At 41.9% G+C, this 131,649-nt stretch overlaps 2 protein-coding genes and 2 long non-coding RNA genes across 9 annotated transcripts; 2 read left to right on the top strand and 2 right to left on the bottom strand.

Annotated features, from left to right (window-relative positions):
- Positions 1 to 49,195: 49,195 nt before the first annotated feature.
- On the bottom strand, positions 49,196 to 56,307 carry ING2 (inhibitor of growth family member 2). The gene is made up of 2 exons (XM_057537396.1): positions 55,546 to 56,307; positions 49,196 to 51,231 (listed from the first exon to the last, which is right to left on the bottom strand). Exons 1-2 carry the CDS (start codon positions 55,715 to 55,717, stop codon positions 50,561 to 50,563), a joined length of 843 nt encoding a protein of 280 aa, XP_057393379.1. The 5' UTR covers positions 55,718 to 56,307; the 3' UTR covers positions 49,196 to 50,560.
- Positions 56,308 to 56,418: 111 nt separating this feature from the next.
- On the top strand, positions 56,419 to 83,573 carry LOC103017438 (uncharacterized). Of its 3 annotated transcripts, none has more exons than XR_450599.2 (6): positions 56,419 to 56,754; positions 62,677 to 62,898; positions 64,235 to 64,344; positions 77,360 to 77,476; positions 80,667 to 80,994; positions 82,900 to 83,573. It is a non-coding gene; the product is annotated as an uncharacterized LOC103017438 (long non-coding RNA). The 3 variants fall into 3 exon arrangements; XR_009006549.1 differs by lacking the exon at positions 82,900 to 83,573 and adding an exon at positions 81,263 to 81,503; XR_450600.2 differs by lacking the exon at positions 56,419 to 56,754 and adding an exon at positions 56,777 to 57,360.
- A 5,139-nt stretch (positions 83,574 to 88,712) lies between these two features.
- CDKN2AIP (CDKN2A interacting protein) lies at positions 88,713 to 92,527 on the bottom strand. 2 transcript variants are annotated; one of them, XM_057537461.1, is made up of 3 exons: positions 92,015 to 92,482; positions 91,451 to 91,581; positions 88,713 to 90,849 (listed from the first exon to the last, which is right to left on the bottom strand). In XM_057537461.1, the coding sequence occupies exons 1-3, from the start codon at positions 92,284 to 92,286 to the stop codon at positions 89,504 to 89,506; spliced, it is 1,749 nt and encodes a 582-aa protein (XP_057393444.1). In that variant the 5' UTR covers positions 92,287 to 92,482; the 3' UTR covers positions 88,713 to 89,503. The 2 variants fall into 2 exon arrangements, with proteins under 2 accessions (XP_057393444.1, XP_007177913.1); XM_007177851.3 differs by having other exon boundaries at positions 90,711 to 90,849; positions 91,482 to 91,581; positions 92,015 to 92,527.
- Positions 92,528 to 92,690: 163 nt separating this feature from the next.
- LOC103017085 (uncharacterized) lies at positions 92,691 to 116,663 on the top strand. Of its 3 annotated transcripts, XR_003622898.2 has the most exons (4): positions 92,691 to 93,013; positions 94,788 to 94,938; positions 95,726 to 95,857; positions 116,545 to 116,663. It is a non-coding gene; the product is annotated as an uncharacterized LOC103017085 (long non-coding RNA). The 3 variants fall into 3 exon arrangements; XR_450596.2 differs by lacking the exon at positions 116,545 to 116,663 and having other exon boundaries at positions 95,726 to 96,685; XR_450597.2 differs by lacking the exon at positions 116,545 to 116,663 and having other exon boundaries at positions 92,691 to 92,907; positions 95,726 to 96,685.
- Positions 116,664 to 131,649: the final 14,986 nt, after the last annotated feature.

Here is a 131,649-nt window from a genome sequence, read left to right on the forward strand (position 1 = left end):
TCCATTGTCCCATAGGACTTCCTCGCAACACACAAGTTCAAAGATGCAATTATCAAAAATTTCAAGGTGGCAACAGCAGAGCGTAAACCCCACACCTTAAGTGAAAGACCACATATCATATGAAACCAAGTCACGAAGTCAGGAAGGCAGCAGTGGCTTTTGCTTGCCCATTTCCCAATGTGGTGCCACCTCCCATCAATAGCACCGGAGGGCCATGGGGTTGGCGGCAGGCATCCTTTACCCTGTGTAAACTTCTGCTGTCACCCAGGGCAGTCACCTGTCTCCTCCATAGGCTCCACGTGTCAGGCAGTCCTCCAGTCAATTGGTCTTGTGCCCAATCTTCTCCACGGGCTTTCAAGACTACGACTCCATGATGCCAAAGGGCCCCTCCAGCACAACGACCCTTCCGATCAATGTCCTCTCGTGCCTGCAATCCACGCCCTGCCGGTTTTGCCAGATAAAGGACTGACATTCCCGGCGCGAACTGGTCCTCTCTTCTCTTCCTGCCCATGGCCCCTCCCTGCTGGTGGCAGTGTCTGGAAGGTAGGGGTGCAGACGACATTCAAAGAGATCACGTTCTAGCAATGCAAGGATTACAGTGTAAGGAGTGCAAGAGGAGACCTGTTCGGATCATGAGTTGCTCCATGTTTAAGCTGTAACTTTCCAAATAGAAAAGCCGACCTGGCCAGAGAACACACCACTGTTCACATTTTCCTGCAAATTCCGGATCAGACTTGCCTTTGTGGTCGTCATCAATGGAGCGCAGTGACAACCTTTAAGGTTGTCATTGGAAGCCCAGTGGATCATGCAGCCTCATGAGTAAGGACGTAACGAGCGTTCACTGTGGGGAAGGGTAGGGACTCAAGATCTATGCTGTTTCAGTACATTCGAGTTCTGAAGAGCCATGCATGGTGAATGTGAACAGTGTTGCTACCTTATTCTCACGATGAGAGACGTGAACGTAGTCAGGAAGGGGGCATCTGACGATGAAGAACACAAAAGATGGTTCCTGGACATGAACAGAAAGAGATGGTGCTTGGACACTAAGAAGAATTTTTATGTGCTCTGACTGGACATTAAGCAAATCCTTTAATATCTCTCCTCCAACTATTATTCTAAATCTTCATTAATAAATCACTGTATAGTGGCAAGACGGAAATAAAGACACAGACCTACTAGAGAATGGACTTGAGGATATGGGGAGGGGGAGGGGTAAGATGTGACAGAGAGAGTGGCATGGACATATATACACCACCAAATGTAAAATAGATAGCTAGTGGGAAGCAGCCGCATAGCACAGGGAGATCAGCTCGGTGCTTTGTGACCACCTAGAGGGGTGGGATGGGGAGGGTGGGAGGGAGGGAGATGCAAGAGGGAAGACATATAGGAACATATGTATATGTATAACTGATTCACTTTGTTATAAAGCAGAAACTAACACACCATTGTAAAGCAATTATACCCCAATAAAGATGTTAAAAAAAAAGATAGTACACTAAATAAAAAATAAATAAATAAATAAATAAATAAATCACTGTAGCTCATATGGGTCCATAAATTTTCTAATACATTTTTAAAATCAAATTGTTTATATAGACAAGGAGCTTGGAAAAAATGTATTTGCCCAGAATGTGCACACAGTAGGAATAACCTTGACTTGCTATGAGACTATAAGCTTCTTGAGAATAGGAGTTTTGTCTGCTTTGTTTACTATGTATCCTTGGTTCCATACTGGATTGAACTGAATGTTCTATACTAATCAACCTCTAGTGAAATTCATGGGTGTCCCTAAATGATGTGATGTGTTGTGTAGAAACTGTTTTGCTGGAAACTGTTGCAATATTCAGGACTTAGAAATTATTTTGTAAAACAGAGATTGCTATATTGGTCTTTGCATAAGCCAAATTGGAATCAGATAACTCTTCTCCGATTCACTTAATGGGTTATAGAACGCGTGCCAGATTTCAGGCACTTTTATGTATATAATTTCAGTTCACCGTTCTGACAATCAGTACACCATCCGAGTGTACAGTGGAGTAAACAGACATGACAGCTTGGTGTCACCATGTCATTAACAGAACAAGCATGAAAGCATAGCACTCGAGTGTCTAGGGCATTCATTGCCTGAGAGGTGCTGGGCAGCCCCCTGTGCTTGCCTCTATAGCCTAGGCTACAATATTTTATTCATAAGTCTTTCAAATTAATCCAAGCAGCCTCTAACTGCTTTGAGGGTGTCGTTTCGTTCATACAGCAGGTGATGCCATTCACTTGGGGATTGTAATGATGGCTATTCATCTGCTCCTGTTGTCGCTACAGCCAGTGCCATAAGTACTAATCTTCAGGCAATGAAGTAGCATCATTTGTGAAAATGATTATTGGCAGGTAGGCTACACCTCTCTGCAAAAATTGTTTGAGGTTATGTTTGCAAATGAGCCCCAAAGTGCCCTTTATAGACAGTGAGTCATCACTTCTGGAAGGGCCCCATTCAGACCCTGCATCTCTCTGCAGCCTAAGATTCCACGCAAATCTTCCCTCACCAGAGTCAGAGCAGGGCAGCCATTTGAAAGGCTTGAATCTAGAGAATGGGTTTAGTTTTGGAGAGTCTGGAAGTTCCTGGCTACTTAGAACATCCTTGATGAAGCATCACCAGGTAAAAATTGCATGGACTTAGCTGAAGCATTACTGACAGGCTTGTCAAACCCACGTCAGTACTCTTTAGAACACGATCACCCCGTTTTGTAAACTAGAACCAGAGATTGTTGAAAGTGAGGTGTGCAAATGTCAGAGGAAGGACTCTACTAATTCAGAAATGCCTGAATAAAACGCCACACATTCTACAACTCATTGTCTGTATCCTAATTCATAACCAGCCTTCCAGGTAAGTTACACTTCAACTAGGATTTAGAAATTCTTGCAGAACATGTGCAACAGACAACCAAGATAAATTTCATGATTACCTATGCGCCACTATTTTTCTTATATGATTTTTTAAATTGACTGTCCACTAGCTGATGAATGTAGAAATAAAATGTGTGTACCCACAAAACAGAATGTTATTATTTTGGCAATAAAAATAAATGAAATGCTGACACAGGCTACAACATGGATGAACCTTGAAAACGTTATGCTCAGGGAAAGAAGCCAGTCACAAAAGACCACATATTGTATGCTCCCATTTCTGTGAAATGTCCAGAACAGGCAAATCTGTACAGACAGAAAGTAGATTCATGGTTGCCTGGGGCTTGAGTATGGGGGCGGCGGATGGGGGAGTGGAGAGAGTGGAGAATGACGTCTAATCGGTACAAGATTCCTTTTAGAAGGGGCGAAGATATTCGAAAATCTGACTGTGGTGATGGTTGCCCAATCTGGTGAAGGTACAAAAAAAACATTGCATTGTAGACTTTAAATGGATGGATTGTATGATATGTGAATCATATCGCAATAAAGCTATACAACTTTTTGTATTTGGGTTTTAAAGTGTTAATGGTTTATTACAAATTACAGGCAGACCTCATTTGATTGCACTCTGGAGATATTGCATTTTTTACAAATTGAAGTTTCATGGCAACCCTCTGTTAAGCAAGCCTATGGGCGCCATTCTTCCAAAAGCATTTGCTCACTTTGTGTCTCTGTCTCACATTTTGGTAATTCTCCCAATATTTCAAACTTTTTCATAATTGTTATAGGTGTGATGGTGATCTGTGATCGGTCCTCTGATGGTACAATATAATTGTTTTGGGGTCCCATGAACCGAACCCATATAAGACAGCAAACTTAATTGATAAATATTGTGTGTGTTCTGACTGCTCCACTAACTGGCCGTTCCCCCATTTTTCTCCCTCTCTTTGGGCCTCCCTATTCCCTGAGACACAACCCTATTGAAATTAGGCCAATTAATAACCCTACTATGGCCTCTAAGTGTTCAAGTGAAAGGAAGAGTCAATCAATGGGACAAACTTCATTGTTGTCTTATTTTAAGAAATTGTCACAGTTACCCCAGCTTTCAGCAACCACCACCCTGACCAGCCAGCAGCCATCAACATCAAGGCAAGACCCTCCACCAGCAAAAAATTACAACTCGCTGAAGGCTCAGATGATGGTGAGCGTTTATAAGCAATAAAGTATTTTTAAATTAAAGTATGCACATTTGTAAAAAATTAATTTATTTATTTTGGCTGTGCTGGGTCTTAGTTGTGGCATGCATGTAGGATCTAGTTCCCCCACCAGGGATAGAACCCGGGCCCCCTGCACTGGGAGCTTGGAGCCTTAACCACTGGACCACCAGGGAAGTCCCCTGTACATTGTTTTTTTAGACATAATGCTATTGCACACCTGATAGACTACAGTATAGTGTCAACATAACTTTTATATGCACTGGAAAGCCAAAAAATTTGTGGGCCTCACTTTATTGCCATATTGGCTTTATTGCGATGGTCTGGAACTAAACCTGCCGTATCTCCAAGGTCTGCTTGTATAACTCTAAATATTAGAAGACTCTCACTTCAGAACTGGGTTATTTAGATCAATAACTTAGGTTAAGGCCATGTTCATAGTACAGAACATGACAAATAAAAAGGGCAAAGTTATAAATAGGCTGGTTCTCAGGCTCCTCCCTCTCTGGAACTTTACTACTGTTCTTCCCTGACATCTTGTCAAATTCTGACCTGAGGATCTCATGAAAGCTGTTGGGACACTGGGGAAGGGGGACTGGTGTAGTGTGGCGTGTGCCTGGCAACTGAAGCTTATAAATCAAGCTGAAAGCTGGTGAATCCACAAGATTTATAGCTCATGTGAAAATATGCTAACTCAACTGCAAATTGATACCGCACCAAACTGGGCTCCATCTTCTTACATAACACCGCTTAAACTGTCAGGCGGTTTTTGGGAGAATTTATTGCAGCATGTTCAATGGAAATGGAGTCTCTGGCGACTTGACTAAGCCTTTCAGACACAGCTCAAAATGATCTCCAACCAGCTTGCAGAAGAGATGGACAGAGCCTCCAACACATGCCTTCAGCCAAAACAGCAGAAGAGATTTGAAAAAATTAATTCATGGAGTCCATAAAAAAGCGATGGGAATTTTTGGCCTTAAATTTAACTTCATTTAACCCTTTAGGACAAGTATAAAGGCCCCCTATGCCTTTACTTATGAAAGCACAACTTGGCTTTAAAATCTTTTGAACACGATGCGAAAGGATCACAAATTAGGACGGTTGAACAAATTAGGAATCATGAATGTCTTTCTCTATCACTCTTTTTTTCCCCTTCTGTTTCTCTAATGGAAATCACAGCGTTTGAAATTGCTTCTTGAATAGCTGGAGTTCCAACCATCTTTCAGGAATCCCCATTTTCTGAGCAAATTTTGTCTCCCAATCCTAGGTCAAGAGGGCATGAACTCTCTCTGTGATGAGCCATTCAAAACTGGCTAAGAGCCCACATCCTCTGGTCTTTGTTTGTTTCTGGCTCACTTTTGGGGGGACTTCTGTCAATAGAGTGCCTTTGTGTCTCTTGGTGACGCCCGGCCTCCCCTCATGATAGTCAAGAGTCATATGAGCAGCAGCTCCGCTTAAATCAAAAAGAGCCTCCATGGAACCTTCTACCTTCTGCCTCTGAATCTTCTGGTATTTTGAATAATGACCTCAGATCTATTTTTGTCCATGCAGTCCTTCTGCATCCTGAATTCATGACACAGGTCTTAGGATTTGATATCCTGCATTTCAAATTCTCACTTTCTGTAGTTTAAACTAGTTTATGGTCTTATGCTATCAATCACTAGGTTGAGTTATTTAGTAGTAGGACAGTCTGCTTTCTTTATATACTACCTCTGACAAGAAATTTGACAGCTATTTTTCACAGATTCATGTTCCTTCCGCCCTGACTTGATTGTATTTTAAGGGGTGTTTTCAGGTCTGATGAACACTGGGATTCCAAGATTCCGACAACCCTCCTCTCCCCTCTGTCTCCCTGTCTCCTGTGTGTACAGCTCTCACTCTCTTCCTCTGCCTCTTTTTTTAAGTATTTTTTTTAAATTAATTTATTTATTTTTATTTATTTATTTATTTATTTTTGGCTGTGCTGGGTCTTCGGTTCGTGCGAGGGCTTTCCCTAGCTGCGGCAAGTGGGGGCCACTCTTCATCGCGGTGCGCGGGCCTTTCACTATCGCGGCCCCTCCCGCTGCGGGGCACAGGCTCCAGACGCGCAGGCTCAGCAGCTGTGGCTCACGGGCCCAGCCGCTCCGCGGCATGTGGGATCTTCCCAGACCAGGGCTCGAACCCGTGTCCCCTGCATTAGCAGGCAGATTCTCAACCACTGCGCCACCAGGGAAGCCCTGCCTCTTTTTTTAAAACTGGTCATAAAATTTAAAATATAGCTCACTATTTTATATATGCCCTAGGAGATTTTGTGTTCCCTATTCTTAATTCAGGAAATGGGTTGATTAAACACCTTTTACTCCAAACCTTTATTTATTAAACAAACTTCTAATCTAATTTGATCTTCTGAGTGGGTTTATTCACACCATCACATTAGACTTATCTTTCACTGTTAGTTAATACATGGGGAGTCTTGTTAATTTAATCAAACTTTAGAAAGTGGAGAAAGAAGATGTGAAGGACAATAAAGAGATAAAAAGACCAGCTGACTAAAAAATCCAGTCTAACCTTGAAATTCTCTTATCCCTAAGATTCTGTAGAGTGGACGAGTGGAATGTTTCTTGTCTTTAAAGCAATGCTTATTCAAAAGGCTGGTTGTTATTTGTTTTTTACAATAGCGTTATCAAGATGTATTTCACATACCACATAATTCACCCACTTAAAGTGTATAATGTAGTGGTTTTTAATATATGCACAGAGTTGTACAACCATCACTAAATACGTTAAGAACTTTTCCTCACCGCAAAAGAATCCCCATGTATATTAGCAGTCAGTTCCCATCTCCTGGCCTCGTCTCCCAGAACTGTCCCACTGGCCCCCCGCCCAGCTCTAGACAACTACCAACTTACTTTGTACCGCTATGGATTTGCCTATTCTGGGCATTTCATATAAATGAAGCCATACTATATGTGATCCTTTGTGACTGGCTTCTTTCACTGAGCATAATGTTTTTAAGGTTTATCCATGTTGTAGCATGTGTCAGTACTTCATTACTTTTTACTATTGAATAATATTCCATTGTATGGCTATATCTCATCTTATTAATTCATTCATCAGTTGATGGACACTGGGCTGTAAAATCTTTTGCGCTATTATTATAATGCTGCTGTGAACATTTGTGTACAAGTTTTTGTGTTCACATATGTTTTCAGTTTTCTTAGGTATATACTTAGGAATGGAATACTGGGTGATATGGCAACTCTATGTTTATAACCTTTAAGGAACTGCAAGACTATTTTCCAAAGTCTGTACCATTTTACATTCCTACCACCAGTGGTTGAGTGTTCCCATTTCTCCACATCATTGCCACCACTTGTTATTATTTCTTTTTCATTGCACCCATCCTAGTGGGTGCAACATTGTGACTATTTTTAATGGGTTGTTAAAAATAAGCAGACCAAAGCAAGTAAAAAGAAAAGAGACTTTGCCGATTATGATCACCTTTGTCATCTGGTAGAGTTTATGTTCTCTGTTCTGATTCCATCGTCTTTTAGACTAGCGTTTCTCAATCTTTTTTTTTTTTTCCTAACCCATGGCCCCCTTGGAAAAATATAAAAGCTCATGACACCCCAAGGTTCTCATATACCTCCTAGGTTGAGGATCATCTTAATCTGATATCTGAGACTTTCTGATTTCAAAGATCCGGAAAACAAATTTGCAACTTCGTATTTGGCCAATTAGCAAATACAGTAAACATAATTTCATCAAGTAAAGGACAATTTAACCCTCAAAACAGTAGAAGAAATATTTCAGGCTAAAAGATAGTCTTTCCAATTTTACCTGCACACACACACACACACACACACCACCCTACTGTCCTTAATTTCCAGCACTAAAATCCTAGTTTCCCATATGGATTCCTACGAAACCCCTGGTGAGGATTTACGTTAGAATAATGCTGTTGCTTCTCTAACAGGCAGGTGCCTTTTTTGACAAGTATACCCATCCGGAGGCAGGCAAAAGGGTGAGGGAACAGAGAGGCCGTGGAGAAAGAGATTTTTCCTACACCCAAGCAAAGAATATTCCTACAGCCATCTCTACACTACCTGACACAGCTCTGTGCTGAAAACACTGGCCCTGCTTATCCTTGTAATCTGAGTACAAAATGGTCCTTTGTTGACAGAGGCCAAAACCATTAGATGAAATGTTGGTGGGAAACTTCATAATGGAGGGATCAGTCTGACAATCTGGCCCATAATGATCAGTCTTGGCCTTTCTAAAAGTGGAACAATAAGCCATTATGTACCACATAATGTGATGCCAAAAGAAGTACACAGCACCTTGAATAAAGGATTCTTGACCGTAAAATTGAACCTAAGTTCATGTACAGGAAATACACGAGTTTGCAGAACAAATCAAATGACTCCATGAGGAAACAGTCAGCCAGTACAGATTGTAGGAGAGTCTATAGTCAAATGACTCATTGTCTTTTACATACCATACATAGCATGTAGAAAAGAGTCGGCTATAGAATAAAAGAAAGACAGCAACCAAATGTAATGTGTGATACTCGTTTGGATCCTGATTCAAAAAATAACCTGTAAAAAAGACATTTTTAAGATAAAGTGGGGCATTTCCAGTATGCTCTGAATTTAGATTATCTTAAGGAATGGTTATTTTTTTAAAATTGAGGTATAGTTGCCATACATCATTATATTAGTTTCAGGTATACAAGATAGTGGTTTGACATTTGCATATATTGTGAAATGGTCACCACAATAAACCTAGTTAACATCTGTCACCATACATAATTACAGGATTTTTTTCCTAAGGAATGGTTATTAATAAATGTGGTAAATGTCGAGTGGTTATGTTTTTTTTTAAGTCCTTTTAAATTATCTCTTAGACATGCACATTGAAGTATTTATAAAAGGACACATTGTTTGAGATTTGTTTCAAAATGCTCAAGAAAAAAGAAAAAGAAATATGTGGGGATATAGATGATGTAAGATTGGGAATGTCGTGACAATATTTGGAACTGCATCATAGATATATGGGGACTCATTATACTATTCTCTTTTCTGTTTTGTATGTTTGAAAGATTTCATAATAAAAAGTTAAATAATAAAATAAAATAAGCTTTCCTCCTAGGAAATAGATGTAGATTCAAATTTTAAAGTACATGGTTTATTAGGGAAACAAGTGAACAGGGGGTGGGGAATAAACATAAATTTCTCTATGCATTATTCTTTTGCATTGTTTCGGGGAGATAATTTGGTGTTAACTCACTGATTTAAATATTATAAGAACTCATGACTCTACAAGTCACTGCAAGATTAAGGTAAAACAAAATTCCCTCTGACTAAATAGAAGGCAAAGTATAGAAAAACTCCCAATGATCAAGCTGTGAAAAAGAGGTGTCGTGACTGAAAGCCCAAGAAATCCAACTGTGTAGCCTAACGGAGACAGGGGAAATAGAATTTTAACCCTGGAATTATAAAATTAAAAGGTTTTTAGTTGATTTTTTTCACACTGATCCCCTAATCCTGTTACTTCTGACAATGACGCTTTCTGCTCTAGGTTAGAGTTATACTTTCAGGTGAGTAGAATGAATGCCTTGGACTCCAGCATGCACAAGCCCTGGAATTTAATTTTGTTCCCCTGGTAGTTGCATAACTTACAGCATGTCCAGTAACCTCTTATGCAACTGGCATCTCATGCCAGGTAGGCTGGAACGAGAAGCTAGTCATGGGCTCTAATCTCTACTAACACCCAGTTGCTTGCTTGGACAATGTTTGACAGAGGTGATTAAGCCACATGAAAGAACTCACACCAGTGTGGACGAGATCAAGTGTTCTGACTGAGGTAACTGGGCAAGGAATTGATGCCAAGAGACCCAAAGCCAGCTTCTAGATCAGTGTTGTCTACTAGAAATATGGGAGCCACAAAAGTAATTCTAAATTTTCTAGTAGGCATACTTGAAAAAGTAAAAAGGAATAGGTAAGATTAATTATAATAATATATTTTATTTAATCCAATATATCCAAGATGTTACCTCTTGTACAAGTAATCAATATAAAAACTATTATGAGATATTTTACATTCTTTTTTTATACTAAGTCTTCACAATCTGGTGTGTACTTTATGCTTTAAGCACATCTCAGTTTGGACCAGCTGCATGACACGTGCTCAATGGCCACATGAGGATATTGGCTACCATATTGGACACCTTTTTAAAATGATTGATGGTGGAATTGTATAGATAAAACCCAGAAAACTTTCAGCAATCCATCAGTACAAATTAAATATTTTTATTAGCAAGGAAAAACATTCAATATTAAATACACGTTCACTTCTGTCTTGTGGACGGTGAGATGAGGAGGGAAACTCTAGTCAGTATTAGACACGAGCTAAGCCTTCTCCTCTTAGGTCAGAAGACTGTGCGTTGGATATAAATAACCTCAGGAATGGCAAAACTTGTTCATACAGGCTTATAAACGTGGGTCTTGCTGAATATATAATTTGTGGGTCCTGCTGAATATATAATTTGTAAGTCCTAGGAGGAAAAAGAATTGGTAATAGCTAGGGAATTACTAAGAGAGAATCAGACAAAAACTCTTCCCACGCTTTATGGTTTAATAACATTTACAGAGCCCGACCTCTGGCTGAGAGTTCCAAGTTCTACCTGGAAAGTTACAACACCCAGATATACTCTCACAAGGGTCAGCTCATCCTCATTCTTTTAGTTTTATTAAATTCATAACCGTGCCCTCCTCCCACTGGCCCACTGAGCACATCTGCGACACTGTGTGTACACCACTAGTTTCTAACGAAGTGTGTTTTACAAGCTGTACTCTTGTGCCTGGAATTCTATCTATTGAGATTCAGGAAAGGACATCTACCTCTCCTGCAGGAGTCGTGGGGTACCATGTCAGCCCATTGCCGGACAGTCTGAAAAGACCAGGCAGTTCCAAGTTGCGGTCAAGAAAGTATCTGCACCAATTAAATTAAACCTAATCAAGTTGCCAACAGTGTCCCTCTGAGGGCCACAGCCTACCAAGCTATGAAAACTCTCTAAGTAATGACACTTTTTTTTTTTGGCTGAAGAAAATTAGCATGTATCAGAATACAATGCTTAGGTAAAATTCATGAGGACTGGACGTGTCATCTTTGGACTCAATGAACTATGGCAAATTGGGAGCTAATTTAGTTTGAAAACCATTTTTATCAAGATCCAACAGAACTAGAACAATCTTACCCAGTGTTATGTTAAAATTTAATACAAACATCTGCTTTACATTTGTGAATAGTGGCTTGCTGGGCGCTATTGTCATGAGTGGATCGAGTGTCATTATTTTACTAGTCCTATGATGTTGCTGAGACAAAAAGACACAAGCCCCCTTCTTTCATTTTCTCGTGGGAAATGCCAAGTACAAGTACTGGCCATATCTTAAGGGAATTGCGCCCAACTAGTCCCATTGCATGGGAAATAGTGAAGGTAGTATATGCCCAGGGAACCCACGGAAAAGCCCTTTTAGGGGCTCCTAAGCCATTTGCCGTCTGTGACTCTCTCCTTCATCAGGGCAAACCTTGGCTTGATAAAGTGTTGCTAAAGTTCCGAGAACATGATGTTGCCAGGCCTGGGCTGTACCAACTCCCCAAAGATGATTGACAGAATTTTTAACAAAGGAAGGCGTACAAAGTATTCGAGGTTCTGCAAAACTTTTTTTTTAATTCTAAAGAACTTAGATTTATTTTTTGAAGTATAGTTGATTTACAATGTTGTGGTAATTTCTGCTGTACAGCAAAGTGATTCAGTTATTTATATATATGTATATATATACATACACACATTCATTTTTTATGTATATATTCTTTTCCATTATGGTTTATCTCTGCAAAACTTTTTCACCTAGTCATGCCCAAGTACTACTTTGTAAGCGCAAGGAAGCATGTCTTACTTACTACCTCTATTAGAAAGTAGAGTGGGCCCTCCTCCCAGTGCTCCAAGCGAGAGGAAGAGTTCTAAGTGGATGCCATCACTGTCATTAACCCCAGCTATTTATTTTTAAGGGTCAGGGACTCACCAGAAAGGCAGGGACCAGTTCATAGCCTCTAAGCTTGACCATGGATGACTTCTTTTTGCTGGTTCTACTCCTGAGACAGAAGGAGCCTGCAGCATTTAGACTTTTAAGACAGAAAGAACCTAGCAGAGGGCTGAGAAATTGGTGCGTGTGGCAGAATATTGCATAGAAAATGAAAGGGATCTATGAAGAAAAATGAAATTGGGTTCTAACCTTAGACCATATACTAAGGTAGACTCCATATGGAAAGAAGTCCTAGGTGTAAATGATAAAAGCTATACAGTTAACAGAAAACAATATAGGGGAATATCTCTGTGACTTTGAGATGAGAAAGAATTTCTTAAACAAATCTCCAAGAGCTTAAGCCATAAGGCAAAAAATTGATGGAATTGGGGACATCAAAATTAAAGGTTTCGGTTCAACAAAGAACACCAAGAATAAAACTCACAGACAGATCACGAATTAGAAGAAAATGTTTGCAATATTAATATTAATATCTTAACTATTTTAGAAAGTCCTGCAAATCAACAAGGAGGCTGGGGACCTCTTTCACACCATCCCTCGCTGGTGTGAAGCACCATCTCAAACCAGGAGAATTTTCACCTTTCTGATCTTGCTAAACACAAGCCTTTTACATAAAAACCCATCCCAACCTTCAGCAAGCTCACTGGTGAGTTCATAACTGCAACGGGCTCGGAGGGACGTCACATAAAGAGTAAACCCTGCTGTGTTGAGGAAACACAGGCTGTTTCCACGTTCTGATGAGGTGGGAGGTGGAGGAGGAGATCCTGGGGAGTCTCCTGGGAATGGCAGTCATTGGGGAAGGCTGTGTGGGGAGAAAGGACTCCAGTCGAGAGGGGCAAGTCTGTGCAGTGTCCTGGAAGGGAGAAAATGTAGGACGTGGAGAGAAGGCAAGGGATGGGATTCTAAATTATGAGAGGGTAAAGATCAGAGCCAGACTGGCTTTCAAACCCGTGTCAAGGAATTTGGACTTTATCCTGAGAGCGCTGTGGTGCCGCTGAAGGATTTTAAGCAGGGAGAGATTTATTTGTATTTCAGAATGTTGACTCTGGCGAACGTGAACTGCAATGATCTTTAAAGAACAGCAGAAGCAGCCTATGAGGGGTGCCAAACAGTCTGCTGAAGAGTGGGAAGAAAATATGAGATCTCCTTTTTCTAAAAAAGGAAACTGTTAAGCTTCCCTAAAGTTTAATACATACAGGTTTCAGCATATAATTGTATGCATAATTTAGAAATAAATACAGTTAATTCTTGAACAACTCAGGGTTAGAAGTGCCCACCCTCTGCTCAGTCAGAAATCTCTGGATAACTTCACAGTCGCTGTTCTGCTTCCAGGGGTTCCACCATAGATCAGGTAGTACGTATTTGTTGAAAAGATTCTGCATCTAAGTGGACCCTTACAGTTCAAACCTATTTGTTCAAGGGTCAACTGTGTACATTGGGGGTACATGCTCCAAACATTTTCACTGATAGGGATGTACCATCAGATACATTTAGAGACCACAGATACAGAAGATGACCTGGAAGGATCCACAGGATGTTGTTCCTTTCCCTTTCCTATTAGACTTGATCCTACCTTTGGGAAGAAGGGCTGTAACCAGGGCCTTGTTCACAGCTGAGGCCCGCACCAGGAACCACCAGGCCCCAGGATGGAGGGACGAAGTGAAAGGGTTTCACGGCCACCATCCCAACTGTGGCCCAAACAGAGAACTTTCCAGGGCATGGAGGAACCCCGCTGATCCAAGATAGAAAGGACAGACACAGGCAGTCCTCGTGGGACCCGTGGAAGGAAGCTAGCAGGGCCATTTGGCTGACACCCCCAAGGTTGAGGGAGCCTCGAATTTTGGCTGCTGTTCAATGACAACTTTGTGAGAGGAACAGGATAAGGCTTCTTCACAAACGTAGAGTTTGACCTTGAACTGTATTTTTTTCTAAGAGGCACACTGCTAACCTTTACAGAGGCTGTTGTCATGGTTACTCATGGCTGGCCATTCAGTGCAATAGTGAAGAGCTTTGGGTCGCCAGGCTGTACTGCAGGGAGAGAGAGGGTTTTTTCATGTTAAAAATACTCCCTCACATTTGATAGCCTATCTCCAAGAGAGCACTTTGAGATATGAAAAGACTGATTTACTTGTCTGTGCTACTGTAGATTGTGATAGCATTGCTTGATGAGGCCCCTTTGAAACCACATATTTTTCTCATTTGAGCCTGCTTTGTATTAGGTTTTCACTTACTATTTACTTTTCTCTTAGCTTTAAATTGAGGATTTGGAAAATAGGATATTGCACTCAAGTTCTGTTTATTGGTGGCTTCCCTTTTAAAAAAATCTGCTCTGTGTACGATTTTCAGCCTATTTAAGCTTTATAATCCTTATCATTTGCCACTTAATAATTAATTGTCAATCACACACTAGTTTTTTCAAATGTCAGCTTTATTCAGAATATAATTTAAGTAGAATGTAACCAATGAATAATGCAAGGATTTAGTTATTGCAGGTTTATAATTTTTCAGTTTGTTCATAATATAAAGTCATTATGCAATGATTTTATTGTTATCCCAGGGTTCATTATTAGATCCTATGGAAACCCATGACCATTAGTACTAGCTAAATGTGAGGGTAGAAGGATAGTTTTGAGAGAGGGGGACCTCAAAAAAACCTGTATGTTACCTGGTTTCACTGAAGTTCCTTAGAAGTTGTTTAGACTAGCATGTGACAGTCATGCTAGAGGAAAAACAGAGGAAAAATCCACTATTTAGGAGTTTAAATCAGCAGAATTCTGTTGTATTACATTTGGAAGATAAGGATAAGTGACAGGTTGGGCATGACACCTAGGTTCTTGCTTGTATACCTGCCTGGTGGTTCCAGTCACAAAGCTAAGAAACTATGCAAAAGAACCAGCTTTGAGCAGGAAGATAACAAACTCGGTCTTGAACATGTTGAACTTGAGAAACTTTTGAGATATTCAAGTGGAGAAGTAAAGTAGGCAAGATCTAGAGTTGAGAAGAGAAGCTTGAAGATGTCAATTTGGGAGTCATTAGCATAGATAGTGATTGAAGATATTGGCAGAGCTGAGATTTACCCAGAAGAGTAGAGAAGGAGAACAGCGCTTAGGACAAAGCCTTAGGGAGTCCTGATATTTAATGACCAAAAGAGGAAACTGTTAAAGAAATAGCTATTGTTTTAAATGCTGTTCAAAATGAGGTAAAATGAGCATGGAATGATATCAAGGGCACTGCAGACCCTGACGTAAGCTACATGGATGTGATGGCAGCGGGTCTATACACATCTGTCTAGAAATCTAGCTATAAAGGCAAGAAGAGAAACGTGGTGGTTGTTGGAAAGGGTGCAAATCAATTGGAAAGAGAGCAAATCAAAGCAGAGATTTTTGGTTTGGTTTTGCTTTGTTTTAAGATGGCAGAACATGTCATGGAAAGACTCCAGTTGAAAGCGAGAGGCTGAACCAACAGAAGAGCAAAGGGATCCTTGCAAAAGTGATAGGGATGGAGGTCTCCAGGTCAGGAAGAAAGAACACCTCCTAACAGAGAGCAGGAGAGGCTAGATATGGGGACAGGTAATTAATTCACAGCATGTCAAGGGAGTTCTTGGCTGATGACTTCAGTTGACTCTAAGAAGCTGAAGAAGGAAAGTGAAAAGATTAGAGGCTGGAGGAAAGTGGGAAAGTTTCAGAACAGTCACTGAATAGACAGGGAAGATGAGTAAAGCAGAGAAACGTATTAGGACGTCCAGACAGCACTGAGAGTCCATTTGAATTCAGTGATGATTAATTTATAAACGCCCCTTTTCACAGCCCTTGTGAAAAGACTGCCAGAAACTCATTAAATAAGTTAATATCAGGAATTCCCTGGCAGTCCAGTGGTTAGGACTCCACGCTTCCATTGCAAGGGGCACGGGTTCAATCCCTGGTCGGGGAACTAAGTTCCCGCACGCCACTTGGTATGGCCAAAAAACAAAAAAGAAGTTAGTATCTTTCTTGATGATTACTCTTAATAAGGGCACCATACTGTTTTGTTCCACACATATTCTATTGTCTATATTTGTCTTTTGTCATTCTTGAACATCAAATTCAGATCCATGAGAAAGAGTTAAGGTACCTGAATCTCATTCTTTTTTTCTTTCCAATTAAAAAAAAAAAAAACATACCAGAGTGGCTGAAAAGCTAATCCTTGAAACGTCCAAAAATACTAATCTCAGAATTCGTTTTTAGAAGGTGGATGAGGCTTCACAGATAAAACCATAGCAGAAAAACAGCAAGATGGGCTGCGAGAGGGATTAGCTAAAAGTGTGCAGAATTCAATAATTCACGAGGAATAACAAAAGTCATTAAGATGCAATTAAGGATATAGTATGCAAAACCAAACCCAGAAAATTAAATAAACCTAAGAATTTGAGTGTTTGAAAGCAAAGAAGCTATGTGGCCTTGAAAAGGACCTTATGAGACATACAGTAAGGGGCGGCATGAGAGCGACCGAAGGCTGATAGGGTGAGAAAGGCAATGAAATCCACAAGGAGGGGAGATGGTGAACAATGAAGGCAAACATTCTGGGAGGGGTATGAATACAAAAAGAAACAAAGGCAGGAAGTACAGAGAATATTTTAAATGTACCAACATGTATTGTATCGCTTGGTCTCTCACTATTATGAAGTTCCTGGAGTCCTGGGCAGAGAAGCAGTGAGGGATCTTTTACCCAGGGTTTCCATTCTAACCTTCACTGTTGAAGTCTAGGCAACATCCAACATAAGCTGGCCATTTTCATGTTGAGCTCTGCTCCCTCCTCTGTGTCCTCTGCTGGGAGATGACCCTTCCCTTCACATGTGCACATCTTCCTCCTTTTGGGTATGTTCAAGAAAAGTCTGAATAAGAGATCAGCATCTAGGTCAGGGGGTTCCCTGGCCACCCACTCGGTTGCCCCTGACAGCAGCCTGCTGTTCTCAACTCTACTATCTCCCCACCACCTGCCCAGATTTCATCCATCTACAGGCCCTCTCTCATCTCAGCCACAAGTTCTACCTCTGAAATGTCTTTCCAATCCCTACGGCTCTCTCTCAATCCCACTGTTTCTACCTTGGACCACCATCGCTTCTCACACAAATTGCAACCATTGCCTCCAGATTGGCTTCCCTGTCCAGGTTTTGTCCATTTTCACCCTCACTCTTTTCTAGTTCGGTTTCTTCGTGGCCAGAGAATTTCCCAAAATGCAAATCCAATCATGCTAGTTTACTGCTAAGTCATGCAGTGTCTCCCTATTGCCCGAAAGATAAAGCCCCACATCCCAAAGCCTTGATGACTCGGCCCTCTGCAAGCATCTGTTGAGCCTCCTGCAAGCATCTAAAATTCCAGCCTAGGTAAGTTCATTTGAATCATATTTTAGATTCCACATATAACTGCTATCATATGGTATTTGTTTTTCTCTTTCCGACTTACTTCGCTTACTATGATGATCTCTAGGTCCATTCATGGAGCTGCAAATGGCATTATTTCACTCACTTTGCTGTGCACCAGAAATTAACACATTTTAAATCAACTATACTTCAATAAAAAAAATTAAAATAAAAAATTTAAAAATTTAAAAAATCAAAATAATAAAAGGCCAGCCTAACTGGACTTCTCTCTGTTGACTTCATCCTGCTTCTCCTTCCCCTGATTTCCTCTGCTGTCTTCTCCCTCTTCCTGCCCCAGTCTCTATTTAGGTACTGTTTACTCCAGAAAGACTTCCTGAACCTAATCTTCTAGACTCAAAATTTTTCTTTTTTTAAAACATTGATGCCAAGAAACCCTTGTCATATGTGATTATAACTATTGTCTTGAAAGCTCTCTGTCAGGATCACATCTATTTTGCTCAATGCTATATTCCTAAGCAAAGTAGTTGGGCTTTAAGACGCTTCCAAAATATTCAACTGAATGAAGAAATGATCAAATGAATTTCCCAAGGCAGTCCACAACTTTTTGGAACTTAGAAACTAGATTGAGTCAATGTTCCAGGTTTGATCAGATTTGGGGAAAAGCCTGACAAGTCATTGAATGAGATTAATCAAAATTCCAATGTATTCATTTCAATAAGAAATATTACTGACAAGTAGGCCCAGAGTTCATGTAGTTCTTATTTTCTCTGTGGATTTGAGAAACCAAATCACAGAATGGTTTTTGATTAACATAGATTCAGAGAAAGGGAAATTATGATTCAAATGTTTATAACATAAGGCTGTAATTGCCTGAGTCCCTCACTTTTATAACTGAAGGGTACACCTGCCAGGTAAAGACTCTGTATCATTTTTTGTTTTGAATTTTATTTTATTTATTTTTTATACAGCAGGTTCTTATTAGTTATCTATTTTATACATATTAGTGTATACATGTCAATCCCAATCTCCCAATTCATCCCACCACCACCATCCCCACACTTTCCCCCCCTTGGTGTCCATATGTTTGTTCTCTACATCTGTGTCTCTATTTCCGCCCTGCAAACCAGTTCATTTGTACAATTTTTCTAGGTTCCACATACATGTGTTAATATACGATATTTGTTTTTCTCTTTCTGACTTACTTCACTCTGTATGACAGTCTCTAGATCCATCCACGTCTCTACAGATGATCCAATTTCATTCCTTTTTATGGCTAAGTAATATTCCATTGTATATATGTACCACTTCTTCTTTATCCATTCGTCTGTCGATGGGCATTTAGGTTGCTTCCATGACCTGGCTATTGTAAATAGTGCTGCAATGAACATTGCGGTGCATGTGTCTTTTTGAATTATGGTTTTCTCTGGGTATATGCCCAGTAGTGGGATTGCTGGGTCATATGGTAATTCTATTTTTAGTTTTTTTAAGGAACCTCCATACTGTTCTCCATAGTGGCTGTATCAATTTACATTCCCACCAACAGTGCAAGAGGGTTCCCTTTTCTCCACACCCTCTCCAGCATTTGTTGTTTACAGATTTTCTGATGATGCCCATTCTAACTGGTGTGAGGTGATACCTCATTGTAGTTTTGATTTGCATTTCTCTAATAATTAGTGATGTTGAGCACTTTTTCATGTGCTTCTTGGTCATCTGTATGTCTTCTTTGGAGAAATGTCTATTTAGGTCTTCTGCCCATTTTTGGACTGGGTTGTTTGTTTCTTTAATATTGAGCTGCATGAGCTGTTTATATATTTTGGAGATTAATCCTTTGTCCGTTGATTCATTTGAAAATATTTTCTCCCATTCTGAGGGTTGTCTTTTCGTCTTGTTTGTAGTTTCCTTTGCTTTGCAAAAGCTTTTAAGTTTCATTAGGCCCCATTTGTTTATTTTTGTTTTTATTTCCATTACTCTAGGAGGTGGATCAAAAAAGATCTTTCTGTGATTTATGGCAAAGAGTGTTCTTCCTATGTTTTCCTCTAAGAGTTTTATAGCATCCACTCTTACATTTAGGTCTCTAATCCATTTTGGGTTTATTTTTGTGTATGGTGTTAGGGAGTGTTCTAATTTCATTCTCTTACATGTAGCTGTCCAGTTTTCCCAGCACCACTTATTGAAGAGACTGTCTTTTCTCCATTGTATATCCTTGCCTCCTTTGTCATAGATTAGTTCACCATAGGTGCGTGGATTTACCTCTGGGCTTTCTATCCTGTTCCATTGATCTGTATTTCTGCTTTTGTGCCAGTACGATATTGTCTTGATGACTGTAGGTTTGTAATATAGTCTGAAGTCAGGGAGTCTGATTCCTCCAATTCTGTTTTTTTCCCTCAAGACTTCTTTGGCTATTCGGGGTCTTTTGTGTCTCCATACAAATTTTAAGATATTTTGTTCTAGTTCTGTAAAAAATGCCACTGGTAATTTGATAGGGATTGCATTGAATCTGCAGATTGCTTTGGGTAGTATAGTCATTTTCAATATTGATTCTTCCAATCCAAGAACATGGTATATCTCTCCATCTGTTGGTGTCATCTTTGATTTCTTTCATCAGTGTCTTATAGTTTTCTGCATAAAGGTCTTTTACCTCCTTAGGTAGGTTTATTCCTAGGTATTTTATTCTTTTGGTTGCAATGGTGAATGGGATTGTTTCCTTAATTTTTCTTTCTGATCTTTCGTTGTTAGTGTATAGGAATGCAAGAGATTTCTGTGCATTAATTTTGTATCCTGAAACTTTACCAAATTCATTGATTAGCTCTAGTAGTTTTCTGGTGGCATCTTTAGGATTCTCTGTGTATAGTATCATGTCATCTGCAGACAGTGACAGTTTTACATCTTCTTTTCCAATTTGTATTCCTTTTATTTCTTTTTTTCTCTGATTGCCATGGCTAGGACTTCCAAAACTATGTTGAATAAGAGTGGTGAGAGTGGACATCCTTGTCTTGTTCCTGATCTTAGAGGAAATGCTTTCAGTTTTTCACCATTGAGAATGATGTTTGCTGTGGGTTTGTTGTATATGGCCTTTTTATGTTGAGGTAGGTTCCCTCTATGCCCACTTTCTGGAGAGTTTTTATCATAAATGGGTGTTGAATTTTGTCAAAAGCTTTTTCTGCATCTATTGAGATGATCATATGGTTTTTATTCTTCAGTTTGTTAATATGGTGTATCACATTGATTGATTTGCCTATATTGAAGAATCCTTGCATCCCTGGGATAAATCCCACTTGATCATGGTGTATGATCCTTTTAATGTGTTGTTGGATTCTGTTTGCTAGTATTTTGTTGAGGATTTTTGCATCTATAGTCATCAGTGATATTGGTCTGTAATTTTCTTTTTTTGTAGTATCTTTGTCTGGTTTTGGTATCAGGGTGATGGTGGCCTCATAGAATGAGTTTGGGAGTGTTCCTTCCTCTGTAATTTTTTGGAAGAGTTTGAGAAGGATGGGTGTTAGCGCTTCTCTAAATGTTTGATAGAATTCACCTGTGAAGCCATCTGGTCCTGGACTTTTGTTTGTTGGAAGATTTTTAATCACAGTTTCAATTTCATTACTTGTGATTGGTCTGTTCATATTTTCTATTTCTTCCTGGTTCAGTCTTGGAAGGTTATACCTTTCTAAGAATTTGTCCATTTCTTCCAGGTTGTCCATTTTATTGGCATAGAGTTGCTTGTAGTAGTCTCTTAGGATGCTTTGTATTTCTGCGGTGTCCGTTGTAACTTCTCCTTTTTCATTTCTAATTTTATTGATTTGAGTCCTCTCCCTCTTTTTCTTGATGAGTCTGGCTAAAGGCTTATCAATTTTGTTTATCTTCTCAAAGAACCAGCTTTTAGTTTTATTGATCTTTGCTATTGTTTTCTTTGTTTCTATTTCATTTATTTCTGCTCTGATCTTTATGATTTCTTTCCTTCTGCTAACTTTGGGTTTCATTTGTTCTTTCTCTAGTTCCTTTAGGTGTAAGGTTAGATTATTTATTTGAGATTTTTCTTGTTTCTTGAGGTAGGATTGTATTGCTATAAACTTCCCTCTTAGAATGGCTTTTGCTGCATCTCATAGGTTTTGGATCATCGTGTTTTTGCTGTAATTTGTCTCTAGGTATTTTTCAATTTCCTCTTTGATTTCTTCAGTGATCTCTTGGTCACTTAGTAATGTATGGTTTAGCCTCCATGTGTTTGTGTTTTTTACATTTTTTCCCCTATAATTCATTTCTAATCTCATAGCATTGTGGTCAGAAAAGATGCTTGATATGATTTCAATTTTCTTAAATTTACCAAGGCTTGATTTGTGACCTAAGATGTGATGTATCCTGGAGAATGTTCCATGTGCACTTGAGAAGAAAGTGTAATCTGCTGTTTTTGGATGGAATGTCCTATAAATATCAATTAAATATATCTGGTCTATTGTGTCATTTAAAGCTTGTGTTTCCTTATTAATTTTCATTTTGGATGATCTGTCCATTGGTGTAAGTGAGGTGTTAAATTCCCCCACTATTATTGTGTTACTGTTGATTTCCTCTTTTATAGTTGTTAGCAGTTGCCTTATGTATTGAAGTGCTCCTATGTTAGGTACATATATATTTATAATCGTTATATCTTCTTGGATTGATTCCTTAATCATTATGTAGTGTCCTTCCTTGTCTCTTGTAACATTCTTTATTTTAAAGTCTATTTTATCTGATATGAGTATTGCTACTCCAGCTTTCTTTTGATTTCCATTTGCATGGAATATCCTTTTCTATCCCCTCACTTTCAGTCCGTATGTGTCCCTAGGTCTGAAGTGGGTCTCTTTTAGACAGCATATATATGGATCTTGTTTTTGTGTCCATTCAGCAAGCCTGTGTCTTTTGGTTAGAGAATTTAATCCATTCACATTTAAACCCCCATATTACAATGAAATGTTGTTCAGATAAGCAAACATCTTCTATGTATTACTAGGGTCTTTAACGAGCCTGAGAGTCATCAAAGAGATTTGCCTATCTCTCTTCGGATCCCTTGGAAATTTTGATATTTCCCTCATTTCTAAGTCCTTGGTGGTCACCTGCCCCAGGTAACATTTTCCACTTGGGTATTCTGAGCCTGTACCAGTGATCGCAGGAGCTACAGTCTGCATTAAGTAATCTACTGGGTCACTGACTTGTTTGAGGGCTTCTTGGCAATGCTATTTGAAAAGAGAAAAATGTTGAGTCTAGGAGACAAGACAAGCATTAGAATAGCTTTTGAGGGCTAAAGCAGCATGGTGGCTGAGGCTGAAGAGAAGACAGGCTGGTGGCAAAGTGCCAACACTTTGGAGCTAGAGGATGGTTATTTCAAAATAAAAAGCCTGGGGTTGGGGGGGATAAATTAGGATTTGGGGATTAACACATACACACTACTCTATATAAAACAGATAACCAACAAGGACCTACTGTATAGCACAGGGAACTTTACTCACTATTTTGTAATAATCTGTAAGGGAAAAGAATCTGAAAAAAATATATACATATATATGTATAACTGAATCACTTTGCTATATACCTGAAACTAACACAACATTGTATATGAACTATACTTCAATTAAAAAAATAATAAAATAAGATTAAGAGCCTATGCTTTGTAAAATGCATAGGTAAATACCTTGTTATTTGCATTTCCTATCATTATTTCTTCTTATTCTCCCTTAATGTATGCAAGTTCTTCTTGCCAACCCTGAGTGGTCTTTGAATGGTACTTATGACTAACAATAACTAAATTTTCTATTTAAGTGTTCACTGTATATTCTCCCACTAAAATGATAGCTCCATTAGGGAAAGAATCTAGGAGTCCGCCTTACTCATCTCTGCTGTTCAGGACCTAGAAGAGAATCCAGCACAGCAAAGATGCTGAATTAACTATGATCAAGTGAATGAATGAATGAATGAACGTTCAGGGGAGCCAGAGAAAGATCGTTTTGGTCAAGCTTGGGGTAGAGTCTGCAAGTGGAATGGCGGCACTTCCTTTTGGCCCAGATTGGGAGGTGGTGGAGGCAGCAGTGCGATTCAGAGAGTCCCCTAGGAAAGTGAAGCCCCCAGAAGGAAAGAGAGGACAGGTTACAGAAACAATTCAGCCCAGATTGAAGATCATCTCCCAGGATCCCCTGAGCTGAAGCCTGTGCTTTGTGTTAACATAGAGGGGGTTCCCTTACAAGTGCCACTGGGGCCAAATATAGTGGAGGCTGGACACCTTACCCACACCAGGCAGCAAACACCACGGGAGCATTCCGGATTTGAAAAACTTTTTACTTATTTACAGTAACAAAATGTTACATAAATAATTTACTTTTTAATCCACAAATAAACCAAAATAGAACAGAGGAATAGAAAATTGGAAAAAGTGATAAGGTAAGTAATGGCTTTGCTGACTTGACCTCTTGAAACTCAGTTTTGAATCACTTTTTCACCCTATTTTCAGCTTGAGAAAAGAAAACCAAATAACCCATGAAGTCCTCTTCATGACCTCCTCTTCATATTGCTGTATCAGAAGGTTCTATAGATTAAATCACTTGAATTCCCTGTCAAAATCATGTACAGAATTATCTTGGCACATTGTCTTGTGTCTTGACAAGAAAGGCCATATATTTTTGAAATTTCTATTGAAGACCCTGCCTTAGCTGTTCAGTGTCCCAGGACCAGCTTCTCTCACAGTTTGACAGTGGAAAGAAGTTCAGATCCAAAGAACTGGTGATTTTTTTCAAAGTCAACTAACAAAAGACACATAAATCAGCATCTTTCCCTGGCTGCCATGGAGCTCAGAGCTAAATATTGGGCTCAATTAAAGTTACCTTTAGTGTAGTCCCTGACTCAGGATTCCCTGCATTAGATGTATTCAGACCACAGGCTTGCATGCCTGTAACTTTTATACTGTAAAATCATAGAAGTGTATGAACAATGAATATTTTTTTGTCTTGCTTGCTTGCTTTTGTTCCACAGTGAGCTCCAGGAAGATTCCAGTTCACAACTATTTTGTTTTCTTTAGTCTCTTACAGATATTCATATTCTCTTATGAATATCCATACTCATCCACTTATACAAGTCAGCATTCAGAAGAGGGTATGCTATATGATACTGTGCTTTATAATTATATTAAAAATAACCTATATAGCATATTTACACTTATAATGATACATGCTTTTTTAAGATATGAGGGACAATGGTAGTGGTTACAAAAAAAAAATCTTGGTTGGACGTTATTCTCTTATCTTGTGCAAGATGTATATTCATATGGACAGTTATGTTATGTTCCGAAAGACAAAAGGTCACATATCAGGAAAGTAACCCTTCAACAGTCTGTAGACTAAGCTCTAGATATAATTATCTCCCTCCTTCACTACATGATTCTTCTTAATCTATCCACATTTTAAAAAATTTTTTATGTAGCTTTGATTGCAAACTCTCAGAATCTTCTTGAGTAGGCTGGCTTTTCAAAATGCATGAATTTTAAAACAAAATTAACCCTACATATACTATATATCAATTAAGCAAAAGTTTCTTCACAGACTTGAGTTGAAATCTTTGGGTGTTCAAGAAGTTTTTGTGGTGGAGAGTCCCATGGCTTACTGATCATTATAACAGTGATCTACTTCTGTACTTATTAAGTACCTACTGTTTCCACTAGGTCTGATTAGGCTCAGAGGTAGAGAGAAACATTAAAGTTACCGAATATAATTTCCTTTTATTTGTAGGATTATAATCTGTAGTGGTTGAGGAGATGTAACCTGGAAAAAAACAATTTTTGAAGCAAAATAAATATTAATTATATAGTTTTGAAGTTTGGTTAGTTTTGGAAGGTTCTGTGGACTTCAAATTTGACCTTAAAGCAAGTGTAGGATCTAGGTGAAGGAAGGTAAGGAAAGAATTCTTGTTCAAGCAGAAGAAATGCATAAACCAAGCTTACATAAAGGAAATCAGTAATGAGATATGGGTTTGTCCATGTCCAGAAGTGGGCAGGATGGAGAGAGGTCTCAGGTGCAGTTAGAAAGAGAAGGCAGACTCTCCTAATAAAACATTGGTTGGAGGGCTGCCTATGGGGCTGGGGAGTTGGGGGTTAATCCCTCAATCTGATATAGACTGGAGAGCCATTATAAACTCTTGATGAGAGCAGAGAGATAATGGAATGGGTGCTTCAGAAAGAATCCAGTTGTGAAGCTGAGAGGTTTCATAATTACAAGATACGAAGAGGATATAATGGCTTTCATCAGCATCGAGAGCTCTCTGAGCTACAGAAAATCTCTAGCTTCCATAGAAAATGAAGGCTTAGGTAAAACAGCAGAGAGGAGAAGAAAAAGTATTTAATGAGAATTTTGTATTCAAAAGAGCATACTTCACAAAAGACTAAAGTTTCTAGCGTAGTACTAGTGACAGAGTAGAAATTAACTATGACTGTTATTATTGTTACCATCATTGTAAGATTATTTTGCATTATGTTTTCATACAGATAGAAAGTGAGGGAATCTGACATTTGTTGGGTGCCAGCTAGATTAGAATCTGGATTAGAATCGTATTTCTTTTGATCCTCACAATAACCCTGAGATGTAGATATTAATATTCCTATTTTTTTAATAGTTGAAGATATAAGCTCAGAATGGCTAAGAACCATACAGCCAGTAAATGGTAGAGCCTAGATTAGGACCCAGGTCTGCCTGGCTCTGACAGCCATGCTTTTTCTACTCTGTCTCTGAATTGGGAATCAGAAGATCTGCCGGGAGCTAGAAGAGCAGATGTATAATTGAAAACTGATTAATACCATACACATACCCAGAGAAAAGTGTCAGTGAGAGGGAGAATGTTCGACAACGGAGCAGAGAAAGGGCGTCTGAGAGGCAGAATTGGGAGTAGATTTAGCTCTTCACAGCAGAAAGATCGATGGCCCTGACTAATACACACAGTCCAGTGGTTTCCTTTAAACACACTTGGTGCTCCACCTTTACAAGACTGGGAAGCTATTTCCCTCAGCCTTTTACATCTACCCAGTGATTTCATCATTGGTTTGCCAGATACTTTGTTAACAAGTACATGCTCTTCGTACTGTAGAAAAACTGCCCAACCTTTTCCCCAAACTTCGTTGCTACTTGTGCTACCAACATTTTCTTAAAACACCAAGCCTGCCGGTGACAGCGTTCATTAGGACAGACTAAGGATTGCTGTGTTGGGACTTCCAAAATGTGTAAGTCCTGACCTCACCATCCAGAGGCATGTGGTCTGGTGGAGGAGTAAACACCTAACATATGGAACTATTAAGAAACAATATAGAAAGATAATTAAGTGTTAATTGTTTGGGAAGGACTGCATATTTTCAGAAGGGGGATAATGAACTCAGCCACATAATTGGTGCATAATTTATAACATGCTGTGCACACCACCAGTGAATTTAGCACAGCAGGAAAACAACTTTTGATACAACAAAGAAGGCTTTGCCCCCCCTATCATGGGAGAGGGGTCAGAGCTGTGGAAAAACAGACCTGTTCATCTGCTCCTAATGTGAAAGGGGCCTCTCTCGTGATGGTACGTAAAAAGAAACAAAAAAAAATCTATAGATTGGGAGTTTGGGATTGACATATACACACTGCTATACTTAAAATAGATAACCAACAAGCACCTACTGTATAGCACAGGGAACTCTGCTCAATATTTTATAATAACCTAAATGGGAAAAGAACCTGGAAAAAGAATAGATACATGTATATGTATAACTGAGTCACTTTACTGTACACTGAAACTAACACAACATTGTTAATCAACTATACTCCAATATAAAATAAAAATTAAAAAAGAAAAAAAACAGAAATAGAAAAAATACTGCCCAAATCCAAATTTCTGGAGTCTCTTCCACAGAGCATGGAGTCCCCAGGGATGGAAAGAACTGGAATTTTATTTATTTATTCATTTATTTATTTAACTTATTTACTTATTTCTAGGAGAGAAATTTGAGAACAGTTTGGGGGGTCATCCAGGGTCCCAAGGTCCTCACTGCCTCCAAGAAGCTCTCATTGTCAAGGGCAGTAAGAAAACACCAGCCATAGTCTGAGTATTTGTGTTCTCACATAAATGTTTTTCCCTTTGAACATCCCTTTCCCAGACCCCTATTGTCTCTGCCCCCAAACCTTCATAAGCCCCAAGCCCAGTGTGAAGCTCCGATAGGAACCAGCACAGCGCTCAGACTTTCTCTCCATCCCCACCCGCCCAAGGGGTCAGCTTGGCTCTTCCTGTGGGTTGCTGGGCAGGTCAGGAGACTGGGTTCCAATTCCCGAAGTTGTCTGCAACAAGTCCAGCCTCTTGGAAATCCCGTCATTGGGTTATCCAGAGGTTTATCTTGAGGAGCCCAACCTCTACCAGAGCGAATCGTCCTTACCTTTTTCCTCTACACCACACCTTCCCCCAGGGAGTTTAACTGCCTCGGACAAACCAACCTCGTGTAGCACAGAGAACACAGGGGCCGTTGCTTAAATATGTTAACTACATTTGTGGGACTATTAGGCCTTGGGCAACAAGAAACAGAAAAATTATATGTGATTTCATAGGCATAAAGTGTCTATATTCAAATGCCTTAAAAGATCATTGGAAAGACCTTCTTTTATCAAGAACTCTCTGTCATGTCCATCCCACATTACTGTAAACAAGAGCAATTAAGAATTTATGAGAGGTGGTATCGAGTCAAAAATGTAAACACAGGGACTTCCCTGGTGGCACAGTGGTTAAGAATCCGCCTGCTAATGCAGGGGACACGGGTTCGAGCCCTGGTCCAGGAAGATCCCACATGCCATGGAGCAACTAAGCCCGTGCGCCACAACTACTGAGCCTGCGCCCTCAAGCCACAACTCGCCCACACGCCTAGAGCCCGTGCTCCGCAACAAGAGAAGCCACCGCAATGAGAAGCCCGCGCACCGCAACAAAGAGTAGCCCCCGCTTGCCGCAACTAGAGAAAGCCCGCGGCCAGCAGCGAAGACCCGATGCAACCAAAAAAAAAAAAAATGTAAACACAAAATCTCTGAGACCAGGAAGGGCTGATTCTCATGGTAATCCAGGTCCGGGTTCAACACTTGCAATTAAAGTACTGAAAGGTTCTAAAAGGTTTACAGTGAAGAGTCCAAGACTGAGTTCAGCCCAGCAGGCTCTGCAAGGAAATAATACTGGGATCCCGCTGACATCAGTGGGCTTGGATTTAAGGATCTGTTAGGACTAAAGACTTGTCGCTGCTGAAGGCAAAAATTTGACTCGATTTTTATTCTTCTCTTAAATAAACACTTTTTTCCCCATTTACTTCTGATATTATGATGACTCAATGGACATTTGCAAACAAGATTCTTTTTCTCTTGTAGCACAATAACTAGAATCTTCTCTAAAAATCTTTCTTCCAAAAAGGAAAAAAAAAACCAACTTGCATTTGAAGGAAGCATTAATATTTTCCATCCGTGTTGGCTCCTGAGGGTGGGAACTCGTATCATATTCAGATTCAACCCGTGTGAATTGACGTGTGCAGGCCTGTAAGTCCCCAGCAAGTTCCAGGTGCGGGAGTCTTTAGCTGCTCAGCAAATCCACCAAGTTCAAGGGTGTGAAGTGCTGATGAGGATTAGGGGCTTAGCTCTGAAGTCAAGCCTTCAGCCTGTCTTCAAGTTGAAATTTCACAGGTGATGCTGATTGAAACATCTCCTCCAATAGAAAGGTTGAAAGATGCTTTTTCACTTTGTGAAATGAATAGACATAAGCATTCATGGAATGTCCAAGCTGAGAGGGGTTAAGGAGATCATCCATGTTCCCACATTTGACAGAGGACAGGAGTGAAACTCACCAGAGCCCCAGGATCTGCCCAAGTCTGGGCAGAACCGAGGGCGTCCATCACCGACCTCAGTCCTAGGGCCCCCAACTCTACGTCCAGAACCACGAACACATTCAACCAACTGCAAAATATTTGCCCATTTTGAGAAAAAAATATTTAAAATTTGCATATTAAATTGCAGTAAGCATAAAGAAATAGATGTAATTTTTCTGGCCGTTTCAAGCTGTCATTTTACAAAAATTAGTTCTGTATGAGTAGACAGCACGTAAACACATACAAGATTCAAAATATTTAAACGGATGTAGAGTAAAAATACCTCTCCCTCCCACTCCTGACCTCCAGGCCTTTGGTTCTCTTCCCCAGAGGCAAGCATGAGTTTCCTGTGTATCCTTTTAGACAAAACACTAATGGCAACCTTTTAAAAGTATTTAAAATGCATTTTTCCTTGTGATCAGAAATGCCTGTATGGATACTCTGGCCAAATAATACATAGTTGTTGCCAGGTAATTTCTCATGAAGGCTAAAGAGTGACAACCTAGAGGATTTGAAAGTTAGAGGGGGAAGATTGTTGCCTAAGTGCTGCATTCTCTCCATATTTTGTCTCTAACATCTATATTTTCCTCCTAGAGTTTCTGTGTCCGTCAACAAATGAACACACAGGATGAACAGCTCACAACAAGGCTGTTCAGAGCTTGTGGCTCTCAGTGACCACCTGCCTAGATTTAGAATATTCAACAGAAAGCCAGTTCTTTATTTCTGAGCAACAAAACTTCACAACCTTGCCTTTTCAGATAATTCGTCATTATCTGTGATCTAAAATCAAGGTCCACAAAGAATTAAAGGCAGAAATCAAGGACAATCCCTATTGCATCTCCTTTTGAAATTTCTCTAATATTTGCGCACCTGAGCATGTCCTCCCCACCCCCAATCCCAGACCCACTGCTCCAGGTCAAGCCCTCTTTCTTTGCTGGGATTATTAATATAGTCTCCCTTTTGTTATCCCTGCATAATCCAGTCACTGGAGCTGAATCCTGAGAGCCAGCAGGATCGGGCTGCAAAGCAAAGTCAGAGGTTAACAGGGACCACACATCATAAAGAGTTTAGATTTCATGGTACTGACACTGATGATGAGATACAGGATTTGAAGCAGAGGATACACACACACACATATGCACATACATGTAGCATATATTTAAATCATTCAGGCTGCCATGTGAAGAATGGTTGTAGGGCAGCAAGAGGCTTTCTGGTAGTTTAGCTGGAGGGGGTCTTGGGGAAGAACAGAGGACTGGATGTTTTTGGGCGAGAGGTAGAGTTATTTTCAGAGATGTGCGCGATCATACTGGTTGTAGCCTGAGAAGAATGGTCCAGCAGAGATAAAGTGATGAGGCAGGGATGAGAGCAGCCTCCTGGAAGAAGCAAGTCATTAATAAGACAAGCAAAGGGATGGGACACGGGTGGAGAGGTTGGCTTAGGATAAGAGCAAACAGGAAGCAGGACAGAGGGTGTAGCTGAAGGCATAGGCAGTGGGGGGTTTGGGTGACGGGGCAATGAGGGCCCCATCCCTGATTACTTCCCTACAGATGTGTGTGTGTCCATCCCTCCTATTAGGTTATAAGCTGTGAAAGGCCACTTTTCTCGGTCACCCCTCTCCCTGCTCCCCCTCAGAACTAACATTATGTGAACACAGAGAAGACTCACGGGGTGAGGGGTTATTTGATTGAAGCGTGATATTTTGGCAGAAGGATTATCTTAAGTTAAAGGCATTTGAGATTTTATTTTATTTTTTTCTCTTTTGGCCGCACCCATTAGCTTGAGGGATCTTAGTTCCCCGACCAGGGATCGAACCCTCGCCCTCGGCAGTGAAAGCACCAAGTCCTAACCCCTGGACCACCTAACCATGTGCCTTAAGTTAAAGGCATATGAAAAACAGCAGATGTAAGAAGTTTGCTCCAACCTTTCTCTCCCTGAAATCAGGAGATGAAGCTCCCACATGAAAGATGACCTCCCTACCCCAGGAGGAAAAGAACATTCTAATCGCCGGAGATGGGACTCAAGGCCAAGGGGAATCTGTACAAACAAAGCTTGTTAAACTAACCCTTATCTTCCTAGTCAGTTCTCCACGATGGGCTGCCCTTGCCCAAGTCCCTTTGTCTTGTCATGTTTGCACAATTTTACTACTCTTTGTCCAACTTTTCATATAAGTATTTGGTTCTAAGTACTTCTGTGGGTCTTCATTTTCCTATGGGGGCTCCCACGCACATGTGAAAATCTGTCTGCTTCTCTCCTGTTAATGTTTTGTGTCAACTTAATTCTCAGGCCCAACTGGAGACCCTAATAGGGTAGAGGTAAAGTTTTGCCTCCTGTATATCACTTCTTCTAGCAACGTTCCACCTAGCAGCCCTATCTGGAAACAACTCCAGCTCACACACCAAAAAATCTCCTGGAAAAAAAACAGGGTGGAGGGAAAAAAACACAAACTGGCCCTACTCTAGCCTGGAGCTGCACTTAGAATGGCCAACCTTTCCCCACGTCCCCCCCACCCCCATTTTTGTTTGTTTGTTTGCTTGCTTTTTTGGTTTAGTTTTGTTTCTTTGTTTTTTGGCCACGCCTTACCCTGACCAGAGATGGAACCCGTGCCCACTGCCGTGGAAGCGTGGAGTCCTAACCACTGAACCACCAGGGAAGTCCCAGCCAAGCATTTATTAACTGGAAATAAATACAGTGAGAGACCTGAAATGTCAGCGGCAGCATGAGGGATGAGACATGATTAAACCAAGTGGTGGGTACAAAGAAATTGGGAGCACGCCTGCCCTCCCTGCTGAAGCCAAGCTGCTTGGTTGAATTCCCCCGTCTCTCTGCTCCATTATACACTATAACAATACATGCATTGTCTACATACTACATGAATTGTCTCTAAGCAGAATATGCTAGACTAATTAGCTCTGTCCCACTGCTGATAACCTGTTCTTCCCAGAGTTCTGTTCAGTCTCTAGTGGTGGCAGCCTGTTTGGAGCAGAGCCTAAGGAGGAAACACAAATCATGAGCCACCTCTGGAATTCTCCTTAACGGCCCCCTCCTCTGGGGTGGGCGCGTGACTGACACCAAAACAGAAACTCATCTGCCTACAGGGAGGACACTTCAGAGCTGTCCAGCTAGCTCCCACGAGGATTAAGACATCCGGTTTTCTCCAGCTGAGTAATTGCTAGGTTTCCTCATTAGACAGGTTCCTTTACCGCAGGGCTTTTTCAGCATGGTACCATAGCAAAGGAGTCCCGGTTTCTGGTTAGGCTTAGGGTCAGCGTCTGGGCACCTCACACAGAATCATCTGGAAGGAATTCTCCAGGACCAGCCGGTGAGAATGCCAGGTGTCCACAAGCAGATTCCTCACCCTGGATGGCAAGAGCGAGGCTCCGACCGGGCTGAAGGGGATCGTCCACTAATCTCAAGTGTCTTTCATAGGCTTTCAGAAATCGGGAGGTTTCTGAGCCAGGAAGCTGAAATAAAGTAACGCAAACAGTAGGCTGGAAAGCAGAATGGAGGTCGTTCTAGAGCAATCTCTGTAATAAAGCAAAACAACTCTCTCTTCCAAAGGTTTGAAACCTCTTGCAACATTTCCAAAAGTAACGAATTTATTAATCACATTTTTATAGAACAAAGAGCATCCTACAACTTATAACCATGTATCAGTCCTTATTATTCCTGCCTCGATTGAGAGAGGCCCTTTGCCTCCATAGAATGAATATATTTCCACAGTTAAGGGTCTTGGAATCCTATTAGTGGTGTGTGTGCAAGGCTAGGCCGTTTCTGTGGTCCAGCGTGGAGAAGATCTCATGCAAACACAGATACGCGAAGTCTGCAGCACCGCTTGACTATGCTGGGAAAGGCAATTGCTATCTTTCTGGAAAGCATCCCTGCTTTTTGGTTTTGTTTTATAAACTCTTCTCCCCCAACTTTTTATTACACACTACCGTACACATAGGAAAAATGCTAAAGAGTAGTATAATGAATACTTGCTCATTCTCTAACTGGATCTAGGAATTGCCCACAGTTATATGTATGTGTATACTATTTTTGTTGTTTTTGAACCATTTGAAAATAAGTTGTAAACATTATGAAATTTCATACCTAAGCACTTCAGCATGCATCTCCCAAGAGTAAGGACAGTCTCCCACGTAATCGTGATCACAACTAAGAAAATTAACACTAATTTTGTGATATCTAATATCCAGTTGTGGTCAAACTTCCCCAAGAATGTCTTTTGTAGCTTTTTTTTTTTCAAGCTAGGATCCAATCAAGGTTCACACATTGCATTTGTGCAGGCTCTATTACACACAATGACTCTCCACCCCTTTGTTTTCTAAAACATTAACTTTTTGAAATGTCCATGCCAGTTATCTCACATTCTGGAATTTTCTGATTGTTTTCTTATGTTGTAATTGAACTTGTTCTATCCCCTCTAGATGTTAGATGTAGATACATTTGATTTGATCTAGATTCAACATGTTGACAAAAGTCTTCATAGGTGTTGGGTATTTCAGATTACATCGTGTCACAAGGTACGTAACAGGGAATTGTCTCCCTGTTAGTCATGATGTGTTTGGTTAAAGTGCTGACAGCCAACTCTTTCCACTGACTTGGTACATTTCCTTTTTTTTTTTTGGTCCATGCCACGTGGGATGCAGGATATTAGCTCCCCGACCAGGGGTCGAACCCGTGCCCCTTGCAGTGGAAGCACGGAGTCCTGACCACTGGACCGCCAGGGAAGTCCCGGTACGTTTCCTTTTGAAGTGAGTCAATAACGTGTGGGGTTCTGCTTTGGCACCATGTAAATATCCTCTTCTTATGAGGATCCTCTTGATTGAGTGGATAAACATTCCAAACCCTTTCAACTTGACTTATTTAGTGATCCCCGAGTTGTGGGTCTCCATGTCTATATTTCAGCAAAGACCATGTGGTGACCTCAAAATTCCATCTTGAGAACTTTACATTCCTGGGGAACTGAGAATCCAAGAAGCAGAACTGTTATTATTGGATGGAGGCAGTGAGTTGATAACTCCAAATTTAGGAAGAAGACAAAGGTAGGAGGGATAAAATAAATACAGCACTGCTGTAAATTTGAGGACCAGGTTAGAATGACCATCCTCTGTCACTAGGTGCAGATCCACATCAGGTCAGTTCTTTCTATTGAGGGTCCTCAAGTGTGGGCCTGATACAGCTGACAGCATTTTTGAGATAAAGGAGTTAAAGGCATCCTTCCTATTCCTGGGTGGGCAGAAGAGATGTTAAATTAGCTGACTGTATCAATCCCTGTGCTGCTATAGGCCTCTTCTGGAAACTGCAGGCTTGTGTGGATGGGCCACTTAAGTGGATGGGCCTCTTTAAATCACTCTCTTTTATCCCCTGTATTGTTTCAGCTTTTTTGGACTCCTTGGGACAGGAAAACTGAAAAAAAAAAGGCAACTAGAAAATGAGCTGAAATAGAAAACGGAAAATGTTCAATAAGTATTGAATGAAGGCAAAATCAGACAGCTTAGAGAAATGACAACACTGTCAATCATGACAAAAGTCAAGGAGACTATGGAGTATTTTGAAAGGAAGCGGAAAAGATGCCAACTCATTTAGAATTCCTTACCACTACCACCAAGTCTTTAGAGCGCTCTTAACAAGGGCAGAATAACGACTAAGTTGCACATCCCTCTCTTTACAATCTGTTGATGATGACCCTGTGTTCGACCTGGGATCTAATCTAGAAGCATGGATCTCTGCTCCCCCAACTCGAGGTAGCCCGAAAATTTCCAAGTACTTCACTCCATACTAAGAAAGTGGCGAAAACCAGCTTTGGAACCCAGCAAACAGAAAGGTAAATTCTCTTTGTAGATCCTTTTTAACCCAGTCTGTGATGAGTTGACCACCAATAACTTGTTTTGATCTTGTGCAAAATTATCTGCATAGAATAACAATCAGAAAGCCGGACGCCTGTCTGTCAAGAATGTCTAAGTTTCCATTAGAATGGGTTTGATCTTCAGCACTACCGCTAATCAACTGATGAGGGCTCCTTCAAACTGATTGGGAAGACTTTTGGAGGTCACTGTAGCTCAGCAGTAAAGAATCCATGAAACACTTTATTCTGTCTGGCACGGGAAACTAACTGCAGCACTTTTGCCAGATATTTTGTTTCTATACCTCCCTTTCCCCGAAACATACAAGACTGGCATCAGTACCTTCCTGGAACATAGCATTTTGTACATTTCTTCTAACCTACTGTGACCTTGCACATTTGCTCTTTGATCTTCGGCTTCTTTATGTGGAGAACAATACTCTGGAAAAGAAAGCATTTGTACACTGACAGAGGCCCCCCCTGGGAAAGGGCCTCCCTGATCACAGTAATACAGTCGTGATGTCTGCATAGTAGAGGATGGTTTCCTACATTTTGACACAGGAAATCAAAAGCCCTAAGCTGACCCTTCAACTTTCCCAGCGGACAAGCAGCAAGCCTGGTGTGTGTGGCTTGATCATTACAGAATCTGACAAATTTTGCTTCTGAGGTCAGAGTAGGTTCAAGTAAAATTTCAGAGAGCCCCGCCTTCCTTTATTCAGACCAGACTTCCAGTAGGCAATTCGTATTTTGTGATACTGACTGTCCATTTAATGCCTCCATAACAGGGGTTTGTGTTATAGAAATATGCTTTATTAAAATTGATTTCTCATTTCCTCTACTCAACATAAAATTTTACTTCTTGCTTTGGAACCAAATGCATTCCTGTGTTTTTCTCCAAAACATGTTTTCTCCCCAAACTTGAACTAAATGCATCAGCCTTTAGATTTAGAGAAAGAAGGCATGAATTAAATGCTCCCATCATGCCCTGACAAACAGATTCCCCAACCAGAATCACTCAGCATTACTTAGTGATACGTACAAACACCTGGGCCACTCAGCATCTTCATCCTAAGAAAATAGGCCTACTGAGAAGGAATGATATGTTTAAAGACCAAAGACAGTGGACTAGATTAACAAAAGTTTCATGACATTCATTCAAAAAATATTTATCAACGAGTTTCGCGTGTTAGCACTGTTCTAGCACTGAAAATACAGCTGTGAGAAATCAGACATACTTCCTGCTCCCAAGGAGCTACATTCTAGCGGTAGGAGACAAACCACCAACCATATATTATGAAGAAACATTAAATGAAATGGGAGGATAACACGTCATTGGAACATTTTCTCTTTTCATTGGTGTTTTTTCCTGTTCTGAATCGTCTTTCTTTACGATCTCAAATTTCCACAAATGCAAGTTTCGCTTGGATTAATGTCACATTAGCAGAACTAACAATATAACAATAGTAAAATTCTCTGACAAGGTGAAGTTCTGATAACCATCCTTTAGTTAGAGTTTCACAGATTGTGGTCTTCCTCCTAACCTGGATGGCGTTGGGTTAAGAGTTTTGATGGGTCAGAGGAACACTGGACTTTGCAGAGTATAAAACAGGTATCTGTGGAGTAGTTGGGTGGCAGAGGGAGCCAGTGAAATGGACATCTGAGAGCGTAACCTTGAGGCAGAGGGTAGAGGATGTGCAAAGACCTGCGGCCGGAGAGCGATGGATGTGCTCAGGACACAGCAGTGGCCGACGTGGCTGTAACAGAATGAGCAGAAGAAGAATTGCCAGGAGAAGTTGGAACGCGAGCCAGATTAAGTGGGGCCTCTGAGGCTATCTTTAGGACTTGGATTTTACTGTAAGATGGGAAGCCACCGAAAGAATGACTTGCTAAATCTCTTTAGCTGCTCCGTGGAAAAGAAACATAAGGCAACAGTGGAAACAGGAAGATGGGTTAGGAGGCTGTTACAATGGTCCTGGAGGCCGTGATTGACACCGGTCTGGAGGAGGTGAGGAGCAGGCAGCAGCAAGCCGCCCACTCTATTTTGAAGGTCAAACTGAGAATTTACAGGGACTTCCTTGGTGGTCCAGTGGTTAAGACTCTGCACTTCTCAGGGGAAGTGGGTTCCAGCCCTGGTCCAGGAAGATGCCACATGCCGCGGAGCAACTAAGCCCGTGCACCACAACTACTGAACCTGAGCTCTAGAGCCCGCGAGCCACAACTACTGAGCCCACGTGCCACAGCTACTGAGCCTGCGCTCTAGAGCCCACGCTCTGCAACAAGAGAAGCCACCGCAATGAGAAGCCCGCGCACCTCAACGAAGAGTAGCCCCCGCTCGCCGCAACAAGAGAAAGCCCACGCACAGCAACGAAGACCCAGCGCAGCCAAAAATAAATAAATAAATAATTAAAAAAAAAAAAAAAGAAACTCCAGGGCAGTCTCACACACACACACACACACACACACACACACAGAAGACTCTGCACCTCCACTGCACAGGGTGAGAGTTCAATCCCTTGTTGGGGAACTAAGACCCTGCGTGTCATGTGGCCAAAAAAAAAAAAAAAAAATCCTGAGAATTTACAAATTTGTTTTGGAGTAAAAGAGAACAAAAGGAATCAACTCGGCCTCAGCAGCTAGAAGATGGAATTGCCCTTTACCGTGAGGAGGGAGACTAGGAAAGAGTAAGCTGGTGGCTGGGAGGGCGTATGAAAATCAGGAGCTAACACGTCAAGGTCTGAGATGTCCATTAGACAAACAGAGGAGAATGTTGAGAAGGCAGGCAGATGTGGAAGGCTGGATGTGAGGGTTGGGTTGCTGATTACATCTGGGAGTCATCAGAGTATACAGGGTGTTTAAAGCCACCGGACAGGACAAGATTACCTAGGGAGTGAGTGTAGATGGAAAAGACCTCTGAAGCCTTTGCCTAGGACACTCTGGCATTTGGAGGACAGGAACCGGGGGCCTATCCAGCAAAGCAGGATGAAAAGGAACAGTCTGTGAGGTTGGAGGAGATTCCAGAGCAAGTATACTTCGTACCCTGGTGGCCAAGAGGAAAAAAAAAAAAGTGTTTTAAGAAAAAGTGATCGTTTGTGTTGAATGCTGGCAGGAAACGATATGGACAGAGAACTGACTTGAATTTGGTAACGTGAAGGCAGCTTCGTTGGAACACTGGAGACAAATCCATTAGGGAAAGAATGGAAGGAAAGGGAGACAAACATAGACAACACTTTTGAGGAGTTTCTCCATAATGGTGAGCAAAGAAAATGGGACACCTAGTTGGCAGGGAATGTGGGCTGTTTATTGTCACTGTTTTTGCTGTTGTTGTTTTCAGGATTGGAAGTATAACAACATTACATGGCAATCAAAACGTCCAGCGGAAGGGGAAGCATGGGTAACTGAGACAGAAGGGACTTCCTGTGCACAAGTAGAGGGGGTGACCTAGAGAACAGACTGTCATCCATCATTGGGAGATGGAAGCAGGGAGGCCAATGGTTCCGGCAGAATTGGCAGGTGGGGATCTCTGATAAACTTGGTTGTTGTTGTTTTTAATGAAATAAGAAACGAGTTAATCACCTTGTGAGTGTGGAGGGAGGACGGGTACTGGAGGTTTGAAAAAAGGAGAAAAAGTAGAGTAGGGGTCTCAGAGAGTGAAAGAGCAAAGTGACTCAGAAAATGTAGCAGGGTTGCTTGGGCTTTGTCATGACCGGAAGGAACGAATGGTCAGCACAGTTGTGTATTAACCTAGCTTCTCTCTCGAGCCACCCAGCTGCAGAAGCCAAGTGGGCTGAGTTGGATTTAATCAGGGTTGAGGGAGGGAAAGAAGCAAAGGAGCTGAGAAGGTATGCAGGCAGGTGATGGGCACGATGGGCCATGGAATCTGAGTCAGGTAAAGCGCAAAAGGCAACCTGAGAAGCTGAAAGGGTGGGAAGATTTGGTGGGAAGATTTTGGAGGTCCTGGTGGTGCTGAAGAATCGCTCAGGTCACGGTGGAGCTGGGAGTGAGTTAGAATTATGGGAGGTGGTGGTCAGAGGGTAGGAGGCTAGAAACTGAGAATTTATTGGGGGCAGTAGGTAGATTTTGGTAGTCACAAAGTCTGAGATAACACCATGCAAGTGGGTGGGTGAGATGGGCTAGATCATTTGAGGTGAAGCGATCAAGGCTCTCATATCCCCTACATTTTTGGGAAAGACCGTGTATATTCTCACACACATGAGTTGCCCTCTAAGATGTTTCATCATAAGCTTACACGAGTGCAAAGAACATCATTTCTGGCATATTATCTATACTGGCATTTTAAAATAAAACCATTACATCACTCAAATACATTCAGTGGAATATAAACCCCACACCACACATTTAAAAAAATACCAGCGAATAGAAGTTTAATATTTTTCCCTGAAATTATATTTCCATTCCACTTCCCCCACAAGATAGTATCCTAATGATGTATTTTTATTCTTAAGAGTCGTTTGATTACCCTATTATACTTCTCTGCAATAAAAATAGATATTTCTCTCAGTTTAAAACTTTCTTCTGAACTGAGTATTGCAATCATTCATTCACAATTGATTAAAATATTATCAAGGTGATGTTATTAAAAAGAAGTTAAATTGTATTAAACATGACAAAGAGTTGGGAGTGTATTTTTTTTAAATCTTTTTTATTTATTTATTTATTATTATTATTATTTTTTTTTTTTGGCTATGTTGGGTCTTCGTTTCTGTGCGAGGGCTTTCTCCAGTTGCGGCGAGCGGGGTCCACTCTTCATCGCGGTGCGCGGGCCTCTCACTGTCGCGGCCTCTCTTGTTGCGGAGCACAGGCTCCAGACACGCAGGCTCAGTAGTTGCGGCTCACGGGCCTAGATGCTCCGCGGCATGTGGGATCTTCCCAGACCAGGGCTCGAACCCGTGTCCCCTGCATTGGCAGGCGGATTCTCAACCACTGCGCCACCAGGGAAGCCCCCAGGAAAGCCCCCAGGAGTGTATTTTATGGTGCTTTGAGAAAAGGAGGTTTCTCAGTATCAGTATTTCAAATGTTCCCTGTGGTACCCCAGAAGCTTTAAAAATTTGAGGCAACTAAATGGGTTACCCTCCAATCTCGCACGGCGCCCAAGACTATAACAAAAAGTTACAGTAACAAGTGGGTTATTTCTCATCGTTTGAGAATATACGGCACCCCGTCAGCTATAAAACTGGAGGTCACGCACCACGGGAAGATCGCGGTAGGTGGAGGATTTCGCCTTTTTTTCTGTTGTTGTAAAATGAACACGACTGTGAAAGGGGAGAAGGAAAATCTCCCTTTGCACATCATCCTCTCCTGGACTTGATACTTTATTCCCTTCAGAATAAACATTAAACTATTCTCAAACTAGCTTCATCAAACACATTTATAGGGACTAACTGGGAGCCAGTTGCCTCTCAGTATATGGACATCAGCACATCCAATATGGCTGTAACTTAAACTTCTGGTTCCAGGAATAATTTAGTTACCTTATCCTTCATGGCTATTGGTCTTCCTGAAGACCCCAGCTAATGACGAGGTGAAACAGACTAAAAGATTTCCCTCTCTCTCATTGATCTGTGCTAGATGTGGTACATTTGGAACTTTGTCAGTGACACCGTCTGGAGTTGTGGCTCTCGGGCAATCGGCGACCCCTTTCTCTAGAGGCCATGTGCCTCACGCACAATCCAGGGTGTTGTTCTATCTACGGAAGGTATTTCCCTACCCTCTCATAGACATTGTTTGACCATGACATTGGTTAAGCAATTCTGCCTTTTCAGTAAATGCGTTTTACAGAAACAAATTATATTACTTTGAGATAACAATGAAAATCTCCAAGGAAAACAGTTTAGTTGATCTTCACAGGTTCTAGAAGCACCGTGACGTTAATTCTAATAAACTTCAGAGCCCACAGGGAGCAGAGGTCAGCTCTCCCAGCTACCTGACCCATATGGTAATAATAAAGTGTGGCTTCAGTTCAGATCCTCATTCTTCCTTGCCCTTTGTAGTCCATATTTTCCCAGAAACGGGTACAAGATTATTAACAATGGTCTCTTCTAGGGTTTCTCTGATCAAAATATGAAGTTTACAGTCCCTGTGTACCATAGAAATCTAGGCCAATTCTACCAATCAAGAAACTGAACAAGTTAAATTATTTCCAAGGTTGAGCCAATAGGCTACATAACCCAGTTATATTTGACAGACAATTCGTATTTGGACAGTATTGTTATTTGTTGCATCAGATTCATTAAGGAAGGCTTAAAACACGTACACTTCCTCAACCCAATTGAGTATTACTGTCTAACAAACAGAAAGAAGGTGTAAGTCCCTATTCCTGACAGATACCTCCTAAACAATGGTACGAATGGTATCAATGCTGAGGATATAGGAAGGGGAGGAGCTGGGGTGTAACTCCCTATACAGTGCGATTACCCAGAATATTTGAATATGATCCATCTTCTCATAGTATGGTTTAGGGCAATATTCCCCCAAAATGTGAAAGGCCTCCTACTGCCTCGGGATGTGAGCGGGTATTATAGGGGAAGTAGGTATTATGAGTTTGAATAGGCATTATAGTGGCAAGATTTCTCAGAACCTCTAATATGTACCTTCTGAATCTCTAAGAGGTGGGGTATAACATGCAAAGTACCCCAGCTTTCTTGGGCAGATTAGCTCTCTGGGATCCATGGAAAACTTTGGGAAACTCTGGTTTGGAGCATAATCCCACCCCAAGATGGAAGATGTTGCCTAGTTACCATAGGAATGCTCTTCTAGTTCTATGTTCTATGTGGTATGCTTTTGCAAATTACTTTTTCAGGCTACTTAAATTATCTCTGAATTGTCTTATTAATGTCAAGAGTCAGGATGAGGTAGTTCTGAAATGGGAAAATATGTCAAGAAAATAAATGACACTCAGTTTATGCCTGGGGATTATTTACAAATGATTGTGTACAGTAATATTCTCTTTTAGTGCATAACATTTGCATCCTTGCCCCCTCAGAAGGACAGAACTCAGTGGAGCATCGCAAGTAAAACAAAGATTCAAGGATCTGGTAAAAACAAATAAACCAAAAAACCCAGCAAATCGTCTACTAACCCTACATGTAAAGTAGTAAAAAATCTACCTTTAGCTACTATTTTGCAACTCACTGGATTAATAAACGACTTGCTAAGGTACTGCAAACTCTCTCACACATAAAGTACTTCTTTACAAAAGTGCTTTCCCACAATCCTAAATGTACTCTTGTTAGCCCAAAAGGAGCAACGTCTTGTTTCAGATCTTCAAATGATGTGAAAGTGACATTTTAAAAAAAGTTTTTAAATCTCTCAGTTCCAGATCATTAAGAATTTAATCTACTACTGGAAAGAGAAATCTAATTAATTTAAGATGAATTTTAATAAAGACTTAAATAGAAAGAAAATAATTTAGATTCTTCTGTCTTTTTTCCTTCTCTTAACCAGCCACTGGAACTGTCTGTTTTTCATGGTGCAATTAGAGAAGTTCCACTAAATTACACCTTAAGTTTAGTCAGAATTATCCTGAAGCAACACTAAACTGATGTAGATGTAGAAAATATTCAGTGCAATACTTAAGCACCATAAATTCAGGGCCAAACCTACTACAAACTTTTTGTAGTCAAAACTGAGTAACTTTTCAATCACTATTTTGCTACAGTTTGTAGTCATTTAATCTGTGAGAATTTGCCTTTTTCAAATTGATAGGAAATATAAATTTATAAGAGCCAAAAGGCAAACGTGCTCTAAAGATCACAGAAGAAACTTTCTGCCATTTGGAGCATGTTATGTCTCAAGAAGGCACAAAAGTACAATAGAAGTCTGTCAAAAGGCTTGGGATTCTTATCTGCTACCATGTTACATCCTTGGTGAGTAAAACAGCAAGTTATCCTCTCGGTACCAAAACCATTACTTCCCACTGAGGCCACGATCCCACATTACTCATCCAGAACCTGAGCCCCTGGGGAGAAAACTAGCCAGTTGGCCCAACAGCATTGTTTATATGTGGGTAGTTTCTAAGATTAGTGTCCTATATAAATAAGTTAAAGGCCCTGGTCAAATAATTAGATCTTGCTGTTCAAAGCAAGTATATAGCAAAACACTGCTATCTGAAGACAGCTGAGAACAGCAAAGAAAAAAAATTCACATATTTGAAAAAAACAAATCCATACATTGATACCCAGGCACTAGATCCTCTCTTCGAATCTATTTATTTTTAAGCTAGACACAAATTTGACCAAATGCTTTTCCAACACACAATAAACTGAAAGAGGGATACAAGCTACCAGGCAGAGTCAAAGGATGAAAGCATCAAATCTTTATGTCCTACCATATGCCAGAAAGGATTGAAGGACATACTTAAGAAGGCAAGACATTTTTTTTATCCAATACAATTCACATGTGAAAGACTACTTCAGTGCTTATAGGTACACAGCTACCCAATATACCAAAATATACTGCTACACCAAACATCTCATTCCTTCCGTGTTTATGGCAGGCACGGACATAGTGGTGTTATCCAATTCATAAGGAAAATGGAATTTTTTTAAATAACGGAGACTGCTAAATCAAGAATCCACTAGCAAGTGGGTGACTGAGGAACTTATCTGGAAAATTCTAGGGATTTCTTTGGGTCTACAGGTCCAGCAGTGACTGTGGACAAGGCTGCCCAGAAATCTCTCTCAACTCCCAAAGAGCGACATTGGAGGGGCTGCAGTTTTTTATCCTGAGGTTAGAAAACAGACGAAAATAAAACTTCTGTGGAGTCAGGATCACATCAGTTACTCTTAATAATAATACAGATAAGGCTGGTCAATACCTCATGGGGTTTACAGAGACCTCTAGCAAGAGGCACGTTGCATCTGCATGTAGCTAGATAAAGGCCTTTAAATTAAGACATGTTAATATTTCTGTTTTCTACTGATAGACAAGACTGAAACTGCAGTGGTTAATCTTCGGTTGATTTAGGTGCTTCCCAGAGTAGAATGGTAAAGAAGTGCTCAAAATCCTCTTTAAATCCTTTCAATTACATCATGCAGACTCAATTTGGTGCTTATTATGTTTTTTACCCTTACCTAATATTATTTACTAATCACACCTTTTCAAAAAGAGAGGTGATTTTGGCCTCTGCTTTCACAGGCAATACTACAGAGGTGGAATTTAATAACACTGCTTTGTTTTCATTATATTTTAGTCTTTTTAAAAAAAATAAATTTATTTATTTTTGGCTGCGTTGGGTCTTTGCTGCTGCACGCGGGCTTTCTCTAGGTGTGGAGAGCGGGGGCTACTCTTCGTTGCGGTGCGCGAGCTTCTCATTGCGGTCGCTTTTCTTGCTGCGGAGCACGAGCTCTAGGCACACGGGCTCAGTAGCTGACAGCACACGGGCGTAGTTGCTCCGCGGCATGTGGGATCTTCCTGGACCAGGGCTCGAACCCTTGTCCCCTGCATTGGCAGGCGGATTCTTAACCACTGAGCCACCAGGGAAGCCCTACAGTCTTTCACTCACAGAAAGTGATACTAATTTTCCGTTTACCAAAGTGATATGCTCCCTTTTAAAAATAAATTGACATCACAAAGGGAGTCGCTTTTTAAAGAAAAGTATTGAGTAAATAAGACTTTTAAATATAAAATTAGAATGGTTTATGGAAATGGCAAAAACCCATCAGGCTCATTCTAGCGTCTGGAGTTTAGAAAATGCTGCTTAAAAGTCTAGTTACCACATACACGAATTAAAAGCTGTTATTTTAGGGACTTCCCTGGCGGTCCAGTGGTTAGGACTCTGCGCTTCCACCGCAGAGGGCATGGGTTCCATCTCTGGTCGGGGAACTAAGATTCTGCACGTGGCGCAGCCAAAAAAAAAAAAAAAGCTGTTATTTTATAAACTAGTTAGTGAACTAACCAGTTAGTGATCTTTGTGACCAGAACTGTTTCCTATGAGTAATGTTAAGGGGCATGAATAATACCCACATTTTCAGGATAACCGTATCTGAAATCACTCGTTTTACAGCTGAACAAACCACAGGCCAAGGACAGGTGACCTGACTGTGATACCGGAGGAGCCCACAGCTGCAATCCTGGTCCAGATCCCTGCCTTCACATTTAGGATGTGATAAAGGAGATTTGGTTTCTTTAATTGATATAGAGTTTAGGCAACATAGTAATTTCAAGATAACTTGTACTTTACTTAAAATAGATTTTGAATGACATCAAACCAGGACTTGATTCAAGGGCTGAAGAGCTGTCGAGCTTATTAATACCAACAGCTCCTGGAACACGGGCTCCTTTTATTTCAGGTGGGGACATGAGAACACATTCCCTGAGAGGAAGCCACCCGCTGGGTATATAAAAAGGATGGTGGGGGGGGGGGGGAAAGGATGTGGCAGCTGCCATTTTCCTGGCTTACTGTGCAGAGATTTTGAAATTTTAAGTTATTTTGTACACTTCTTTTTTCACACCTGCATCCAGGCAACAGAATGAGTCCGTTTGAAGTTACGACCAAAGAAAGACTCCAGCTGCCCCTCAGCTCTGACTGGCACTCCGGGCCCATTCACTTGCCCCATCTCCCCAGTGAGAGTTTACACACACCTCCCACCAACAGCTGCAGACTTCCAACGCGTTTTCCGTCTCAGCCCTTCACTGGCAACGCGGAAGCTTTGGAAGAGAACGATCCCGTTTTCCCGGTACAAAATCTAGCAAGCTATCTGCATTTACATCCATTCACTCCAGAACCTAAGCACCACTAAGTTACAGACTTTTGTCTTGTTCCGGTCACTGCTTTATCCTCAGTACCTAAAATAGTGCCTTGTAAATAAGAGGTACAACAGGTACGCAATAAATCCTTGAATAAATGAGCAGAAACGCCGCCCTCCCTTCTGGCACGTGAACCGGCACTATCCCTGGGCCTGAGGCTAACACAGTCCTGGCTCTCGCTCCTTCCTGCCTGCCCAGAGTCCACTGCCGCGATAATCCGCCCCTCCCCGCAGCTGTCATCTGTCCCCTTCTAATGGAATAGTCCAATCGGCACGTAATATGTGTTTCTCCTTCCAAGTTAGAATCCTCCCTGAGTTCCCCTGCCCCTCAACTGCATCTCACTTCTATTTTCCTCTACGTGAGAACCAGAGCTGCCCAGTTGCTGGCTCTGCTTCAGTCCCCTTCTGCTCGCAAGCCACCCCAGCCAAGCCTTCGTGCCCAAACCCTGCAGCCTGTTAAACTTCACAACAATCTTCCCTGCCTAACCATTAGGTCACAGCCCTCGCCTTACTCGACCAGCACGTGAGATCACTCCCTTCTTGAAGCACTTTCTCCACTTTTGTTCCCCGTGTGTCACATTTTTCCGCTTTATCTCACCGAGAGATCTGGGAGTCTCCTTCGGCCGGCCCCTTGCAAATGTTGGGGTACCACAAGGCCCACGCCTCCCTCTCCTGGAGCTATGTGGTTGCTACTCGATATGTGGTCCCTGAACCAGCAGCGCTGGCATCACTGAGGAGCTTGTTAGGAATGTAGCGTCTCGGACCCCATGCCAGACCTACTGAATCAGAATCTGCATTTTTGGAAAACTAGGTGACTCACATGCTTATTAAAATTTGAGAAGCACTGATCTAGTTACATGAGTGATTTCAGTCACATGACTTTAAACTCCCTTCACAGGCTAACTCCCAAATATTTATCTCCTGTCCCTTCCCCTAACTTCAGCCCCCCAACTCCATGCTGGAGTCCCACTAGAAATCTATCAGCCACCTCGAACCTAAGTGCAAAACACAAATCTTGATCCCTCAAGTCCAAAACCCAAGTCATCCTTGTCACCCCTTTGCTTTCCAATCTCTGGGCCAAAGTCCTGCTGATGGCTGTACCTTTAAACACAGGCAAGAGTCCTACCACCTACCACCACCTCCGCTGCTCCCACCCTAGTCTAAGCCAGCAATATTTTTGGTACAAAGGCTTCTGACAGTCTCCTATACCTCCCTAGCTTCACCAAGGCTCCCTATGATAAGTTTGCACACATTTTCCATCATGGCTTCCAAGAAGCCCCTCCCACATTACATCAAATGCTCTAGTCAAATTGACAAGACTGTTCTGTTCCTCCCTCCTCTAAATCTTTGCTTGCCTCACTTCACTATTTCTTTCTGGTCTCAGCTCAAGGATCACTTCTTTAGAGAGACCTTCCTTAACCACATTAAGTAGAAGACTCACCTCCCTTTCTACTCATTTCCCCTCTCCTTACTCCGCTATCCTTTCCTTTTGGGATTTAACACCATTACCTGGAGTTATATTTTATATATATATATATATATATATATATATATATATATATATATATATATATATATATACACACACACACACACACACACACAACTCTGCCTCTAGAATGTCTGGTCCATGAGCAGGGACTGTTTCTTCTTTTTAAACCATCGCTATTTAGAACAGTGCCTAGCACACTAGCACACAAGAAGCACTCAAGTACTGAGTCTTCAAGTATTGTTGGTGGAACTTTTGGGGACGGGGGACAAACTCTCATGTACGTATCCACACTTATATGGGCTTCAGTCACACAAACCTGGATGTAGAGAATCCACTAGTGGTTTTCAGTAAGTTCAAATTTTCATAATATGGCAGTGGTTCTGTAACTTTTCTGTACATTACAATCACCTAGGAATCTTTTAAAAATTCTAATATTAAAACTACATTCCAAATGAATTAGGTCACAACTGCTGGGTGGGACACAAGTATCAGTATTTTTTGACGCTCCTGAGGTAATTCCAATGTGAGACAAGTTTGGGAACCACTGGTATATAGTATGAGTTGGTAAGCACGGTATGAAATAGTATATGAAATCTATTATACTTAAAAAAAGAAATACCAGTCATAATGTTATGCAAACTTAAGGCTTCTATTTCCTGCGTGGTACAGAAAACTAAAATTCATAAAAATAAAACTGTTTCAAACATTAGTTCTCAAAGAGAACACATCTTCCAGGACTTTCCATGCTTGTTTTCCTGTCAAGCCTAATCCAAATTTTGGGACTTCTATTTGTAGGTTCATTTTTTCCCCATATGCTGATGCAAATTTATGTATGAAAGTGTTGACCTGTATGTGAGTCACATCTGGAAGCTTTGGGGGGCTTTGCACATACTGATATTTTTTTTTTTTTTTTTTTTTTTATTTATTTATTTTATTTATTTATTTATTTATTTTTTTTGGCTGTGTTGGGTCTTCGGTTCGTGCGAGGGCTTTCTCCAGTTGCGGCAAGCGGGGGCCACTCTTCATCGCGGTGCGGGGACCGCTCTTCATCGCGGTGCGTGCGCGGGCCCTTCTCTATCGCGGCCCCTCCCGTCGCGGGGCACAGGCTCCAGACGCGCAGGCTCAGCAATTGTGGCTCACGGGCCCAGCTGCTCCGTGGCATGTGGGATCTTCCCAGACCAGGGCTCGAACCCGTGTCCCCTGCATTAGCAGGCAGATTCTCAACCACTGCGCCACCAGGGAAGCCCCATACTGATATTTTTAATGGTGTCAGGTGAACAGCTCTATCCTGGTAACAAGGATATAATCCCTAAGACAAAATGCTATATTCTCAAGAGAGAAGAGGATTTCTTCACAACTCAGTATTTCTTGCTCAATATAATCAACTCCAGTCATCAATCAAAATATCCTTAGGACAGAAGCTAATAAAATACTGTGCATTTACCCATCTCTAAGCTCACCTTTAAACTGTCTTTATACCACAGAATGAAGGACAAAAAGAATGAAAGAGAAAAACAAGTCCTTTGATTATTAAAATCCTCACTACAGTGCAAATACTGTAGATTTCAAAAAAACCTTGGAGATATTTAAGCCAACTGCATACTACAGGTGAGTAGCCTGACACCCGGATGAGGTGAAATGATATGCCTAAAAGTCACACAGGAGAGCTAGAAGAGAAAAACACATTTTTTTTTTCTTTTTTCCAAACAAGCAAACAGGACTTTTCACATGTTAATCAAAAAGAATCAAGGTCATCAGATTAGGAAGAAATGAGGAATAAAAAGTATGTTACACATAGATTTTAAGGACTAGTCAATCCACTGCCCCCCACTCCTGAAAAACCAAAAAATTCTCCAAATATACGGACATATATCCATCAAGATGCTTACCCTTAAAATATCAGAATCTTGGAAAATTCAATTTTAGAATCTTGGAAAATTCAATTTACAAATACATTATTAATTGCATTGTTATAATGAAATTAGTTCATTGAACGTGAAGACACCAAACAGCACCAATACCAGAAAGTTAAGAAAGTAAATACACTATTACTTAAAATAATATATAATTTCTGATTGGGACAGAAATGACCTAGAGCCACTAGCAAAACTATTTAAACTACTGTCTGACATAAAGGCAATATTTGAAGACTAGTATATGCCCTTTTCCCGCTGATAGGCCTGTGGCTAGGCATCCCAGCCGTGGGTCAACATGAAATATATTATTAAATGCCTTTTTAAAATTGCTCAACCTTGAATCATGATACTGCATAACCCAAATTTTGCCAATATAAGCCAACGGCAGCATTTTTGGTATCCTAACTGTTCCTACTTGTCCCAATTAAAACAAAACAACTCCCTTATTAAGCACTAGACTGAATGCAGCTATGAAGCAGCAGCAAGGTATTTATAAATGGGCTACTGACAGTGTATCAAAATGCTACTATGGAAAATAGAGCAGCAAATACTCTAATAAGAGCACATTATTCCACATGGAATCCCAAATTATTCTTATCTCTAGTTCCTTAAATTCTTGGAAGACTAGAGATGACCAAGTGTATGTATAAATGGGGCCAGGAAGAGAGAAGCTCTGAATGGTATAGTGTTCATATTTTAAATTACCCAAGATAATCTGAATGCTTACAGAGAACTCCAACTATATCTAAATTTTTTTAAGCACATAGACTAAAATGCTAGCAAAACTTTGGTGTTTACCCCAAAATTAGCATTGCATTTTCAGTGAAAAGGAACTAGGCATGGTTTGTGAAGTTTTTATCATGTTCACACCACCCTTCCCTGCTCCCTGCTCCTTTCATCAGGTGATCTGAAGACTACCTGGTTTAAAATATTTGGTAATTCAGTGCAGAAAATTAAGGTCACAGACAAAGTACAACAACTTTTAATACACCATTAATACTAATGATTAAAAATTATTGCATAGTCTTATGCATTTACCCTAAAACATTTTCTGAAAGTAAATTCTGAAAGAATTATATAAAAGACAAATAACCCTTTAAAATGCAGATGGCCTTTACTACCTCGATCTTCTCTCCTTCTTTGTCTTTTCAGTACTTTTGTCCATCGTTTTCTCATTATCTCCCCTGCACTTTGGGCAATACCATTTCCCCTTTGGTTTATAGGTAAGTGAAACACATGAAAAGTGAAACCATTCAATTGGACACTGTTCATTGTCACATCCGATCATTTCCCCATAAGACACTTGGTTACATAAACAATATGTAGGTTCATTGGGATCTATTGCAAACTCGACAGGTGAAGCTTCCCTTTCCTGCTTGGCCTTGGAACGTTTCTTTTTCTTGGCTGACTTGGATTTCTTTTCTTTAGGTGGCTGATCATCACAGTCTTCAATCCCATTCGTCATGTGACACAGATCACGGCTTTCACTGGTTCGCTGTCGGCGGGGTCTTCTCGAAGATCGTTCTGGTTGGCTGGAATCCATCTTTGCTTTATCTGAGGCTCGCTCACTTTCAGCAGGATCTTGAAAACACTGTGAATGTAGCTCCATTTGCCTTGCCCGATTTTCCACCAATTCGAGCATCTGTGTGACAATCTGAATTTTTTCATCTCCCAATTCTTGACTATTGATTAATGCTCTCTGGAGATGCTGCTGGAGGCGTTTTTTCTGGTTTGAATCATCTTCTTTCTTATATTTTTCATAGACGTCATCAATTTCCTTTAATGTTTCTAAAAAAGGAAAAGAAAATATATGGTAGCACATATAACATTTTTCAAGTTAGTTATTTTTCAAAGAATTGGTACAGTTAGAATGAACTCAAACCATAAAACCACACTCCTCCATAGTATGAATACATGAAAAACATTTCATTTCCCTTACAAAGACCACATATTATCCAACATGAAAGTACATTTAGAGATAAACTAATAAAAAGAATGAACACAAAACTCTCTTAATACTCATTCGTCTATATTAGAAAGGATAAGAGATGTGTGGCTAATTATTAATCAAAAGTCTTTACTTGGGCAGGAACACTCTGTGCCACTCTAGAGCTCACCCAGTGCCGTATCACCTATACTTCAGGTAAACCTCAAAACTACCCTGTATATAAGAATTCCATGCTGGACTCCAGCCGTAAAACTTAAAAAGGTTCCAGGACTAGGCTAGATTACTGTCCAACTGTGTTTACAGGATTTACGGTTCAATCGATGACTTGCTACAGAACTCCAGAGAGACGCTATACCTTGACTTTCATATCATCCCCTGGACATTCTTAAGCAAAGCAGACACAAGTAACTCTTAGTTTCCCATCATATTAGCCTGAATGGCTCTTTTATTTCATCACATGGGAGAGTCTGAAAATCAAACTATTTCCGGAGCAGGTTTAGGTTCAGGTTCTGGCATCAACTGACTAAGCTACTAACAAAATTATAGTAAAGTCAGCATTGGATCACTGTGCTTTTGTAGATAACTCAGCCGTTGGTTCTCAGCTTTTTGAACTGCTGATTTAGATATTGCACAGCATGAGGACCCACTTACATCAATTAAAAATGGCCGAGTCATTAGAAGGTATACAAATATCTGAAAATATAGTTCCAGATGTCACCAAAATTTACATAGATGTCTTATTCAAATCTGTTTCTCATCCTTATGAGATACAATGCTATCTGAAAGAGTTCTGTTTTAGTAAAGGTGGAGAAGCAAAAATTAACTGGAATTTATCACACCCGATGCCATATATCACTGTTCTATCCTCTAATATCACTCTTCTAAAGACAACAGAAATGTTAGACGACCAAATACATACACTGGGAGTGTCTGTGAGTAAGGTAACATACAGCAAGTATTCAGCACAACTTGTGAATTCACGCCGCCCTGGAGAGTGTAGGTACTCACACTTGATGGACAACTATTTAACCCGGGATTCACGACAATGTGCTCCCACACATTTGAGGGTACTCATACCTGCAGAGCATATTTTTAAACAACGTTCACATCTAGCCCATTTGCCCAGCTAGGTATGTAAGTGGATTTTTTAAGAACCCAATTTTCCTCCAGGAAAAATAAGGAAATTATATATTTTCCCCTCAAACACACAAAATGTGAGGTTTAAAAAATAAAAGCAAAACTTATTCCAAACATTCTGTATCGAATAATCAGGAATTAGAGCTAAATATATTATTTCATAGCAGCACATTGATATTATACATGAAGTAAAAATTCACATCTTTAAGACACCTTAATTACCTGGTGAAATAACACTTACTGAACCTCTTCCATGTGACTTTCTCAGTAATCCCCACAGCAATCCCAGGAGGAAGCCACCACTTCTATATGCGAAGAAAATTAAGCTCAACAGGTATCAACCCCAGACTTTGAACTCTGCCATTATCTGTCAGTCTGGCTCTGCCCTTTAAGCACTTTCTACGCAGCTGCATGGAAGGCACTTAAAATTAAGTACGAAATTTTAGTTCAAAGGTTATTTACCTTTGAACTATGAACGAGAAATACTGGAACGCGAATATTGGAACAAAAATTGAGGTTCTCTAATAACCATACCCCATAATACTTCATTCAGTTGTGAAATTGTTTTCTTCATTTCTCTATGTTTTTAAGGCTACTTTTGAGGTTCTTCAGTAACTTCTGAAAGTGTCTCAAATAGGAGAGAAATTTCTTTGACTACCTATATAATATATATCATCGAATTTTGCTGTAGGTATTAAATCTAAAAACAGGAAATACTTAAGAACTAGCAAAGAAACAAAAAACATGAAAAACCAAGAACACACAAGTATATAAAGCTAATAGAAAACTGAAAGTTGAGCTTAGTAAGCATGTGCAGAGTAAAAACTAGATCACTGTTTTTGTATTACTCTTCAAAAGAACTACAATTTTAATGGGGCTAAAATTTTTTTAAATCTCTCGATCTTTCAAGGCCTAATACTGTTTCTCATATTACCAAAGCTACTTCTGTCAACTCTAGATGGTCAAGATGGCAGATTTCCCTGGAACAAATTGCCCCTCCCCAATTCAAATGAAAAAAAAATAGCTTAACTTTCGTGAAGGCAAACATGTCTTTAAAGAAACGTAAAAGCCTGCAAGCTTTACAAACTTCAGAGTTATGATTATTTGAAAAACTAAAAATGTTCAACATACAATTCTTAAGCACACATGTACAACATACAACATTTTTAGGTTACAATTCAGGTATGTGCTCCATGTCTATAGAAAATACCTTTGGAGAACTTTTATTTAAAGAAACAAAAAAACAAAAAAAAAAAAGATTTAAATAATTTAAAAACGAGCATGTGCACCTGCAGCAGCCAGGCTGTGGAGTCAAACATTCCCCACTTAATTGGACAAGTTACTTAAACTCCTTGTAAATTTTAATTTGTCTGCAAAATGAATTTTTACTGCATTGTGAAGATTAAATGAGATAATGTTCTGGACGTGGTGCAGCAACTGACACACAGTAAGTAATCGTATTAATTCGCTTCCCCCCAACAGAGATCAGTCCTGTCAGTCATATGGGTTCAAAAGGCAGAAATAAATTATAGGTGAAAAAACACAGAGACACTTCAATGTTCTATCAGGCTACAGGCCCGAAAATATCACCCCAGAAATGCGTTCCTTAGACACTAAATCATAAAACTAGCGACGTGTCGAAAAACAGAGAATGGGTCCAAGAAGTTATCTTTTTAAGTCCGTATGGCTGATTCCACATTATGTCCAAGGTCTGTTCTTTGATTCAGGGTTATTAAACCAAACGGCTCCCCATTTAAACTCCTCCCCTTGTAGTTACTGGCGAAAGGGCCACCAATGGTAAATAGTAAATAATATACTCTCTGTAAGAAAGGCTGATTCCAGGGAATCAACCCTAGCTCCTTGGGTCTGACCACAAAGGGTGGCTTTTGCCTCTGCGCTTAAACTTGGCGGAAGAGGGACCCAGGGGTTAAGAGACGCCAGGCGGTTGCCCAGTCAACTAACCCACATCCTCCAAGGGCCCGGAAGTGACGCAACGCCCGGAACCTACGCGGTGCAGGGGCCAGCGACGATCACAGTAGCTGACTGTGTCTTTGTCGTGATTGAGTGATTGGGAAAAAGTCGAAAAATCAAACAAACATGTCCCAAATCCCAACACTGACTCCGCTCAGGACGAGCTAATGTCCCGCACGGTCCCCTCCCGAACAGCCAGTGTCGCCCAAGCCTTCCTGCAACCAGCCATTTTCCAGACGGGCGGGAGTGCGCGCGTCCGCGCACCGCCCATGTCCTACGTCACGACCGCAGGCCCCGCCCCCAGCGCGGGCGGGGGGTCCACCCCGCCACACACACCCCTCTCCCTTCCCCCGCGGGGACCCCTAGCCTTTTAACCATTTGGCTGAAAAGAGCTGGGAAAGGCTGTGGCCCGGAACTTTCCCTGGGGCGGGAGAGGGAAAGCCTCCTCTATTCCCAAGCCGGGAGCCGGAGAGCTGAGGGAGGGACCTCCCCGGAGGCCGCCTTCGCAGCCCTCTCGCGCCCCCTCCCCCCTGCACGTTCCAATGCATCTGCTCTCAGGGGGTGGGGGCCCGAGGGGGGGGGTGGGGACAGCCAGGCCCCGGAGGCCAGCGGGAGTCCAGCCGCGGCCGGCCGCTCACTCCCCACAGCCCCCGCCCAGCTGCACGCTCCCCGGCCGAGGCAGGAGGGTCTGCGGCACCGGGCAGGCGAGGGCCGGAACAAATGCTTGCTGCTTAAAATGGCTGATTCGTCTCCACACCAGCTGCAGCCGCTGGGTCTGCAGCGGCGGCTGACGAGCGGCCACCACCCCCACCGTTGAGACCCCCCGAGAAGTCCTCGCCGACCGCAGCGGGGGAACGGAGGGCCGCGAACCCGGTCTCCAGTCCCGTTCCCCCGTCCCACACACCAGACCCCCTCTGTGCAGTCGGGGAGACTGTCACAGGAGAAAAGGAAAGTGGCACTTCCCCGGACAGGCTCCGAGCGACCGTGCCCGGCGGCCAGCGGACCCGAGTGGGGGAGGACCTTACCGGCAGCCCCGCGGCCCCTACCTTGATATTTGTTGTCCAGCTCTCGCAGCACGGACACGTTCCTCTGCATGTCGTGGGGCAGCGACTCCACGCACTCGAGGTAGTCCTGCACATAGCAGGTGAGGAGCCGGCTCCGCTCCCCCGTCAGGAGCGCGGCCGACGAGTAGAGTTGCTGTTGCTGCTGCCCTAACATCCTGCCGCCGCTGCTGCTCCTCGCCGCCGCCGCCGCCGCCGCCTCCGCATCCAGCAGCCACACATGCAACAGCCACGGCCGCCGCGGCTCCTCTGCTCGGCAGCCCGGCGCCGCGGGGACACCGGCAGCCGCTCGAGAGGGCACAGCCGAGTCCCCCGATCTCTACTCCCCGCAAAAGAAGCCCTCACTCCCCGCCCCCGCGGTAACAAGCCCAGGGGCGGGGCGAGATCGGGGCTCCCTCCTTTTCCCCCTCCCTCCCCAGGACTAGAGCAGCGGGGATCCCCCCAGCGGAGCTGGCGCCGGGGTCCCGGGCGTTGACACTTCCTGTCCCCCTCGGAGTCACCAGATGCTACCAATGCCGTCTCGTACCTCGGATCCCCATGGCAAGCCTCTCGCTGGCCCCTTTCCTCCCAATCACCCTCAGTGCCTGTCGGGGAGTCTCTCACTGGACCGCCCCCGCCCCTCCGGCTGCGGCCGCCTCTGCGCCTGCGCAGGACTCCCTCCTAATAAGGCCGGGGGCCCGCCCCTACCGCCCAGCCGAAGGGTTCGCATTCTCCCGCCTTCCCTCCGCCACCCGGGCGATTGGTCTGTCAACTCTTGGCCCGGGGGGAGGGTGCGGAGGGCGGCCAAAAGGTAGGCTGCGCCCCGCCCCCTCTTAAAGGGGAAGCACTGTCGGGTCCGCCTCTTTGCTCAATGTCTGAATGGGACTTGAGAGGGCAGGTGGCTGACCCCTTCCTTCCGTCCTGCCCACAGGGACGGGGAAGCTTGGCCCAGCTCCCTCGGCGCGGTGTTACCGACTTTTTCCCCATCAGATGGATGCAGCGCGGCCCCTCGCGAGCCTTAAAAGGAGCAGCAGGCGGCCGCTTTACGCAGCGACCCGGAGGGAGTCCTGAGGGGACTACGCGGCGGGCGTGAGGCGAGCGCGGCTCCGGGCATGCGCGGCGGCTACGTGCCCGTCGGGCCGGCACCGCCCTCTGGCTGTGTCTTCCTCCCGCCGCGGCCTTCGGGCTCCCGGAGCACCGGGGCTGATCGCCGAGGTAGGCGGTGCCCTCGCGGCCCCCTGCGTTTCTTTCTCCCTTAGTCCGTCCGCTTTTTGAATCTCCCTGCTGGCTTCTGCGAGCTCCCGCCCTTCCGCAGACGCGGGGGTCTCCCGGCGCACCAGGACATGCAGGTTTTGTCCACCCTAGGGCTCCTGAGGAATCGCGTTTAGTTTAGGTTCACTCTGCCCCATACCTGTTTGTCCGACAGACAACCTTTAAAAAAAAAAAAAAGTTTTCCCTCCGGGGATCAGAACGTTTAAACATTAAACGTAGGCAAGGGCTTCCTGGCAGCCTGAGGGGCACCACCACCTTAACATCTACGTAAGACTGAAAACCACTGGGGGCCGAGGTCCAGGGGTGATGGAGACGCGAGGACCGAGGATGGAGACCGAATCAGGAATCAGGCCCACGTCGTCATCTACGTGACCGGCCGACAGGGTTTAATTCCTATCTGGGGTTAAATGAAATGCCAAGCAGAGGAGTTGATTTTAATTCCAGATGGACTCAGTGTATATAACAGCGTGTATTTTTCAAAGAAATGGGTGTAAAGAGAACGAATACGCGGAGAATTTTAACGGAATGCCTATGTAAACAAGCACTATTGTGAGTAGTACATTTGAGTTAAAAAGAAAACGTGAGGGGGCGATAAATTGGGATTTCTCCTTATATCCAATTGGTTTGCAGCGGTGGGGCACCTGTATGGTGACCTATTTAGGGCACTTTTGAAACAGCTGTTAATAGTACGTTACCACTGACAGGGAAAGAGAAATCTAGACCTTGATCTAGAGGATATTTTAGATTTCAAACCGAAACAAAGCACTCTTGGAAATTTGAGTCTTGGGAACAAGATAATATGGCTCAGGACTCAGAGATTGTCTTGTATTATTATCCTGTGACACTTGGAGGTTTTGACCACTTGAATATTTAGTCAACCCAGGCAGTCCAGTGTCTTGTATTTCTGAGAACCGTCTAGGGATTTTCTTGTTGTCATTCTTTAAATCAGATTAACCAGCCAGGTCTTGTCAAAAAAGTCACTGATAAGAATTGAATTTTAATCACCTTTTACGTAAACCCTACTATTTTTGTTTACTCATAGATTTAAATCAGCTAGTTTTTATTGAAGGCCCAAAATAATGCAAGATGCCTTATTATTTACTGATTCAGATTAGACACAGAACGCACATATGGGTTTTACTGAGCCTGAGAAGTAGTCTGCAGGCAGATATAACACATGGTTTGAGACTAGAAGTGAGAAAACGCAATGATTCATAATACCTAGAGCACTCCTTCCAGGAACCATGAGCAGGATGAGGAAGGAAGGATGAGTATGGAAGTGAAGACCTTTTAGAGCATTATTTTGACCTTTCATAATTCTGTTGAACAGGCTGAAAGGAAGCAAAAAGTCTAAATAATGATTCTGCAGCTTGTGTTGATCTAAACCTATAAAGAACACTCTCATATGGTAATCTATGTGTATATGTGAATTGTCAGACATGTGCTTTTTTTGCTATAATAATTTATAAAAGTTAATCAAAGACTTAACTCCTGCCGTACTTGTGAAAGCAGATTGTGTGAGGAGAGTAAAAAAAAAAATCACTATACTCCCCAAACTCAGCCCTTTGACTTTGGTTATTTATCATGTCCTTTTCTTTTTAGTTATCACTTAACTGGAAATTTGGGGCCTTTTCAAATTCGGTTCCTGTACCCTGCTAAATGCAATATTTAAAAGTCCCCAATTCTCCACAATATAGAAGTTAATTGGTGATATTTAATTGTATGAATAAAGCAAAAAGGCATCTTATTTGCTCTTCAGTATATTTTCTGAAGTAACCTTAAAAAAGATAAGTAACTGACACCCCCAAATTAGTAGAACTATTTGAGGTTAGCTTTAATTTCTAAATCAGTTACTGTGAGACATCCCTGGTAGAAATGTTTAAGAGATCTCTGGTAGGCCCTTATTTATACTGTAAGGGGAGGGGGGACCACTTCAAACTCTGATGGAAAACAAACTAGCAAGTAGTTCTGAAGGTTTCCTAAAGATACCTCCTGAGAAGATTCAGCTACTGCTTGAGTCAGGACAATTAAATTTGAAGTCCTTTTTTTCTTTTTAATATTTTTTAAAACTTTATTATGGAAAATTTCAAGCACACACAAAAGTAGAGGTAATAGTACAATAAATCCTAATATACCATTCACCCAGCTTGAATATTTATCAATATATGGTCCTTAATATTTCACTCCCTTATCCTTGCTGGATTATTATCATTTTCTCTGTACTTTAAATATGAACGGATAAGAGAGAACTTTTTAAAAACATCCACAATACCATTATCCCATCCAAAAATTATCTTACTGTCATTTAATATCCAGACAATTGAAATTTCCCTATTGTCTCATTAATATTATTTTACACTTGGTTTGTTCAACAGGATCCAAACAAATTCCACACTGCATTTGGTTAGTGAGGTCTTTTCTAAACTAGTAAAAGGCAGTTAATTCCCTATTTAATTCAGGGAAGCAGATAGCAATGTTTTTTCTAAGGAAGATATTTGGATTGTTAAAAAGCACTGTTCAAAATGTAGGGAAATTCAAGAAAATCACTTTAAACAAAATCCTCATATTGAAAGGTCACCAATTGATAGCCCACTGTAGAAATGTAATTATACCTAATGCAAATAAATAAATCCTTTAAAAATCTAGGCATTTGCTTTAGAGTGTAATTTGTTCTAGAAGGTCCAAGTGAAGCACTTTAAATTGTACTGAAAAAACCTGAAACTTTAAATCAATTCATTAGTACAATAGGCGACAACAATAACCACAAATACTAACAGTCTACATCTCCACTGAGCTCAGTTTTAAAGCATTTTTGATTGCTTTATTGCATAAGTAGTACAACTTAATTGTAGAAAAAAAAATAAAGCAAAAAAGAAGACATATAAAATCACTAAAAATGGGAAATAAGTCTTCTTGGTATCTAAGTATACTCCCAAGATGATTCCATTTTAGTTTTTTGTTTTAAGGAAACACTTTGTCTAGGACTTAAGGACAAAGTTAAGAAAATACCAGAGTCTCGAGATGGAATATTGCTAATATGAGTACTGTTAGCCTGTACATTTAGTTTATGAGGTAGGCAGCGCAGATGGGTGTATACAATCAATCATACTATGGGTTATAGTACTGTGCAGCAATTAGAATGACCATTAACAGCAAAAGAGGATCCTAAACCTTTTAATGAAGGTACTGTGAATGACTGGGTCTATAGTCATAGAATTTTCAGTATGATAAAATGTCATTCCCATAACCAAGAAGAAGAGCAAACACGTATTATCCACTTTGGTTATCCCAGAGAGAAAAATAACACGTATGGTATACTTTGCATATTGCTGACCAGAAAAACATTCAATTTTCCCTGGATGGTTACCATAGTTACATGAGCCGTTTATAACATCAAGAGGAGGAACTAGGTCACAGTATTAAAGGAGTTTGAATTATGCAATTATGTTTCCTAAAAGCAGGGGAAAGGGTTTAAAATTTAGGGGAGAGAGATTTATACTAATGTTCAAAATTGAAATTCTAGTCTAATTTTGCTGGTGAAACAATAAACCTGTCTAAAATTAAATGGTTGATAGTGTAGGTGTAAATAGTTTAACCTGTACAAATAATGTAATAGCTTGATCCATAAGTGTGATAAAAGAGATGCCAGCACATTCTGTCCGTGTCATTACCCCTTTATCTTAGTGAGCTACCTTACCTTAAAATGTTTTTGTAGATAATCAATAAACCCAATAATAGCCTAGAATCTTGGAGTAGCCAAAACATGTAAACTGAAGCTTTGACCTCTTACCTTTGCAAGTTTGAGATTAAAGCTTGGTACAATGCCTGTCATATGCTACTCTTAATTTGTTGTAGAGATTTTCCTATTAATTTCATCAAAGGGACAGAGAAGGGTGGTAAAGAGGGAAGGTGTTGAAAGCCATGTTAGCATAGACTTCATCCTCTTTAAATTATGTGTGTGTTTCTTTTTTTTACTAAGAACCTCAAAAAAGATAATTTTATTCAAGAACTGTGTCTGTTGTATCAGAGCCCTGCACAGTGCTGAATAAATAGAGGTTGGATGAAGGAAAAGCAAAGAAGGGGCTTCCCTGATGGCGCGGTGGTTAAGAATCCGCCTGCCAAAAAAAAAGAATCTGCCTGCCAATGCAGGGGACACAGGTTCAAGCCCTGGTCCGGGAAGATCCCACATGCCGCGGAGCAACTAAGCCCGTGCGCTACAACTACTGAGCCTGCGCTCTAGAGCCTGAGAGCCACAACTACTGAGCCCACGTGCCACAGCTACTGAGCCTGCACGCCACAACTACTGAAGCCCACGCACCTAGAGCCCGTGCTCCACAACAAGAGAAGCCACCGCAATGAGAAGCCCGCGCAGCACAACGAAGAGTAGCCCCCACTCGCTGCAACTAGAGAAAGCCCGCGCGCAGCAACGAAGACCCACCACAGCCAAATAAATAAATAAATAAATTTATTTATTTAAAAAAAAAGAAAAGCAAAGAAAAAACTTCCTCTCAAGGTTGCACAATTTCAGATGGTCATTTTTAATCTTCTGATCACTATAGACTCATAGACTTTGTATAGCTAAAACTAATCTTAGTTCAGTGATTTCCCTCAAAGGAAGAGAGAGCAGGCAACAGGCAGCCTCACTGAGTAGCTGGATGAGCCACTGCTGCTGATGTTAATTCATCATAATCATCATGTCTATAGGGAAGGAAGGGGGAGAGGTTGAGAATCCCTATTATAGCTCACCTCTAGACCAATTTTTTTTTTTTACAGGTGATAATATGGGGACCCAGAGAAGTTAAGTAACTTGCCCAGGGTCACACAGCAATTCATGAAATAAGTGTACACCTAAAAATTTAAGAGTAAAACAAATATTAGTTAATCTTAGCTGATAATCATTGGAAAGGAGAAAAGTACCCATAGAAAAAACAATTAAGAACTTGAGATATTATAAAATTACTTTTTCTGAGAAGTCTTGCAGCAAATTTGACAAAATTACCTCTAAAGGAAAATTAGAATTTCCTGAACAATAATTTCCAAAATAATCATAAAATCAAAAGTACTAGAAATCATGTATCCTTTAGACATTTATTTTCAAGGGCAAATGCCTTTTGCCTTCAGCTCTAGTTAAAATAAGAATGGTTTTTTAAAAATAAAACTCATGCTACTGGTGAGGAGCTTTTTGCTGAATCTTTTGTTCCTTGTAATGATTCTAATTGATTACTTAATGAGGCTTTATTGGAGCTATTGTTACATTAATTGCTCTTGGCAAGGTTAATTTAATCCAGCACTTTGGTGAATATTGATTTAGCTTCTGAGGGTAAATTTTAAAAAAATTGTTTATCTAATTTATTTCTGTAAATTGGAGTTCTCTGGCTCTTATCTATGGAAACCAGTATATCTCGCTTTATTCAATATATCTTTCTGGAAAATTGTGTTAAAACCTTATTTTGCTACAAGTAATTTTATAAATTTATTTATTTTATTTATTTATCTTTGGCTACATTGGGTCTTCGTTGTTGCACGCGGGCTTTCTCTAGTTGCTGCGAGCAGGGGCTACTCTTTGTTGTGGTGCGCGTGTTTCTCACCGTGGTGGCTTCTCTTGTTTCAGAGCACGGGCTCTAGGCGCGTGGGCTTCAGTAGTTGTGGCTCGTGGGCTTCAGAGCGCGTGCTCCGCAGCATGTGGGATCTTCCCAGACCGGGGCTCAAACCCGTGTCCCCTGCATTGGCAGGCGGATTCTTGACCACTGTGCCACCAGGGAAGCCCCTACAAGTAATTTGAAATGTGCTGGTTCTATAAAATAAAAGACCCACATTTTAGAAATATTTAACAAATAATTTATCTTATTTTCTTTTGTTTTCTAGACTGCCCTCAATTGTTTTCTGCTTGAGAAGACATAGGTTGTGTTCTTCATTATCTATCTGCAGCCAAAGTGTGGCATCTTTTGCTTGTTCTAACTGTGGTATACATTCCAGATCCTTTAGCATAATATACTTTCGTCACAGAAATGACATCTTCAGGGAGACAACTTTGAAGAAATGCCTGAAAGTCACAGTAGAAACACTTTCTTCTGTTACCTCCTGAAAGTAAGTACTAGAATTAGAGAGATTAAAAAAGCAGAGATATAAAAGTTATGGGGAACAATTTCTATAGAAAGTATTAGAGGCTAAAAAGCTTACTGTTATGGGAAAACAGAAGAAACAGAGAAAGGAATGATTATTTCAGCCATTAACGGTGGTGGTACAACAGGAGAATTAAAGTTTAGGGACCATGATATTTAAATTATATCTACAGAAACTATTTGTTACTCCTTTATGCATAACAAAAAATACAGTTGTAATACAGGGTTGGACTAATAGCCTATCTAACGTAATCTTTGAAAAGTGGCATGATGATTCAAAAATAATTGCAAAAGAGCCTAGTGGCTTCCTTACATGATGTTAGTTTTATTTTTTTTTAATTTATTTTATTGACATATAGTTCATTTACAATGTTGTGTTGATTTCTGCTGTACAACACAGTGATTCAGTTATACATATATATATACTCTTTTTCATATTCTTTTCCATTATGGTTTATAACAGGATATTGAATATAGTTCCTTGATGTTAGCTTCAGAATATGCCTAACTTTTACTCTTCAGGTAAAATATCTCTGGAAGAATAGTCCAGTGTTATCTATGGTAGTAGTTGCCTTTGATTTAGAGCCTGGGGATCTGGAGTTGGTGGGAGACTTAGTTTTCACAAATATCATTTTGCACATTTGATTTTTTTGATACACGTATTGCTTCAACAAAATTTAAACTTTATTTTTAATATAAAAGAAGCAAAAAGCTTTCCGTACATTCTGCAATAACAAAATGCGTATGTATACTACCCACTGGGAAAGGAGCACATGAGTAAATATACTCAATATTCAGATTTAGTTCACTTTTTTGAGAATTTTTCTGCTACTACTGCTAGTAATGTCTATACTTTACATACTAGCATTCTAATTGCAAATATATTGTTACACAAAAATAAAATTAATAAATACCACATTGTTAAGCTTGAAGCTTTTGAAGACATCACACTTTAGAAACTGATCTAGGCAGTTTTGGCTCAGAAATACATTTTTTTGTGAAGTTTTTTAGCAGTTTAGGAGAAGTTATATGTAGCTTTTTTCTCATTCAGTATAGCCCTCAACTTGTTAAGAGCTTTCTAAATTTTTGTGTGATCTTACTTGAATACCTTAGGTTAAGAGGGAATACCTCTTATCATTTTTATGAGTTAAATGTTTTAAAAATTCACATTCAGGCTAATGTTCTGTGTTCATGCCATCTATAACTTGTACCTACAACCTCAGAAGGGAACTGCAAACTGTGTCTACCCCAGAAGGAGTCCTTCCCTGATGTCTCTTATTGAGCTGTGGTCTTCTCTATAGGATTGAAATTTCGCAGAAGTATCTAATGAAGAGGAATCTGAACATAGCAGTTGAGGAAGGAAAAAGATTGGGAGAAGAGCCCAGATGTCATAAAGCAAAGAGAGGATGAGGTACAGGAAGCAGCTATTATTATTTCTGTTGCGTGGCTCAAAGAACTCCAAGAAATTGATTCCATTCCACTGGGCATAGTTTTCAATTTGGGCTAGGAATTTATTTTTTAATAAAATTGATATTAGTGGAAACACACGGGAAACAGACAGGAAAACAATTGAACATAGTGACCTGAGTGGTTACAATACCTCATATAAGGCATCTTTTTCAGAAATTATTCTTCGGTGTTTGTTGGGTTGCTTTCTAGTTAAGAATGGGAGTGACAACTCTGCTGTAATGAATAAGGGCCTGGGTAGGGAGGGGGAAGGAGAAGCCAGGAAGGAGCAATTAACAGGGAAATGAGGTTATGTGGAAGGAAGGAGATAGATTCAGGAAATTTCCAGGAGGTAATATCAACTGGGTTTAGTGACTGTTTTTAGGGGACGGGGCCATAAGGAGGTGGTGGCAATGTTGTGCAGAATAGAAGATCCAGGAAGCAGAGCAGGTTTGTTGGGAAAGATACAGATTTAAATCATACAATGTTTATAACCCTGTAGTTTTTTTTTAGGCCTCCTCTTCCAAACAGCATAAACTGTTGCTTCCTAGATGTAACCTGCTTGTCTGTAAAGAACAGCCAGCCATAGAAATTGGAGGCTGGGAATGTGTTGGGAAGGGTAGAGAGACTGGAGGAAATGATTTAGATGTGCAGTGGTCTTAAAAATATTTTCCCGCAAGCCAGGACTTAGCTAGCTTTGTATCACTTCTATTAGTAAGACGGTAGTCGGTAATAGGGGATAGCAAGGATGGACAGACCCTTGGGAGGAAGAGTTAATGCAGCAGATCTGGTTGCTTATTCCTTGCATGTCTCTGAGGAAACCATGACTGACCCGGCCAACCCTGAGAATTTGGCCTGTGCAATGTTCTTTATGTTAGTGACGATTTTGTTGTGTACACCTGGAGAAATGGAACACGCCATACTGGCTTGTCAGGTTGCTTTGCACAACACGTACACCTGGTTTCATTGTTGGGGTCCTGAGTCTCAGTTGCCATAGTTGATTGTATAGCAGAATGTGTGGATGTTAATAGCTCCCCATAAAAGCCTTGGACCCTGAGACTCAAATGGGCTTCCTCAAGTAGAGCTATTCCACGCATGCCTGTAGTTTTGCTGCTAGACAGAGAGAGAGAATTCCTTGCAGCTTCAGGCCAAGAACATTGGAAGCTTGTGCTGACCTCTCTGGACTTCCCCTTGCATCTTTTTCCCGTTGCTTTTGCTCTCTCTCCTTTGCTCTAATAAGTCCTAGCCATGTTTATAACCTGCTATTGAGGCTTGTGAGTGATTCTGGGATCACCAAAGGAAACGACCATATATAAAGTTCTGAAGAAATTTAAAACCCAATTTGTCCATTCGAGTCTTGATAGGATTCACTGAAAAAAGAATAATCAACATATGCAAGTATGTGCTATGTATGGATTTAAACCGAATCAAATCTTTGGTCCATGTCCAGGAGACATTTATAGTCTCTGTAGGGATATAGAACACATATATAGAGTGTTAGGAAAATGCCTACAGGCACAAGTATAAATAAAATCAAATTAGCAATAAATGTAGAAGCAAGGCAGAAAAAGAGAGTAAAATTTGTAGGAGTCAATCATGGTTTATGGAAGATGGTGCATATTTAAGAAGAAATATGGGACCATGTTGTCAAATAATAGCTTTTGCTTTTTTCCTTCATATGTATTTTTGCAGTATGTAAAAAAAAATGAAATAAAAAACATTTTTTTCTGGATTTTATCTGATGAGTGCTGAGTCCAACAGAACTTTGACTGAATTACTTGTGTGGAATCAAAATTTGCACTAAATCAAAATGTAACTATTCTATGTAACAATAGTTTTTGAGCCATACAGTTATTAATTGCGGCTATGAGTTAATATTCTCTTATATTATCATTCCAAAGACTCCACCCAACTCCTGTTATAATCAATAAATCATATCTGGTATTTCTTCAGCTATTTAGTTAAACTGCTTACAGCCAAAGAATAAGAATGAACTTTGAGGGCTTCCCTGGTGGCGCAGTGGTTGAGAATCTGCCTGCCAATGCAGGGGACACGGGTTCGAGCCCTGGTCTGGGAAGATCCCACATGCCGCGGAGCAACTAGGCCCGTGAGCCACAATTACTGAGCCTGCGCGTCTGGAGCCTGTGCTCCGCAACGAGAGGCCGCGATAGTGAGAGGCCCGCGCACCGCGATGAAGAGTGGTCCCCACTTGCCGCAACTAGAGAAAGCCCTCGCACAGAAACGAAGACCCAACACAGCCATAAATAAATAAATAAATAAATAAAAATAAAAATAAATAAAAGACCGTGAATTTCTAAAAAAAAAAAAAAAAAGAATGAACTTTGAAATTTCTGCTTCTGGTACTAGCCAGATAGGTCCTATCAAATCACCCTCCCACAAATAACAGCTATAAATTCTGGATAAAATATTTTAAAAATACCAAAAGACACTGGAAAGCAAGCAAAAGAAGTCAATACTTGGAAGAATGAAATGGCACTTCAGGCGTTTCCTATTTTTATGTCTTTAACCTGCAGTGCCCAGTTTTGTAGGATGACTTAAACTTAGAAACTTGCAGATGTACTGGCTTGAAGAGCCAGAGGATGGAGACCAGGGCAACCACAGTGTGGTACAGGGCCTAGAATTAATATCATGTACTGCCTTGACATCTGGTAGAATCAGGAAGGTTATGAACAGCCTAACACCAAGTTCCCTTCCCCATCTGCTCCCATGGTCCTAAGATCCCCTAGACAAACAACCCTTTTTGTCTCGGGGACCAGGTACATTTCCTGCTTGTACCTGAGTGGCAGGTTTCATTTCCCTGCAAGCCTGTGGAATTATTCAAAGAAACCAATCCCATCCCCCCACAGGAACCAGGGACTACCTTGATACTACAAAATCTGCCTCCCTCAGTACCTGGTTGTTTACTGTGTTCTCTGGTGTAACCCTCATGTATCCCTGAATGGTGTCTGGTGTCCTCCCCCAGGCTGTGAGTATGGGTGACTACTAAACTGCCATCCATCTCACCTGACAAGTGCTGGGTGTCATGTATTAGGCCATTCCCATAACCCTAGGGTGGGAATCCTTGCCTCACCAAAGAGATGAAAAAGAGGCAATTAAAAGAACAAAAATGGAAAGTGGAGGAGAAATCCCAGAAAGAAGAGAGTCACAGAGAGGGAGCCTTAAAGTCTGTGTGGAAACTGCCCAAATCTCTAGCTAATTCCTAAACCATACATGTGCAAGGTGGACTCCAGGCAGCCCAGATAAGGCCAAGAGCACTGCACTGAGTTAGAGTTTGAGTTCAGCCAAGTGAACAGCGTGCCAAAACAAAAACATTGCTGCTATTTAGAGAAACAAAACAGAACTGAGCATCTAGAGATGCTCAGTACATCATTCACTATGTCCAGGATGATATCTAAAACTACTAGACATATGGAGAAGTAGGAAAATGTAACCCAAAACCAATCAATGGTGAGTAGCCCAGGATAAATCAGTTGTAATTCGAGACAAGGATTTTAACGTGGCTCTCACAACTATGCTCAAGGACTTAAAAGAAAACACCCTTGTAATGAATGAAAATATAGAATATCTCAGAAAAGTAAAGAGATTTTAAAAACTGAAAGGAACTTCTAGTACTGAAAAGTATAATGTCTGAAATAAAATTTTCACTGGATAGCCTTAAGATCAGAGTGGAAATAACAGAAGAAAGTGTCTGTGAATTTGAAGTTAGATCAATAGAAATTATTCAATCTGAAGATCAGAGAGGAACAATATTTTAAAACGAAATAATGAACAGTACCTCTGGGACCTATAAGGTAATACTGAAAGATCTAACATGTAGGGTTCTAGAAGGAAAAGAGAGAACGGGGCACAAAAAAATTTTTTGAAGGAATATGGCCAAAATGTCTGCAAATTTGGTGAAAGACATAAATAGCCAGATTCAAGAAGCTCATTGAAGCCCATGCAGGGTATAATGAAAATCACATCTAGGTACAGCAGAGTCAAACTACTGAAAAGCAAAAGCAAAGAGAAAGTTTTGAAAGTAGCCAGGGAAAATATTATTATATGAAGGGAACAAAGATTTGAAGTACTATTGACTTCTCATCAGAATCAAGTGAAATGACATCTTTAAAGTGCTAAAAGAAAAGAAAGAAAAAGTCAACCCAGAATTCTCTATCTAGAAATATCTTTCAAGATGAAATGAAATAAAAATATCCTTCAAGAATGAAGGCAAAATAAATACGTTTTCATTTAAAAGAAAACTAAGAGAGTTTATCATCAGCAGACCTGTACTACAAAAAATGTTAAACGAAGTTCTTTAGACAGAAGGGAGATAACACTACATGGAAACCTGAATGTTCAAGAAGGAATGAAGAACACCAGAAAGGTAAATATAAATGGCTTTTTCCCATATAATATCTTAAAATATATAACTTTAAAGCAAAAATTATAATATTATATAATGGGGTTTATAATACATGCAGATGAAATACATATGACAACTATAGGTTAAAGATAAGAGGGGGAGTGTAGGGTTCTTGTATTTTACGTGAAGTGCTGCAATATTAACTTTAAAAACACTGAAAAGGATGTGTATTGTAAGCCCTAGGACAACCACACACACGCACACAAAAACCCTAAAGGTTTTGGTAAAGTTAACCAGTTAGAATGGAATTCTAAAAATTGTTCAAGCAATCCCAAAGAAATCAAGAAAAGAATAATGAGGGAGCAAAAAAACAGATGGGACAGACAAAACGAATAATAAGATAGACCTAATCCATATCAATAATTACTCTAAATGTAAATGGACTAAACAATCTAATTAAAGGCAAGAATTGTCAGGATGTATTAAAAAGTAAGACTCAATTATATGTTGTCTACCAGTGATGCAATTTAAATATAAAAGCACTGATAGGTTGAAATTAAATGGATAGATAAAGTTGTACACAAAGTATAAGCATAGGAAGGCTGGAGTGGCTATATATTATATAAAGTAGATTTCTAGACAAAGAGAATTATCAGAGATAAAGAGCAACATTTGATAATGATAAAATAGTCAATATATCAAAAAGATGATTATCAGTGTGTATACACTTCTAATTAACAGAACTTCAAAATACACGAAGCAAAAATAGGTAGATTGAGGGAAGAAATAGACAATTCCATAATCATAGTTGGTAATTTTAACACCCCCCTTCCTCAGGAATCAATAGGAAATGTAAAAAAAAAAAAAATTAGTAAAGACATAAGAGCTGAACAATACCATCAAGTACCTAATGCTTAACTGACCAACAAGTGCAGAAGAATGAACTAAAACAATTTTTATGATGGATTTGGAGATAGATGTCCTTCCCTTTGACTGTTGAATCATATTCTGTTTACAAAGTTAGATTTCCATTCCGCCCTTTGACTGATTAAAATTACAAAATACATTTAAATTTTTTTCCAAATTTGAGGTACTTTGTACTGTAATAAATATCACTTATCCTGAAACTATGACCATTTCCTTCCTGAGAGAAGTAATGAGTTTATTCTAAAGAGAAAATAGGGGCTTCCCATAGCCAACTCTCATTCCTATCTTTAAATTCTCCAGAATGTTTTAATATATATATTCTACCTCCTACCTTGCTTGAAAGTAATTGACCCAGAAATAGATTTTTCTGTATATACCATATTTCCCTTTTAGTTATGTGTAAATTCTGTTTTTATAAATCCAGTTAAAAAAAACTTCACAGATGAAGGAATAGGCTTGAAGAGATTAAGTATCTAGGCTAGATTCTAGCCTGAAGTCAAATAGCTCCTGAATAGTGGAGTCAGGTATTCTGGTTTCTAATAAAAGTTTTTCCATTATCCTGATATAAATTAAAAGAATCTTTTAATAATACAAATTCTCATTTTATTTGTTGTATAAATTTAGACTTTTATAGAAGTATCATTTTCTTAAAGTGACACCTGTTTGCTTTTTTATAACTGCTTAACTATTGCAATGTATTTAGCATTTTTATAACTGATGAGAAATGTTTAGTATTCTCCATTATTGCATAGTAGTAATTGCTTCCAACTTTGCCACTACAAACAACACTACAATGAGCACTTACTTGTGAAGTTCCCTTGTGAACCATTAAAAATTTTCTCTAGAGTATATCTAGGAATGAAATTACTAGATAATAGCATGTGGACTTTATCACTTCACTAAATACTGCCAAATTGACCTCCAAAAGGGCCACACCAATTAACACTCCATGAGTTGTACATTTGGGTTCTTCCTTCCTTACATCCTCACCATCACTTGGTTCTATCCAACTTCCTAATCTTGTTTAATTTATTGGATTAAAAAAAAACATTATTTTTTCAGTTTTGGATTTGATTACTGGTGAGGTTGAGAATCTCTTTATGAAAATTCTTTGACCATTTTTTTTATTGGTTCCTGTTTCTTTTTTTTTTTTTCTTACAGGTTTGCATAAGTTCTCTGTAGCTATTTTTCCCCTTATTGGTTTTCAATATTGTAAATATCTCTTCCCAGTCAGTTACCTATGTGTTAACATTGCCATTATGTTTTCTTCGAATGAAACTACTTAATTTTGGCATACTCATATATCCTTTTGTAAATTCAAAGGCTTCTTTTAAGAAATTTTAAGGAAATTTTCCTCTATTTAATAGGTTTTTAAAAAATGTTTCACACCTTTAATCCAACTGGAATTTATTTTTGTATATGGTGTATAGTGGAGACAAATGTTTATTTTTTCTTCTGTGAAGCAAACCACTTTTCTATCATCCATTAAATAATCCTTCTTTTCCCCTATGATTTGTTATACCACCTCTGTGTGAGTCACTCCTCGTACACATTCCTGGCTCTATATCTTGACTCTGTTCTGTTCTCTCCATCTTTTTGTCTTTCCTTACCCGAAATACACTGTTTTTAAGTTTTGTTGGCTCAATACCATTTCTTAATATTTGATAGGTGAATTCCCTTCATTTTCTCAAACTATCTTAGCTAGTTTGAGGAGGTTTATTTATTCATAGATATTTTAACTTTCATTTGCCAGATTCCTGTAAAAAATCTCGCTAGGATTTTTATTGGAATTGCACTAAATTTATAGATAAGGTGGGGGACTGAACAATTTTACAGTTGTCCCAACCAAGAACATGATATAAATGTCCATTTAAGCAGGATTTCTAATCGTCTCTTTATTTCTACTTTTTTGTACTTTATTTGAATATATTTTTAAAAAACATGCACATGAAATGGAAATCAAAAGAAAGCTGAGGTAGCAATAATCATATCAGATAAAATAGACTTTAAAATAAAGAATGTTACAAGAGACAAGGAAGGACACCACATAATGATCAAGGGATCAATCCAAGAAGAAGATATAACAATTATAAATATGCATGCACCCAACATAGGAGCACCTCAATACTTAAGGCAACTGCTAATAACTATAAAAGAGGAAATCGACAGTAACACAATAATAGTGGGGGACTTTAACACCTCACTTACACCAATGGACAGATCATCCAAATGGAAAATTAATAAGGAAACACAAGCTTTAAATGACACAATAGACCAGATAGATTTAATTGATATTTATAGGACATTCCATCCAAAAACAGCATATTACACTTTCTTCTCAAGTGCACATGGAACATTCTCCAGTAGAGATCACATCTTGGGTCACAAATCAAGCCTCAGTAAATTTAAGAAAATTGAAATAATATCAAGCATCTTTTCTGACCACAATGCTATGAGATTAGAAATCAATTACAGGGGAAAAAACACAAACACATGGAGCTAAACCATACATTACTAAATAACCAGGAGATCACTGAAGAAATCAAAGAGAAAATCAAAAAATACCTAGAGACAAATTACAACGAAAACACGATGATCCAAAACCTATGGGATGCAGCAAAAGCAGTGCTAAGAGGGAAGTTTATACCCTGCCTCAAGAAACAAGAAAAATCTCAAATAAACAATCTAACCTTACACCTAAAGGAACTAGAGAAAGAAGAACAAACAAAACCCAGAGTTAGTAGAAGGAAAGAATTCATAAAGATCAGAGCAGAAATAAATGAAATAGAAACAAAGAAAACAATAGCAAAGATCAATAAAACTAAAAGCTGGTTCTTTGAGAAGATAAGCAAAACTGATAAGCCTTTAGCCAGACTCATCAAGGAAAAGAGGGAGAGGACGCAAATCAATAAAATTAGAAATGAAAAAGGAGAAGTTACAACGGACACTGCAGAAATACAAAGCATCCTAAGAGACTACTACAAGCAATTCTATGCCAATAAAATGGACAACCTGGAAGAAATGGACAAATTCTTGGAAAGGTATAACCTTCCAAGACTGAACCAGGAAGAAATAGAAAATATGAACAGACCAATCACAAGTAATGAAATTGAAACTGTGATTAAAAATCTTCCAACAAACAAAAGTCCAGGACCAGATGGCTTCACAGGTGAATTCTATCAAACATTTAGAGAAGCGCTAACACCCATCCTTCTCAAACTCCTCCAAAAAATTGCAGAGGAAGGAACACTCCCAAACTCATTCTATGAGGCCACCATCACCCTGACATCAAAACCAGACAAAGATACTACAAAAAAAGAAAATCACAGACCAGTATCACTGATTAATATAGATGCAAAAATCCTCAACAAAATACTAGCAAACAGAATCCAACAACACATTAAAAGGATCATATACCATGATCAAGTGGGATTTATCCCAGGGATGCAAGGATTCTTCAATATAGGCAAATCAATCAATGTGATACACCATATTAAAAAACTGAAGACTAAAAACCATATGATCATCTCAATAGATGCAGAAAAAACTTTTGACAAAATTCAACACCCATTTATGATAAAAACTCTCCAGAAAGTGGGCATAGAGGGAACCTACCTCAACATAAAAAGACCATATATGACAAACCCACAGCAAACCTCATTCTCAAAGGTGAAAAACTGAAAGCATTTCCTCTAAGATCAGGAACAAGACAAGGATGTCCACTCTCACCACTCTTATTCAACATAGTTTTGGAAGACCTAACCACGGCAATCAGAGAAGAAAAAGAAATACAAATTGGAAAAGAAGTAAAACTGTCACTGTTTGCAGATGACATGATACTATACATAGAGAATCCTTAAGATGCCACCAGAAAACTACTAGAGCTAATCAATGAATTTGGTAAAGTTTCAGGATACAAAATTAATGCACATAAATCTCTTGTATTCCTATACACTAACAACGAAAGATCAGAAAGAAAAATTAAGGAAACAATCCCATTCACCATTGCAACCAAAAGAATAAAATACCTAGGAATAAACCTACCTAAGGAGGTAAAAGATGTGTACTCAGAAAAGTATAAGACACTGATGAAAGAAATCAAAGATGACAAAAACAGACAGAAAGATATACCATGTTCTTGGATTGGAAGAATCAATATTGTGAAAATGACTATACTACGCAAAGCAATCTACAGATTCAATGCAATCCCTATCAAATTACCAGTGGCATGTTTTACAGAACTAGAACAAAAAATCTTAAAATTTGTATGGAGACACAAAAGGCGCCAAATAGCCAAAGCAGTCTTGAGGGAAAAAAACGGAGCTGGAGGAGTCAGACTCCCTGACTTCAGACTATACTACAAAGCTACAGTCATCAAGACAATGTGGTACTGGCACAAAAGCAGAAATACAGATCAATGGAACAGGATAGAAAGCCCAGAGGTAAACCCACACACCTATGGTCAACTAATCTATGACAAAGGAGGCAAGGATATACAATGGAGAAAAGACAGTCTCTTCAATAAGTGGTGCTGGGAAAACTGGACAGCTACATGTAAAAGAATGAAATTAGAACATTCCCTAACACCATTCACAAAAATAAACTCAAAATGGATTAGAGACCTAAGACCAGACTCTTAGAGGAAAACATAGGAAGAACGCTCTTTGACATAAATCACAGAAAGATCTTTTTTGATCCACCTCCTAGAGTAATGGAAATAAAAACAAAAATAAACAAATGGGACCTAATGAAACTTAAAAGCTTTTGCAAAGCAAAGGAAACTACAAACAAGACGAAAGACAACCCTCAGAATGGGAGGAAATATTTGCAAATGAATCAACAGACAGAGGATTAATCTCCAAAATATATAAATAGCTCATGCATCTCAATATTAAAGAAACAAACAACCCAATCCAAAAATGGGCAGAAGACCTAAATATAAATAGACATTTCTCCAAAGAAGACATACAGATGACCAAGAAGCACATGAAAAAGTGCTCAACATCACTAATTATTAGAGAAATGCAAATCAAAACTACAATGAGGTATCACCTCACACCAGTTAGAATGGGCATCATCAGAAAATCTATAAACAACAAATGCTGGAGAGGGTGTGGAGAAAAGGGAACCCTCTTGCACTGTTGGTGGGAATGTAAATTGATACAGCCACTATGGAGAACAGTATGGAGGTTCCTTAAAAAACTAAAAATAGAATTACCATATGACCTAGCAATCCCACTACTGGGCATATACCCAGAGAAAACCATAATTCAAAAAGACACATGCACCCCAATGTTCATTGCAGCACTACTTACAATAGCCAGGTCATGGAAGCAACCTAAATGCCCATTGACAGACGAATGGATAAAGGAGAAGTGGTACATATATACAATGGAATATTACTCAGCCATAAAAAGGAACGAAATTGGGTCATTTGTAGAGACGTGGGTGGATCTAGAGACTGTCATACAGAGTGAAGTAAGTCAGAAAGACAAAAACAAATATCGTATATTAACACATACATGTGGAACCTAGAAAAATGGTACAGATGAACCGGTTTGCAGGGCAGAAACTGAGACACAGATGTAGAGAACAAACGTATGGACACCAAGGGGGGAAAGCGGCGGGCAGGTGGGGGGGATGAATTGGGAGATTGGGATTGACATGTATACATTAATATGTATAAAATAGATAACTAATAAGAACGTGCTGTATAAAAAAATAAAATTCAAAAATTCAAAAAAAAATGCACATGGTAAATCCAAACAGTAAAAAGGGATATACAGTGAAAGTAAGTATAGTCTCACCCTTCACCCTGCCTTCCCAGCTCCTTTTCCCAGAGAAAGCCAATTTCTTATCAGTCTTTCCAGAGATTTTCTATGCATATACTGGCATATATGTGATAGAATGTTTAAGGGGACTCTTCCTGTCAAAATTTTAGCTGAGGGAAGAATTCTTTATATGTTTTATTCTAAACAGACCATTATGCAAAAATTTCAGCGTGGATACATGGGTCTTGACCCCTTATCTACGTTAAAGATATGAAAAGGTTAAGAGAGAAGATTTGTGAAGATTACTTTAGAGTTAGCTGTGTTGTGGAGTCATTCAGAGAGAAAGGGTGGGGAATACTTAAGGTCAAGAGAGAGTAATTTCAGTGAGAGCTGTCAGAAAGTCTAATATGTTCGCCTATAATCAAGGAGACACAGTACATTAACTGACTCACCTAGAAAATCTAAAAACGAAGAGATGGGTAGCTCCTGAGAAGGCAAGAACGAAGAAAGCTTTGTCGGTACTTTGGTATCAGCCTGCCATTCTTGAGTTTGGCCTAAAGTTGCTCAAATATTTCCTGCAAATCAGATGAGGGCCACAGAGCCTATATTTATTTATTTATTTTAAATTAATTAATTTATTTTTGGCTGCTTTGGGTCTTTGTTGCTGCGCACGGGCTTTCTCTAGTTGTGGCAAGTGGGGGCTACTCTTTGTTGTGGTGCACGGGCTTCTCATTGCGATGGCTTCTCTTGTTGCAGAGCACGGGCTCTAGGCGCATGGGCTTCAGTAGTTGTGGCATATGGGCTCAGTGGTTGTGGCACACGGGCTCAGTAGTTGTGGTGCACGGGCTTAGTTGCTCTGCGGCATGTGGGATCTTCCCGGACCAGGGCTCGAACCCGTGTCCCCTGCATTGGCAGGCAGATTCTTAACCACTGCGCCACCAGGGAAGTCCCTATAGTTATTTAAAATTCTGACCTAGAGGAACAATGGAACTCTAAAAAAAAAAAGTCCCCATGGAATGGCCCTTGGAAGATCCTATTTGCAGCAGGAGGAAAATACACTGCTGAGTCATAACATGGTCATTCGTTCCTCGTTGTGGTCTCTGAAGGTCGAAAGCGCCTGTTGTAGAGAAGCACAGTTAAACTCTTGCCAGCACCAGGGAGTGAGAAGTCGTCTGATTGAGTTATCAGATTTAAATCTCTTGTGATCAAGTATGTGCACATGGTCCTGTTCAAAATCAAATGTTCTCCAACAGTCGTATTGAGGTCTTTTTATGGTAATGTGGAATACTGGGAACTATAGCCCCCAAGGTCTAACCAGGGTTCTCTCTTCCATGCTTTAAGTACAAAATTCTGAGGCTTCAGTTGAGAATCTAAATTTACTATCGAAAGTGTGCAGGCCTTCTCCGTGTGGAGGCAGAGGAGGCCCTCCCGCACTGGAGGGGACACAGGTCTCAGGCTCTTTAAGTTCCATCTTGCCACCTACAAATCTGAAGCCTGAAGTGATCGGATCTCCTTTTAATCAATAACAAAGAATGCCTGCACTACAGATATTTTTCCTGCATATGGATTTTGAATACCTTTTATTGTGGTGGTGGTGTTTTTTTCAAGAGGGAGCATTATAAAAATGACTCTGATTAAGGGTAGAAATTTTCAAAATAGGCAACACTAAAAAGAAGTACATTGAATTTCGACATTCACAATCTACCACCCAAAGTTAAGTACTTTTAATACTGTTTTGTATGTCCTTCCAGTCTTTTTTTCATCTGTGTACTTTTTTTTTACATAATTGAGCTGATAATGTATATACTCATTTGCATTGTTTATAATGGCTAAGTAATATTCCATCATATAAAAATACTATAAGTTAATTACAATGTTTGGTCATTCATGTTGTTTTTAATTTTTCTCTATCTCATAAGGTTGAGATGACCATCTGTGTGCTCAATTGTTTTTATGTATTTTGGATTATGCCCTTAATAGAGGCCCCTTGAAGCAGAATTATTGAGTAAAAGCTCTTGCTACGTCTTGATATTCAGGTAGGTATTCTCTTTCCCTTCCTTCTCCCTTCCTCCTGTGAATCATTCAGCAATATCCACAATAGTTGCTTCCCTTCTATGCTTTATTTTATGCTCTTTGGGATCTTGGATTTTTCTCGAAGTCCTCTTTCAGTTGCAAAGTTCTTTGCACAAAACTGCCAGCTAACCCAATGGGCCCCCATGTATTTCTACATTAGCTCCAACGAAAGAAAGAGAGAAAAGCTCAAGGTTCACATTTTATCTATCCTGCTTCCTAAACTCTTATCTCTTCCCAACCATCTTTATTTTAACAACAGAGATACAAATCAAAATATTTTACCTATTTCATCTTATTTAACTCTCATAACAATGACATTAAGTGGGTCTTACCATCTTTGTTTTATAGATGCAGAAATTGAGGCACAGAGTTTAAATAACTTGCCCAAGGTCATACATTAAACAGTAGATTCAAGATTTCAATCCAAGCTTATCTAATGTCAAAGTTCCTTCTATTACACCACTGTTCCTTCCTCATTAAAAGAAAACTCGTTGAGCAAATGCCTAGTGGATTAAGTTCTCAAATAATTACGTAGGGGAGGAAAACTTTCCTCTTAGGTTCTGTGCCTGGGGCCTGCGAATTAGACTGACAACAGACTCACAGAAGAAAAGGCATACAAATTTTGTTTGATGTTAATATTTTAATTTTTTCACATGCATGGAGGCCTTCATATAAAATGAATATCCAAAGAAACAATGAAATGCTGTGGGCTTATATACCATCTTAACAAACGGTGATAAGTCACTGGAGAAGTGACAAGACAAAGTAAAAGGGGTTTGGACTTCTGTGGGTGGTAAATTGTGGGAAAGTAAATATATGGGGGAAAGTAATGGAAGATAGGGTTATTTAGTAAGGTTTCATTTATGCAGACTCATCTTGGTATCATCTCCATCTCCTGTGATGAATGTTGTTTTTCCCTTCCTGGTACAGGAGAGGATGACATTCTCAAAAACGGAAATTTGTGCTCTGCTTTTAGGCAGGAAAGGGGAGAGCAGAGAGTTTTTCTTGCATCTGTTGCTTCTCAATTGCCATCAGCTCAAAACAGTCCTTATGCCAAAGTGGCATATTTGCGGGTAGCATATTCTGATCCTCTTCAATTTACCACTGCCACTTGATGTGATTAGATAAATAACTAAAATCCAGCTTTCCTTTGTTCGTGTTCCTCTGTTACATTTTCCTTATGTTCAGACCACTTATTCTTTCAGTTTTTCCTTTAGCCTTGGCTCCATAACTGTGAAATTGAAATTTTAATTAGGTAGCACAAAATGATTTTCTAAGAAGATTCCTGTTAATTAAAAAAAGCATTGCCGATCTAGGTGCTGTTTTTAAATTAAGAAAATTGAATGAAATTGCATTTGTATTCTGCTTTAACAATAAACATAGTCTGATACAAAAGAACTTATGAATATTTCCAAAATCGAAAATATAGTCTTACCTTTTTTCTTGTCCTCAGTAGTATTGAACGCACATGCTGATTACTCTCTTGGTTTTGCTAGTGGGAATATTTCAGATGTAAAATTAAGCATATACTAACTGTACATCCGTTAGTTGTAATTTTAAAGCTCGGTTAAGCCTAATTTAAAAGACCCAGGAAATGTTTACTATTGATAAGATTGTTTTTTTTAATTAAGAAATTCCTACAGTGTTCATAGATGGATGAATGGATAAACAAAATGTGATATGTACATATAAAGGAAAGGAAAAGGAAGTCTTAAAAAGGTACAGAAGTCTGACACATGCTACAATATGGATAAACTTTGAAGATATTATGCTCAGTGAAATAAGCAAGTTACAAAAGGACACGTATGTTTCCACTTGTAGGAGGTACCTAGACAGAAAGTAGAATATGGTGGTTGCCAGGGGCTGGAGGTAGGAGGCATGGGGATGACAAAGTTCTGGAGATGGATGGTAGTGATGGTTGCACAACATGTGTATGTACTTAATGCCCATGAACTGTACACTTAAAATGATACATTTTGTGTTATGTGTATTTTACTACAATTTTAAAAATTACCAAGCACCTACTAAGTGCCAGTCACTGATGAACAAGGCAGTAAGGTGCCTGGTCTCTGGAAGCTTCCATCCTAGTGGAGGAAACAATGACTAAGCAAAACATAGACAAGATAATTACGAAGGAAATAGAGAAGGATTTGTGATTCCTGGGAGCAAGGGATACTCACTCTAGTTAGTGATATTTGAGATCAGACCTAAGGATGAGAATGACCCTTTAAAGGCATTCCAGGTAAAGGGTGCAGCAAGTATTAAAGTCCCGAAGAGGGGAAGGACTTGATGTGTTTAAGGAAGCAAGCGAGGCCAGGGTGCTGGAAGAAGCAGACAGAAACTCTTCATGTACCATCTGGAATCTTCTGAGTTTGTTCAAGGAAGGATGATGATGGGTTAGATCAAGGATCAGCAAACTTTTTCTGTAAAGGACCAGATAATAAATAATTCAGGCTTTGTGGCCCAGAGGAAAACAAACAAATAATTCCTACAATGACATTGGGAAGAGAAAAGTCTGACATGCTGTCTGTAATTTTAAGAAAGGAGTGGCCAATAGTGACCGTTTCTTTGCCTCACTTAGAATTGATCAGAGCATTCTCTGAACTCTCATCCATCCACAGGTGGGACTAATCACAGGAAGAGGGGCTGAAAGTGAGAAATAAGAGAAAAATACAATGTTTGTTAAAAGGCTGACTTGGATATTTGGAAGAGATCATGTTGTTCAGCTAAGCTATCAACAAAATTGGAAGTAGGCAGTTTTGCTTTTGATACCTGTTAGCACCATTCCATTTTCTAGTAAATGTAAACTCCTTAGGTGTTTGGCACATAAAATGCCCAATACATGTTTGTTGAATAAGATGTTTATCTGTGTTTATCAATGCCCTAATGCTGCCTCCTGGTGGCAGAGTGTTGTGTGCAATACGGAGACTTTCTCAAGGAAGGTGGGAAAAGACTAGAGAGGTAGGCAGCTGTCAGACTCTCCTGAGATGGACTTTGCCTAAAAAAGCATGATCTTATGAGGCTGGCTCTCTCCTCTCCTGAGGAAGCAGCCCTTTTCATGAGTGTGACATCCACTGGTTGTGAGTTATATCACAAGTCATTTTTTTGGCTGATATTTCACCAATTTTACTGATTGATTTATTCTTTTTACAGGTTACATCAGATTTTAGGGCATGTACTGTGTTTGTGATTGCCATCTCTTAACTGTTGGAATGGAACAAAACATTGGAGATTATTTTAATGAGAAAAGCTTCTCCAGGAAGTCAGTAATGACCAAAAAATTAGGGTAGGGAACTCAGGGAGACCAAGTCAACTGTAAAGTGAGATTCTTGACATGGTTCAGCAGCTGCTTCCCAGTGGATTTAATCAGTAGACATCTGGTGGGAAAGGTACCACAGCACTGACAGCAAAGAGCTGCTTCAGCTGGGTGTGATGGCAGCTTGAAATCCAGGAGGAAGGAAAACACAGTAACCAGGGTGAGGTAAGTCCTCTGGGAAAGGCACCATCACCAGCCTGTTCTGATCAGTTGTCTGGGGGAATTTCTAAGGCAAAGCCCTTGCCCAGTTTTCTTTCTGGGGCATAATTGTTTGGGGTCTTGTTGGAGAAAAAGACTTTGAGAACAGGGAGAGGGTGTGCTCCAGGACCTGGGTAACTGGGTGGCTTTAATGACCATTGTCTTACAGTGTGGGCCCTGGGAAGAACTTACTGGGGAGTCCCAATAGCTAATTTTTCACATTGTCACTCTACAGGACGTCTGTACCAGCACATCTTTCCCATTTTGTGGTTAAACATCCCTCTGGAGAATTATCCCTGAGGCACTGAGAACTTTATTGTACTTTCCCCACACACCCGCCTCCCTCCAGCCTCTTGGTCTCAATTCAGATGTCAGTCAAGGTGCCCAGCACAGGACAACCTCTTTAGCTGGTCCGAGAGCTATTGCCAACTCCCGAAAACACAGAAGTAACTCACCTTTGTTCTGGTCCTACAGCTTTAAACCCTTAAGTGAGGGCTGTGAATCATCTAACCTGATGAGGATATTCGAGGCCCCATATGATAAGTGCACTTTGTACCATAAACTCAAGTAAAAGTAAAAATTAAATCAATTGACAAAATGCAAATATTTTCTACCACTAAATCGCTAAGACCAATTCCAAAGAATATGCTTCTGGAACAAAAGGTAGTTCCAAAAGAGGTGCCCTAAAAATGTTTTGAAAGTGGTAGAATAATGGAATAAAGATATTCTTTCCAAATAAAGATATTTTTCTTTGAAGAACACAAAATTGGGATTTGTAAATTTGTGTTTTTTTTCTTCAAACATAACTCTGATTTTAGAAGTATACATATTATCTGGAGCAAAACATCTGTCATGTTCCTCATGAACACTTCCCTTTTACCCCTTTAGATACTTGCAGTGACATTTTAGATGTTTAAAGTCAATCAGTGTGATTTTTCAAATGCCTAGGATTATTTATTATATACTTATATGACTACGAAGAATGTAGAATTGAGTACTTTAATAGTTATACATGCCTTTTGATTATTTGTCCAGCTATACTTGAGAGCTATAAATTTAAGATGTATTTTGCTCAGCAGTGAGAAGCTGACATTTAACATTTGTGAGGTCAGTCAGGCACTAGGTAAGTGAAGTCAGCCACAGAGCACTTACTTTCCATCTATTTCCACACCCTCCAGCCTCTTTAGGGCAAAGTTGTATTCGTTCTGTCTACTATGAACCAAACGAAGCCTTGAAAAACTGTCAACTTGTTGGCCATCTCAGCTTCTATGTTACTTCTATTACTTGACCTTTAAGAGAAAGTCTCTTATTGAAGGATCCGTGGAGTAAAAAGAGGTTCCCTTATTAGACTTTAGGGATTAAATGGTTGAGGAAGTACTTGTGATCAGACATCATTTAAAATCAGTAAGTCATCTTCTAGCAATGTATCGCGCTGCTCGGCAGAACTCATTTTTAAGCTGTACCACCCACCTTCCACACGCTGTCTTGCTCAGCAGTAAGGCAGTTAACACTTTGTGATTTATGAAGTTAGAAAGCCAACATTCTTAAGATAAATGTTGGTGGTGAATTCACACCTCTTTGTGGACTCCCGAAGGTATCTGTGTCCTGATCCCTAGAACCTGTGAATACATTACGTTACATGGCAAGGGAGAATTAACATTGCAGACGGAGTTTAAAAAGTTGATCAGATGACCATCTAACCAGATGATCTTAAAATAGGGAGACTATCTGTGTGAACCCAGTATAATCGCGAGGGTCCCTGTAAGTGGGAAAGGGAGGCAGAGAAGTCAGGGTCAGAAAAAGATGTGACAGCAGAAGCAGGGTCGGTGCAATGCAGCTTGAGGACTCAACCTACCCTCTCCGGCTTTGCAGATGGAGGAAGGGGATCGTGAGCCAAGGAATGCAAGCGCTTCTAGAAGCTGGAAAAGACCCGGGAGGCAGACTCTCCTTCAGAGCCTCCGGAGGGAAAGCAGAGCAACCAACACCTTGATGTGAGCCCGGGGGACCTCACTGGACTTCTAACCTACAGATTTGTATTGTTTAAGCCACTAGATCTGTGGTAATTTGTTACAGTGACAATAGAAAATCAGTATGTTGTTATTGTCATTTGTTTGTCTGCTCTAGGCCAAGACTCAGTAGGGAAGCTTTGCTTTGACATATGGCAGCATAAATTCCCTTACAGTAAGAAAGGATAGAATTTTGAATTCTAAAAAGCCACCGAAGTCTACAAAAAATTCTTGAGCTGACTTTATATTATTTCTATCTTCCAATCCTTTCCCCTCTTGCTTTATATTGACAAAGATCAAAAAGGGGTCAGCAACTGTCTTTCACGATTCTCCCAGAACCATTATTACACTGAAATTTACAGGATGTCTGACGTATGAAGTACTATCGTCCATGGTTTCAGAAAGTAAAAAGCTTAAATCTTCACTCATTTGTTAGCTCACAACAGCAAAAGGTAACAACTGAGAAAAAAATAAATGAAGCAAAGAAAGAGAAATATCAAAGGGAAACTGAGCAAGAGAAATATCAAAGGGAAACTGAGAATGTTCAGGACGCAAAGACGACCCTGTTTTATTCCATACTTGAGCTGACGTAAGTCTTCATCTGCTTAGTTCCTGAATTTGCCCCAAGGTTGTGAATAGAGAAAAAGAAATCTTTACCAGAACCCAAGCAGCCGTGCTTCACCTGGTATGATTTGATTTTAGGCTACTGTCTCGAAATAATTCCTCCCCTAGAAGAATGTGTTGGGCAAAGTAATGCCTGACCAAGTATAAATAGTGCCCCAAGCTTTATCGAGTACCTTTAGCATATGTACCACCAATAACAGTTTGTTAGAACTTTTATGCTATCCATGCTTTATAAAAACCACCAGTATTTATTTCAAATTACTTTTTTAAAGTAAGATTTTTCTAAGTTTACTCGTACAGCAATCTCAGGGATCCCAAGAAGGGCCACCTTGTTCCGCAACCCCAAGGACATCAGTGCAGAGTGACATCCACGGTCTTCCATGTGAACGCGGCCCCGTGCTGTGCAGCTCAGCAGCTTTGCCTTCAAGGTCTCGATGGCTTCAGGATTTCTCGCTCAAGCCCTCTTTGTTTCAATCTCTCGGACCCTCCTAAGGAAGGATGCATTCTTTGATTACAGTCAGGGGATAGATGAGGCAGGCTCATTACATGGGAACTGTCATTACTCCCACCGCTGCAATACTGACACACGCGAAGTTCATGCTGTTGAAGAGAGGTCAGGACCCACTTGCCTGGAATGCCCGCTTCCCTGCTTTACCCTCCGCAAAATCTGCTAGGGCTGGAATGGTGCATTTTTCCTTCCTTGCTATCACTGCGTGGACTTCCCTAAAGTCACATTATCCTTCTCTCCTTCCCTATATGAGCCATAATGGCAGAATGACTGCCAGAGAATGTGAATTTCAAGGGAAAGGAATGAGTATTTTCAGAATAGTATTCTTATTTTACCTTTATCATATTTCTCTTGTTAATTGCATTCAATATTTTGAAATGAAAAACGAGGACAGAGGTGCACATACTTTATCCCATATTGGTTTCCAAATTGCAGGTTATTGGGCATGTGTGTAACTCCCTCATTAAGTAATCCATGACAGTCCACACAGGTATGACAAACTAGAGAGGCCTCTGTGGACCTCTATGAGTTTTTATTTCATGAGAACCACTTTTTTTTTTTTCCTCAGCTAGTGTAGAAAAGTATTTAATAATATACAAATGGTGAAGAGTAATGAGACAGGATTTATTAGGTATATAATTTGTTTCACTATTGGTTATATCATTGATTATACCACTGCCTCTGCAGATAGTCCCTTTAAAATTCTACAAATAATGTCTAGAAAATATTTTCCAACGACTTTTTCAGATACGTATTTGAGCAACTTCCCTTAAAGTTTACTTCTTTACAAACTTCCTAATTTAAATTGTTAAATAAAATTTCTCAAATTTTCTTCCAAGTGTGACTACACTATTTTCTAGTACATAAACAAATACCATGGGCCAGCATGTCTCATTGGCATCCACATTCAGTGCCCCAAATTAGAACCAAGTCATTGTTTAGTCTTCTAGAACACTGGATTTGAGTCCCTACTTCAACATTTACTTGTTCTGTGATTTGAGGGAAACAAGTCAAAATGGTCATATTTTCTCATTTGTGAAATAGGATCAACAATACCAACCCTCCTAAAGGTAAGGAGGCTTAAGTAAGATGTACATAAAGCATCAGTATACTGTAGGCACCCAATAAATGATAGCTACCCACATGGTGAGTTCTTGCATTGCTGATATAGTTTCGTTTTTTGACCTAGGTAATCATTATGTGGGCATTTAATAATTATTGGACTTTATATATGGACTTCTGCAATTATAGTTCACAAAAAAGTAAGAAATAGTAGCTATTTTTAGTGTTATCTAAATGTTAATTTACGTGATGGTCCCTTAAGCCTGACCTGAGTCCCTACTAATTGCAAATTCTAATATGGCATATTACTTTAAAACAGATTAATTCCATTTAGTAAATTGGTAACTTTCTGCCTTACATCACTCTAATACCAGTTGCAGAAGGAAGCTGGCATCTACACCAGGCCTCATAGTTGCTAAACCCCCTTCTTTCAGTCCAAGGAGGTGCCAAGGAATTGAGAAAGGAAGGTAGAGGAATTCATTGATGGGGTGTGACTGCCCTCTTTCAAAGTAGGTCTGCTCCTCTCTGTTTTACACACACAGGGCTCCATTTTTCTTGGAAGAAATATGACTAAAAGAAAGTTTGAAAACCACCAATCGCATATTCAGAGTTCGGGTTTTATCATTTCAATGTCCAAGCCCTGGTAAACTGACAAACATGAAAAGAGTCATAAGGAAAACACTAGGTGATTATCTTTTTGTGCATTTGTCTTTACACTCCTTTTCAAGTTTTATGTACATTATGTATAATAGTTCCACTTCATATCATAGTACAGTTTTATAACTCCATATACTTACTGTTTATGCTGTTAGTTTGGTTGTTCCTAATGACTTCCAAGGAGGATTCTGATTCTACTCATTAAAGTTTCAAGATCACAAAACGTATTTGATTGCTTTGTGTTAAGGACTGGCACATGAAATCTCTAGCTTTTACTAAAAAGAATATCCTGTATCTAACCCTTCCTGTTTAGTATTACCTTTTTTCCCCCCTTCCAAGTTAGTCAATTTTGTTTGGGACCTTGTCCACTAACTACACTACTTTTCTTGCTGTATAAACCACAAAGGAACAGATAAAGAGAACTTTAAAAATTAGGATTTTTAGATAATGATCTTCCTTCAGTAGTCTTTTTAAAGAACAGAATAGAAAAGTGGATAGAATAAAGCTGGTAATAAGGGAAGAAAAGGAAAAAGGAATGGTTCTAGCTGGATAGCAACTAAGCTACATTCACTGAAATTTCTATTAATTTTTTTTGCAGAGAGGGAGTAGGAACATTAATGGCTTGACAACCCTGCATTTATGTTTTTGTTTAAACGGTAGAAAGCTACAAAGAATTTCTTTAATCATAAACCACACAAACTTTTTTTTTTTAAAGTCGTGCTTAAACAGATACCCATAGATTCGCCAGTGTCTAGGCAGTGAGTCGATACAGGGCTTCAGCACCATTTTTTAAGACAAAGCCTACAAATTCCCCTTCAACTAGCAATAACACAAATTTAAGACTGACCTGGTTCCCAGTTGCTGCTTGCTTTGGTTACCTCCTCACTGCCATCGCTCAGGAATCCAAAGAGGAAGGAGAAATCCGTACCAAGAAAAGCTGTACTTGGCAGGGAAAACGATGGCCCCTTTATACCTAATTTAAAATGGAGCATGCTTTTGATAACACATGCCAAAAGCCTTGGAATTATACATATCCTCATGACAATTATCCCAGCCAATGGCAGCAGTGGCAGGCCCCAAAAATTTGGGTTAAAAACTCATAACAATACCATTCTTTAAAGTCAACTCTCTAACTTTACCGTTAAAAAAAAAAATTCTGGATTTTAGCACCATCAAGGAAAATTAGTTTCAGGTCATCATCTCACCTCATTGATTTAGAAGAAAAATCAGTATTTCCTCTCACAATATCCTATTCAGTAAACTTGATTTCAAATTATTTTAACAAACTTCAACTGCACCCATATAGGATAATTCCCTAGTCAAGAATATTCAAGACATGCAAATACTAAGGAGAAGCAGTACAACATTAGATCTCCTTATGTGACCCAGTTCAAGGAAATGAGCCTTTGGAATGATGTGGTCACTTAAAACTAGTAGGAAACCAGTCTGCGGGGGATTTTCAGAAATGTTATTGTTTAGAGAAGTGAGAAAGGTAATAAGCAATAAAACATAGTAAGAGCTTGGACTCTGGAATCAGATATGGGCTTGAATTTGATCTTTGACAAAATTATTCAGTTTCTTCATCTGAAAAATGGACCAAACAACAGTTACTCATCAGGTTCTGAGAAAATGAGAATACATATACAAGCAATTCCTCAACTATGGTATGTACTTTGCATGTATTATCTTGTTTGATCCTCACAGCTCTGAGGCAGCTCTTCTGTTTTACAGATGAAGGGTTAAATTCCCAGTTACATGCCTACTTAAAGAGGAACAGCCAAGATTCTATCTCAAGAATAAGATTCCAAAGCTTGTTTTCTTCTGCACTACACTATTTTGAAGAATTGTAAAATATGCATTTCTCTTAAATCAGGGGTTCTTTAAATTTTGATTATAAGCTTTTAATAAAGTTATAGCAAATGTTTATTAATTAGATGTTTGTTTTTACATTAAGCAGCTTCCTGCAATGCCACCATATAAGAAGTTTACTGTAATTTAAAATATTTTCAGTAACTTTTATATTAACTTGAAATTTAGGAAATTTAGCCAATTCAGGAAATTACTAAACCACCTAATTAGATACATTACAGAAATTTATTCTTACTTTTCTTGCAATCATTGTCCCACAAAATACACATTCCAAGACTGAGGAAACTGAGGTAATTAAAACTGCTTTCACAACACTCATGTTGTTTCTCCTCACAATATATTATATAAAGGCAACCCATTTACATAATATGGACTTTAAACTTTGGTATCCAATTTAACATGCTCAAAAATGAAACTTTTTTAAGTTACCTAGTGAAATAAAAACAATTACTTCAAGTATATAAAGTATCCTCTATTATTTCTAGAATATAAAATAGAAATAACTTCATGACTTAAATTTTACTACTTATGTCCAATTTTCCTACTCCAATACAACTGCCACAGGCAAGGCCATTTCCTGTTTTTTCTCAGTACATTATCACCATCACTGCTCAAAGTGCAGCAACTAGAAAGCCAGAAAAAGGCCACAAAGAATAATACAGTCCGAATCACCTAAGACACAGAAGCAGGATTTCATTTCATTACCAACGAATGTAGTTCAACTGAACAGTCTCATTAAAGAGCTGAGCTTGGCTTCTCTTATTCTGCCCAGTGTTCTTCTACGAGGTTTGGTAAACAAAAAACCCACCCAGTTCTAGATTTGCAAACTGTTAACTTGTCTACCCATAAAAAGCTGTGTTATCAGCTATGAAAAATTAACCTAGTTGCAATTTACAACGACTAGTGACAGGAAGCCTATTTGCAGGAATTGGTTCTGACTTCCGGGGCGGGAAAAAAAAGAACCACAACTTCTTGAAAAGGTAAAATAGCTTAAAGCATTTAATATCTAAACAAATCAATCTGTTAATAGTAGTAGTCACAAAATATGCTTAATACAGAAACCCACATTTACGTCTTTAAGAAAAAGTGTAAATTGTACTTTACCTCAAAACATAAATTAACCCACTTAAAGAATCCGCAGAGGTCAAAATCATGGTGAATTTCAAACAACTTCAAAATAAAATAACCTTAAGTATTTAACACTGCTTTATATCTAAAAAATGCTTACAGCTTCTCATAAAAATAGTCTGAGGCAACTATTTTCTCTTTTATTCTTTAACAGACATGTTCAACATTATAGGCAACATTCTTAAAACCTTAAGCTTCACAGACTTTCAGACAAATACTATGGTCCCCTTTTCTTTGATGTGAAGGTTTATTCAGCTAGAAAAAAAAAAGCATGGTAGACAACTTAATACATTTTCACCAAATTCAAAGTAGTACAAAAATTTTAAGACTACAGAACTACACATCGTACCTAATGTGTCATTAAAAATAGAAGACAGTATTTTCTTCAGCAAATAAAACAGCATACTGGTATGCTGTTAATGCATAAACCTTTTAATGTATACTGTCATTCACAAATTATTTACAACTTCCACTGTGTGAAGAGAACGAGAATGTAAATTTTCTGCAAAACTGGAAAAAAGCAATACAAAATTTGTGAAAGCCTGTGTTTCATATTATACAAAAGTAAGCCAGTTTTTCTCTTCAAATACCAGATATTGTACACAGTGACATTTTGGACATATTACAGTAATTCTTGAGGATGTTTTAATGCTGGAGGTAAGTTTACAGGCCTTGACTCTTCATCGAGGAGTACTAAGTCTTCGATTTCACTGCCTCTGTATTTCCTTTTACATATTTTTACCACCACCTTTTTCTTGAGAAATAGCTTCAAGGCTTCTCTTGATGCAACTGCTTTTGCGTTTTCTTTGCTTTTTCCACAGCCAGTGCCCAAATACACAGACTTACATCTCAGTTCACAAACAATACTTTCTTGAGAGCTCTTGTTTTGAGGCAGATCTGCCAGTTCCTTTAGCGGGACGAAAACCACATCCAGCGTTGCTTTCAGAGCCTCGACAGCTGCGTTTAGGAGCTCTCCGTGATTCACGCTGGGACTAAAGCCACCAACGGCCACCAACTTCCACGCCACCGTTTTGTACAGTCTATTGAAAAAAGGCTGCTTCTGTTTCACATCTTCATTGGTTAACTTGCAACAAGAGAATTTGACAGAACTCTCGCTCGCCTGTGCAGTACTTTTAGAAGGCAGCTGTGACGTGCCTGTCTGAGAGCTACTCTTAGAAGCCAGCTGGGACACACTTGCTACGGAAGTGCTTTTGGAAACCAGAGAGCCGCTGGTCTGGGAGCTGTTCTTGGAAGCTAACAGTGAAGCAGCTACCTGCGAAGTGCTTTTGGAAGTCAGCATCGTGTTTGCTGAGGTGGTGCTCTTGGGGGTTAGTAAAGATGTGCCTGATGAGGAACTGGTTTTAGAAACTGATGATGAAACACTTGCCTCTGAAGTAGCTTTGGAAGTTAACCCGCTTGAAGCTGTCTCTGAACTAGGTTTAGAAGACAACAGTGGCAACTCTACTTCTGAGCTTCCTGAGGAGCCCAACAAGGGCACCTCAATCTCTGAGATGCTTTGGGAGGCTGAGACTGAAGAGCCTTCCAAAGCACTCTTTTTCGGGGATCCACTTTGTTGCCTGGAATCAGTGGACTGGGTCACATGACTATTCACACTGGATTTCAACAACGAAGAAACAAACGACGCTGAACCATGTTTATCTGGAGCTTCTGCTTCAGAAGCTTTTCCACACCCTACCGCCGTTACCCGAGAGGAAACGCTGCTGCTGCTTTGGCTGGAAACAGAGCGCTCTCCATCACTCGTGGAGCTATTCTGACTCAGGGTGCCAGAGCTCCGAGCGGAGTTCCCACCACTCTCTGATTTGGTAGTTGAGCCCGAACACGCTGAACCGCTTTCCTGCTGAGCTGATGCGCGTTCTGTCTTGGCAGGAATTTTCACATGATCTTGCTCAACTGCAGAGCGGTTTTTTCCTTCTATGGCTCGTTTTTTTGTTGGCTCTTCTACCCCTTCTGAAAAAAATGGAAACAAGTATGTGACTAAGCCTACCTCATACATATCAGCTGAAGATTTACAAGATAGATACTCATATTAAAATAAAGGCACAAGGTGAAAACATTTCAGGATTTGTGGATTCTTTAAAAAGTGTGGAATAACTTCATTAATTTCTTAAAACAGCATTGAATAACATCAACAATCTTTTTATTTTTTAAATTTTTTGGTTTTTTTTTTTTTTTTTTCTGTTTTTTGGCCGCCCCGCAGGGCATGTGGGTCTTAGTTCCCGGACTAGGGCTCGAATCCGTGCCCCCTGCAGTGGAAGCGCCGTGTCTTAACCACTGGACCGCCAGGGAAGTCCCCTCAATAATTTCTAATATTAAAAATTCAACAGCATAGACAATATTTCACACTTCAAAATCTCACAGTAGTCAAAGGAAACTATCAAATTCAAAGCCTAAAACACAGAGACACATAATTTAGGTTTAACATTCCAATTTGATTAATAACATTATGTAAATTCTAACTTGTTAAAAACTTAGCAATAACGATAATTCCTAATTACATCAAATTTAAGTTCTAAACTCCTATGTATGTTCACATCTATGATCTGCTAACCATTGCTACTCGATATCCCTCTTTTCTTCACCTTGGCAACCAGTTCGTCTCTTGTTGTATGGATTGGAGCATCTGTCACTTTGATGCCTTCAGCCATACTAAGTATTTTATCCATAACTTTTTGAGGGTACCTGAAAAAAAGAAGGGAAAGACACTTTAGGAAGTGTTTTTGCTAAGCTGCCACCTCTGGGGTACGAAAACAGGCCACAGGAACTGCATTTCCTGGTTGTAATCAAGAAACGTAATCAACCGCCAGGAACTTTCTGTTTCCTGGAACGCCGTAAACAAACGCCCGGGGTCTGGGAGGCGGGGTCCCTTCTTACAAACCTAATTTAGATTCAGTGCCCCTCTCCCCCAGGAGCGTTGTGAGCTCCTCGCCGACAACTCCACCGCCAGCTCCCCACCCAACGGGGGCACCTCCAGACTGTTAACCATGGCAGAGACGTCCTTCTCGCCCTTAGAGGGCAGCCTGTCCCGCCGATTCCCGCGCTTCCACCACTTCCCCTCCCGCCGAAAGCTCCGGACAAAACCGCGAGAGCAGCTCAGGGACGCCGGCTCACTCACCGGCACCCGAGGAAGACGTGGTTGGCCCACGCCATGGAAAAGGAGATGAGCTGCTGCAGCTGCCGACTGCGGGTCCCGCTCTCGGCGTCGGCGGCCTCCTCCGGGTGAGCGGAGGCCGCGCCGCCGGCGGGGGCCAGGTCCCCGGCGTTGCGGAGCAGGAACTCGCGGCGGTGGCGCCAGTGTTTGTCGGTCTCGCCGTCGGAGCGCAGCGTCTCCACCCAGGCGGCCACCCGCGGGTTCTGGCTCAGGTACTCCGACACCTCCTGCGCCATGTTGGGCCTGCGGGTCGCGGAAGTCGCGATCGGACGCTGCGCCGAGGCTGGGGGTTGCGGGGCGAGCGGCCCTGTCACTGCGGCCTGCACCGGCGGCCCACCAGAGAACGCCCCTCGAGCAGCGCAAAGACCAAACAACAGCGCCGGGAGCAGCTGAACCGCCCACTTCCGCCCGCCGCCGGCTCCTTCCCTTTTATAACCTCGCTGCCGCCGAGCGCCCGCGCGTCCTTCCGGCGCGAGCCGGCTCTCCCAGGACGCTTTGCGGCGCCCGAGCCGCCGCGACGCTGCGGCCCCTGCGGCGGGTGTATGGCAGGCGGGGCGAGAGGAGGCGGGCGCGTGCCTGCCGCTCCGCCAGGGCGGGTCGCTAGTGGGTTCGCCCCGGGCGCTGGCGCCGGCCCCAGCGTTCCAAGTGGGCTTTGTGACGCAACGCGCTCCGGTCGCCTCCCTCCCGCGCCGGGCCCGCTGCTCCGGGGGACGGCGGAGGACAGCGGGCTACTGGGCGGCCGGGCGGGGCAGGCCGAGTCCTCGCGTGTCGCGCGCGTCCCCGCGGACTCGAGCCGCCATCCGGCCGCGAGGTCTGGGCGCCTCTGCCCGAGGACGCTGGTTTCGAGCGGGGCCAAAGTAAACAAAGCTCGCCTCCATTTTTTCTTGTTATGCAGAAAATCGAATGTAGACAAGCGAGGCATTCTGAGGCCGTCCGGGTCTCGGGGCATTTAGGAATGTGCAGGTGTATATTAGCTTAAAAGTATTATACTAATAATAAAGGTAAATGATAACGTTTAATCCAGTTCGATGTTGCCTTGTGGAGCCCAGTCTTTGAAACTATTCCTGACCCCGCAGACTTGGGTCTGGTTTCCGCAGTTCAACCCGGGCAGTACTGCTTCCTCTAGGGTGGATTTTTGGTCAGTAACATAAACGCTGCGCCAGTACCTTCGGTCTCCGTCGTATTTCCTTAAATTAACAAACTAACCCCTAGCTGGACGGATATCTAGGAGGCGGCTTGGAAAAGTGCCTTTGTCTCCACGCCCCCAAACTTCCGCTCTTAGAGCTATATTTTTCTTTGCATTTTTTTCATTTTAGAATGTCCACACTTAAAACAGAGCTGCCGGCTTGCTTATTGTTATGTTTCCAATATTAGGTATTTGGGTATTTTATGATTAATAAAATTTAATAATAAGTTAAAATAAGTGATACTTAAAATTTATCATTCTTGTCACTTGTATAAGTGACAAGAATGATAAATTACGAAATAAAAAGAAATTTTCCTCTCACTAAATTTTTGTGGATTCTGATTTTAAAATAAATCAGAATAATCAAGCAAGGAAAAAAAGGAATGGTCACTGAGATGGGATTAACAAAAAGCCAGGTAATTTATATACATGCTGGAACAAGCAAAATTCAACTATTATGTGAAAATAGTAGAGCCCATTTTCTTGTCGTGCCCAATGAAAGTGCATAAAAACAGAGACACAGAGAAATTTTTTAAGCTTAGGATTTTGCTTCTAGTTTTGCTCTTCTTTCCTCTTTTTCCCCGAAACTTTAGAGGGGTGAAAAGATGTGGAAACCTGGCACTTTATTTAGTTATTTTTTAACATCTTTATTGGAGTATAATTGCTTTACAGTGTTGTGTTAGTTTCTGCTGTATAACAAAGTGAATCAGCTATATGTATACAAATATCCCCATATCAACTCCCTCTTGCATCTCCCTCCCACCCTCCCTATCCCACCCCTCTAGGTGGTCACAAAGCACCGAGCTGATCTCCCTGTGCTATGCAGCTGCTTCCCACTAGCTAGCTATTTTACATTTGGTAGTGTATATATGTCCATGCCACTCTCTCACTTTGTCCCAGCTTACCCTTCCCCCTCCCCGTGTCCTCAAGTCCATTCCCTACATCTGCATCTTTATTCCTGTCCTGCCCCTAGGTTTTTCAGAACCATTTTTTTTTAGATTCCATATATATGTGTTAGCATACGGTATTTGTTTTTCTCTTTCTGACTTACTTCACTCTGTATGACAGACTCTAGGTCCATCCACCTCACTACAAATAACTCACTTTCATTCCTTTTTATGGCTGAATAATATTCCATTGCATATATGTACCACATCTTTATTCATTAATCTGTCAATGGACCCTTAGGTTGCTTCCATGTCCTAAACCTGGCACTTTAAAAGACTGGAGAAATTTCATGGTTTTTCCTTTCATGAATTCTTTGGCAAGGGGGAGATAGCAAGTAAAAGAATCTAAGATTACGTACCTAGATAATATTTGTACATTTTAATCCAAGAATTTTCTCACTTTTTTTCTTTTTGCCCTGTAGCCTTCCACCCACAGGCTTCACTGCCTTGAAGAGAGTGCAAATAGAGCCTGGATTTCAAAATTAATTGTTAAAGTTATAATAAAAGCATTACGGTCTGAAAGCTGGAGTATTTGTTATTTGCAAAAGCCAGCTGCTTTACTGAAAAGATGCATGTTTTTTTTTTTTCTCTTTTTTCTTAAAAGGTTGACTTTGCATATGAAGATACGGGGAATAGACCACGGACCACAAAGTTAAGAATGATAGCATATATTCTACTAGGAAAAAAAAAAAAGCCTTCTCACCATATGCAGACAGATTCCCGGACTGGAGGGAGGGAGAATTCAGAGAGAAAAGGTGAGAAGGGAACTTGTGAAAACCAATGAGGGTGGGGCTGAGCGGGGAGGAGGAAGTGTTGGCTCTGCCTGGACCTTTGGGAGAAGACAGCCCACTAGTGCCCAGCGTGGATTGGCCTTTATAAGAGAAGAAATGAGCCTAGAGAAGGCCTTTTATAGTAATTAACTATACGACTGGTAATTAACTATACGACTCCCTCCTCCTCCCCCAACACACACACACACACACACACACACACACACACACACACCCCTTGTCTCTCACAGACCTTAGAGGAATCCAAAAAGTTCCATAAGGAGAGAGAAAGAGAGGAATGCTGAAGCGCCCCCAGCCACCATGGTCCACATGAGGCTGAAGGGGTGGACCGTTCAGGTCCAAAAGGAGGAAGGCATCAGCTAGTTCTTAACAGGCCCGTGAGATCCAGGTGGAGCCAAATCAACAGGGGAGAGCCCTCAAGCTCTCATGCAAGGACCAGTATGTGCTGGGAGAAGAGACAGTTTGCTCCAGGGGGATCCCACAGGGAAGAAGGCCCAGAAGGAAAGAAGCACAGAGACCATGTTAGAATGATACCTAAGCCTCTCCTCCCACCACTGCCCCCATCAGAGGAGAACAGAGATCTAATCAGCTGAGAACAATCCACCGCCACTCCCAAAACTGAGGTTCAGGCCACAAGTGACTGAATTCTCTTAATATCACGAGATTAGGTTTTCCCCTCCAAGTGGAAACAAATTTATTAAAACTGCTGCTACATGTGTCTGAAGAAATCCAATACAAATTCCATTGGCAGGCTGGCCTTTCTGGAAAACGGCTTCCCCAAGGAGCAACCTGAAGGGGGTGGCCCTGCTCCTGAAACGGATTCTAGAAGCCCCAGAGGATCAAGGAAACACTTGGGAGGAAGGTCTGCATGTGGAGTACAGAGGTTTGTGTAGAGCGAATGCTCTAGTCAATGTCATGGCCAAGGTTATGGCTTGACTTGTGAGCATTATAGTGAAGGGAAAATTTTTACATAAAGCAATGAATGAGGTCACAAATCAGTCAAATCACAGTGGTGATAAGATGTGTGTCCTGAAAGTCGAAGATGAGGATGTTTTAAGAAGGGAATAGTCCCCTGTGTCAGAAGCTGTTGTGAAAATTAATAAAGAAAAACTTCATTTAAACTGGAGTGGGGAGGCCAGAAGGGAGAGCTCTCATGCCCTACCACTCAGGGTCAATGGTAGACCCAACAGGAAGAGAGGTACCTTTGCATCTCCAACAGGAAGAAGGCCACTACTTTACTACCCAGCAAGAGGATGAATTTCTCCTCGCCCAGCAACAGCCTAGCCAATGAGAGGCTGTCACAGTCAGCCAATGAAAAACCAGTACACTTCAAACTCCCAGTTTCCTCCAATGGACTCTTTGTTTATAATAGCCCCTCCCAACTGCGTCTCCTCTTCTATGAAACAGCCCTCTTCTCCTTTAGCCTCTGGACTTGCCTGTTGTTTCCCTGGGTTTGCATGTTCTGAATTGCAATTCTTTGCTGTTCCCGAGTAAACCCATTTTGCTGGGAAAGTAACTGGCTGTTTTATTGTTTTAGGTAAAGAGTGTGGAGAGATCAAGTAAGAGGAATACTGGTATTAATGGATTTAGAGACTGGAACCATTGGCTAGCTTAGCAAAAGTAGTTTTGGTGGTGGGATAGAGGTAGACTCAAATAGTGGAGTAACTTCAGAAGATATTTGGCTGTGAAGGAGAGAAGAGAGGAAGCTGGAGAGAGTCATGGGGTCCAGGCAGCTTTTATTTATTTTTTTTTATTTTTTTTTAATTTATTTATTTATTTATTGAAGGCGTTGGGTTTTCGTTGAGGTGCATGGGCTTCTCATTGCAGTGGCTTCTCTTGTTGCGGAGCGTGGGCTCTAGGTGCACGGGCTTCAGTAGTTGTGGCACACAGGCTCAGTAGTTGTGGCTCACGGGCTCTAGAGTGCAGGCTCAGTAGTTGTGGTGCATGGGCTTAGTTGCTCTGTGGTATGTGGGATCTTCCCAGACCAGGGCTCGAACCCGAGTTCCCTGCATTGGCAGGCAGATTCTTAACCACTGCGCCACCGGGGAAGTCCCCCAGGCAGCTTTTAAATTTAAGATGGGAGTAGCTTGAGCATGTGTACCTGCTGATTGGGAGGAGTTAAAAGGGGGCAGGTTTGAGGATACTGAAGAAAAGGGGGGTAAAGGAAAATTTGTGAAGAAGTCAGAGGGGCTGGGATCCAACACGCAGAAGGAGAGGTTAACCTCAGGTAGACGGAGAGACACTTCCTCCATTTTAAAAGGGGAAAAAAAAAAAGGTTTGTAAGTTTGGAGATGGGAAGTTGAGATGGAGTCTGTGTGATGGAGTAGAGAATGCTTGAAATGGACATTTTAGAGAACAGGGGAGCAAGCTGCTTGGATAAACAGAGTTTAAGTTCTGGACAGTTTTTAAAAAATTATAAATTATACATGCACACAACAATGAAATGTTTAAAGAGAATTGAAAGGCATGAAATGAAAGTGAAAGTCTCCCTCTCTTCTCAGCCTGGTCCCTCTCTACAGATATCATCATTAATGTCAGTTTCTGTTTCTGTTTCTTTGGGTGGCTATTTTCATAACTCCAAATTATATTACTTTGTTTTTTTGGGTATTTTTGGCCGCGCTGCGTGGTATATGGGATCTTAGTTCCCCGACCAGGGATCGAAACCACACCCCCTGCATTGGAAGTGTCAAGTCTTAACCACCAAGGATGTCCCTATGCTTATGTTTTTATTTCTTGATTTTTCAGTGTTAAGCATTTTATTTCACTTCTGAATGTGAAAGATGGTAAATCCGTATCACTTACACTACCCCTTCCCTCTCCCAATTTTTGTTATATGTTTAGTGTTCTTCTGTTGGTCACCTGCTGTAAGTTTAAATATTTAATCTTTAATTTCTTAATCTATCAACTTTAGACAGTTAGCTCTTGATTCCCACGTCGTGTAAGAAAATTCTGGGGCAGAGACGATATGGCAGGAATTTGGACATTCAAAAAAATCTGGCTTTAAGAGAAAATCTAACCACTAGTGGTGAACGGGGAGCGGGTGGAGAATTCTAAAGCGTTCCTACTTACCTGCAGGGTTTGTGCCATTTTGTTTTTACATTAAGCCTTAACGTTAATAAATGTTAATAAATGTGTTTGCTGCTGTGAGAATTAAATAGGATTGTGAAGTTACATCTTTCATGGGGGTTAGTTTCTAAAAATCAGCATATAAAATGAAAGTCAGATAAGATATGATAACACTCTACCTTCTTTTCCTGTAGCAAGCAATAGGATCAATTTTAGAAAGGCCCCTTGGGCATCTACTGAGGTGAAGAAGTAGGGAACCATGGGCTTTCTCTATAGGTTCACAAATTCTAGTTTGATTAATTTCAGTTGCAAGTGACAAACAAATTATGATTTAAAATGGCTTCTGCTTAAAAATAAAAGAGAAAGGGAATTTATTGGCTATATTACTGATAATCCAGGAAGTAGACTTTGGGGATCCAGGTACTCAAACAATATAATCAGGAATCCTGTTTCTCTTCATCTCTAGACTTTGCTTTCTCTGCATTAGCCTCAATCTCAGATAAGCTCTTCTTACATAATGGCAAGATGGTTCCCAGCAGCCCATAGCATATACATACTGCATATCTCAGCAACTGCTTTGAAAAGAGAGCTTATCTTTCCTGATAGTTTCTGTCATTGTCCTGAGGTTCTGTTGGGAATCCATTGGTTCTGTTGAGTCACGTATTTATCTCTCAAATAAACAGTCTAGCCAGGGATATGAAATATTCTGATTGTACAGGTCTGAGTCATGCGTCCCCCCCTAAGAATAATAAAACATCTGGGTAGGGTCAATATCACGTAAGAGAAATAACAGAATCAGTAAATAAAGAATTTACCTCAAAAAAGTGGGAGTAACAGCCATATGCACAGTAGGATCACCAAATGCCAGAAAAGATTTTAAAGAAAGGATGATAGTAATGAGTTTCAAATGGCACAAGATAATTCTCCTGTGGGAAGCCCTCTTACCAGATGACTTCCTTTCCTCCACATCTTAGCCAAAGTGATAAAATCTTGTTGTAACAATTATTATATTTCCTTACATAATATTATATAGATCCTTCCTGAAAACAATTCCATCTTTTTAGTCTTCATGTTCCTCCAAATACCAATAAGATGAAGTTATTACTATCTGTACTTTCCCATCCTTTTGTGAAAGTTTCGCTTATGCTTATCCCTAGATTTAAATCTAGGAGTGAGATACAGGTAGAGATCAGACAAGAGTTGGTACTTGAAGAAGCACAGTTCAAGTTCCCATAAAATAATAAACTTGATCCTCGCTCTTCAGAATCACGGACAGTTAGCCCTGGAAGGAGACCTTAAGATTGTGTTTATTTTATAGATGAGGCAACTGAGGGTCAGAGTGGTTAAGTGATTGCCCAAGGTCAAACAACTGGTTAATGGAAAAGCAAGAATGAGAAACCAAGGAAAATAGTCAGTCTATTGACTTGTGGTCTAGGACGCTGTCCTGTGTCACATATTGCTCCTTGGTGAAGTGTAATACATTTTGATTAACTCACAAGGTGTAGTGGCTGCAAAAGAAAAAGGAATTGAACCAACCCTTGTTCAGTCCAGGCACTAAGATATGACAGCAGTAATCCACTTAATTATTGGGCAATTTGAAAACTAGAACAGGAAGCATTGAAACATGTGTTTCATTGTGCCCAGGGCTCCAATGCATGAATGTGTGATTGCCTTGAAACTGTGGGCAGGAGAGGAAGTAGAAAGTTACATTCCTGGAGGGATTGAGGGAGCCAAAGGAGAGGACAGAACATCGCCTAACTTAGTGGTTAAGAACAACCGTTTGGGAGTCAGAGATTCCTGGGCTTGAATTCCGGCTCCATTATATATCACCACTGCGGCCTTGGGCAAATTGTTTAACCTCTGCAAGTTTCTTTTTTTTTAAGATTTTTTTGATGTGGACCTTTTTTTTTTTTTTTTTTTTTAAGTCTTTATTGAATTTGTTACAATACTGCTTCTGTTTTATGTTTTGGTTTTTTGGCCCTGAGGCATGTGGGAATTTAGCTCCCCGACCAGGGATTGAACCCACACCCCCTACAGTGGAAGGCGAAGTCTTAACCACTGGATGCCAGGGAAGTCCCTGTTTTCTTAATTTTAAAACAGGAATAATGGTACCTATGAATTGTAAGGAATAAATGAGATAACATTTATAAAGAGAATAAGTCAGTACCTGGTCCATAGCTTACATTCAATAAATGAACTTTAGAAACAGATTTTAGGTTTTACTTGGTAATGATGGAGTTGTAATAATTAGTTTTTTGGTTTATGCCAATAATATCTTTGCAAATGAACCGAGTTCACTGGAGACAAACCTCAGTCCACAAACTCAAGGTGTGCAAAAAAATGTAACTATTTTTCTATGATTGAATCAATCCATTTTCTATTTTAAGGACCTATTCCTCCAAGTAGTAGGAGCTTAATTCCAGTCCATTTAGGATTTGGGGTACGCTTTCAAGGGAGATTACATAGTGTTGCGGCACAGTGGCTGGAGGTGGGAAGTCAAGGTGAGAAGTTCCCAGGCATCCTTCGAAGTATCCATCTTTCCTATCGGTTTCTGGTCCATGTATGCCCGTGTAGGTCACCGCTTCACCCTCCCCTTCCATATGGCAAGGCCTCTTTAGGTCAGAGGACTCTCCTTTCTAGATTCATGCCTCTCTCAGGCATGGGGAGACATTCCATTGCTTGTCGGACCACGCTGGGGGATGCTGGTTCTCTACAAGGCTATCTCAGGTCCACCTGCCCAGACATGTCGTGCAGTCACTTCTAGTCTACTCCTGCACGCCTTGCTGTGAGGGAGGGCTGCTCTGGATATCTTGCAGCTTCCCTGGGTTCTGCTGGGAGTGAAGTATTGTTGCAGGAAGGGGGACCCCTTCCAGGGCTTGAGAGCGGGCTCTTGTCTAACACTCGGAGATGAATTGTCCAAGGAGACACACGTGCTGACAAAGCTGGAGACTTTATTGGGAAGGGCCGCGGGGGTGGAGAGCAGCAGGGTAAGGGGAACCCAGGGGAACTGCTCTGCCACGTGGCTCACAGTCACGGGTTTTATGGTGATGGGTTAGTTTCCAGGTTGTCTCTGGCCAATCATTCTGACTCAGGGTCCTTTCTGGTGGCGCACGCATCGCTCAGCCAAGATGGATTCCAGCAAGAAGAATTCTGGGAGGTTGGTAGGACATATGGACTGGCTTCTCCTTTCGACCTTTCCCGAATTCTTCCGGTTGGTGGTGGCTTGTTAGTTCTGTGTTCCTTACCAGGAACTCCTGTCATAAAGTAACTCATGCAAATGGTTACTGTGGTGCCTGGCCAGGGTGGGCGGTTTCAGTCAGTGTTTCCCCTCACAGTATGGGTCACCTTGCTCAAGGACCCCTAAGGCCTACTGGGGTTTTCATCATCCTTCCCTTCTCTCCCTGTTCTGCCTTGAGGGTAAGAGTAGGCAGGACATGGGGCCCCTTCTTGGGGAAACATACCAACAGCCTAATTTTCTTGGTTCCCTCCCCTTCAAGTGCTCCTTTCCTGTGAAGAATTTCTTATCTGGATATCAGGTAGCCTGGTTCTTTATCTATCCTTGAAACCTTGTTGTTATTCTGCACTACCTGGATTTTTTTTTTAACATCTTTATTGGAGTATAATTGCTTTACAATGGTGTGTTAGTTTCTGCTTTATAACAAAGTGAATCAGTTATACATATACATATGTTCCCATATCTCTTCTAGAAACAATAAATACTGGAGCGGGTGTGGAGAAAAGGGAACCCTCTTGCACTGTTGGTGGGAATGTAAATTGATACAGCCACTATGGAGAACAGTATGGAGGTTCCTTAAGAAACTAAAAATAGAACTACCATACGACCCAGCAATCCCACTACTAAGCATATACCCTGAGAAAACCATAATTCAAAAAGAGTCATGTACCAAAATGTTCATTGCAGCTCTATTTACAATAGCCAGGACATGGAAGCAACCTAAGTGTCCATCAACAGATGAATGGATAAAGAAGATGTGGCACATATATACAATGGAATATTACTCAGCCATAAAAAGAAACGAAATTGAGTTATTTGTAGTGAGGTGGATGGACCTAGAGTCTGTCATACAGAGTGAAGTAAGTCAGAAAGAGAAAAACAAATACCTGGATTTTTGACCCGTGAAAGTCAAGACTTAGCCTCTTTTGCCTTCTACATTCTGCTGCATCTTGCAAAAGGCAGGGACCACAGCTGCCCCTCATCTCAAACTGGCCAAATGGTTATAAAAGTCAGAGCCACCTCTGGAACTCCTGAGGAAAATGGGGAAAGGAAGCATCTTTAGCTGTATCTACCAAGACCCTCCGCAGATATTAATGTTAGACACTAATTTTTATTATTTAATAAGCAATTTCTTTAACCTCATTGAGTAAGTAGAGTAGGCTTGTGAAAATTTTGCATAAGGAAATTATTCTCATAAGCAATATCTGGGTCGATGGAGTCATTCCTTCATTCTTTCATTCTGGCAAGCACCTATTAACTCCCTACCAAGGGTCACACCAATGAGACCAATGTTATAAAATATAATGCGGGAAAAATAAAGCCGAGGGGCAGAAAAGTGTTCAGCAAGTGGTCTGAACAGAAAGAACGTGCTGAAAGCCTTTGATGGGCTACCAAGGGCAACACTGAAAAATCCCATCTTCTCCTCTTCCCTTCTATGCAAGTGTTGGTTGAATAAGGATGAGTTTTTTAAAACCTCCATTAATTTTAAGGAAGGAAACAAAGTAAGTGTTTTTCTTCTCACCAGGGAAGGCAATTTTGATGTCAAACACCTCATTGATAGCAGTAATACCATGTAGTTAATTTTGAAGATGGGAACAAAAGAAGTGTTTTCATTCTCACTAGGGAAGGCAGTCTTAAACACCTCATTGAGGGGAGTACTGCCAGGCTCCTTTGGGACTTGATAATAGCTCCTCTTGACAAGATAACACCGATGGCAGGGTGAAACCTACCAACATTTAGACAAGTTTTCACCTCCACCTACCAGCAAAGGCACATTTTTCTCTGTTTCCTGAAAGGAGTGTTGGAGTGCAGTGCAATCCAATTATTTTTACAATGCCAAGTCCTATGGAGATGAATTCAGGAGCTCACTCCATTGATTTCAGTGGGGCTTGGTGTGGTGAAACTGATTCTGCGGGGCTTTGATACGGAGTGAAGAGAGTGGGGGAATTTTTACTTACATTTATTTATTTTTCCAAGCTAGAGCTTAAGAGGATCAGAATGCTCCTTTTTTCACTGCCTTGTGAAACTAGAACTAGTAAACAGGAAGGGAAGAGAACGTAGTTCTACCTCCACAGCCATGAATTTGCTCATTTTTGTGCGGGAAATCTGATTCCATTTTTTGGTAAACACGTGACTGGAATCGGACATTAGTTGAAGGCTTCAGCTTAGAGTTACAAGAGGAGCTTGAAGCGTTGGACTGTCTGGCAGCTCGAAGTAGATATATCATTGCCTCCGTGGCTCTGGACCTACTGTTGCTTTTGGTTGTTTTGAAAGACAGGGATCATGATACTCTAGTTATTGGTTCCGAGAGAGGAGATGTAATAGACCCATTTAAAAAAAATTGGAGAATTACTTCAATTCTCTTATGACATCATGGAATTCTATTACTGGCAGACTCTATGGTTGATGCTGTTTCCTCATTTTTAGGAACTTTGGGAATGATTAGGAAACAGGGTCAGAGAGGCCCTTGGGCACTTGATTTCCAGGCCAGGCTTCTTTCTACCAGCCCCGGTTTCAAGAAGAGAAGTTAGCCTCTCGCCACATGAAGTCCCTGAGTCAGACACAAAGAAACCATCACTTCCAAGGAACCCGTTGATTTATAGTGAACCTCACGTGGGGGCTATGCAGTGCCTGAAAAGGCGAGGAGAAACTGGAGACCTACACACAACACAATGCAAAGAGCCTTGGGAGGATTTCCCTGGTGGCGCCGTGGTTAAGCATCTGCCTGTCAGTGCAGGGGGCACGGGTTCGAGCCCTGGTCCTGGAAGATCCCACATGCCACGGAGCAACTAAGCCCGTGTGCCACAACTAGTGAGCCTGTGCTCTACAGCCCGCGAGCCACAACTACTGAGCCCACGTGCCACAGCTACTGAAGCCCGTGTGCCTAGAGCCCGTGCTCCACAACAAGAGAAGCCACCGCAATGAGAAGCCCACGCACCACAACGAAGAGTAGCCCCCACTCGCTGCAACTAGAGAAAGCCCACGCACAGCAACGAGGACCCAACGCAGCCAAAAATAAATAAATAAAATTTTTTAAAAAGAGGCTTTGTAACCGCAGAGCAGCACGTCTGTTTGGAGTGGCCGTGGCCACCTAACATGTGATTCCCTTCCCGGCTCCCAGCGGCCTGGCATGGAAAACACCCTCACTCCCGAGATTCCAGAACGGTGCCCACATGGCCCAGTGGGGAGAGTGGAGTGGCGCCTGGGAGCTCTGCTGTAGCCCTTCCTTTGGGGGCTTTTCCATTTACGAACTTAATTTCATCCTTGCCAAGGTATTCTTGAGCCTTTCCTGTAAGCAAGACATAGGTTCCGAATGTACGAAGGGAAATTTTTTATAAAGGAAACGTGGTCAAGCAATAAGATAATGTTGCCTAAGGGTTCTGTACTGAAAACTTCCAAAAACAAAAGCACTCTAGGAATATAAAGCATGTCATTCTATTTATTTTATTGCAGAATAAAACATATAATAGTGCATTCGCTTTGACCATGTCAGGCCATTTTTCTCTGGGTGCAGTGATCTCTCTCCCAATACAGCTGAGAACGAGCTTCAGTAACTTCAAATGTGAATATAGTTTTTCTGTGAACTCTCATGTTATGGTTTCTAGAACCCACTCCCGGATGTTTCAGTTTCCTCTGAGGTAGCCAGACTTTCATCCCTTCTTTGTGCTTGCCGGGCTCTCAGGGATCCAGGGAAGTTGCTGATTGCTCCAGGCTTCAGTTCTTTATGTGCTTCAGTCAGTCCACTTGGCACTCCACTTGCTGCTTCCTTTGAAGCCTGGTGGATTCCTGCCTGGCAGCCAGTGCCAGGGCCCTAGCGTGTAAGAAGCCTGAAGCAGGAGTGTAGAGGAATCACGTCACCCAGTGAAGCACCCTCCAAAGCGCAGGTTGGGGCTCACCCCATCTCTCCTGGTCTTCCTCACTATTCTGGATTCAGCTGGCTGGAAGGGCAGTGGGGGGAGAGCTATGTACTCCTAGGGGATTGCACTCAAATCTGCTGACTGCGTCCTGAGCCCACCGAGGAGTTAAGAAAGCCTCAAGCCTGCTCCTGAAGGCTGAGAAAGCCACTGTTCCTAGTCCAGACCCCACAGGGCCCTTTGTCTTAAGACTAGAGAATTCCTTCTCCTTGGGGGTCCCACTCCACAGCCCAGCCCTGCACTTTTTCTCTTCTGCCTGTGGAAACCCAGGGGCAGTCTTCACTCCCAGGCTTCAGGGCACAGCAAAGGGTAAGGAAGCTTTGGCCAAAATTGCCTCTGACCTCCTAGGGGAATTCTTCTAAGAACAAAGGCTACCAATATCTTTAGATTGTCCATGAGACACTCATCTTGGAGCTGCTGTGATAATGGACATGAGAGAAGGCTTTCATGGAAAGTGACTAATTTGTAGCATCTAACGACAAAGAATAAAGAAAGAAAAGCCAAAGCTCTTTTTCTTCATCTGGAATTTGGAGAGATTGGGCCCGAGACCCCTGAGGTCCTTCTCTAAGGTCGTAGGATTCTAGGTCTAGCTCTGTTGGTGGAAGGGAGGTCTATTTGGTGTGGGAGGGTGGTAAAGGAATTGGCTTTGAGTGGTCATTGAACTCACCGTCTTAGTCTAAATGACCTTTGATAAGTGTCAGATGGGCTTGTGTATGCAATAGAAGGGAGTTTTTCATATAAATACATAGAAATTCTGAAATGAGTTTCCTCAAGCCTCCCAGATTTTATTTCAATAATGTCAATTACAAACCTTCCCCAGATATCCCTACACATAATTCATCATTTTCTTTTTTTCACTCTTTTTTTTAAAAATTTTTGGCTGTGTTGGGTCTTCGTTGCTGCACGCGGGCTTTCTCTAGTTGCGGCGAGCAGGGGCTACTCTTCTTTGTGGTACGCGGGTTTCTCTTGTGGTGGAGCACGGACTCTAGGTGCGTGGGCTTCAGTAGTTGTGGCACACTGGCTTAGTAGTTGAGGCTGGCGGGCTCTAGAGCGCAGGCTCAGTAGTTGTGGCGCACGGGCTTAGTTGCTCCGTGGCATGTGGGATCTTCCAGGACCAGGGCTCGAACCCGTGTCCCCTGCATTGGCAGGTGGATTCTTAACCACTGTGCTACCAGGGAAGCCCTTCACTCTATTTTTTAAATTGAAATACAGTTGCTGTACAATATTATATGTTACAGGTGTACAATATAGTGATTCACAATTTTTGAAGATTATATTTCATTTATAGTTATTATAAAACATTGGCTATATTCCCTGTGTTGTACAATATATCCCTGTAGCTTATTTTATAGTCTGTACCTCTTAATCCCCTGCCCCTATATTTCCCCTCCCCCCTTCCCTCTCCCCACTGGTAACCACTAATTTGTTCTCTATATCTCTGAGTCTGTTTCTTTTTTGTTATATTCACTATTTTGTTGTATTTTTTAGATTCCACATATAAGTGACATAATACAGTATTTGTTTTTCTCTGTCTGACTTATTTCACTTAGCAAATACCCTCCAAGTCAACCCATGTTGTTGCAAATAGCAAAATTAAATTTATTTTTATGCTGAGTAGTATTTCATTGTGTGGAATCACAGCTTCTTTATCCATTCATCTGTTGGACACTTAGGTTGCTTCCATATCTTGGCAATTGTAAATAATGCTACTGTGAACATTGGGGTGCATGTATCTTTTCAAATTAACACTTTTGTTTTTTTCAGATATATACCTAGGAGTGGAATTGCTGGGTCTTATGGTAGTTCTATTTTTAGTTTTTTGAGGAGCCTCCATACTGTTCTCCACAGTGGCTGTATCAATTTACATTCCCACCAACAGTGCAAGAGGGTTCCCTTTTCTCCACACCCTCTCCAGCATTTGTTATTTGTGGTCTTCTTGGTAAAAGCCATTCTGACAGGTGTGAAGCGATATCTCATTGTGGTTTTGATTTGCATTTCCCTGATAATTAGCGATGTTGAGCATCTTTTCATGTGTCTGCTGGCCATCTGCATGTCCTCTTTGGAAAAATGTCTATTCAGGTCTTCTGCCCATTTTTCAATCAGATTGTTTGTTTTTTTGATGTTGAGTTGTATAAGCTGTTTATATATTTTGGGTATTAATGCCTTATCGGTCATATCGCTTACAAATATTTTGTCAATTCATCATTTTCTTAAAGACTCTTAGGGGACTTCCCTGGTGGCGCAGTGGTTAAGAATCCACCTGCCAATGAAGGGGACACGGGTTCAAGCCCTGGTCCGGGAAGATCCCACATGCCGCAGAGCAACTAAGCCCGTGCGCCACAGCTACTGAGCCTGCGCTCCAGAGCCCATGAGCCACAACTACTGAAGCCCATGCACCTAGAGCCTGTGCTCTGCCACAAGAGAAGCCACTGCAATGAGAAGCCCACACACCGCAATGAAGAGTAGCCCCCGCTCACCGCAACTAGAGAAAGCCCAAGCGCAGCAACGAAGACCCAATGCAGCCAAAAATAAATTAAATTAAATAAATAAATTTATTGAAAAAAAAGACTCAGTCACCATCATGAATATTAGTCATCGCTCACTGGCACATTAGTGGACTGTACAGGTGGCTCCACTGAGGTGGCCTTCCACCCACTGTCTGCGATGGGTGTGACCTTGTGCTTAGCAGTGGGGTCACAAAGATGGTCGAGGCACTGTCTCTGCTCTCAAGGAGCTTACTATACAGCATGGAAGCAAGAACATACATTTTTAAAATGTATACAAAATACTTATAAATACCAAATGGATACTCCAGGTGCTTTAGGAGTCCAAAGGTGACAGAGATACTAGGGTGCCTTGGAGAGAGGGTCTAGATCTGGACTTTGAAGGAAAGTGCGGTCTTGGAGCAGAGCAAGGGGAGGCAGTGAGCAGAGGCTCAGAGTGAGGAAGCCAGTGGGGATGTGACGGGGACGATGAGTGGCCCTACCACAAACCTGCCCTTAGACCGCGAGCGAGTTACTTACCCTTCCTGAGCCCCGCTTCCCTCCTGCGTACCACCTCACAGGGCTGTCGTGAGGATAAGATGAGACAGTCCACACGCATCTCAGGGTATAGTGCCCAGCACTTTGTGAATGTTCGATAAATATTTCTACTGTTAATAATACAGACTTTTGCAGGTGAAGGGTTGATAAATAACAGTGCCATGTTTATCTGGCCCTTCTGATCTCAGGATTTCAAAGACTGTTAGACACATACCTACCAGCAGATAAGATTTTTCTCTATCTTCTACATAGGACGTTGGAGGCTAAGTCAACAGGCAGTAGTAGAACCAAGAATACAATCTAGGTCACATGCTTTAGAGCTGAGAAGGGATGTCACAGATGCATTAATGTGGTGGTTTTCAAACTTGAGTGTGCGTAAAAATCACACGAGAAGATTTCTCAAAACGCACATCCCTGAGCAGCACCCAAAGAAGATTCTGGCTTAGAAAACCTGGCCATGGGCTCTGGATTCTGAGTTTTAAACTAGGCTTTCTGGAGGTACGTCTACCACACTTTGAGAAATACTGGTCTAGTGAAGAGTCAGAACAAAGTTGGGCCTTCTATTTTGGGCTTGGCCCCTGCTTGACCAAGAGTGGCGTCTCCAGGCCTTTTATCCAGTGACAAAATATACATAATTTATACCACAAAAGTTTGCCTTCTTTTTTTTTTTTGGCTGCCCGGGGTCTTATTTGCAGCATGCAGGATCTTTTGTCACAGCATGTGGGCTCTTAGTTGTGGCATGCAGGATCTTTAGTTGCAACATGTGGGCTCTTAGTTGCAGCATGCAGGATCTTTAGTTGCGGCATGTGGGATTTAGTTCCCTGACCAGGGATCGAACACAGGCCCCCTGCATTGGGAGCACGGAGTCTTAACTACTGGACCACCAGGGAAATCCCCCCAATTTTGTCTTCCGTGGGGGGGGAAGGCGTGCCAGAATTCAGACTCAAGCATCTTAGGCCAACTCAAGTTTATTAATGAAGCAAAACTGATGTCTCCTTAGGGTGAAGCTGGTCCCTGTGCGGCAAGACAGGAAGTAACCTTTCAGCTGCTCCTGCGGGGATCCCTGATCCTAGGTCACGTTGTAAAACAGCGGTCCCCAACCTTTTTGGCACCAGGGACCGGTTTCATGGAAGACAATTTTTCCACGGACCGGGGCAGGGTTGGGATGATGGTCCAGGCGGTAATGCGAGCGATGGGGTGCAGCCAATGAAGCTTCGCTCGCTCCCCTGCCGCTCACCTCCTGCTGGGCAGCCCGGTTCTTAACAGGCGGGGACCCATGTTGTAAAAGGCTTGGAATGGGAGGTGCGGGGCCTGAGCCCGCCTCTTCCAGCTGCCGGCGGCTCCTGGCGTCCGTGGGCATCACTCCCATTGCAGCCTCCATTTTCACCTCACTTCTCCTCCTCTGCGTATCTCGAATCCCTGCCTATTGCTCCTAAAATTGCATAACTATCATTGTGGCTTTTAAAATATACATTGTAATCTATGATACCATAAGTCTAAAAAGGAAAAGTCTATACTCTTATTTTTCAAAAATGTCTTCCGGGTGAACTTGAGAATCTTGAATTTGTCTCATTTTTGTCAAGGTCCATTATCATCACCAACACCCACTACCCCGTCACCTCATCTGAGATGATGAGTAAAAGCCAGTACATGTAGAAATTAATTTGGGAAGAACGGCCATATCCCAATGTTGCGTCTTCTCATCCAGAAAGATGATATGTCTTTTTATTCGGATTAGATCTTCATTTACATTTCAGCCTTCTCTTTCCTCCCACCCTCGGACAGGTGTAGGGAGGGGATCAAAAAAATGGTGCTCAGCCCGGTCAAGGCAGCACTGCATCCCGTTTTGCTGCAGGTAAAGGGTGAACCAGCATGACCGTCCTTCTGCTTGGGGAGGCTTCCCTGATGCTCAGTTCCTGACCACCCTTGCTCATCAGGCCCATTCTCTCCCAAGGCCAAGGATGGAAGGATCTCCCCACCCTCGTCCACCCTAGAACTTTAGCCAAAGAGGGCATTCGGGGTGCACTGCAAAGGGAACGGTGCATATGAAACTTTGGCTTGGGATCCATTCGTTCCATTTTTCACTCTTGCTTCATATACTTTTGCTAGTATTTTATTTAGAATGTGTGCATCCATTGTAAGTGATATTGGTCGTGTGTGTGCACTTGGCAAGATATTTGTCAGATGTGGGTGCCAGGGTGATGCTGACTTCAAGAAATGAACTAGAAAGCTTTCTTCTTGTCCTGTGCGTTGGAGCAAGCATAAAGCAGGGACTCTTAGTAATAACCACCTGAGCTGGCCTCAGGGAGCTTTGTGCAAAAACGGCGCAGAAAACGAGCAATTAGAAGTACTGCTTGGGGGTGGTCTTTTGGACCGGCAAGCAGATCATTCTGTTTCCAGATGTTTGCTGTACGGAACAGATTGTGTCTCTACCTTCCCAGCTGGTTTAGAGAGTAAACTGACCTCACAGCATGCTTGTCAGAGTTTCACAGAATCCTCCAGTCTGTGTCAGCGCGGCGCTCTGCAACACAGAGGAGCGCGGAGGGGTGGATGGACCCCAGGCCTCACAGCCCTTGGAATCGTTTCACGTGCCAAGGCCGAGGGGAGTGAGTGGGATTCTGATCCAGAGCAGCAGCGTCTGCATGTATGGAGGGCAAGTTGTGTTGTACAAGGGCAGGGTTTCCTTGTTGGCCTTAAAAATGATGTTCACAGTTGGTCTTTAAAAAAAAAAAAAAAAAAAAAGGCTATAAGACGCAGGGAGATTGAACTGGGAGTCTAGTTTTCTTGATCTTTGTAGAAGAGGAGGCTTTGCTGGAAAGGTTTTCTCACCGGCAGGTGGACGGGCTGCTGCAGTCAGTAGCTCCATGTTGAAGCGGACTGGAAAGTAATAAAAACCTCACCCTGTTTTATAGTTAGTTCCACCCATGCCTGCTGGAGGGACGAGGTGCTGTGTGCTGGGGGGGGTGAGGAGAATGAATGGAGGGAAGAGTGGGAACCCCGGGCGACGTGTTAGGGACACTGGTCACTCTCTTTTCCTAGAACCTGATTTTATATATATTTATGAAATAATTATATATTTTATATAAAATATATGTATTATGTATTATACAAAATGTGAAAAATACATCTGAAAAAGAGAGGAAGTGCCATTTCATTTAATGACCACTGTTCATTTCAATATATGGACATTTAAACTAAGTTACATAAAAGTCTTTCCTTCTAAATTTCACCTCAGGGTTTACGAATGAAATGCCATTCTGACATGGTTCTAAATGACCAGATGAAGATTTAAAATCAGATTCTAATGTGGCTGGAATAATACTGACACAGAAATAATTGCTTTTTGACAGGTGGTCCCACAGGTTTGTGGTTAGACCTAAAAATTCCAGGCCAGCAAGCCGTGCCTAGGAGCCCCCCTCCCTGGATCTCCTTGAAGAATAACCTGCTTCTCTGAGATTCCACCTTCCCTGAAGCTTAGAGATGCTCACAGCAAAGGGAACTGAGAAAGGAGTAGAGGTGAAAGTAGGCAAATGCAGTGTCCTGGAAGCCCAGGGAAGACAACTTCCAAGGAAGACAGAAAGAACTGGATCTGATGCTGATGGTGGGTCAAGGAGAATGAGGCCTGAGGACTGACCGTTGGGTGTAACAGTGGGGAGGTCACTGATGATCCTGAGTAGACCAGATGAACGTATGAACATAACCGAATGCAGACAGGCAGAGGAAAGGGGCAGGTCACATGCTACCACGTCCCTGGCTGCTGTCCTAGACTTGTCAATCACAGCATTCCCCGTGCCCACTGTTCTCTTCCAAAACACAGCTCTACCTATGCAGACCCAGGCTAGTCCTCGCACATGGTGGTCTTATTCAGCACCATATGATAGGCTAACCATTGGCCTGGGGGAGAGCCTGACACAGAAGGCCCTGCCAATGCCTATCACATTCCCTTTCTGAAATATGCGAGGTAGGCTGATCTCAGTAGAATCTGAAGCTGAGAGACTGCACAAGGGGAGGTTGTGATGTAGGAAGGCCATGCTGGACCACTAGTGGGCTGAAGTTTCAAAATAGGCGGAACACGTGATCATGGAGCTGAATTTATGGCATAGAAAACGGCATGCAGATCAGAGTGCAGGGGCTGCCTGGTAGCAGGAGAAGAAGGGAGACGCCCCCCCAGTAGAAGCAGGGATGGGGAACGTGGCTCAGTCACGTCTCGGTGGGCACTAGAGTCAGACCCACAAAGCACTGCCCTGTTCCGAACCTCCCACCAGCCCGGTGCCTCCCCTGAGCCCTGCCCTTCCATCTCCTCGAGGCTCTTCCCCCATCGCTGTGAAGGTCTGCACGTGAAGCCCCCTACCTGAGCTCACTTGAGTGCAATGAAGTAAACCAACAACACAGTGGGCACTATTTTACTAAGTCAGAGTGTGATCTCAGCAAGATGTGCTCAGAGGGTCCTGAATTAAAGCAAAAGAACAGAAACAAAATAGGAAATGGGATTGATAGACTAGGCATCGGGATGTATTCAGAGTGTGGTAACAAAACAGGGGTCTTTCCAGGAGTCTAACAGGAAAGGGCTGGGTCTCTAACTGACTTCTGCCTTCCTGGGCTTGACCGCGCCCGTGATGAAGTGAGGACAACATGAGGAAGGCCAGACTTTCATAGTGATGAAAGTTGTGTTGTGTTGGAGAGACCGAGGTAGGCGGCGTCCTTAAGCTGGGAGCACTGAGTGAGCTGGCCCCTTGCATTCCTGAGGCTCAGTAGCTGGGTCATATGCATTTGCTAAAGATATCCCAAGGTCACTAGATCTTTGACTGAGGTGGTTATTTTTGTTGAGTTCAGTGGTCCAATTTGTCTTTTGCACATTGAATGTACAAAATTCAAAAATTTGTTATGGTTCTGGGTACTGGGGTCAACTATGAGCTAGACCATTAAGGGATCAGGAAATCTCCCAACTAAACCATCTTGGGAAGGCTCTCCAGGATCTCTGCTTTAGGGCAGCAAGGAAGAAGTTTCCAGACCTATTCCTGAACCATGGACATTAAAAAAGTATTCATCAGAGTCTAGATGATTTCAATCAGATTAACTGTAGCCTCTTGATCTTCATTTTGTAGACTGAGTTTTAGACTTATTACAGTGATATTTATTGAGCAACTACTTTGGGCCAGGCTCCATCTCAGTGCGGGAATGCCACGTGAGTCAACAGTAACGCTATTCCTGTCGTGAGGGGGGCTGATGACTCAGCCCTTCACAGTACAATCGGAGGTGCTAGCATGCTCTGCAGTAAAAAAAAGCCCAGAATTATTCTGGCTTACAGCCTATTGACTTTACCACTTCCTTAGTACAACGAGAATTTTATTGCCAATTTACCTAGCAGGTTAAATGAATATTTGTGAGGTTCACAGAGGCTGATGGCGAAATTCCTAGATGTGTCTTGTCAGTGCTGGATCTTTTCCTAGTCAACTGTGGTCTCTCAGTAGTGACCAAAAATACTTAGCATTTTCCTCTTTCGTGGAAGCCATGGGAACCATGATTCTCACGAAGGAGACCTTTCAGAAGGGTGGGGACTGCTGGGGGGAGAGGGAGGGGAGAGGAGAGGACGTGAGGGAGACAGAGATGGGCAGAGAGATGCAGAGGGATGAGTCCACCGCCATCCGCCTCAGTGCGTGGCAGGAGGCTGGAGGGGACGGGAGAGGTGGCTCAACCCGCCCTGGCTCCGTGGAGAAAGGCACGTGTGAGGGCAGCAAGTTGCGCGGTCTCCGAGTTCCCGCCACTGCCTGCGCATCAGGCTGGGGTGCAGCTATTTGGTGACCTGGCACTTTCGGGAATTGACATTTCCCTGCACACGGTGTTACCCGAAACAGAAAGACCTCTTCAGAGAGTTTCTTTTCAGAATGTGTCCACTGAATATCTGTGACCTCTTTTGGCTCCCCCCGCCTCCCGACATAGGTGAGACACCTAAGGATGTAACTGCCCCCCGTGGAGAAGGCAGCAGGGAGCCATGCTGAGCTGGATCCCGGGAGTGCCTCTGGGTCCTGACCCGACTCAATTCTCTTCCACTTGAGCAAAAAAAGAAAGTCAGCAGGGAGGGCTTCCCAGGAGCAGTCACTTAAACACCACTCTGTTTGAATTGATTTATCTCTCTATGGACTGAAAAAATAGAAACGCACAAATAGCTACCCTCTGCTCCCCAGAGCCCATATCCAGACCAGCAGGGCTCCTATGTGGATAAAACAAAAGAAATGTGTGAATGAGCCACACCCAAAGCAATACTACAGTATTCGCGACAATAATTATGTTGTCCCAAATCCAGCCTCTAGCATCAAGGACAGTCATTACCATCGCATTGCTGTTCTCCCTGTTGTTTTTTTCCCCCCTTTGCCACCCCAAGTTTTGGGTCTCTTGCCCCAGGTTGGAGATTGTGGGAGATATTTCTTTAGAGGCAGAGGACAGAATTTGAAGTCTTTGGAAGGGAAGAGGTGGAAGGTGGCAGAGTGACAAGAGACTTGGAGAAATTCCCCCTGGGCTGGCAATGGAATAGAGATTTGAGTGGATTCTGTGAGTAACAGAGATGCAAGCACTGCCCCATCAACCCCACCCCAACCCCCTTGGGGAAGAAGAAGGAACTCAGAGTACTTGGCTGTGAGGTCTAGGGGAGGGGAAAAAAACCCAAAAACCCTTTTCCCCTACCCTCTTAGATTCAGTGACTCGGGCCCGTGAATTAAGCTGACAAAAGACAGGTTAACAGGAGAAAATGCATACAGCTGAAAAACTATTTCCAATTTTACGTGCCCAAGGCTTCACAGAAAAGAAGTAAAAAACCCAAAGAAGTGGTTAGATTTGGGGGGCTTATATACCATTTTAACAAAGGGAGATAAATTGTGAGGTGACTAGACAAAAGAAAGGGATTTGGGCTTTGAGGGATAATAAGTTGTGGGAAGGTGAACTAGGAAAGAAATGGAAGATAAGGGTTTTTTTAGTAAGGTTGTTATGCAAACTCATCATGGTGCTTGCCCTCTGTCTCCTGTGATAAAGGTTGCTCTCTTCATCCTGGTACAGGAGAGGGGGGACATTTATGCCACCGTCACAAAGGGAAATCTACGCCCTGCTTTTGGGCAGTTAAGAGGAGGGCAGAGGACTCTTCCTGCATTTGTTGATTCTCAACTTCCTTCTTCTCAAAACAGAGTGTCATATTTTGGGGTGGCATATTCTGAACCCTTAAAAGGAGTCCCTAAGGAGGCCAGACCCTACATTCAGAGGGCTGAATGACAGTCTTTAGGGACCAGACTGGCTTGGGCACAAAGTGCATCTTGGCAGTGACCCCTGATGGACAAAGGCTGGAGGCCCAACTTTGGTTTTTTGGACACTACAGATATGCCAGTGATTCTCGTGTGCACCTAGAGATGGGAGGAGACCCAAACATGACTGAGATTGAATTTCTCACCACACAGGCAAGTTGACTTAGTATGACTTAGAAACTTCAAAATGTGGCTTTTTTTTTTTTACTACTTGTTTTAGAGTAAAATTTATAACCATTAGCTATATATTATCTCATTAAAACTCACAATAATCCTACGAAGTTGGTATTACTGTCATCACCATTTTGCAGGGGACATCAAGCCTTAAAGGGGTAAATAACTCAATTACTCACAGCTATTCAGGTGGTGCTGGGAACCACCTGGAAGGGATTGCCCCCCTCCATCCTACTTTGTATAATAATTGGTTATGGACTTTTCAGTTTTGAATTTGGCTAAGCCTTTATTTTGAAGTGGTTTCTCCTGAATTCCTTTATGAAAAATTGAATTCATTTTATAGCACTCACTGTATAGATCCACTTGGTCACCGCACCTAGAAGGCAAGGTGCCTTGGTGGAGAACAGGGACCCTGTTTCCCCTACAGGAGGGCACAGAAAGACACTCAAGTGTCACCCACTACAGGCCCCCAAACCCACTTGCTCTCAACCAAGCAGGGAAGGGAAATTCTGGCTCAATGTTATTAAAAAACAAAACCTTAAAGAAAAAAAGAAAAGTCAAAGAAACATGTATAAGAGAGTTCTTTGTAACAGTTTGGTAACCCGAACAGAAAAACCTTTGATAAGATCTCTGGGAGAGCGAAAGTAATTCTCCTCTCTCACTCTCTGAGTACGGATGGCTGCGGGTCAACCCTGAAACAAGATGACCGATTCCACCAGCATCAATGAGGCCCTAATCCTGGAGGAAGGAAGTGGGGTCCGGTTTCCACTGCTGCTATAAACAAAATCAGGGCTTTGTTTCTCAGGATTGCTTTTCCAGTAGTTGTGACACACGGCGGTTTGCTTTGGCAGGAAAAACGCCTTCGGAACTCAAAGGGCTGTTTTAGCCGGAGCCGCGCTGAGCTCGCGGGATGTTCCTCCTTGAGGCCACTGGGTGGCGCTCGAGGAGCCGGGATGGCGGGCCCGAAGTGGGCAATACGCAGAGGTGACTCCGAGGAAGAGGAGCGAGGCCAACCCTCCTCCCAAAGCCATTTTCAGTGTGGACAGTCGCGGTTTTCTCCCTCTTCTATAAAGAAGGAATAAAAGCATACTTAGAAATGATGTTCTTACTTGGAAAATGCTATTTTTATTGGTCTGTAAAAGACCATCGGCGTCAGAGCGTGAAAACGCAACGTCAAGGCCGGCGCCGGGCTCCACCCTCCCAGCTCCTTGCCCGCAGCCCCTCCTGTACGGAAAGAGCCGAGTGGGCTCGTGCACGCCCTTCCTCCTGGGTTAGGCCCTCGGGCCCCAGCATCTCCTCGTTGCTCACCGGCACCGCCGATGGGCTTCCCCTGCATTTTGAGTTCTGGTACCACCCCCTTGCACCTCCCCAGGGAGCAGCCAGGCCTTAGAGGTCATATCTTCCCCTGGTCTGCTCTCTTGAATAAACTTGCTTAGCAATTTCCCTCTTCAAAACCAAACCACGCTAGAAACAAGGGGTCCCTATCGGCCCTCCACTGCCCCTTTAGCTACATATTGCCCATCGCTTGCTTCCCCTTCTTAACAAGCGGGATGAATTTGGCTGTGAGCACGGCCTCGACTTCCTCCCTCCTATTTACTCAAATCCACCCTGATTTAATTTATGTTTAGTTTTTGTTTGATACTGATCATCCCTAGCTCCTTCTCCCCTTAGGTCCCCCTTTGGCTCCTGAGACTTACCTCCCTTGGGCTTCCTCCCAGGCTCCGCCCTCCCAGGCCCCACCCCTCCTAGATCTGCCCCCTCCGCCAATCCGCCCCCCCCCCCCCCGTTTCTGGGATCCACTTGCACGCAGCACTCTGCAGAGCTGTGGAAGGGAGTCCACAAAAGGCCCCACTCCAGCAGGGGGTAAAGACTTGGGCCTGGTGGACAAGGTGACGAGTTTTTTTTTTTTTTTTTTTTGTCTGCGTTGGGTCTTTGCTGCACGCGGGCTTTCTCTAGTTGTGGCGAGCGGGGGCTACTCTTGGTTACGGTGCACAGCCTTCTCATTGCGGTGGCTTCTCTCGTTGCGGAGCACGGGCTCTAGGCGCACGGGCTTCAGTAGTTGTGGCTCGTGGGCTCAGTAGTTGTGGCTCGCGGGCTTAGTTGCTCCGCGGTATGTGGGATCTTCCCGGACCAGGGCTTGAACCCGTGTCCCCTGCATTGGCAGGCGGATTCTTAACCACTGTACCACCAGGGAAGCCCAGGTGATGAGTTCTTGATCCGCATTTATTTTTACTGTTAGAAGGACCTTTGCTAAGGATCTTGAGTACTGGATAGGTTCCCAAGCTCAGAGGATACATGTATCCCCTACATGCCGCGGGGCTTGTAGGGGAGAGAGGGTTGGAGAGTGTGTGAAGGGTGTTCAGTGCTGGGCTAGCAGCTGGGACCCCATTTCACAGACCCCTAATCCTCGTGTGAGAGGCAGAACCGGGGGCCACTTGGGGAGGGTCAGCATCCCTCCCTGGGCTCCCCCGAGGAAGGCTGGGACCCTGGCGCTCCAGTTATTTACTGCTGTCTGAAAAACGGATGCGGCAGAGCAGGTCTGCAATTTGGACAGGAATGAGGGCACGGGAGAAGCCTCATCTCGGCTGCACGAGATATCAGCTGGGGCACGTCAGGGGGCTGAGGATCCACTTACAGGATGGCTTTTGCACATGCTGGAGAGTTGGCACTGGCTGTTGGTTGAGAGCTTGGGGGCTTGGTTCCTGTCCCCACGGGCCTCTCTACCATCGGATTGGCCTTTCTCAACCAGTGTGCTGGCTGGTTCCCAAGAGACAAGAAGTGGAAGTTACCAGTTTCTTAAGGCCTGGGCTCCACACTGACACAGTGATTATCTTGCATCCACTGTATTCTATTGGTTAAATAGTTGCCAGGCTTAAGTTCAAGAGTAGAGGACAGAGATGCCACCTAGTGATAGGAGGAGTATCAGAGAATTGGGGGCCGTGTTTTCAAACTGCCACACCTAGGATCCTGCCTTTACCCCTCTCTCCTCCTCCCTGTGCTCTGTTACTCTTCGCCTCCATCCTTTCAGGTTGGGACTGGGTGGGGACAGTCAGTAAAGTGAAGCCCAGAAAGTTACGGCATGGATCACACCTTTCTTTCTCCACCCCAGCCTTAGGGCTGCTTCCCTCAGTGGTGGTCAAGCTTGCAGATGAAAGGCCGTGGTAATTCAATGTGTCCCTTCCAGGAGGGTGAAGAGGAGGAGAGGGGAGGAAGAAGTTTCAGGGAGCTTCAGGCAAGCTGGGGCTTCCATCCGGGGCAAGAGGAATTATCTGAGTGAAGGGAAGAGAGGTGAACAGAATAGCAGGAGCATTTCTCAGTGTTTCCGAGGGGCCTCGGCCCCATGGCCTGCTTTCAACGTACAGAGCAGAGTTCCTGCTATTACTGTGATGGTTATAGGTGGGTTATTACCATTAGAATGAGTTTAAGCTTCTTTTCCGTGTTCTTTCATTGTGCTTCAAAAGTAACAGAAATTAATAGTCACAAGGCCCAGCCAGCTCAGGGATTTTCCTTTGAGGTTGGTGACAAGGAAGTGAGGCGTCTCGTGCCAATGAAGCTGGACACCTGTGCTGCAGATCGTCAGCTGAAGCCGCTAATTAACCCCACAAACGCTGCCAAGCAACTGTGGGGGTAATGACCGTCTCCCTCCAGACCCAGCCCAGTCTTGAGCCCATGACCTTGAGCGACACTGTACCTCCCACGGCTATTCTATAAAGGGGAGAATGATGGCAGGCAGTGGACTGGCTCTTTCCAATCATGAAGGTAACGAAAGACATAAATATACGAACTGCCAAGGCTTCCAGGGTGAGAGTGGCTCAGTGCCGAGAACCGCAGTGGCCTTTTTACACCAAGTAGGCACGTTTTCCTGATATAATTGTCTTCCTTTTGCGAGCATTGAATAAATTTCTCTCACGCACACATGCCCTTCTGCCTCTATCCGACCAGATTTCAGAATGGCCTTCACCAGGAAGAATTTCTAAAGTGCAGTGAATAAGGTGAACATTTATCTTTTGTTTTGTTTTGTTTTTATTTTTTGGCTGTGCCGCACGGCACGTGGGATCTTAGTTCCCTGACCAGGGATTGAACCCACGCCTCCTGCATTGGAAGTGCAGAGTCTTAACCACTGGAACTCCAGGGAAGTCCTGTGAACATTTATCTTCAAGGAGTTTCCACCCAAGGGGACAAGAGAGTCCAGGGATGTTGCTAGCAGTCAGCTTGGGATTCAGGAATGATTTCTCTGGGAATCCCTTCCACCTCCATCAACACACACCAGATGAGCTGGTGAAAAGCTGAAGGCCAGCTCCCTCTGAGACAGCTTAGCATGGGTGGATTGGGAGGTTTCATGGGATTTTGATGGTCTACGATTTAGATCATCAAAGACAAGGGCAGGGGAGTCCGTGAGGGAGGCCGGGCAGGAGATGGAGAAAAAGGAGACATTGGGAACAAGGCTGCCTGCAGCCACGAAAGAGCACATCCTCCAGGGTCCTGGGTTTAAATTTTGGCCCCATTTTTTAAGACTTTTGGCAAGACCCTTTTTAAGTCTCAGTGTCAATATCTAAAAAGTGGGGATTCAAATAGCTACCTCGATAGAGTTGCTGTGAGAATTAAATGAGATAATGGATGTTTGGCAGTGTCTGGAGGAGTAGGAGTTAAGTAATGGGCGTGAACGTGTGCATTTGGGGGGCAGGAACTGGTCTGGTTTGTGTTGGGGAGGAGAGTGAGGTCAGCGTGCAAGAGAGTGGGGTGTGATTGTGAAATCACACAGAATATTGGTGCTAGGAGATTGGTTGTACCACTTCCCAGATGAGTCATCTGAACCCCAGAGAATGAAGTAATTTACCAAATGAACGCTGTGTCTGCAATACCATCTGAACATGTGGCCTCAAACATACAAGATCTTTGAGGGCAGAGGCTGTAAGTTCCACATCTTTGCAAAGCCCTGCAAACCCCAGCACATCATGTTGGGGCTCAGTGACTACTTCTTGAATGAGGGCAGCACGAGCTCACCAGAAGAATGTGGTCAGTATACTGATGCTTCAGTGCTCCTCTACACTTCCCCAACCAATCAACTCAAAACCCATCTGTCTTAGAATGATTAGGTTAAAACGTTTTTATGTGTTCAGGCCTGACAATTTTTTCTCGTATGTTTTCGGGGTTTTGTGTCATGCTTAGAAATATCTTTCTCTCCTCGATTCCTCTAAAGCTATGCATCCGTGTTCCGGTCACACACGTTTCTGATTTCAGCTGTTCCCCTGCCAAGTCCAATCCACCTGTGTGCTCTGGTGGGAGTAACCCCATACAGCCGTCCTCCCGCAGGGGGAGGGGCGGGGGAGGGACTGGGGAGGGGCGTGGCTGGGGGCGTGGCCCCGGAGTAGGTTGCTGTGTGAGCTTTGGCCAGTTCCTTCACCTCTCTGTGTCTCCATCCCTCAGCTGTAAAAGGGGATAACAGTAGGACCCACCTCAGAGGTTTGAGGTCAGGAGTGATTGAGGTAACACATGGCGCTAACATCTGTGGCTGGCGCAGAGTGTATACTTAGAAAACCTTGAATATCCTATTCTCATCCACCCTGCACCGTCTCTTAAGGACCTTCAAGATGATGGGCAGAAATCTGGGTCCCCACAATTCCAGCGCTTGGGCAGTGGACCGAGCCCCGGCAGCGCTGCCCCAAGGGCTGGGAAGCAGCGTCCAGCTCTGTCTGCCCCAAGGGTGACAAGAGAAGGGCCAGGCCTGCAGAAGGGCCGGCTGGGCAGGGCTGGGAGAGGGTGGGTGGACAGACCACGGAGCCAAGGCTGGAACTGTGGGGATCCGGCTCACTCTCATCGCTAGGAGTCTCTGTTGCCACTAGAATCGTGGTCGGCGGCTAACTCACCAGCTTGCGGGCTCCTTCTCAGAGTGAAAACTCTCTTGGGTGCCCTTCCAGCCTCTTTCAGCCTTGCCGTCCCAGTAGGATCGGTGTGCTTTTTTAATAAAGGAAATTAAACACACATACACAGTTTAAATAATTAACAAATCGAGGATTAAGGATAGAGATTTCCTGGCTTTGCCTGGGTTGAAGCCAGCCACTTAACAAAGGGCAGCTGATGAACGGCCTCTGCAGGGCACGCAGAGGCAGGTCCGCGCCAGCCTGCGAGCCCGCTTGGCGCGCGGGGAGGGCAAACCCTCTCTGGGATGCTCTTGCCCTCGCCCTCGCTCCGGAGGCCAGGTGAGGGGCGAGCCCCAGAGCAGGGCGCCCCAGTCTGCCCACGGCCCGGCGGCTGGCATTCCCTTCTAGTTCGGGGCTTCGCTGGGTGGGCTGCAATGGTCAGAAGCCCCATGCGTTGTTTGTAAGCCTCTCCTTCTTCCTGACAGCGCAGCTTCTGCCCACTTGGGCCAGGTTTGGTCCCACGGTTTCTGCTGTGCTTCACAGCCAGCGCTCCATCACAGCGGGCGACCCGCCCTGCCTCTTTCCTTCTCCCGCACCTGGTCTGGATGAAGTGCACCCTCCCGGAGGCAACCCGGGCTGGAAGGCTCTACCCACGCGGGTCCCGCCCTAATTACCCTCATTCGTCATCCCTTCCTGGCTCACGCGGCTGCCAGACGATCAGAGCGGCTCCAGCCCCGCCCCCCCGCAGAACCCAAGTTCTGCTTCCCTGGGAGCCTTCACACCTGCCAAGTGCCCCCTCTCTCCTCTTTGCCAAGCTGCATTCTTCCCCTGCTCGCGTTCTCCCTCTTCACTAGTCGGCCTGGCCTGCCCAGCTGGGCTCAGGGCGTCCTCATCATCCCAGCGTGCCCTCGGCAGACACGCCTACACGCCAGGGCTGGAAAGAGTCCCGGTGGCTTTATTAGAGCCCCGGAGGCTGTACACACCCTTCTTCATGATGCCCGAAGCACCCTTCCCCAACTAGCCTTTCTGGTTGACTCTTCTTTCAAAACCCTGTTCCAGTAGCTAAACTTTCTTTTAAAACCGGCCCTTACGCCCTCAGTTTCACTTTTGCTTCTCTGTACTTCCTTTGAAGTGCATACTATTACTACCGTATTACCATAGCAAACTGGTAGTGAGTTACTTGACTGCACCGTTTTCTAGACTTTGAGATCCTTGAAGGCAGAGCTCACATCTTATTTATTTTATTATTTTAGTAAGATATCTTAATAACATCTTACATACCTTCGTATTTCCAGAACCAAACACAGCACCTTGGGATCCTCTTTTTTTTTTCCTGAAGTAGTCTATAATGAATCACTAATTCCTTGACCATGTTTCTTTACCTCCAGAGTATTTCTTTCATTTCTTCTATCTTGTACTTCCCTTACCTCACTCATCCTATTCCTAGATATCTGCTCACGAGAACACCAACTTTTCCTTTTTTTTTTTTTTCTGTTTTGACTGCCATGCAGCTTGTGGGATCTTAGTTCCTCCATCAGGGACCGAACCCTGGGCCCTGGCAGTGAGAGTGCCGAGTCCTACTACTCGACCAGGATTCCCAGAAAATCAAATTTCTTAAGGATTCACATTGGAATTGCTGAACTCACAGGGATTTTCCAGCTATTTTTTTGTTTATTTGTTTCAAGGGCATGACTCCATACTTATAAAAGAGACCTTGTCTCACTCTTGAACATGGCAGGAGGAACAAATTAAAGAAGAGTAGATGAGGGTGAAGGACAGAAGTCCATTCCACGGTCAGCCCTCAGAACTGATGTAGTGCCTTTGATCAATCCCAAAATGGTCCCAGGGATGTGCAGGCAATGGCCGTCCTTGTTTCAGACAAGAGAAGAAGCAGGGGGTTTCTGTAACAGAAGGAAGCCACTGGTGTGAGAATGGGGTAGCATTGTTTTGTTAAGACTAATTTTAAGGATTTATTTTTTTATTAATTAAATTTAATGTCAAATCTATTTAATTTAGTAAATTTAAGGATAATCTTGTAAATAACCTAAGAAAATAGAATAATGCATTTGAGAATGAAATATAAACTATTAGCTTAGGTAATGAAGAAGAATTGCCTGCGTCATAGGTAGAATGAACCTGGACCAGTAGGAGGAGAGAACTGACTGATCGGGAAGAAGAAAGGACATAGAAAGTGGAAATAGAAATAGGAAGGAAACAGGAAGTGAAGGCTTCTTTAATCTGCTATAATTGATCCAGGACAAATCTATCCTGTGCTTCAGGTAACTCTGGATGCCAAAATGGACACATTTTTATTTATAGGCTACTACCACTTGTCCTTTGAAACCCTTACCCCCGGCACATGGAAAACCCTCATTCAAGAACTCCACAAGCTTGCCCCGGGCAGCTAGCCTGATTCATAAAATTCCAGAACATTGTACACTCCCTCTGTACGTTATTATAGTTTCAAATCATGGTTCTCATCTGGATAAAATCTCCTTTGAGCTATTGGCGTTATTGCCTTAATTACATTTGTACCTTCAAATTCAGTGCTTTATGAGAATTCTCCATTTGCTATGAAACCCACATAGCATTTAAAACAACTAAAACCAGACCAAAACAAAATCAAATACCTGCCTAATTACAGAGCTGGCTGACCGGTTACCTATGAAATATTTGCAGACTACAGATTTTTTTTTGTTGGCCTATACAGTGTTTTAATTTTTGCATAGGTTTCAAAATTTTAAAATGTGGAGATTTCTCATAAAAATCAGGATTTCTGACTTGTATTGAATAATTGGAAGATCTGGCATCACTGGACCCCTCATCCTGGATGGAAATATATACACTACCAAATGGACATATATACACTGCCAAACGTAAAATAGATAGCTAGTGGGAAGCAGCCGCATAGCACAGGGAGATCAGCTCGGTGCTTTGTGACCACCTAGAGGGGTGGGATAGGGAGGGTGGGAGGGAGGGAGACGCAAGAGGGAAGAGATATGGGAACATATGTATATGTGTAACTGATTCACTTTGTTATAAAGCAGAAACTAACACACCACTGTAAAGCAATTATACTTCAATAAAGATGTTAAAAAAAAAAAAAGACCCAACACAGCCATAAATAAATAAATTAATTAATTAAAAAAAACAAAAACGGGTGAAACCATAGCGTTATCTGTAAAAAGACGCTACTGGAATACCGGACTATTGCAACCAGTTATCTTTTAAGTGATTGCCCAACTCATTTTAAAATCATTCTTTATGATAGAACATTTATGCCATAAGGAATAATTAAACAGGCAGGTGCCAATTTTTGAAAAATAAGTTTACCCCAAATAGCTTATTTGTGAGCCCACGCCGTGGGTCTCTCACTTGAACGGTGGTCTTCTGTTGTCCACGACAGACAGGCAGCGGCATCTCACAGAAGTGTATTTTGGGGGCCTGAGGAACTTCCCAGGAAGGAACTCAGCCTGGGTTACTGCTGGGGAACTGGTGAATGGACGCAACTCTATCTTCAAAAGCTGGGGAGCTTCCTGGAAATAGACTCATCCAAGCAGAAGAAGTTGCCCAAGAAGAGGCTCTGAATGGCTTGGGCGGGAGGGTCCGGGGGAGATGTTCCCCTAACCTGTTCCGGGCCCAGTCTACTTCACACTCGCACATCTAGAGACAGAGAGAAGGATTACGAGTATAAAATGGGATGATCTATTGTAACACGCTCCGTGAAATCCTGGGGCTGAAACAGCAGTGCTTTGAGACTCCCTCCCTCTGGCACAGTTTACTCTCCCATAGGCTGGGAACCATGAGAACTCAGGACATCAGTGACCTCACTGGCGGGGAACAGCTGTACCCTGGGGGTGAGCAAGACGAGGCATGGTGCCTGGTGGCACAGTGTTAGCCCCAGCAGGAAGTGCTAGAAAGGGTGGGGCACTGGCAGCCTGGAGAAATACACAGGGGACACTACCTGAGCATGCCAGGAAGTTCTTGGGAGGGGCCAGAGAGAGGTGGCATTCCTGTGCTAGCAGGTAGAAGCAAGAGTCTTTGAAAATTGCTGATTACTCTTAATACTACCTCTTCCAAACATTGGTGAGACCTAGGAAAACTTGGGTTCCATCATGTATTTAGTAATCATCTTATATTCTAAAATCATACTATAAACAGTGGTTAGATTTTTAAATAAGGAAGAAAATAAGAAGGAGGCAGGGAAGGAAGGAAGGAAGGCAGGAAGGGAAAGAAGAAGGGAGGGGGGGAGGAAGCCCAATTTCTCCCATTATAAACTATACTTTGGCTAAACACTATACATTTGTTATTGAAAAAAGAGTAGAACTCTTTTTGTTTTTAAACCCATAAAATACATTTAAACATACCAAAGTGTTAAGCAAACAGATAACTGGCCTCTGGTGCTTTTCCACTATCAGCCGAACCGTTCACCTTAATCCACGTGCTTACTTAGGGTTCAGAACTCAGAATGTACTTAGGGCTCTGTCCATTACTTAATCCCTGAAATATACTGTTAACATCCTACATGGGGTGGTTGGGACAGGAATGAAGAGTGCCAACACCAGATGAGGAGGGGCATGATGGGTAGGCAGGCAGAGAAGAACTAGCATCTATTGGACATCTTTTTTTGGTTTCTTCTCTAACTAAATGTTCATAGGATCTTTATTATTTTTTTGTCAGAAGAAAACATTGGCATCTATTTTTTAACCACTTTACTGAGGTATGACTGACATACAAAACGTTGTACATATTTAATGTATACAACTTGATGAGTTTTGAGACAGGTATATATCTGTGAAACCATCACCCTAATCTATGCCATAAACGTGTCTATCACCTCCAAAAGTTCCCTCCCACCCTCTTTATTGATTATCTTTTTTTTTCAATTAATTCATTTATTTATTTTTGACTGCTTTGGGTCTTCATTGCTGCGAGCGGGCTTTCTCTAGTTGCGGCGAACGGGGGCTACTCTTCATTACTGTGCATGGGCTTCTCATTGCGGTGGCTTCTCTCGTGGTGGAGCACGGGCTCTAGGCGCATGGGCTTCGGTAGTTGTGGCACACGGGCTTAGTTGCTCTGCGGTATGTGGGATCTGCCAGAACCAGGGCTCGAGCCCGTGTCCCCTGCATTGGCAGGTGGATTCTTAACCACTGAGCCACCAAGGAAGTCCTGATTATCTTTTATGTGCTGGTTCATTTAAGGGTAACTCTTCATTTATCAAGTGCAGATTATATGCCTATCATGTATTGGACCCTTTATAACATATCTTTTTGGATCCTCAAAATATTCTCATCCAAAAAAAACAAAACTGAGGCTCAGAGAAGTTAAGCAAATTGCAAAAGTCAATAGAAGTATTAGAGCCAAGCGTGCTCAGTTCCCAAGGCTGGTCACCAGCCTGGAGGATTAGGGTGAAGTCAAGAGGAAGAGGAAGGGGGAGCAGCTGGTGACTCGGGGGTGGAGGCGGGGGTGGGCCCCCCGGTGAGAAGTCACAGGTCGCCGCGGATGTGGGAAAAGGCAGGGACTCCTCAGGCGGGGTCGTGGCAATGATGAGGAAAAGAGGCTGGAGGGGTTCCCGTACAGTCAAGGTGCTTTCAGGGCAGTGGGAGAGCGGAGAACAACTTCACTGGGCAGATGTGAGAAATGGGGACCAGGAGAGGAGAGGGGCGGAGAAGCAAAGATGAGGCTAGAGACTGGGGAGTGAGGGAGTTTCTGCTGTGGGTTTTTCAGGGCGGCAGGCAGAGACAAGACAGGCTGAGTCTGAATTCACAGCAGAAGGACATGTGTGAACCGTATGTCCCAGGCAAGCCTTGCCTCTACTAATAATCTTGGTCAAAGGTTCCACTTTTATTACCTTAAAATATTACTGAATGTTTAAAAGCCTGGAGTCTCCAGGCTAATAGCAATTCCTGTAATTGTTTTTAAAGGATTAATTCCCAGTGTTTTCGTTTTTATTCTATATGGAGAAGATTCCTTTTCTTCGTTCCTTTATAAACTTTGTTCCTTTATAAGATTCAACACTGGAAACTAGCATCTTAAGGACTACACATTCCAGGAATTTGCTGCAGGGTCCTTAGTACCTGGAGCTGGTATTAAAAAGATCATTAAGAACAGAGCATCTCTTCATTCCCTGGAGCTCCTGGTAATTTGTGTTTAAAGACTAGACTAGACTCCAGCAAAGTTAATATTTACAGGGAGGGAAAATATTATTTACATGGACCCCAGACACCAAAACAGCTATAAATTCACATATAGTTAACCTCCGTCTGCTCCTTATTTTCTTTACTTATTAAGTCAATTCAAGACCCTATTATCATATATAAAGTTGTTTCAATAATTTCACCCACAAGCCCTTTAAAAGGAAAATAAAAAATGAAGAACTTGCCAGATTCTCATTTAATGTAAAGAACCTTTACAGACTTCAGAAGGAGTGCTTCTGGGTAAAGTAAATGAGAAAAATGTGGAAGAAAAATAAATTATTGCCATTTTGTCCTTTGGAGTTATATAGAAATTGAAGAGGAGGAAATGGATTCCAAGGGGTGAAATCTTCCTCCAGAATGTAACAGGCTATTCTTAAGGATTTCCAGGAATAAAAGAGCGTGCATATGAACAAACTAATCCGAAAGGCAAATTATACTGCTTAACAATATGTGCATTCATTAATGTGAATGGACAAATAAGGTTCTCAACCACGTCATAAAACTCTGCACCTTCTGGGTCTTTTTCTGCACCTCCTGCAGCAGCTCGGTAACTCCAAATTCAGGCTGCCTGAGTGTCCATGTGTCCAGGACATCTCAAGATTTCACCCCAGGCTTAATCCAGCTCAGGTTATGCGATCCACTTACCTTTCAGGACAGGAATCAAGAGAATCTCCTCACTTAATACACAGCAAGGAGGACCTGAATGTCGGTGGTAATTGGGAAGGCCTGTTGGGGTCAAAGAAGCAAATGAACTTAGAAGCCAGAGGAGTCCACACAAGAACTTGTACACGAATGTTTATGGCATCATTATTCATAAGAGCCAAAAATGTTAACAATTCAAATGTCTATCAACTGATGAGTGGATAAATAAAATACGGTATATTCATACGATGAAAAATATTCAGCAACAAAAATAAATGAAGGACTGATATATACTACAACATTGATGAATACAAGTCACCAATATCAGGAATGAAAGGGGTTATCACTACAGGTCCTACAAACATTAAAAGAATAATAAGGAATATTATGAACAACCTTATGCCAACAAATTCAACAATTTAAATGAAACTAGACAAACTCCTTGAATAACTTATAAAAGCTGACACAGGATGAAAAAGAAAATTTGAATAGCCCTTTATCTAGTAAAGAAATTGAATTTGTTACCAAAAAAACTTAGGAAGAAAATTCCAGGCTCATATTGTTTCACTGGTGAATTCCATGAAATATTTAAGAAAAAATAATTCTTTTAAAAAAATGAGTAGGAGGAAAACACTTCTCACTCATTTTATGAGCCCATCATAGCCCTAACACCAAAACTTAATATAACATTACCAAAAAGAAAAGAAAATTAGCGGCCAGTATCCCTTATGAACATAGTCACAAGAATCCTCAACAAAATATTAGCTAATCAAATCTAGCAATATATAAAAGGCATAAATGTCATGACCAAGTCATTTAGTCCCATCCCCCTGACCTCCTGGAGGTTGAATCAATCACCAGTGGCCAGTGATTTGATTACTCATGCCTATGTGATGTAGCCTCCCCAAAACCCCAAAAGGATGGGATTCAGAGAGCTTCCGGGTTGGTGAATATGTGGACATTCAGGGAGAGTGGTGCACCCGAGAGGTCATGGAAGTTCTGTATCCTTTCTCCACGGCTTGCCTCATGCATCTCTTCTATCAGGCTATTCCTGAGTTACATCTTTTTATAACATGGCAAGTAAAATATTTCTCTGAGTTCTTTGAACGGCTGTAGAAAATTAATCATACCCAAGGATGGGGTTGCTGGAATCTCCGATCTACAGCCAGTTGGTCAGAAGCACAGGTGACAACCTGGACTTGTGACTAGCTTCTGACCTGGGGGTGGGGGTCAGTCGTGTAGGGCTGAGCCCTTAACCTGTGGGATCTGATGCCATCACCAGGTAGATAGGGTCAGAACTGAATTGAATTCTAGGACACCCAGGTGGTATCCGAGAATCAAGAATTGAGTTGGTGGTGCGAAAGCCCCGCCACCTACCCCCCACATTTGAAAAATTGGTGACCAGAATCTTAGTTGGTGTCAGAACCCTCAACACACCAGGCACACCCCACCAGGCACACCTCATCACCAACACAGCCCCACCAGCACCTATGGGTGTCGGAGAGCCATAATTGTGCGATTTTCAGAATTTCCCCGAAGTGTTTTCTGATGTTGGTGGTGGTTTCTCTTCCATCATTGGTTGTGAGAAGGAAACCATCAGAAATATTTTATTAATAAAGACATTCCTCTGAGTCTTGTTCTAAAACTATTCACCAAAACCAGAATCAGAACAAAAAATTGAAATGGACTAGGAAATATCTTCCTTTTGGGGCCTCCTAGCTGATTTTTATTCTGAATGGATTCTGTTTTATTTTCTTATCATAGTGGAGTCACTGCTAACAGAAGAGCAGGTGAAAACCTACATATTCCCCTTGCACCCTTCTCCTCATTTTCTCTGGCTGTATTTTTCTTTCCAATTCTTTGTGGGCTTTTTAGCTCCGTCTCCCCAGTGGCCTCCATTCCATCATTTGTCCTCCATTAGTTCTTTTATTGGGTCTATCTTATTTCTGAAATGTTCGCTACTAAAGTGTGTCACAGTTCTTAAAATCCCCAAAGCATTCCTAACTCGTATCCTTCTCCTCCCTCCCGTTCCATCTTCATGAGGCACCAGGAGCATCTTTCCTGCAAGACCTTGCTTGGAGCTGACGGTGGACCCGAGAACTCCAGAAGCCTGATTAGTTTTCTTTCTACAGAACCAATCCGTTTACCTAGACAATTTCACATTTCAATTCTCAACATCTAAGCATGGCCAGCACTTTTAAAGTAGAAGAATTCTTTGTCAGAAATAGGCTTTGCTTTTTCTCCTGGAGACACTTGCCACAGGATATGTTTTTTTAAAGGAAATATAAACAACCATCTAGTAAGGAAGAAAATCCCACATCTCACAGATTTCACTCACTTCTAGTTTCTTCTTATTCATGCCCAGCTCATGTGAAGGGCTTGTTCAACCCGTCTGACTATGGGAAAATGCCAATTATCAAAAGGGTAAATATTCCCTAAATCTTCAATAATATCTAAAAAGTGTGTGATTTTATTCTACTCCTGACACATTTTGATGGTTTCATGGGTTAATGGATCTTCTTATTGAATCATTGAGCAAAAGCTTTAAATAAAAACATCAAAGCCTTTATTTTATTTTTCCTCAGCCACAGGACAGACCAACCCTGCAGCCCACTTCCTTATTAGAATACTAGAACCGTCAGATTTCTGCCCACACACTGACCGGGCTTCCCTGTGGGGTAAGGAGTCCTTTTTCTAGCCCTGAACTGAATGCTATTCGTTCTTCCACTGTTCACTCACTATAGTTCTTCTGTAGTATTCTGATTCTGTTGAGAGAATCCAAAATTGGCAAATGCTTTGATTTACAAACCTTGATTTACGAACACAAAGGGTAAACATTTTCTAACTCTTCAGTAGTTTTCCATAATATTCCAAAGCATGCAACTTTATTCTACACGTTTTGATGGTTTCATGGGTTAACGGATCTTCTGACTGAACGATGGAATTATTAAGCCTTGCGTAAATAGTAGAAGTTCCTCTTCAGAGGTGTTAGATAAAGTAGAAGTTTGGCAACAGTCTGAAGTGGGGCTCTATAGACCATCAGCCTGGAAAATCCAGTTTTCAATTCAGTTTCTCCTTGGTCCTGTCCTAGGCTGGTTAATAGAAGCTGAAGCAGGTTGACGATTGAAGCAACTTGGATTATGACGGCTGTAAGATTGAACTTTTGAAGTATAAGTATACTTAATGTGATCTGATATCTGTGTTTGTTCCTGGAAGGTTGTGTGTGAGTTCAATTTTGGTCACTGCATAATTTTCT

This window comes from Balaenoptera acutorostrata, chromosome 21 (assembly GCF_949987535.1).
Source record: "Balaenoptera acutorostrata chromosome 21, mBalAcu1.1, whole genome shotgun sequence".
NCBI classification, from domain to species: domain Eukaryota; kingdom Metazoa; phylum Chordata; class Mammalia; order Artiodactyla; family Balaenopteridae; genus Balaenoptera; species Balaenoptera acutorostrata.

Excerpts from the sequence above, each read along its gene's own strand:
- ING2 (XM_057537396.1), bottom strand. The coding sequence starts at position 55,717 with ATGTTAGGGCAGCAGCAACAGCAACTCTACTCGTCGGCCGCGCTCCTG. Across the intron at positions 51,232-55,545 it reads GCTGGACAACAAATATCAAG|AAACATTAAAGGAAATTGAT; the intron begins GTAGGGGCCGCG and ends TTCCTTTTTTAG.
- CDKN2AIP (XM_057537461.1), bottom strand. The coding sequence starts at position 92,286 with ATGGCGCAGGAGGTGTCGGAGTACCTGAGCCAGAACCCGCGGGTGGCC. Across the intron at positions 91,582-92,014 it reads CACGTCTTCCTCGGGTGCCG|GTACCCTCAAAAAGTTATGG; the intron begins GTGAGTGAGCCG and ends TCTTTTTTTCAG. Across the intron at positions 90,850-91,450 it reads AGGGATATCGAGTAGCAATG|AAGGGGTAGAAGAGCCAACA; the intron begins GTTAGCAGATCA and ends CATTTTTTTCAG.